The sequence below is a fragment of the Aristolochia californica genome, unplaced genomic scaffold (genome assembly GCF_029961685.1).
Source record: "Aristolochia californica isolate CCGP_79_NKW_82.1479 unplaced genomic scaffold, dmAriCali1.0.hap1 SCAF_12, whole genome shotgun sequence".
In the NCBI taxonomy this organism is placed as follows: domain Eukaryota; kingdom Viridiplantae; phylum Streptophyta; class Magnoliopsida; order Piperales; family Aristolochiaceae; genus Aristolochia; species Aristolochia californica.
The window spans coordinates 26,721,947-26,845,253 of record NW_027181793.1 but is presented as its reverse complement, the minus strand read 5'-3'; the positions used below and the strand labels follow the sequence as shown (position 1 = coordinate 26,845,253).

At 37.3% G+C, this 123,307-nt stretch overlaps 11 protein-coding genes and 1 long non-coding RNA gene across 24 annotated transcripts; 4 read left to right on the top strand and 8 right to left on the bottom strand.

The window, feature by feature from the left end:
• Nucleotides 1–946: 946 nt before the first annotated feature.
• On the top strand, nucleotides 947–6,693 carry LOC137945188 (putative glycerol-3-phosphate transporter 5). 4 transcript variants are annotated; one of them, XM_068790962.1, is made up of 4 exons: nucleotides 947–1,949; nucleotides 2,306–3,338; nucleotides 3,471–3,560; nucleotides 6,019–6,297. In XM_068790962.1, exons 1-2 carry the CDS (start codon nucleotides 1,016–1,018, stop codon nucleotides 2,848–2,850), a joined length of 1,479 nt encoding a protein of 492 aa, XP_068647063.1. In that variant the 5' UTR covers nucleotides 947–1,015; the 3' UTR covers nucleotides 2,851–3,338; nucleotides 3,471–3,560; nucleotides 6,019–6,297. The 4 variants fall into 4 exon arrangements, with proteins under 4 accessions (XP_068647063.1, XP_068647064.1, XP_068647066.1 ...); XM_068790963.1 differs by lacking the exons at nucleotides 3,471–3,560; nucleotides 6,019–6,297 and adding an exon at nucleotides 6,554–6,693; XM_068790965.1 differs by lacking the exons at nucleotides 3,471–3,560; nucleotides 6,019–6,297 and adding an exon at nucleotides 6,544–6,693.
• A 1,577-nt stretch (nucleotides 6,694–8,270) lies between these two features.
• Nucleotides 8,271–13,569, bottom strand: LOC137946295 (probable protein phosphatase 2C 27). Of its 3 annotated transcripts, XM_068792535.1 has the most exons (5): nucleotides 13,242–13,569; nucleotides 11,188–11,388; nucleotides 9,241–9,443; nucleotides 8,754–9,012; nucleotides 8,552–8,658 (listed from the first exon to the last, which is right to left on the bottom strand). In XM_068792535.1, exons 1-5 carry the CDS (start codon nucleotides 13,371–13,373, stop codon nucleotides 8,638–8,640), a joined length of 816 nt encoding a protein of 271 aa, XP_068648636.1. In that variant the 5' UTR covers nucleotides 13,374–13,569; the 3' UTR covers nucleotides 8,552–8,637. The 3 variants fall into 3 exon arrangements, with proteins under 3 accessions (XP_068648634.1, XP_068648635.1, XP_068648636.1); XM_068792533.1 differs by having other exon boundaries at nucleotides 8,271–9,012; XM_068792534.1 differs by having other exon boundaries at nucleotides 8,271–9,012; nucleotides 11,188–11,363.
• Nucleotides 13,570–17,711: 4,142 nt separating this feature from the next.
• Nucleotides 17,712–19,122, bottom strand: LOC137947058 (uncharacterized). Its single transcript, XM_068793349.1, has 5 exons — nucleotides 18,951–19,122; nucleotides 18,781–18,842; nucleotides 18,617–18,686; nucleotides 18,175–18,218; nucleotides 17,712–18,076 (listed from the first exon to the last, which is right to left on the bottom strand). Exons 1-5 carry the CDS (start codon nucleotides 19,012–19,014, stop codon nucleotides 17,879–17,881), a joined length of 438 nt encoding a protein of 145 aa, XP_068649450.1. The 5' UTR covers nucleotides 19,015–19,122; the 3' UTR covers nucleotides 17,712–17,878.
• A 13,654-nt stretch (nucleotides 19,123–32,776) lies between these two features.
• On the top strand, nucleotides 32,777–53,333 carry LOC137945495 (uncharacterized). Of its 2 annotated transcripts, none has more exons than XM_068791408.1 (16): nucleotides 32,777–32,960; nucleotides 34,050–34,108; nucleotides 36,218–36,376; nucleotides 36,468–36,635; nucleotides 42,295–42,445; nucleotides 43,378–43,457; nucleotides 46,474–46,746; nucleotides 49,665–49,808; nucleotides 50,298–50,432; nucleotides 50,581–50,679; nucleotides 51,371–51,427; nucleotides 51,574–51,778; nucleotides 51,874–51,995; nucleotides 52,550–52,618; nucleotides 52,708–52,806; nucleotides 52,883–53,333. In XM_068791408.1, exons 1-16 carry the CDS (start codon nucleotides 32,858–32,860, stop codon nucleotides 53,120–53,122), a joined length of 2,163 nt encoding a protein of 720 aa, XP_068647509.1. In that variant the 5' UTR covers nucleotides 32,777–32,857; the 3' UTR covers nucleotides 53,123–53,333. The 2 variants fall into 2 exon arrangements, with proteins under 2 accessions (XP_068647509.1, XP_068647508.1); XM_068791407.1 differs by having other exon boundaries at nucleotides 34,041–34,108.
• A 386-nt stretch (nucleotides 53,334–53,719) lies between these two features.
• LOC137946275 (uncharacterized) lies at nucleotides 53,720–59,383 on the top strand. Of its 3 annotated transcripts, none has more exons than XM_068792504.1 (6): nucleotides 53,720–53,854; nucleotides 56,014–56,307; nucleotides 58,396–58,484; nucleotides 58,638–58,735; nucleotides 58,948–59,040; nucleotides 59,168–59,383. In XM_068792504.1, the coding sequence occupies exons 2-6, from the start codon at nucleotides 56,298–56,300 to the stop codon at nucleotides 59,214–59,216; spliced, it is 339 nt and encodes a 112-aa protein (XP_068648605.1). In that variant the 5' UTR covers nucleotides 53,720–53,854; nucleotides 56,014–56,297; the 3' UTR covers nucleotides 59,217–59,383. The 3 variants fall into 3 exon arrangements, with proteins under 3 accessions (XP_068648605.1, XP_068648606.1, XP_068648604.1); XM_068792505.1 differs by having other exon boundaries at nucleotides 53,720–53,868; nucleotides 56,037–56,307; XM_068792503.1 differs by having other exon boundaries at nucleotides 53,720–53,868.
• A 783-nt stretch (nucleotides 59,384–60,166) lies between these two features.
• LOC137945339 (putative clathrin assembly protein At5g35200) lies at nucleotides 60,167–65,663 on the top strand. Of its 3 annotated transcripts, none has more exons than XM_068791188.1 (16): nucleotides 60,167–60,332; nucleotides 60,500–60,673; nucleotides 60,760–60,829; nucleotides 62,124–62,221; nucleotides 62,559–62,700; nucleotides 62,788–62,888; nucleotides 63,083–63,166; nucleotides 63,350–63,400; nucleotides 63,499–63,564; nucleotides 63,646–63,711; nucleotides 63,809–63,889; nucleotides 64,018–64,092; nucleotides 64,376–64,537; nucleotides 64,625–64,706; nucleotides 64,793–64,908; nucleotides 65,116–65,663. In XM_068791188.1, exons 2-16 carry the CDS (start codon nucleotides 60,578–60,580, stop codon nucleotides 65,473–65,475), a joined length of 1,650 nt encoding a protein of 549 aa, XP_068647289.1. In that variant the 5' UTR covers nucleotides 60,167–60,332; nucleotides 60,500–60,577; the 3' UTR covers nucleotides 65,476–65,663. The 3 variants fall into 3 exon arrangements, with proteins under 3 accessions (XP_068647289.1, XP_068647290.1, XP_068647291.1); XM_068791189.1 differs by having other exon boundaries at nucleotides 60,476–60,673; XM_068791190.1 differs by having other exon boundaries at nucleotides 60,167–60,351.
• Nucleotides 65,664–66,177: 514 nt separating this feature from the next.
• On the bottom strand, nucleotides 66,178–77,628 carry LOC137945753 (uncharacterized). The gene is made up of 6 exons (XM_068791755.1): nucleotides 76,936–77,628; nucleotides 75,204–75,290; nucleotides 74,783–74,965; nucleotides 74,603–74,689; nucleotides 74,418–74,489; nucleotides 66,178–68,430 (listed from the first exon to the last, which is right to left on the bottom strand). Exons 1-6 carry the CDS (start codon nucleotides 77,122–77,124, stop codon nucleotides 66,505–66,507), a joined length of 2,544 nt encoding a protein of 847 aa, XP_068647856.1. The 5' UTR covers nucleotides 77,125–77,628; the 3' UTR covers nucleotides 66,178–66,504.
• Nucleotides 77,629–79,048: 1,420 nt separating this feature from the next.
• Nucleotides 79,049–83,085, bottom strand: LOC137946243 (uncharacterized). The gene is made up of 5 exons (XM_068792465.1): nucleotides 82,185–83,085; nucleotides 80,566–80,631; nucleotides 80,420–80,489; nucleotides 79,441–80,338; nucleotides 79,049–79,301 (listed from the first exon to the last, which is right to left on the bottom strand). The coding sequence occupies exons 1-4, from the start codon at nucleotides 82,847–82,849 to the stop codon at nucleotides 79,670–79,672; spliced, it is 1,470 nt and encodes a 489-aa protein (XP_068648566.1). The 5' UTR covers nucleotides 82,850–83,085; the 3' UTR covers nucleotides 79,049–79,301; nucleotides 79,441–79,669.
• On the bottom strand, nucleotides 83,022–90,710 carry LOC137946796 (uncharacterized). The gene is made up of 8 exons (XM_068793094.1): nucleotides 90,468–90,710; nucleotides 90,311–90,378; nucleotides 89,414–89,475; nucleotides 89,110–89,259; nucleotides 85,908–86,084; nucleotides 83,968–84,183; nucleotides 83,078–83,812; nucleotides 83,022–83,033 (listed from the first exon to the last, which is right to left on the bottom strand). Exons 1-8 carry the CDS (start codon nucleotides 90,674–90,676, stop codon nucleotides 83,022–83,024), a joined length of 1,629 nt encoding a protein of 542 aa, XP_068649195.1. The 5' UTR covers nucleotides 90,677–90,710.
• A 654-nt stretch (nucleotides 90,711–91,364) lies between these two features.
• On the bottom strand, nucleotides 91,365–99,599 carry LOC137946086 (histidine--tRNA ligase, cytoplasmic-like). Of its 2 annotated transcripts, XM_068792264.1 has the most exons (8): nucleotides 99,330–99,554; nucleotides 98,155–99,219; nucleotides 97,817–97,996; nucleotides 95,124–95,381; nucleotides 94,876–95,010; nucleotides 93,893–94,174; nucleotides 92,112–92,258; nucleotides 91,365–91,948 (listed from the first exon to the last, which is right to left on the bottom strand). In XM_068792264.1, the coding sequence occupies exons 1-8, from the start codon at nucleotides 99,438–99,440 to the stop codon at nucleotides 91,604–91,606; spliced, it is 2,523 nt and encodes an 840-aa protein (XP_068648365.1). In that variant the 5' UTR covers nucleotides 99,441–99,554; the 3' UTR covers nucleotides 91,365–91,603. The 2 variants fall into 2 exon arrangements, with proteins under 2 accessions (XP_068648365.1, XP_068648364.1); XM_068792263.1 differs by having other exon boundaries at nucleotides 98,155–99,599.
• Nucleotides 99,600–102,081: 2,482 nt separating this feature from the next.
• Nucleotides 102,082–103,746, bottom strand: LOC137946226 (uncharacterized). Of its 2 annotated transcripts, XR_011111055.1 has the most exons (4): nucleotides 103,695–103,746; nucleotides 103,095–103,355; nucleotides 102,864–102,973; nucleotides 102,082–102,763 (listed from the first exon to the last, which is right to left on the bottom strand). It is a non-coding gene; the product is annotated as an uncharacterized lncRNA (long non-coding RNA). The 2 variants fall into 2 exon arrangements; XR_011111054.1 differs by lacking the exon at nucleotides 103,695–103,746 and having other exon boundaries at nucleotides 103,095–103,656.
• A 13,437-nt stretch (nucleotides 103,747–117,183) lies between these two features.
• On the bottom strand, nucleotides 117,184–123,089 carry LOC137945860 (zinc finger BED domain-containing protein RICESLEEPER 1-like). Its single transcript, XM_068791924.1, has 2 exons — nucleotides 123,028–123,089; nucleotides 117,184–119,467 (listed from the first exon to the last, which is right to left on the bottom strand). The coding sequence occupies exon 2, from the start codon at nucleotides 119,441–119,443 to the stop codon at nucleotides 117,389–117,391; it is 2,055 nt and encodes a 684-aa protein (XP_068648025.1). The 5' UTR covers nucleotides 119,444–119,467; nucleotides 123,028–123,089; the 3' UTR covers nucleotides 117,184–117,388.
• Between the last annotated feature and the right edge of the window lie 218 nt (nucleotides 123,090–123,307).

Here is a 123,307-nt window from a genome sequence, read left to right as displayed (position 1 = left end):
TGTTGTGAAAAGCCGTGATTATCAGTGTTAAAAACTGTGACTTTCAAGTCATGAAAATAGTGAATTTTAAATCATGAAAAACACTGATTTACAATGAAAAGTAACTATTTTTATTTGCTCCAAAAAACAATGATTTATGGTTGATTTACCAATTCAAGAAAAAACATCGATTTTCAATTAACAACAATAATTCTCAAATGAAAAACATTTTTGAGGAAATGCACTATTTTCAAACAAAGACGTGATTCATAGTATCAGGAAAAAACTACTGATTCTACATGAAAGCATTGGTTTTGAAAGCACTATTGGTTTTTAGAAGTGTTATGTTTTGTAGAGGAAAATATTGATACATTTTTAAAAATGCACTTTTCTTGCAAAACCATAATTTTTGGTGTCGAAAAAAGAAAAAACAGTATATTTGGTGTTAGAAAAAGACAGTGATTATCAGAGAGAACCATTGCTTCCGAAAGCACTATTTTTGTAATAAAAAAGCAGGATTAAAAAAACAAAACTTCGTAAGGAAAAATAGTAATTGTACATGAAAAAGAAAAACTTATAAAAAATAATAGTATCATAAAGATAATATAAAAATACGAAGACGACAACACGGAGAAAAGAAATTTTTTTTCTTGCTTATGCATTGAACTTTAAAAGAATAACAACGGGTAGGTGTAGGTTTTATAAATAAAGGGAAAACAACGGGATACAAATTTGAAAGAGCAAAGGAAATAAATGGAAATAATAAATATGAAACCTTTAGTTTTAGATAGTTTTAAAAGAGAAAATGTTGTTTCAAGTCTCAATGACTTCAAATATGTTTTAGACACAGAAAATGTAAAGGGCTAAATGGGAGAGGACAAAAACGTCGAAAGTAACCGTTGCTTCAACCGTAAAAGAAGAAATAGGGCCAACCGAATATTCAAAGAAAGGAAGAAACGAAGAAAGACACCCGTTTTTCCCTCTCCCATTTCCGCAGTCAAGACCTTCCTCCCTCCGTAACGGAGGACGGGAGGAGATGGAAACGAAATCTAAAACCCTGGATCATTCTTCTAGCCATCAAAGAAGTCTTCTCTATCATCAGATCTCTGTATTCCTTCTAACTTTCTTCGCCTACGCCTCCTTCCATGCATCACGGAAACCGCTGTCCATTGTCAAATCTGTCCTCGGCCCGGAAGTATCGAAGTCCCACGAGGACGTGAGTTTGAATAAGACGGGGTGGGCGCCGTTTAATGGAACCCAAGGCACCCATCGACTCGGCGAGATCGATCTCGCTTTCCTCTTGGCTTACTCCGTCGGCATGTACTTTGCTGGCCACATCGGCGATCGGGTCGATCTCCGCTTCTTCCTGGCATGCGGCATGCTCTGCAGCGCGATTTCCACCGTCGCTTTCGGGTTGGCGTTCTGGTTCAAGATTCATCATCTGGGATTTTTTTTGGCAGTGCAGATTGTGAGCGGCCTTTTCCAGTCGACCGGATGGCCATGTGTGGTGTCTGTGGTGGGGAACTGGTTCGGTAAATCAAAGAGAGGGCTTATCATGGGGTTATGGAATTCACATACCTCTTTTGGGAATATTTTAGGTTCCATCGTGTCTTCATCAGCTTTAGGAATTGGTTGGGGTTGGTCATTTGTTTTCCCAGGGATTTTAATTGGTTTAGTGGGCCTTTTAGTATTTAAATATCTGATTGTGGCTCCTGAAGCTGCGGGTTTTGAACTGAAGGAGGTAGAACTGAATTCACAAAGTGAGTACCCAGCGATAACCCCTTTGCACAAGGTGGAGGAAGAAGAAGAAGATGTCCTTCTACAAGTAGGTGATGGGCCTGCGATAGCAATTGGGTTCATAGACGCGTGGAGATTACCCGGTGTTGCGTCTTATGCTTTTTGTCTCTTCTTCTCCAAACTTGTGGCTTATACTTTTCTGTATTGGTTGCCGTTTTACATTAGGCACACAGGTATATTTATGCTTATGAATTCTCGTAGATTCATGCAATTGAACAAGTTCCCAACTCATAAAAAGTCAGCTGATGATATCAATTAGTAAACGGATGAATATCTGAACAAGTGCGTCGGATTTATCTTCCCTATTATTAATGGATGAATAATTGAAAAATGCGTGAGAGTTTAACTTATAGTTTCAATGTATGAGAATATAAGGTCTTTGTAACTAGCTGCCCATTATCCACAATATGTTCCACAGGCTGAACAGCTAAGCCATACTTGAGAGCTTTCTGTAATTTAATTTTTATTTTCTATCTCTCATTTTTAGATTGTATGCTTATCACTAACAAGTTTTTGTTTGGGATTGAAGCTGTCGATGGTGCATACTTATCTGATAGAACTTCTGGAATGCTATCTTCTGTCTTTGATCTTGGAGGTGTGGTTGGGGGGATATCAGCTGGGTACATTTCTGATGCAATTGAAGCTCGTGGAGCTACTTCCATCATCTTCCTTTTGTTGTCAGTTCCAGCGCTTATTCTGTATCGAATTTATGGAAGTGTTTCATCTTCTACAAATGTTGGATTGATGTTCTTATCTGGGTTATTTGTAAATGGGCCTTACTCGCTTATTACAACAGCTGTGGCTGCTGACTTAGGAACACAAAGCTTGATTCAAGGGAATTCACGGGCATTAGCCACTGTGACTGCCATTATTGATGGTACGGGATCTGTTGGAGCAGCATTGGGTCCACTATTAACTGGGTATATTTCAACAAGGGGATGGAATAGTGTTTTTGCTATGCTTATTGCTGCAAGTGTCTTTGCTTCCTTGTTTTTGGTTCACATAGCAAAGGCAGAGATTACGAGTAAGTTGAATGAAGGGAAGTGGTTTTGGCAAAGAATAAACTCCGGTTGACTAGACATGGCCATTTAGAGTTAGAAAGAATTTTTTTACATCTTCAAGTGGTAACAGCTGGAAACTTATGGCTTGTTAAGCAGCATGTACATGTACAGTCTTGTGCAGTTTAGTCTTCAGAATACGCTTCATAAGTCATCTAGTACTTCCTGGATGTAGCATACTTATCTACCGCTGTTCACCTTCTATATGGAAGTTCAGGAATTCTCCTATTTTTTAATGGAGCCAAACGGTCATTGGTCTGAGATGATTCAGGCAACTGCCTTACTACAATGTGCTTACGTTTTTATTATTTGTAAAGGCAGCATTTCATTCTCTAGTGAATTTTGGGTAAGGATGCATTCATGTTGATGATCTGAAGCTTCAAATAGTCAGGATCAATTCCTGGGTTAAGACAATTATATTGGGCACATATTAAGACAATAAAGGCCGAATATTGCTTTAGTTGCCGCAATCCTGGAGTGCAAGGAACATCACGAACAACTCAGGTATTTATGGGGTCTTTAAATAAGCTGATGATTTGTGTCTTTTCTAAGTACTTAACTAGTAGCATTTGTACTCATGTCTTAACAATGTTAATTTTTTAGATGATGATGGAAGCAATTGCATGGTTTTGACAGGAGTTGGAATTTGTCATGTGGTGGGGGCTTCGGGTCTTAATGCAGATAAGATTCAAGGGGGACTCTAGAAAGATTTGTGGAATCGTTTGGGTGATTTTTTCTGCTAAACCATACCTTGAGAGATAGTATTGTCACACCTCCCTAAATCAATAATCAATTTGGCAGTGTAACCTCCAAGAGAACAAGTGGTAGTAAAGATGTTGTGACGTTACCAATTGTCTTCATTCTTCTTAAAATTAAGAAAAGACATTTTACGTACTATGGGATAGTTGAGGACCCTAGTCTCTGGCCTAAGGGCAATACCATCACTAACTTCTTCCTCTTCATCCAAACAATCTCTTTTTTTGACTAAATCCTTAGTAGTGTAGGAAACTACTCTCTTCACTTCCATCTTCATAGACTAAGTATTGTTGCGTAGCTTGTGGACATTGAGTTTTGTGGAAACCTGATTTTCCACACCTAAAACATGCACCAATGGGTCTATTTTGGGGTGGTCTATAAGTTGGAATTGAGCTGGTTGAGGGGGACTTTGAAAATGAGGATGAAGAATGTGGATATTTAGTTAGTGAATTAGATGGCTGAAAGGAAGATCTATAATTTGGTGCTCTAAAAGAGGTCTTTTGCTCTTCAGTGTATTGAGTTTTGGTGAAGGCTTTTGAGACAGAAGTAAGGGTAAACATACCTAATTTCCTATAGATAGATGGTTTCAACCCACTCACATGCCGAGAAACCAATTGATCTTGCGTTTTCCCCAACTGATTTTTTGGTAGCAATTTGTAGAACTTTTTACTGTGTTGGGGAACACATTTGGTACCTTCTATGAGTTTGTGAAGTCTTTCACACAAGGCTTCACAATAGTTGAAGGGTAGAAACTCTTCTCCCATGATCCTTTTCATCTTTTGCCATGTAGAGATCTCGGGTTTAGATAGTTGGTTTTGATGGTATATTGTAGCTTGCCACCATATGTGGTTCACCCCCTCAACTGTAGAACTACCAATGCAACTTGTTTGTCAAGTGGGACCTCCTTGAACCCAATCAAGGTAATTTGGTGCCTAAAAGAGGTCTTTTGCTCTTCAGCGTATTGAGTTTTGGTGAAGGCTTTTGAGACAGAAGTAAGGGTAAACATACCTAATTTCCTATAGATAGATGGTTTCAACCCACTCACATGCCGAGAAACCAATTGATCTTGCGTTTTCCCCAACTGATTTTTTGGTAGCAATTTGTAGAACTTTTTACTGTGTTGGGGAACACATTTAGTACCTTCTATGAGTTTGTGAAGTCTTTCACACAAGGCTTCACAATAGTTGAAGGGTAGAAACTCTTCTCCCATGATCCTTTTCATCTTTTGCCATGTAGAGATCTCGGGTTTAGATAGTTGGTTTTGATGGTATATTATAGCTTGCCACCATATGTGGTTCACCCCCTCAACTGTAGAACTACCAATGCAACTTGTTTGTCAAGTGGGACCTCCTTGAACCCAATCAAGGTAATTGAAGCGTCAAGTACCCCATTAAATTCAGGAACCTTGATTTTAATTCCACTCTCCCATTGGTTGTTGTATATAGGTGGAAAATTATCTTGGAGATGTCTCGGGTGCTGATTTCTTCATGGTTTTGCAATAGAAGCACGTCCTTGGATTGGAGTTTCAATAAAATTTCTCCTTCTTCATAATTCCCAAGTCTTACATTGCCAACTCCCACGTTAGCAGCAGTTTTTGTCATATCTTGTGACAATTGTTTCATAAGCTGCTCGAATTTGCTTGTAAGGCTTAAACTCCTCAATATCTGATTTTGACATGCTCTCCATGTTGATTTTGTTGGCACTAGCCTTGATTAGACACTGTCTTTGATACTCAAATAATGCTGCCAAATTACATAAATAAAGTTTATAGAAAAAGCTAGATATGAGTAACTCAATATTTATCTTCTCAACTCTAGAAAATCCCTGGTTTTCAAGTTCCATGAGGAGAACTTGAATATTTAGGTGCTGTCTTGTAGCTAGCTGTAGTTAGCACAAAAATAAAATAAAATTACTAAGCAACTATTGTTAGCAAAAAGAAAGAGAAACAATGGTGCTCCATTGACCTAAAAGAAAATCTGTATTATTCTTGAACAATTTATGAACGTACAGCATACCTCCTATTTATGGACTCTAAAATTACCGGGTCCATGCCAAAAGAAGCTACATCACTAGAATTTTCCTAGGATTAGACTTCCAAATTACAATTGAATTGTGACTTACTAAATTAGAAACCACTTACTGGAAAAGAACTTCAGCAATTAACTAAAATAGAGACTACTAACAATGAACACTTTATGATTTTCTTAAATTGACTACTAATAAAGGAAATTACTAAGGAACCATTTTCCTAAATAAAATTCTCATAATTGGGCTTATTAAAAATCTAAGAAATTGATAAAATTAGAAAATTTTGGTTTTTTTAGGCATTGAAAATATCTCCATTAAGCTAAATCAGTTAGCTAATTTTACTTGCTTTATTTGTTAGCAGGCTCTGCCTAATGATATTACTGTTTTTTTTTTTTTTTAGCAACGATATAACTGTTATGAGAGCTGAAAAGGGTGGAAACTTTTGTTGAAGGGAATCATATGTATGGCTCCTTTCAGGACCAATGTTAATTGTCTTCTTACTTTGGTCAAATTTATCATGATATTGGATGAAAAGGGTGAAGTAAAACTAAATACTTTGAGGTCAACTACACAACTTGTTCACTCTGCCTAAACGATGACAACATCTTTTACCTTCAGTAGTCCACAAGGCAATTGCAAATTTCTTATTGATGCATTTCAAGGGTTCTTCCACTTCACATTATAGCTTTGTCTTTTTCTGAACTGATATTGGAACCACAATAACAGAATCTGCATTTCTCAATTATTTATAATTTTATTTTTCAAAAGATGTCATTATCATTTGCTTAATTGCATGCCTTTTTTGTTTTTGGAGGAAGACATCCAACTCCGAAGCCTCAATCTTTGAGGGGAGAAGGTCCAGTCCTTGTTAGTAGGATATGGGTTGCTTTAAAACTGATGTGAGGTTTCTTCTTATGATTCTCAGTGATATGCAGGTCTTCCCTGTAGCTCTGAACATGCCATTAAACTGGGTAGAGATCCATCTTGACCTGCTCCAGTATCATGAAGAAAGACATTCAACTTAAAAACCCAAGGGACCCAACTCATAATTTTATTCTTAGTATTGAATCACTTTACACCCAATGTTGGATCTGCTTAACACTTTTAATTGTTTCTGTTTATTTGTTGAATTTCTGCAACGCAGTTAGCTAACTGTTGTCTTGCTTCTTTCGGAAAAAAAATAGAACCCTTTGTGTTAGCTTCATCTAGGTCGTAAGATCATGAAATTGACTTTTTCTCATGTACTATTGACTTTTTTTACAAGCTTTACACAACTATGAACCACTCCATCTTGTTTATTCGCTGACCAAAAGATAAAAATCAAGTCTGCGGACAGTGTTTTGACCTATGAAGTTGACCTGTGACTCAGCTAGGTTGATTCAGATTCAAGATGGTTTGGGTTGATTCCGGGGGTAGCACTCATCCCTTATATATTGGGCAACTCTCTCTCTCTCTCTCACTTCCTCTCTTCTTCCCCCTCCCTCCTTAAGGGTCAAAACACTATGGTTTAAGATTCAGTAATGCTGGGATTACAATGAGCTGATCGAAATGAACCAACTCCTGTAATGTATCAGCATTGTGGCCTACAAGTGTTTTTAGTTGAAGAAAATTGCATCTAAAGCCAAGAAACCATTGAGGAATGCCTGAGATATTATCCTCCTGTGTCATCATGGACTCTCTGTTAGGGCTAGAGGGTTGCTGTGGTTCACAGTGCCTGGTCAAGTTCGAGGTCAGAAATCAGAGGTAAACAATGCATTATTACTTCAAAAATAAACATGTGGAGCTCTAAGTCCACTTGTCCAGAAAACTGAATGAATGACTCCTGGCTCTCTGTTCAAACTATGTTCTGGATGAAGGATTGAAAGAATGAAAAAGATTTTATCTGCTTTTAACAGGAGGTACACTCAAGGTGCTGTGAATCTCTTCTTGGGTTTAAATGAAACATGAATTCTTACCCCATTTCTCTTGATTTGCATGTATTCGCAAAGAGATTGATTTCTTACTATTTAAATACTTTTTAGCCGTCCATTCTCACTGGTGGAATGTGACTTGGATCTTGGGGCAGCACTGGAGACAGTTCCCTCAAATGTTGGAAGGAATGTCCAATTGTAATTATGTATCACCAATTGCATTATATCATATTATAAGGATCACAAAAAATCTATTAATCCAAACTTAATCTAATTAACTACTCTAATCAATACAATCTGTTTAGTTGTTTACAAATACTAAGAGATCAATGCAATCTCCTTTTAGGGCCATTATTGTTGGCATGAGTTGTCTCCCGATAAATTAGTGGAAGAAATCCTCTGATTTATCCTGTGAGAGGATTTCGTCCTGTAATCTATGTAAACTATTGTGTATAAAACCGATAAGCAAAAAAATTTAAATTGAAAATTTTGAAATACGAATGAAAGAAGATTTACTATGAAGTTTGACAATTTATTAGGTTAATTGTTTATTAGCTTGGTTATCAAGGGAAAATGTTTACTAAATATCTGTTTGTAGCTAATAAAAATAATCCTGTTAAAGTAGGTGGTAGCATAAAATTATCACATTAACCCAAAGTCGAAAGGGTAAAGAGAACACAAATGAGTCTTCACTGTAAGCTCAGCAGCTAGCAAATTTGACACAATATAGTGTATCTAAAGACTTGAGCATTTAAAACAAGTGAATTATGATACAAATCATCTCCCTACAAAACCAAATGCTCATCCTCCTAATGTATATGATACAGTTTAACCATCCGGCATGAAGAAGGATGTGAAAATGACTAAACTAAGTATTCTCTCATATAACTTCCCTGTACAAGCAATAGCACAGTGGATGCTAACCTTCCAAGAAACACTTCAGATTTTGAAGTCCCTCCACTGATATGCTTCTTTTCACTCTACTCTTATGCAGTCCTACTTGGGGAGGAGGATCCTTATGAAAGCATACTATCACTACTGTCAAATTGTCAACCGAACCTCGCTTGATCGCCTCCTCTCCCACTTCCTTGCAGCACCTCTTCACATCATTATGTTCTTGTAGTCTTCTCCTAGCAAAATCAACAGCATTTTGATTGGTGAAAACATCCCATACTCCATCAGTGCCAATGATCAAGAACTCGTCTTCTTTGGTCAAAGTGATCACCTTCAGCTCTGGTTCCGCACTCAAGGGTCCACCACTTTCAGTCTCTGACTTCATTCCTTGAATGTGCCAATCCCCAAGAGCACGGGTCACATTCAACTCTCCATTCAAATATCCATCAATGTCAATGTATCCGCCGAGAGATTTTATGCGTCTCTCTTCTTTTGCATAACTTGGTCTATGGTCCTTGGACATCTCTACCGCCATACCTCTTCGGGATAGAATGGCTCGACAGTCCCCAGCATTTGCAACCAATAGAGATCTGTGCACAGTTCATCCAATAAATGAAAAAGGAAAATAAATCTTAAATTTATTATTCCTGGAAGTTAAAGGTCAAACTTTTAAGTAGTTTCAATTTGGAAAGTTGTAATTTTTCATGCAGGCAGAGTATTAAAATCTGGCATTCGTTGTTCTAATTCCAAACCGATCACTGATACAGATGAAATGGTCAAATTAAACAGAAAAGTAAAAATTATAAAATAAAACCAACCGGCCAAATATCATTGCTGTCAGTGCTGTTGTGCCTGAGGAGAGAATAGATTGGAGAGAACAAGTCTTTGCATCAGTACTTATAAAGGATCTTGCGACTGCTTTCTCAAGCTCCAAAGGGAAATCTTCATCTTCTACAATTACTTTTGGCAAATTGTCTCGAACAAAGTCAGCAGCACCTTTTCCTCCATGCCCATCAAATACCTGGATCCGAAGCTATATAAGCCCTCTCTGAAGCATCTTTCATTCCTAAAAACTAGGAGTCAACAAATAATAGTGTAAACAAAATTAAATAACACACTTGTAGACTGAACTTCTCATGGAATAGTTGAAATGGAGCAGCACTAAAGTTGGCAGGACCAATTTAGTTGTCTGTGTGATGAGTATCAGTTTAACCACTCACTGAGATTCTTATAAGATGGCTCAACACTTAGATGCAAGTATTTTAGTCAGAACAGGTAACCACATGTGAGAAACCGATTGCTCTATTTGTGACTGGATTGGATGATTGACACTCTTATTGAGAGATATCGATATAAAGATAACCACTTTAATGATGAGATTCACATGTTTCATTTTACCAAGTTTTTCTCATGAGTATCCTTTTAACATCCATAGTACAGATATCAATAACTATACAAGGAACATGTATCCTGCAATAGGTGAATTTTTTACTAGAATCTAAGAGATACAAAATTAAGCTTCAGTGTTGCTGTTTTCCATCAAAACTACCTTTATAGCATACAACCTGAATTCGTACAAGTTTGTAGGAGCAATTTATAATCTTATGCAGTAATGGTTCCCTTTATTTCATTTTGTTTGCAAACTATAATCTCAACAACATCATTTCAACAGTTCGTTCAAAGCTTTTGAGACCTTTTCTTTTTCTAATGTCAATATTATATGAGAAGTGTTATGATGTAAATAAAGCAGGGAAGAAAAAGAAAATTCCTTGTATGGAAAGGAGTCCTTGTGACTCTAAAGTTTGTCATAAAGTTGATAGTACTATACGAGTTCCTCTCTAACGAAGAATAACAATGTAATTTATGTTTATAAATAGAATATAATGAGGATTTAACTGTATTAGACTTGATTAACCTTCTCTTTGACTTATTCTTTATTTCAAAATCTAACAAGAAGCAACAAAACAGACCTCACAAAAGACAGAATGCCTATGCTTTTAAAAGGTTTTTTTTAAAAAAAAGAAGTAACATAAAGGTTATTAACAATCTATCAACTAAACATACGCAGTGTATAATGCTTTCAGCTCCAGACCCTTTCCCTGACAACTGATGCTGAGAGGACATCCAGACCTCTCGAAAGAACACGTTGAAGGCCTTTGAAATTAGGAAGCTTCCTTATATTAGATACCCATAGAAGTACCAAAATAACAGCATACAAGAAGGAAAGTTTCTTTGGGGATTTTACTTGGAAATTCAGGCCCGCCACCATAAAAGCAATCAGGCATGATAAAAAAGTTCCAATAGTAACTATCTTTTAAATGGGTCAGGACATGAAGGAAAACAGAGACTCTAACTATATACCAACAAACAGAGTACAGATGTACATCTTTCTCCAATTGTCATCATCCAATGCAGAAAGGAAAAGGAAACAGACCATAAAGAAACTCTTTTGATTCGTTTGTATAATATAATGAGACAATCAGAAAGAGAAGGTTTTGTGAAATACTATGGTGTCCACAGAGAAGGGTAGAAGATCCAGGACCGACTCGGGATCATCCAACTTTCTCTACTCAATGATATATCTCTTCTAATTGCATTCAACTTCCAGTTTTTCTTCACTTGCTTACTGGTGAAATATTAATTATCAAAGAAATGTGGAGATAAAACCAAGGGTTAACTGTTTAAGAAGAATATTGCTTACAAAGCAGCATCAATGAGGCATCTAAAGTTAAACATGCTGAAATAAATCAGACGAAAGAACTTACTCCATAAAATGAAACAGCATCAGCTTCAAGGAAATGAAGTCCAAATTTTTTAGCTAGGTCAGAAATGCAGACATGGGTATCTTCCATGTTCTGACGGCCTCCAATATCAGACCATTCTCCAGATCGAATAACTGGGACAAAGTCAAATGACTGGTTTTGTGTACCATCTGCAATAACTGCATTCTCACAAATGCTTGCAAGCTGCCACAGACATAAAAAGAGAAAAAGGATTTTATAGCAATAAACCCATATCTAGATCAAATAGTATAAATATAAGGAGAGAGAAAGCGAGATAGAGAAATAGAGAGAGAGGTTCAATTTCAGTAGAAAAATTCAGGTTCCCATACATCCTGCCACTTAATGAGAAGTTTAAAAAGCCATAGCGATTTCTACAAGATGACCTTTAGTTCAAAGAAAGGTAAAACCTTTCCCTACTTCAGCCAAACAAAAAGAAGAGACTACAAATGCTAAGATATAAAGTTGATCTGAGCCTACTAAAAGGGGGTTTCGTAATATAATGGATCTCTGTGCCTTTCAAACACATGACAAATTAAAGAAATCAGCATCTAGCTTTTATGAGTTCTTGTTCTCATACCTCTAAACCTGCTATAACCTTCAAAAGCATTTGAAAGACATCAGGACTTTAAAGCTACTGCGTTGCCAACTTTACATGCAGATTAACAAGGGTAGTAAGACCCCTTTCATAGGCAGTAATTAAACAACACGCCACAAAATAGATCGCAAACATCGTATATGTAACAATTGCTCCAGTGCTGAAAACCTTATTAGAATCAATGAGACCAACACCTCCGAGAGTGAAGTGACCAATGACATCAGGAACTAAATCTATGTCTGAGCTATGAAGAGATCTAACCAATTATTCTCACATATTTAAAAGATATATATTACCATTTAGTTGCTCTGTCATAAAAATGATAATTATCCTCACTGAAATTTAGAGCTTCAATTAAGTTGGCTTAAGCCACCAAACATGTTTGTAAATACTTGCATTCATCTATTGAAGGGTCAACTTGAGGAAGGTCTGTGGTATTTGGGCTAATACTTGTTACCATAGCATACCATATAAATGTAAAACTTTGAATGCCATTCCTAAACCACATGGGTTTAGATCTGGTACATCTGAGCATCAGCAAGTTTGATTTTCAAAATATCACTGGAGTAGTAGATTAAGAGACTGATCATTCACATGCTCAACTGCATATAACCTTCCTATCACTTAATTATTCGCTAAATGAAAGCTCCTTTCTTTATTTTCTCACAAGTTTAAATCAATTTCATCATGTGGCCTCTCACTTATTTCAAAGTTAATGAATTTGAATCCCGAAAAGTTCATTATTAGAAAGGATGGAATTTCTCCTCTGTGAATGAAAGAGAAATCCAACCACAAGTTCATTGAGTAAGCACAAAGAGACCAAACTTTTGCTATCAAATAGATTAAATGCTCTGACGGGGCGGCAGTTCCCCAGTTAATGTAGTGACCAATGAATTGCATGACATTGATAAATTTTTGCTCGTGCAAAGGGACCTTTCTGAATTTAAGCTAGCTGTGTAGTCGATGGAGGTCTTCCAGGCACAATAACAGCAACGAGATTACGGTAAAAACAGTAATAAAGGAGGCTCCAAGATTCCCGTGGATAACGAAATGGAAAAAAAACAATCTTATGGGGAAGTGAGGATATGAAGAGAAGAAGAATAACAAAAGAAAGAAATTCAAATGAAGATACTAAGAGCTTCCACCAGCTATGGTCAAATTAAAGTCCATAGTTCAAACAAAACGTCAAGAAACAAATATCACTAGTCGTCATACAAATGCACAGTCAAGTACCGAAAGCCCCTGAATGACCTCCACTCGAGATTGCACAACCCATGTGTTTATACAACAAGGGTTTTTAGAAAAACAAATGCAAGAGGAAAGAAACTAAAATTCCAGGAGAAAGAAGAGAAGGAACCGACAACCGATGAAAGTCACAACCCATGAAAAATCCTTCACACTCTCTTCACACTCAAAAAAGATATTTGGACCGAATTCTTACATTAGAGGAACCAAGACGGCTTCGATCATTGCTTACTTTCGCCGAATTTTTGTGCCGCTCCTCGATCTGGGTATCCATTTTTCCCGAACACAGATGTAAAGTTTCACCCACTTGTTCTCCGTCCACACACATGGTCTCGCGACTCAGAAGATTAAAAGCAGAATGCAAAAGAACGAATGATGGAGAGAAAACTTGGAAAAAGAAGACAACGCAGATTCTGAGAATATCTAAAGAAAATCTATCTGTGGCGGATTGGCATTTGCAATCTGATGAGGAGGGTATACACGAATTGTGAATTGTTTATACAGGCAGAGAGGGAGAGAGAAAGAGAGGGATGAGTCGAGATTTTTCCAAACAGGAGAGCGTGGCGAGTTTAGAATCAGGTGGTGGTGGGACAACAGCGTGAATTTAAAAAAATCCGGTAATTCGGGTAGTATACTTCTATGGTAAACTTCCCGACCACAGAATCGACCAAAACTGCAGTGGCATTATTGTTATTCTATCAATGCGTGATTGCTTGATATGGTTGATGAAATTACAGACTTACTGATGCCATTAATTCCGATTTGCAATGTGAGAAGCTCCTTCAATAACGGAGGAGTAAAAACACTTGATTCTTGCAAGATATTACTCACTACCGTTCCTCCTTGATTCCCGTGGACCGTGCAATCATTATTACCCAATACAATATATACATCGACGATGGTGAGATTCTGGGTTTTCTTTTGAATTCGAGATGCAGTTTAAAAAATCGTAAAATTTCATCGAATCACAAGAGAAATGCGATTGGGCCATGTTACCTCCACATAAAGGAGTCTTTTTGTGGAACCAGAGAAATGCGATTTGGCCTTTTGTCTTTCAATGTTTTCAGGGGAGTGGTGTAGAGCCAGAAATTACTAATTATGTTTGAGTTAATTAGTACATTACTCTTAATCAATTTATTCTTGTTCTCTTAGTTTGAATAAATCCATTAGGATAAGATTTATTAATCAAGATTATTTTAAGAGAAAGAAGTCCATCTCTTACCCTCCCTTTCTATGGATGTAGGGATAATAGGACATCCCACCCACAAAAGAGGAAGGGGAGGCCCTCTTTTGAGAAAAAGAAAATCTCAAATTTATTAAAAATAAGCTCTCTTTGCACATTTAAATTAAGTGTGTTTTACATTTTACTTAAAAAAGTTACTAATAGATTGCAAAGAAGTAGAGGTAAGCAATGAATTAGGTTAAACGAGAACCGACTTGACTCAACTTGACCCAAAAACTATAGGGAGAGGGTTTCCTCTCACCCACAGGACGGGTACAAGGTGAAGGGAAAAACCTTGTCCATGTTGGGATAGAGATGGGTTTTTCATCTTCGCTCCGAATCCAACACTTTAAATCGATGCTACCTTTTGGAGACTTGTTTGAGTACAAAGAGCCATCTATTTATGTAAATTGTATGTAAATGGATAATCTTCTTTACCATTTTAAAACACATCTAAAAAAAATCTCATGAACTAAGTATGTTTCTATTTTAAAACGCAAGTGTGAAATAAAGAGACTCACAAACCAAACAAGTACCCCATTTGAACATGTTATAGTAGAAGAACCCTTTTTGCTTACTTTGATGGAGAGCACTTTGTGGCCTCTAAGTGGCTACTCTAATGGGAATCAACATCCTTGAGTGGGCACCCCACTAGGAGCAAGTGGAATGAAGACAAAAAGGATAGAAAGACAAATCCTTATTATAATTTCTTCTTCCTTTCCCTTGATTCTGCTTCACTTTAATTATTATTTGAACCCTAAAAGAGCAACTTGCTCATAAAAGACTTGAACATGAGAAGATACTCAGAACATCGACACCTCTTTGACTTTATATTACATTTCATAATGATTTCTTCCCGTCACTAGAAGACTTATACATGAACCAACTGCTGATCGATCGAGGTCTTTTGCAGAACCTCCATAGATGAAGTTGAGAACACATTGGGTGGGGAAAACTGCTAATCGGGAGCATCTGTTATGAACTCGTTTATGTCAAATCACTCTACTTCTTACTAGAACTGTAAACGTCGAGACAAGCGATGCCGTAAACTACGCTCTAATGGTGGGGGTGGCGTGAGGAATGACTAATGAGGGAGCAAGAGATGACGAAGAAATATTTTTTTTACTTGACCAGCTTTTTCATGAGGGAGATGGATTTATCCATTGATATTGACACACAACTGATCCAATTCGAAAAGTCATTTAGTATAAAATATGAAAATCGGTTATCTCAGCCATACGATAAGACTTTGTTACACTCATCACAATTCATAGATGAAATTGAATCATTTCACTTTAGACCATCAGGTCAACGGCTGGTGCTAAACTCTATTAAATCATTTGGGAGATGGATTTAATTTATATTTCCATTCACGGTTAATCCAATGGGAAAAACCATTTAGTGCGAAACGGCTATCTCAACTGTTGATCGGATGACTGAGATAGTATTTCTAATGTTTTGCACCAAATGACTTTTTGTATTAGATAAGTCGTGGCTACTTACAAATCTACATTTGCAATGAGACTTTGCTACACTCATCATAATTCATAGATAAAACTGAATTTTTTCACTTTAGACCTTCTTTCTTTCTTCCTTAACTTTGTCAAATAAGTACCTTTCCGTTAGTTCTTGTCCAAAATCCAGAAAAGGAAGGAGAGCATCAGGTCAACAGCTGGTGCTAAACTCTATTAAATCATAATCATCATGAATTCGACTTCTACAATTTCATTCTTCTATAGGGTTTGACCTCAGCATCTTCTTTTTTAAGTAATTGCTTCTCTTTCATCCCCTGTGAACAAATGAAACCACCACCATGAACTGACTATCAGTTTTAGTGGATTTATCCCTTTTCGTTCCTTTTATTTTCAACTCTCTTTCCTAACCAGTAACTTTCATAAGCGGGATAACAACCATATATTCAAGAAAATGAATCAATTCGAACTTTATGTTTTTGACAACAAAAAGTGTCACATTTGCACCAGTAACCTTCATAGTTGTCAATGGCTGATCCTAATATTGGTTAATAGTAACGTTCCTGTTTGTCTCTAGTACTTTATTGAGTTAGTGATCGATTCCAATCAAAGTCGCTGGTTCCCTATCATGGTTCATGAACACTTCAATGGAAGGAATCTTTTTCTCCACTTCTTCGTCCTCTCTCATAACATCTTGAGACTGCCATCAAACAGCCAGCACTGTCGCTGTTTGACACATGACCAGGTCCTGAACAAGCCCAAATCTGCCTCAAGTTTTTACACAGAACAAGCTTCTCCACATGCATCTACAAGGTTTTTAAGGAAATGAGTCAGTGTGTCCAAACAAAATTTCCCTACGTTTGTTACTGAAAATGGTGAGGCATGTGTATGTGACATCAATCCATTTCCCACTTAATAAGTTGGAATGAATGCACTTGAGATTATATAAACGTTTGGTGTAGCCATGGACTAAATCTTGATATTGCCTAATTGTAATTAGTGATAAGTATATAGACTCCGACCAATTCCAAATTGTCATGTTAGTTGCGAGTAAGATCCATCGGTCAATTAGCCAAATACCCATTATAAACAAGGAATGTCATGGTCTAATTCTTGTGATGAACAATAATAATTTTAATTAATTATTTGGTTACCAAATCAACCAATTGGAGTTCTACATAGCTTTTGGAGGTTTAAACACTTTTTTTTTTTCATAACAGTTTGCTCTAGTTTGAGCCCTAAGTGTGTTTGGAACCCCATGGAAAAAATAAAAGAATTTGACTATTATTATTTCCAAAAATAGTTAGTGAAAACAAGAATTTGATCATTATCTCATTTTTATTAACTATTTTAGGAATAATAATGGTCAAATTCTTATTTTTTTTGGGTTCAAAACAGACCCTACGGCGTCATCTTCAATGGAAAATATATACCAAAAGATCGTTGGAAAAAAAAAAGATGTCCTTATTATTGACATCATAGGCGCTCATTAATCTCTCAAATCTCCATTGATCTTTAGTACCTGAGCATAGCCAGATAAATCGGTTGTATTTCATGCATATGAATGAATTCTCTGAGTTCACTAACTTATAGAACATGTATTTGAATTTCATGAGCCTCTTCTGGACTAGACAAAGGTCAGGGGGACCAAGACACGTGTTACCCAACAAGGGACATGTGAGCCCACACCCAGAAGAGACCACCCCGGCCCCTTGCCATCAATGAGTTGAACATGGTAGCACCATCTCCAGATCCTAGTGGGGTAGCTTCCATTAACGCACCCAAGTTCAATCTCCCAAGCTCCCACTGCTCTCACTCTCTCTGTGTTTAAGTTCGATTTGAAGCACGTATGCATGCAGTGATGTTTGGAACAGATATATAATGCAGTTTTTGAGAGAAAAAAGACAGAAGTTTCTATTAGTGTTTGATCATGTATTCAATCATCAAACTGATATGAGAATATAATATAATATCTTATGTACAGCGAAATCGTTAAACCAGGCCCTAAGAAACAGCAGCATTTCCTGTAATGCTGTCTTGTGATTCTTTTTTATCTCTCTTTCTCTCTCTTTCTTCTCCTAAGGGAGAAAAATAATAATAAATATCTTCTGTTTGGTATCGTGTACGCTGTAGACAGCTTCAGTTGTGGATCGGAGGTTTTCTTTTAGCCGGAGAGTAGTCCATCCCTGCTAAGTCGAGAACGTCTGGGTACTTGGTGGTGGTGGTTTCTGGGTGGGTTGGCTTAACCGAAAGGCCCTCTCGTTTCTTATCGAAACTGTTGTGGCTTTCATGGTGGCTCGTTGTGGTCTTCTCTTCCACCCTTTCAGCTTTCGTGCTCTGTAAATGACCATAAAATCGTGAGACAACTGTGATTGGTTCACTCCTTTTGGGAGTCCATGAAAGCTTAGTGAACCCAGAGTCCCAGATATACCAACCTCTGAAGCGGACTTTGTGTTGGTTCTCAGTTTCCTACTCCCTCCTGCACCAATACATAAGGAACTACTTGAGAGGCCGGCGGCGAAAGGCATGAAGATAAGAGATAGTTCTATGCGTTTGAGTGGAAATCAAAAGGGTTGAAAGGGATCATCCACTTTCACCGAGGAAAAGAATAAAAACCAAGAATTTCTAGATTTAATTACTAGTAGTTGTTGACAAAATTGTGAGTGTTGTTGGTACATGGCAATGGGTTCTTATCTTCTGCAACCCACTTTGGATTAGTACTCCTAACATCCTAAGAAACAAAAACAAAAAAAAAAAAGCTAGAGATTTAATGGTGCTTAGGGGTGTGGCTCCTAGCGCCACAATAATCTGCATGAAAGCCAGGTAGCCTGTGATGGATTTCCCTGACAGCCCTAAAAGTTCTTCTCTTCATGGTACCTGAGCAATGTCCATCTTTGCAGTGAACAACTTCTCCATTGATGCTTGCTCCGACCCATTTCTCTTCCTCCTGCATTTAGTCAAAGTGAGCCATTGTCAGAACAACGCCACAAAGAAGACCAAAAAAAAATAAAAGCAAAGAAAATTAACAACGCGGTACCCACCTGGAGCTTTCCATGGCTTGAAGAAGAAGAAGAAGAAGCAGACTCTCGCGGCAGACGTATCGCTGAGCAAAACCAAGCTCCACACAGAAAGTCAGATACTATAGACAAAACAACAACAACTGCAAAAGCTACCGCTCAAATAAACAACAGATAACAAAAGAAGAACTAACCCTGAGCAGTAACCAGGATCAGCAGCAGCAGAAAGAGAAAGGCTGATACTGTAACGTTCCTCATTTCTTCGCAACTTTGGTTCAGAAACGGAGGCTACGGCTGGAAATAGAAACAGCAAAGAGAGAAAGATGGAGAAGGGATATATTTGAAAAGGGGAAAGACACAGAAGGAGAGTATCTTCGTTGAGAGGAGAAGAGAGGTGAAGACGAGAAGTGCAGAGCGGGCTTCGCAGGTATTTATACGCAATCCTCGGAGGAATGCCAATTGAATGCAAATTATTCGCATAAAAAAATGTAAATTTCAGTTTGACCACCAGTTGACAATCTTCCCTCCTACGGAGTAGTGGACCCAAAGTTTCCGTTGCCGACCTGGATTGATCCAGACGATTCGAAACCGTTGGATCATTTGGGCAGAAATGATCACTACAGACAGATTGTGGGTCACTATGGAGCCAACTAATCATTCTCCTCCCAAAATATAGCCAGGATTTTAGAATAAAAAGTGAAAAATTAGTTATTTAATTAATTAAAAGAAATAGAAAAAAAAGGGACAGGGGAAGCAGAGGTGGTTGTGGGCATTAAATGGGGGGAGAGACGGAATCGCCACGTCATCACGTGATGGGAAACGAGGGGAGGAACAAGGGAGGGCCCACCCGTGGTTAAGTCGGAGAACGACAGTGGACGTCGCGAATGGCGTAGTAGTCTCTTTTCTCGCAGCGCAGCTCCACGTGGCCGTCCATGTCTCAGCCCTGAACCCCGTCCGACTTGGCACCTTCCCTTCCACCTGGCCGCCGACCTTTCACGCGCCCTGCCCCCCCCTTTCCCCATCAACTAAACACCCCCGGCCCACCCTTGCCCCCTCTTGATAGCTCAGTGCCCAGTCCCCTCTCCGTTTTCTCTCATTTTTTACCCTCTTCAGCTTCCACCATTTTCACCCTCTTCCTTCTAATCTTTCTGTCCCCCTTTGGATCATAGACTTTGAATGAAATTTTGATTAAGGAACAGGTTTGATGATTTGGATTTTCTGCGTTTTGAACCGATACAATCATTAAAGTATGATTTGCTTGATTAAAAGTCAGGATTTCAGGAGTTTTCTACTGCAAAAACAAGTTGAATTAGTTTAAATTGCTTGGTTAATTGTTTATAGACTTGTTGACCATCATCACACCTGACTCGGAAGAATTTCTGTAACCAGATCGACTCATTCTTCTCGGAACAGAGGTCACCACTGTGGCTTATTAACTAAAATAATTAAGAACTATTAAGCAATGCCCACAAAGGTTATTTTAATCTTCATGTGATTCTACTGTTCTTATAAATCAAACGGGTAGGTGGGCTTGTATGTTTCAACAGATTCGAGCTCCTTACCGAGAATCATGAAAGTGCGACGCAACTTACCGAAGAGGTAGACTCAGATATTGGAGGGGATAAGTCGGTCCTCCATTTTTTTTTCTTGCGAAGAACTAGCCCCGAGTTTGACCTTCTGCTTCTATTCTACCCGGAATTCACCGGAACCCACTCTGGTTCACGAATTTTGTCCGATGCACGCGGTGGTCCTGCCTTTGTCGACGAGGAAATTTGTACCGACACCAAGTGGGTAGCAAGCTCTCCTTCACTCGAGAAAACTCCATTAAATTTAAGCTTCCTACTTTCGAAGACTTCGATGACTCGTTGGCAGCCGCAAAACCTTACAATGATGCATCGTATCAACAGCAACGCTTATGTTAATTACGAAGTGTTTATCAGCAGGTCTGCGATTAAAATATTCGAGAAAGGGCTCCTGGTTTTCTATAGAATTGTAAGATGCAGCAGCACGGATGCCGCTGACATCTCGTTTCTCGTACCGGAGATCTACCTTTCTTCGTTTGGAGCACTGGTCAATGTTCATTGCCAAGGCTTTGCGTTTTCAAGGCCATTTACAGTAGTGGAAGAAATCAATATTGGTGTAGTAGACTTGAGACTTGGAAGGTTCGTGGTTAATGTAGAATGAAAGGATATTCTGCCGCCTTCTTCACATGCATCTAATGAGCTGGGAATGTTGATTAATGCACAAAAAGAAATGAACATGTCTGCTTATATGATGATCGTGTTTTTTGGCTTATGATTCTCACAAGTTTTGCTTCTTCTGCATGGAGGAAAATAGTAGGAAAGAGATTTACTCTCTTCTCTCAATCATCCAATCGACAAATTGTGATCTTCTCTGATTGTTGAGAAATTTCAACACAGAATGGTTCAGTGTAACTCGGTTTTGTTGGACCCATTTACATAAATTCGTCGGCATTGCCGTCGGCTTCAAGAACACTGTTCTGAGCAGTTGGGGAAGGTGGTTATGTGCAGAGAGTTCTACGCATTTCACTCATCTCTGTTTTCTGGCCATCAATGTGGTGGGCTTGATTTGCTCATCTGTCCAAAATAAGCCCTTTAATTACTTAAATTATACACAGTTTCTGGTCCCATGTTTTGCTGAACAGCAAAGTATTCTGTGATACTCAGTGGGCGGCATCTTGTCTATTTGTCGCCAAATTTTAATGCTCGAAAGGGAACTGATCCAAGCTGTTGCATACACGAGCAGAACATCTTGTTTTCTCTCTTTTTTGTTAAGCTTTTTCCATTTGCACACTTTTGCATGAAACTTTACAATTTTAACACTTTTTGTTTAAAGATCTTCAGTTTAAAATGTGAACCCATGATTGCTGCAAAAGGGATTAGCATAACCATCGCCGACATCTCGTTTCTCCGGGCAGAAGATCAAACTTCCACACTTGAAAAGCCACCCGGGTCAAAGCGCCCTGCCACGGCTTTCTTCACTGTAAAATATTAGCGATAGAAGAAAAAATATTGATGGCCAGTTCCCAAGTTTGAAGTTGAAACGTTGAATCTCCAAGTTCCAATGATTCGCATCGCAAAGTAAGTTTTGGGTTTTGGAATCTTGGCATTTCGTTGCTTATAATACGATGAAGTGCTGGTTCGAAGTGGCTGCTGTCGGCTGCACGGAAGGGCGAGTGACGCCTGTGTGGTTGTGGCTCTTTCTGAACGACTTTAGGCCTCTTCCACTGTTTTTCTGTCATGACTAGAATTCAGAAAATGGGATTTGGATCCTTTGGCATTCGTAGAAACCTGGGTTGTACGATTAAGTCTAGTGTTGCTATCGATAATTCGTTTTGACTCTCTGACGATCTGAACCATTTCTACTTCTATCTGGGATGTTCTTTTTCTGATTTTCTTTTTCCTCTCACCTTCCTGCTTTTATGCCAGACTGAGACCTTCTGGGTGAATGTAATAGGTAAAAGAAGCTGTAGTGGGAGTTTGTCAGTGATAATTCGAATTCTCAGAAGGTGGAAGGACGATTGGTCGGATAGATTCGTGCCAATGTTCTTCAGATAGGCTGGAGACTTTAAAACGTAAAATGATAATTTCCAAATGTGTCAGTGGACGCCTGAAATCGGCCAATTGGTCATTTCATGTTTGATTAGGGTACTCTGGGCAGACAATTACTTTTCTAATTTATATAGCAAACCGTTTTTCCTACATGATTGCAAGATTCTGTTTCTCTTTTCCTGTTTCATGCATTATTTGATCGAAACATTATCTTAGTCATCCAATTTTCCTGTTTCATGCATTATTTGATCGAAACATTATCTTAGTCATCCAATTTTCCTGTTTCATGCATTATTTGAACGAAACATTATCTTAGTCATCCAATGACTATCTCAATCGTCCAATAAACGGCTATCTTAGTCATTCAATCAACGGCTATTTCAACTGTTCGATCATGATTAAACGATTAAGATAATTGTTTCATATGTTTCGTACCAAATGATTTTCAACCCTCTCAAATCTGGAGATGCAGTAAAGGTCAGTGAGTATGACATATAACATATATTTAATCTCACTCATACTTAAAAAAGAGATATATGACTTGCAAAAATTGATAGATATTGTATTTATCACTTTGAATGATAGTCTTTTAAGGATAGATTTGAGCCCAATTTTAACATAACTATTGCGGTTAAAAAAAAAATTGATTTGTCAAACCAACAAGCCCTATCCGACAAACAGAAGGACCAAAACTTGTTCTAGCTTCTAGGTGCCTGACAGGAAACCTGCTCTAAGTGGCATTTCATCAAACAGTTACTTGTTAGCTCTTTAGATCTTGTAGCTCCAAAACTAGTCCAGGAAAACGACCTTGGCTTTCATCCACGGTCTTTCGGGACAAAGTTAGCGCATAGCAGATGGAATTTGGCATCCATTTGGATCCGATGGGAAAGTGATTGACAGTAAGAAAGAGTAGCCAATTTGAGGAAAAAATTAACCGCAACAGCACAAGCCTCTGGCAATAAGAAAAGGTTTCTAAACTATCTTCTCACAGGCAATTGATCGAACAGAAGGAAGTCATCTGCTAGAGCCAACTTTTGGACCACTGCCAATCACTGCACCATCACAAGTCACATTGTTTGTCTCAATTCCTACCCACCATGAAAGCTTCATCAATAGTTTCGGCTCCTACCCCTCAACATTTGGCCCCATCACAATTTAACACGAGAAGTAAAACACAAAATCCTCCCTGGCCACCACAGGACTATACAAGTATAGGACGCCCTGGTTCTAATCAGAACAGCTTTCCAAAACCTCATTGGCTGCAGACATAAAAGAGAAACTAAATCGTCTAATCCATCCGTCTCTTCAGCTTTGAAAAGGGTACAGAGCAAATGTCATCAGACAAACAACTTTATATCACAATACCCTTCAGCAAGCAAAAGCATGGGCTCCATGACGTTTTTTCTGCTCCCCATACCTTACAGAAAGAGGCCTCACATGTCAATCACATGGATTAATGGAAAGATTGATTTGCCCTGTATCAACAGACCCTGAAAGACATGTACCCTTGGTACGGCTTCACCGGCGCAGGTATTCGTTTCCTTGTGGTAAGGTGATAATTAGCTGCTAAGACTCTAAAAAGGATTTTTTTTTTTTTTTCTTTCACCTCATCGAATGGTCACGGTCAGAGATGATAGGAAGAAGAACAAAAAAAAAGCCTGAATTCGAGGCGGCGTTGTAACGTGCTTTGAAGACCCGTCACCCGTGAGAGTCGTGTTCTCTGATTGGGGAGTAATGCATGTGGGAGTGTTTGGGAAGGACAGAGGTGGTCTGTAGGACGACGACGACGACGATGACGATGACGAGTCCATTGAAACGATCTGAAGTTCAGAATTTGTTTCTAGTTTATACATATTCTGGTGAAACGATAACCTACGTAATGGGGTTTGCACCCACCCGGTTGGCGTTGCTCCACTGTGGTTGGATTTTTCCAATTAAATATCTGTTCGCCTATTTTTATATAGGTTATTAATCGTATTAATTTTGACCTGATGTGGTGATTAAATTCAATTAAACCAATTTTAAGAAGCTTCAATTTTTTGTTAAACCTTTAATTATAATTATAAAAATTAGAAAATGTTCCCACCTTTTGCCATGGATTTAAATAATATATAAATAGAACAAAATAAGTTTTTTTATATATTATTATATTTATATTCAATATATAGGTATATAATATTATTGATCTATTGAATAAGTTATTACATATAGCTTTTATTAATCTATTTATTGAATAGTAAAATGGATAATCAGATAAATAAATAATAAAATATTAATAAAATATTTAAATCACAATATCTTATATACATAAACCTTTGAACAATATCATTATAACATATAATACAACTTTTATAAAAAAAATTGCACAATCTTTATTAAACATATATTATAATATATAACTGGATAATTAGTTAATAGAAAAATAAAACAACCCTTACTCATTTTTGTTCTATTTAATAAATAATAATTTAGTAATAAAGTAAAATTATCTAAATGCCCAATATGATAATTTTTATGTTTTTATTCTATTTAATAAATGGTAAATAAAAAAATCAAGTAAACCAATCAAATTGACACTTCTAGCCTCCTCTCCCATTCTCTTACTATTATTATTATTATTATTATTATTATTATTATTATTATTATTTGATATGACTGACCTATTGACTCATGGGCCACTGAAGTCCAAATGTCTTTGGTGATAAATATTTGTAAAATTAAAAATTATGATACATAATTTACTAATAATATATGTATGTTATTTGAGAGATTACACAATAAAAATTAAATTGGGTTTTGGAAAATCAAATTCGTAGTGTTGGGCTTATTGGACTTGCCTTCTTGCCATCTTGATATGGAAATGTCCCCCACTAGGGGTGTCATGGAGTCCAACCAAGTACTAACCTGTATAGGTTCGAGTTTGACTTTACTTTAAAACTTCAAACTCAAGCTTAGTGTCGAGCCTTTAAAACTTTGTTACAATAGAGTATATTCATGTATGATAGCCAACTTAATAGACCTAATAGAAAGAACAAATATCTCTATTAATAGCATTTAATCCATTGACAAACAGTAACATCGGATCTTAACAGAGAGTTTGAAGACAAATCGTCTTCAAGGTTTGAGGTCAAAAAGAGCAATCAGTTTTAAGTTAATTTCAATTATTTACTTGCTATGTTATTTTAAGTCTGCAATAAAAAGAGAAACTAAATAGCAATTAAATTAATATGATTTTCAAAAATAAAATTAGAAAATAATATAAATTAAATAAAAATAGAAATTAACAAATTAAATTAATAGAGAATAGAAATAGAAAATAAAAATGGAAAGAAAACAATGTAGAAAAAATAATAGATTTGATTTGACATTTGTAGTGTTTAATGAACAAGATAATATCATATAAATAAATAAGAAATAAGGAAAAAGTAAACAAATAAGTAAATATCAATGAAACATAAAATAGATCAATTTTAATAAAAATTTAAATCTAAAAATAATCACTCAAAATAAAAATAATTATAAAACTTATATGTATAATATTGACTTAAAATAACATAGCAAGTAAATAACTAAAATGAACTTATAACAAATAACATAATTTAACACATAAAACATATAAATAAGTACCTCTAGATAAAAAAAAAAAAAGCAAAATGATTTAATTTACTAAGTTTTATTTAAAAAAGTAACAAAGTATACAAGTTCTAATATTAATATTTTATTTTTTAATTGAATAGTAATAATAATTTATTCAATATAATTAAACTAATATTTAATCTATTTGTTTTGTATTTATTTAAAAATAACTTAAATTAAAATAATAATATATTATAATAACCTTGGAAAAAGGAGTGGATATTTCTAAATAGTATAAATATTTAAAATATTGAAGGAATTTGAAATAATTTAAAAGTAATTACATTTCAAACAATATGATAATTTAGAAAATTTGAGAATTTAACATTAACTTTTTAATAGTAATATTTAAAAGACAAACACAACTAATTTTACTATAAATAAATAAATAAAAACATCAAATTTTAAATCTCGAAATAAAATAAAGTAGAAGATACAAATAAAAATAAAATCAGGTAATTAAAAAATGATATTAATAACTATAAATATATAAAATAAAAAAAAGTAAAAAAAAGCACAATATTGTAAATATGACATTGGAGAAGCTGATAAGAATGGGTTTCTTGGCATATAACGCCTGTTTAGTTATTTTTGGAGATTTCTATTTTCTTTAGAGGGTGACTGCTGACACTTGATAGACTATTTGGAGCTCCAATCTTCCCTCAAACTCTATCACCTGTTTTTCTCAATTCTACTCATTTTATTTACTTCTTCTACTCTAATTAATTTTTATGTAGATGCTCCCATAAAAAATCTCAACTTCCTCTCTCCAAACTCTCCAGTGGATAACAATAGTGTCATAAATGGTGTTTCTCCCTAATTTTTTCTTGCATCCCGTTTGCTTAGGACATGACTGTAGGGGTGGCATCGAGCCGAGCCGAACCCGAACCTGTCTATGTTCGAGCCGAGCTACGAGCCGAACCTCGTCTTGAGCCTAAAATTGTTATCGAACTCGAGCCCAAAAAATTTAACCGAGCTCCAGCCGAGCTTCGAGCCTCAACATACATTTAAAAATTTTCAAAAAATATATATCAAATAAATTATATATAAAATTATACATACATTTTACATAAAATAGGGCATGACCTCTACATAAAATTAAGCATAACCTATATATATAATACATATATAAGATTGGGCATAACTTTTTCTTAAAATTGAGCATAATCTATGTATATAATACCAGTATAAAATTCGGCATGACCTCTACTTAAAATTGGGCATAATCAATATATATACAACCTGCATAAACACTCCATAAACACTCCATCAAATTATCTATACATTCCATAAACACTCCATGAAATTATTTATACACTCCATAAACTAGTCTAAACACTTCATACATTGCATAACATTATAAATAAGCTCCATACAATAATCAAACACAACAAAATTAAATGAAATATCACTTTCAATTTACAATCACCCAAATAAAAACTATAAATCCATTATAAAATTACAAACTATAGTTGTTTCTCTTAATGCTAGAAAATAATATGCGTCCCTGCATGAGCAAAATCTCCACCTATGACAAAAACAAAAAAATAAAATTAGTTATTGTCAGATTAAAAAAAAATACTCTTCCACTATTAGTTACTTAATGTCGTTAAAAATATTAAAATTACCATGATGAGAGGAATATGAAAAATCATGTAGCTGGTAGCATTATCTCTACACTCTTCTTCTCAGGCTATAATCATAAAACAAAATTTTAATAAATAAAACTAAAAACTAAACTATTTTTTTATAATAAATAATTAATCAAATAAATTCACCTTTTGATTTTTCTTCACACCGTGAAGAACCCGAACCCAATCACTGCTACAAATCAAAGCTTGAACTGTATTTGGTGCCAAGGAAGAACGATATGAGTCTATTACTCTACCACCAATACTAAATGTAGACTCTGAAGCTATTGTGGATATGAGAATTACAAGGATGTCTGCTGCCATCTTAGATAATACCCAAAATTTCATATGATTCACTTTCCACCATTCTAAAACATCAAAATCATATTATGAAGTTTCCTCACAACTATATACACCTTCTTCAAGATAAATTTCAAATTCTGACCTTGGTGAATTAACTATATCCTTTTGTTTCATATAACTCATTAACTTTGACCAACCTGAACTTGATGAAGGCCTACGACTTGTGGAAACACCCATAAAGCTAGTACTTGAAACAATCTCTTCATTTCTAATATCCACATTATAAAAGGATACATATTCATCGTAGATCTCATATAAGGTGCGTCGAACTAAATTTATATTCATTGTAGCTTCCTCAGAATATATCACTGGAAAATACATTTCAATCAACTTTAATTTGACCCTTGGATCCAAAACTGAAGCAACAACCATCAATAAATTGTATTCACCCCAGTACTTCTCAAATTTCTCTTTCATTCTACTAACCATTGTCCTAATGAAAACATTTTTATTTGTAGAATGAAAATCCAGAACTTCTTTCACCCTATATACCTCACTAAGGTACAAATTAGAAGTATGGTAGTCACTCCCAGAAATTATATTAGTAACTGCATTAAAAACTTCTAGGATCTCACACACCATGTCAACCTTTTCCCATTCATCAAAACTTGGCAAACAATCATAAGTTGGTTCTCTAACTTTAAATCTAGAAAATGCATCTTTGAATTTTAATGCAGAAGACAACATGTCATAAGTGGAGTTCCAACGAGTTGGACAATCAATAACCAACCTCTTTTCACCAAGTTCTAATTGTTGTACAATTTCAAAAAAAAATGCGAAGTCTAGCCTCAGACAGATTTATGAATTTGACACTTTAACGCACATTATCAATGATATCCTTAATCTGAACAAGACCATCTTGGACTAATAAGTTCAAAATAAGAGCACAACAACGCACATGAAACAACTTTCCACCACACACCAAATTTTTTTTCCTTGAAAAATCTTGTTTCAAAACTCTGATACAAACATCATTATATGCAGCATTATCAACTGAAATACTAAAAACTTTATTTTCGATCTCCCACTCTTTCAAACACTTGTAAATAACATATGCTATATCAGCGCCACGACGAGGAGGAGGAACATGCACAAAACTCAAGACTTGTTTTTGTAGCTTCCAATTACTGTCAATAAAATGTCCAGTAATAACCATGTATTCAATCTTTTGATTTTGGGACTTCCAAAGATCCGTGGTAAGACTAATCTTGTTAATCTCTTTTAACAAAATTTTCAATTTCTTTTTTTCTGCCTCACATTCCTCCTTACACTCCTTCTTAATGGTCTTACGGGATATTTTCTCATAATTCATATTTGCCATCTTCTTTACAAAATTAAATCTCTCATCTTCTACTATCATGAATGGATGCTCATGCATAAGAATCCAATGAGCAATGAGTACTCTCATTTTAGCTTGATCATATTTTCCTCCAAAATCCATAAAAGGAAGTCCAGATGGACTCTGATCAACATTAAACCCCGCTCCCACTGGTTGAAAGTTTAAGGTTTTTTGTTTTCTCATTGCCACTTTTCTACTAGTGCAACGTTTCAAATGTCGACTCATACGAGTGGTCACTCCACTACTAATAATACTCAAAATGATTTAACAATGAACACACTGAGCCTTTTTTGTACTATTAAGTGATACTTATTTGAATTCCAACCACACATGAGACTTTTTTTGTCTTTTTGAAGTATGGGTAAAGTCACCTTCATCCTCATTTATGGTAATTTCATTTGGGTCCACTTATATGACAGAGGGTAGTGACTCTGGTGGCGTTCAATCACTATTTATAGTCACACTAGAACTAGTGTTAATTATTGATGTCAATTGAGGAGGTGTTGGCATTCTTACTTCTACAAAAAAACAAAATTACAAATTAAAAACATAGAGACAAGAAAGTTATCCAAACAACAAAGATCCTACACATAATTTAAGATACTTGTCTATTCTTAGAGGAAACTACGTGACGTTGTGACAATCGGGAACGACCCTTGTCTTTCAATGCAGCGGGGTCTCTTTGAGCCAGTAGCCCTGCACCCAATAGTTTCCAGTTCAATATATTGATCCTTTTTTATATATAAATTTAAAAACTTCTCTTCTAATATTCTGATGAAATACAACCTCAATAACAAGAAATTAATGATAAAAATGAAAAAAAAAATTCAAACCTTATAGAAACAAAAAGTGTGTTCGCCGTTCAGGGATATCTCCAAAAGCCTTTCCAAGAATGAAGGAGTACTGCTGAAATCAAACGAGAGTTAGAAATTTTGTAGGGTAAGGTCGGCAACGAAAAAAAAACAAAACATTAAATAAAAATCTTACCTCCCGTCGAACCGTCGCTTTTGTCTCGTCAGCGAGGAAGAACTTTGGATGAAGAAATTGAAGAGGAAGGATAAAAATCGATTGAAAAAAAGAGAGATAATTTACATCGGTTTGTATCTAACATATCAATTCAACGAAATATTAGGTCTAAAAATAAAAATTTTGTACTGTATTCTGAAATGTTCTGATCTAATATGTATGATGAATACATACTTACTAGACTTGTTAGTAGTCTAACATAACATAATTGGGTTGAGTTCCATATGCATAAAAAAAAGTTTTGTTTTGGTGAACAACAATTTAATTATTATGGTTGTTTTATGGACCACAATATTATATTTAGGAAGAGGAAGAGTTCCATAGGAATAAGAAAAAGACACATGAAGAAAGAACAAGCTCTGATCACACCAGATAGGGTTTTTTTTTACAATTTTGCAGTTAGGACATGATTTTTGTCTACACAATTGATTCAAAGAGCATGTTATCGTAATTTTAATTCTCTCAAGTCATTGAAAAAAAAAAAAACAGAACCAAGTCACAATAGAAGCTGCAGAAAAAAGGTAATGACTAATCATTACATTTTGGATAAAAAAAGTCCACTACCAGATAAAATATAATTAATATGGACACAATCTATATGAACAAAGATCAATATAAGTAGTGAACTAGCAAAAGTAGATGTGCATTGTACATTGAAAATGTTGATTATCCACATACTGTGACTAGAAGAAGGGTTTTGAGACTGTATAGGAAAATCGTTTAGGATACTAAATGTAGGACAACATATGAATGACGACTGTACAGAATGCAATGCCGAGCAAAGGATGAATGATCCTTTTCAGCTTAAACAAATTCTTAAGAGAGAACATAAATTGTATGCATTTAAAACCAATATCGCTGATAGCAATATAGATGGAAATTGGAAGGTCAAAGTTTAGGCCTGTGAGTAATAAGATAATAATCAACTACATGGTCTACTAAATTCTCTTCGTGCTTAAAAAAAACCACATGATAGAAAACGATATGAGATAAACTTATTGATTAAGGAAAAAAGGTAAAAAAATGATTAAAATGATGTATTTAACTTTATCGAGAACATATACAACAAACCCCAGAGTCCTGTCAACCAAAGGCTAACTAGACTTACAGAAGATAAAAATGAAAAAAAAAATCAACACCGAAATTGCAGAGGAAGAAAACATACAGAAGATAAAAATGAAAAACAAAAATCAACTCCGAAATTGCTGAGGAAGAAAACATACAGATAAAATGAAAAAAAAAAAATCAAGACTTACAGAAATAGAGAGTGTTCACCGTTCGGGGATATCTCCAAAACCTTTCAAAGAATGAAGAATCACTGCTTAAACGAAACAAGATTTAGAGATTTTGTAGGGTTAGGTCGGCGACGCAAAAAAAAAAAACATTAAATAAAAATCTTACCTTCTGTCGGACCGTGGCTTTCGTTCGTCGGCGAGGAAGAACTTCGGATGAGGAAATCGAAGAGGAAGAAGATAGAAGAGGAAGAAATCGCAGAGGAAGACGAAAAAATCGAAATCTTTGACAGAGATTGAGGAATCAGAGAGGGAGAGGGAGAACAAGAGATTTGAAGACCAAAATCCCCCGTTTCCCATGAATACTCACCGACGGATAGTGATTTTTGCAAGAAAATCATACTGAAACGGCAGGAAATGGCAGAGAAGTATGGTTCCAGATAGGTAGGACGAAAGGGAAGAGACGAGACTCTCTGTCCCGAAATTTTTTTTAGAACTCCCCTGACTCCCGAATCGCCGCTCGTTAAAACGAGCCGGTTCGCCAGCCGATGAGCCGAACCTGGCTCTGCTCAGGTTCGGCTCGTGAACCTATTTGAGCTCGAGCTCGGCTCGAGCTCGATATAAAACTAATCGAACCGAGCCGAATTCGAGCGGCTTGCGAACCGGCTCGATTTGAAGCCACCCCTACATAAGTGGGTGGGACGAGAGAAACCCCGAATACAAGACCATTGGCTGGATTGCAAAACCATATCTTGAACATTTTGAGCTGTTCAAGGCCCATAAGTTGTCATGGGTTAATGAGTTAGTTGTTATGCAAGTGCACCCAATAGCCCAACAACTACAAGGGCCTTGGTGCACAAAGTACACGAGCTTTTATTTAATTTGTCTGGATAGATTTTTTTTTTAAGAAAATAATTTAATGTTTTCAGGTTTTTTTCTTCGAATTTTCAGTATAAAAAGAGAAGGGGGTGGGTGAATTTTATTTTAAAAAGGTGTATTTATTTTAATATTCAAAGAAGGAAAATCTGACTTTATTTATGTCATTTGGGGTGAGTGGAGTTAATTTAGATGTTTTAGTGAAAAATAGTAGATTTTTAGCCTGTTGCTGAAGTACTGTACTTGACTTACACTGTCGCCTGCTTTTTTTTTCTTCCAAGTCGGTTCACCGTGCTTCCCGCGGTGAGATTCGTCTCATTGGATGTTTCCCGTTCCCTCCTTCTCCATAAATGTGAAAAAACCGGCGACGACAGAATACCTCTTCCCTCTCGCAAAGGAGGCTGAGCTTTCCACTGGGCAACAGATATGGCGGATAAAGCACTTCAGGCCCGATTCCTTCCCGTACCTTCTCCCAGCGAGCAGAGAGTTTGGGCGGACGTATCGCCTCTCTTGGACGCCGTTTGTCAAGGTTTGGGGCTTATGTTCTCTTTTTCTCCGCCCCTCTTTGATTCTTTTTTCTGCTCTGTTGTGGTGGTATTGGATGAACATTCTCTGCCTTGACAGCCAATTATTGATGATCTTAAGTGGTTGATGTCCGTGTGCCGTTAATGTCATTCTGCCCCACAAATTGTCGCTCTTGTTCCTCATAGTGTGTCCGCCAAGTTGAGCTTTGGAGATTTACGGAAGGACTGGGCTTTAGATACGCAAGTCAGCGTTGGATGCACATGGCAACTGTGAAGTGCGCATTTGTTTATTCTGGATGTGCACATCCTGAATTTGTCTCGGCATATTATCTTTCGCGAAGTTACTTGGCGAGCTAATTAACCTTGCGTATTTATGTTTGGCTTTTAAACTTATTGTCTGTCCAAGTTTGAGGTACTGCGGTGTATGACTAATTCAATGCTAGTACTCTGCTCGCTTCAAGTTTTGTGATCGATTAGTTTTTGAAAGCTTTAGGAACATCCACTATTTAGTTCTTGTTTGCTGGGAAACAGGAGCCAGTGCACTTTTCATCTTTAACAACTCAAAAGTCTTCTCTTGACTCCTGATATCTTCATTCACTTACATCTATTCTCCCGTGATGTTTTAAGCCATTTCTATTGAAATCTTTTATTGGAGGATTACCCAGAGAAAGATTGTAAAATTCCTTAATATTAGTGTACCATTACTAGTATCGATAGTATCTCAAAAGAACTTGCAAAAGCTGGGGTTTCCCAACTCTCTTTAGTGGTTGGGGAATGCCTTCCCCATTTAGCTGACAGTTGAAGCTTGCCTCTTAATGTGATATGCTCTATACTTTATTTATTACTTATGAAATTACATAAGTTCCAAAAAGAAAAGATTGAAAACTTCCTTTTACACATGGTGTCACTTCACGAGTATGCACCAGAAGCCATTTTGTTCTGAACCACTCATATTCGTTTTCAAAATTATTAATTAATTTTGTTTAGTCTTTAGTCTTTTGTTTTCTTGATTTCTGTTTCTTTTCTAATAGGAAATTTGTGGATTCGTGAACTGATGTTCTTTTCTTTCATTTTATGTTCATAAGACCTTCCAGAGGGAGAGCTCATTCATGGAGAAAATTTCAGTCTCTTTGCTGCTATGTCTGCCTTGGAGGTAATCTTCAGTCTTAAGTAGCAGTTTTCTCACATTATATTCAGCTTTAACAGCTACACAATTTTGATTATTCATGCTGACATCTTTGGAAACATCTTCTTTGATCCTGTCTCCGTCTTGTTTGGGAACTCATGTGCTCCTTGGACATTAAGCTTCGTTTTCTCCACGTGTTCAAGAAGTTTTGTCTTTCACACTTGCTCCTTTCTTTTTGTGCTGATGCATCAATTAATGATGATTCTTAAATTCAGTAGTATGATTCACCATTTGGAGAGGAAGAGCAAATACAGTTAACTCATTCCCAACTTAGAAGATCTGCTAAAATAGCAGAGAAGCAATTGGCCCTTTTTAAACCTTGCAGCTGTCCTTTTTTTTTGAAAAAAAATTTAAATAGATGTTTATTATTCCGGAAAGTGTATTTTTCTGGAGGCTTCCTATTTATAAATGTTTTCTTAGTTTAGTATTAGACTTTACTAACTGTGTTTTCTAATTTGTATTAACTGTCCTTTCTAATTTGGAGTTCTACTATTTTCTTGAATGTGGTCAGACATGTAAACTACACCTTATACTCCTTGGTGAGACTTGAACCCAATTTTAGATTTATATCTTCTGAAAAGGGGTTCTGTTGTTGCTTTTTAAGAGATTTGCATAAAGTTTAAGTAGTTCTTGGGGAAGTGAGAGTTTTAGTCCAAGTTTTGTTTTTTCAATAATTATTGGACAAGGTTATCAAGCCTGCTCCATGCCCCAGTATTTAAATTTTTACTCTTTTCCTCATTGTAAGCAATCTTGCATAAGTAAAATTCCTTTCTGTGTTCAAGTTGCAAACTTTGAAAATCCTTTCTACTGTTCAAAGAATGTCTCAGTGCCAGCATATTGTACTGGAAAGCTGCTGCTATTTGGTCATTAACTCATTTCCTTCCCACATAGCTTATCCCCTCCTCCAGTTGGTTCCATTAAGCTGAATATTGGTGGAGTTTTAAGGGGAATGGCCGGGTTATGTTGGTGTTATTCTAGGGAATCATGAGGACACCTCCTATGCTTTCCTACTTGGGCCTCAGATGTAGATGACTCAATGAAAGATGAGATGGAGCTCCTGTTTGATTTCTATGTATTCTGCAGTTGATGCCTCTTCTCCTTGTTGGTGGAAGGTACTCCAGTGTGGCTATTTGTTGGTCTGCTGATGACTGTGATCCCCATTGGTGTTTGCTCTGCTTCTTTGAAGAATTTCTGGATATTGCTCGCTTTTCTTTTTTTGTCAAGTGATTGCATTTTCCTTGTGAGGCTAATCATCATGTGGACTCCATAGCAGGGTGCAGATGCTCTGCAAGCTGTTGGTGTAATTTATTTTATTTTACTTTTTTTGCCTCTCATTGTTTTCCTTGTTCAAGTTAGCTTCTCAGTGATTTATTGCTTTCTTTTTCCGAAACCTCTCATTTTAAAAGAAGGGAAAGTAGCATTTCTTGAGCAAACAAATTTGTAATTTGTTTTTAATAGTTCTAGGGGCAACTGTAGTTCTATTGTTTTCCACTTCTTCCTATGGCTGCACCAAGTACCCCTTTCAATAAATAAGTCTCATAATTGGGGGAAAAAAATCAAAGAAAAAGTCTAAGGTAGATTTTGAGGTGGTTATATGATCGGCACTGAAGCATCATCTTGAAGGCTATCTATCAAATTTATTGATGATTGGCAAACATGTTTAGTGCAATCCTGTGGCTTTGTTTTTTTTTGGGTGGAATAATGAGATTTTTTTTGTTAAAAGAGAAAAATTTGTTTGAAAGAAATAAAGATACAAGTGAGAGTAAGAAAAAATCCTCAAACAACAACTGCCAGGAGGTAGAGAACTGAGCGCAGCAAGATTAAGCCTGGGACTCCCTATTTGGCTGACTATCAAGGGTCTGCTGCATGGAAACAAAGAGAAAGTTACAAAGATCAGAAATCTCTTGACTTTTTTCATTTCAGATACTGAACATGTTTAAAATTTGGACACTTGATTTGTCCTTCTAAGCAAAATAATTTCCAGTTATTTTTCCATGCATTGTTACAAGTTTATATTCTTTTCTTGTTGCATGTTGAAAGTAGATTCTCACTTGTTCTTGTTGCTCTCTGGTCTAGATAATGGATCCGAAGATGGATTCTGGTATGGAAAGTTGTGGATATCGGTCGGTGGAAGAAGCTATTGAGAATAATGCTGCCCCAATTCCTTTCAATCATGACAGAACTATTGACGTTCAGTGCACCATTGACGTCATGGATCACCTATTAGCATGTGAGGTAGTGTTAGTTTAACCATGTCTTTCAAATTTAAAGTTTTATTTATAATGATTAACTTTTTTGTTTCTTTTTCAAATGTTTTTTTGCACAGGCAACATGGCACATGGGCCATTCTCTCGCACAAACTGTCTTCTCTTGCATCTATCTATTGAGACTTGAGCGAACATCTTTGCATGCTTTGTTGCACTCATTTTGCAGAATAGTACGTGCAACGTGCAATTCTGTCATTTCAGTCGTCTCTAATGCGCGTACTCATGAGGTAAAGTCCAAAAGTTAAATCCTGACAAATTGATGGGAATTCTCTCACTAACTAAAAGACAATTTATAACTAAAAATAATAAACATGAGATTGGTGACATTGGTTATATAGTTCAGCAGGAGAAAATGAAAATGGAGCAGATTAGAGGAAAAAGGAAACTTGTGATGTGAAACTTAGCCATGAGGTTGGATGAATCCTCCCAAATGGGCAGGATTCACAATTTCTTCTTTTCTTCATGTTGTTGGACTGTTTGATATCAAAGTGTAAAAAGTTGTAAAATAAGAGAAGAAAGGAGAGAGAAAGAGAAAAGAGAGAAGAATAGAGAAGAAAAGTGCATTGAATGGTATTCAATGGGGTTGAGGTTGGGGCCCCCTTCCATTTTATTTCACTTTAGGTAATTGATGTCTAATTACAAACAAACCCCATGAGATTCAAACCTCTATAACTTTTTTTTTTTTTAAAATGATGTATATACTAACAAAGAAGAGAAAACAGGACAAAATTAGGAAAGCAAACCCCTAACAACAAGGGATTGGAGGGTTGTTCCCTCCTTGGCAAGCACATCAGCTGCTGAATTAGCGGATCTCGGAATGTGAGACCAAATTAGCGGATCTCAGAAAATTGGGGGGGGGGGGGGGGGGTGATGCACGATCACACCAGCCGATAACCATCTTGGAATCTTCTTCAATGTGAAGAGGCCCCCCACAATTGTCCCTAAAAATATGGAGCCCATTGAGGAGGCCATGCAACTCAGCCAACGTTGAGTCAGAAATTCCTAGAGGGCTCGGATAAGAGAGACACTGATTGTCCGAGGAGTCAAAGATAACTTCCACGAAGCCAGCAATGTCGGGGTTACTGAGAGAAGAGCCATCAAAATTTAACTTGAGAAATCCGGGCTTCGACGGGGTCCATGCCTTCATGATTGGGGCCTTGATGTCAATCCGCGTTCGAGCCCACAAACAGATGTACTTGAGTTGCAAGGGTGGCTGTAGGTAGTGTAGGTTGAACTATTAATGTAGAAGAGGAGGAAATTGAAGTCAGATTAGCAATGCGTTGTGCAAGTTGTTGAAGCTCATAAGTGTTAAGTTGTGGAGCCTAATTAACGCCCTACGTTGAGTCGGTAAATGGATCGACCTTTGCTGTAAGGTCGCCGTGGGGGTTGGAAGGGGGGTGTGGGGGTGGAGCCCCCGCCAGATCCATGATATATTGATTGTTGCCCTTCATTAAGGGCTGTTTGGGAATTTCACTCATGTATGTTGGTTGCCCTAATTTTCTCTTTATAATTAAGGGGTGCTGCTATTAGGGTTTTATCATCATCCAAGGAGCATCTTGAGTTTCAGCCCGAGTGAGGTTAGAGAAAACACCTGTAAATGTGTACGATTTCTCTTGTAAACTATTTTATCTTTATAATGGATTACCGTAGTGGCGGAAGACAAGATGTAGTCTCACCTTGAGGCAAACCTATATAAATCTTGTGTGTGTTCTCGTGCTTACTTTTCCTTTCTTCCGCAATTAATATTATTGCTCTCGTTAGTTTGGAATTAGGGTGTCTAATTCCTAACAATAAAGAGCACCTGGCACAATACCAACTGCTTGACTAGTTGATGTTTCATTTTTTTTTTTTTTTTTTGAAAAATGTGTGAATAGACTATAAAAAGAGAAGTACAAGTACAATCGAACCTAGGGCAAAGGGCCTTCCTCCACAACAAGGTGTTGGAGTGACATGCCCGCCTTAGCCTGGATGTTTGCTAAGTGGTGGGCAGACTAGTGGATGTATCATTGCTATTTTGAATATAAGAATTGGCCCATGTAAGTTGACTAAACTTGTCCAAACACTAATCTGAAAAATGATTTGTGCGCCACAAACGCACTTTCTATCACTTTTGTCATTACTGTGACCTCTTCCTCTACCACAACTGTCACGACCGCTACCTCTGCCATTTCCACGACGACCTTACATAGACTCTGATCGCCCTTGAGTGCTAAGGGTAGCTGCATCAACACCTTTAACTTCTTTACTCTCCTTTGAAGTAACAATTGTCTTTGCGTGCATGATTCTATTAGATGCTTTAGGAATTGATGAAATGTCATTTGAGGTAAGTAACTGGGCTTGAATTGCATCAAATTCTGTCCCAAACTGTCTTGAAATTTTGCTACATGGATATGCCCCTGTTGTTTTCGAAGCTCTTGGATGAAAAATATTAATCTCTTTGCAAAATGCTTTGTAACTCACTATAATAGTTAGTTAATGTTCTATCACTTCTCTTAAGACTACACAGTTTTACATACAACTTATATACTCTAGACAAATTTCTTTCCTATGCATACAATACTTCAAGAGATTTCCACATTTCTTTTGTTGTTTAACAATTCATAATCTGACGCCTCAACTTAGAGTCAATACTATTGAGTAACGAGGTCATGACTAGGGCTAGCATCAAACCGAGCCGGTTCGTGAATAGCTCGAATTCGGATTGATTCGAAAGCATCTTGAATCAAATTCGAGCAGCAGTTCACTCTTGTTTAAGTAAACGAGCCAATCTTGACTGAGTCGCGGTTTAGTTCGCAAGCCAGTTGAGTTACTTAACAATAAAATCCCCTTTCCTTCGATTTCGGCTTTCGAGAGCATTCGTTTCAATTACAAACTCTTTCGAAACTCTAGACTCCAGACGGAAAAATCTGCGACGCAGTCTCCCTCTCCTCCAGTTCTTTCTAATCTTCCATTCTTTTTCCAGTTTTTCATAACTATCCGATCGATTGATTTTGGAAAATCGAATCCGGACTCATGCCAGGATGCCCCAGACTGTGATGCTGATTTTCTTCCCCACCAGACCTTTTCCTACCATATTCCTCAGCCTCTTCATCTCTCAACCGGCTTTAGCCGATTTTTGGTGTTGTCGACGTAAGAAATTTGATGTAAAAGGTAAGTCTGTCCAGTTTTTTCTTATGATTTTGAGCTCCTCCAGGGTTCGGTTTTGTGAAATTTCTGTTTTCTTCTTTTCTGTTTATTATCTTCTACTTATGAATCTATGATTTTGAGGCTGTAGAGAGTAATTTTTTCGATTTTGTGAAAGGGTTTGGTTTTTTTCTTTTACAATTTTCTACACTTGTCCCGTGAGTGAGATGGGCTACCATTTTAGCTCTTCATGAAGAGTTAAAATTTGTCTAATATACTTAAAACGTCATATTTTCCTTTGCTAACTATGCTCTACCCTGAAAATTTATTAAATCAGTAAATCACCCTCGTCCTTCCGGAAGCTAAATAACTATTTTCACCTCCTAGTTTTTTAAAACCTACTTTCTTGATCTCTTTTATGCTATGAAAAAAACTAAAGTATTTTTCATTCTCTAGATGAATCTTCCCTCTGCACATAGCGCAGGTTATGATCCTAGTGGAGGCTGCGGAGTATAGCATTACTCATCGTAATTCATTAGAAATCAACAACTTTGAGGCTAATTCACTTCTAAACAATGAACTTGGCATCAAGCTATCATCTTTGATAGCAGGATATCATACATTTGAACTATACGACAAACTAGCTTTGCTCTGCATTAAGAACCAGAACCAGAACCAGATAGTGTCTGAATTATGGTCCTGTGCCATGGATTAGAGAGGTGCTCGATGAGGTCGTTGATAGGACCGACATGGGTGACTTGAGCTTGTTCAATGAAACCCAACATAGCTACCATGGCCAGCCTCCTTGCAACCAAATCCTAGATTTAGGACAAAATTTCACCTTGTCACAGCTGTAAATTGCAGTATAGACTGTATTCTAATTCATACCGTTTTTTATTTCTTTGAGTTTTAAATCATGGGCATTTTTTATATCTTTAGCCAAACCAAGTGGGTTGAGTAGAGGGTCTCCTGGATACCTATTAGATGAGATTAGTCAGTTTCTTTCTTCGAATTTGACAAGTGGAGGAAACAAAGTTCTCTCACCTAGAGCTTTGAGACTTTTACCCAGGTTCTAAATGTAGGTTCGAGCTTGAACCCGGCTCGAGCTCGAGCTCGAGCTCAAACTCGGTTAAAATTCTTGGGCTGGAGCTCGATTCCAATTTTAGGCTCGAGGTTAAGCTCTAGCTCAAACTCAAGTTTGAAGTATTTAGATCAAGCCAAGCTCGAACCCAATCATTAGTAGGAACTGGTGGATCATCTTTAATATACCTTGATATCTGTTTAGCCTTAAGATAATCCTTATTGACTTAGACCAACTCAGATAATTTTGACTATTTAACTTCTTAATAGTAACCACAATAGTATTTTTCCTTTTGAGCTTCCAAACTCTCTAGAAGGAGAGATTACTTCATCAAAATTAGCCATAGATAGTAAAAACAATGACGAAAATCAATATGTAAAGCAAATACAATGCCTGCATAGGTAGTGTGGGCCCCACTTCACAATTAGGTTTCGAATTGATGCTTGCAAATTCATTCCCTATGATGCAAACCCACTTGAATAAGATCAAATTTAGCTATAAACAAAATTAATTCTATGAGAGATTGGCTGACCTCAGCCTCCTTATAGATGATGCATGCACCAAGCATAGGGTTGGAACCTTGCACACGCTCCAATTGGGTAAAACCCACAACACAACCCTCTTAGGGCACTTATTAAGCATAAGAGTGCTCAATTGGGAGTAGAAGCCATCAACCCTAGGGTTATGGCACATAAATGAAGTAAAACAATCAAACCTTGATCTCAGATTGGCAATAAATCCTGAAATCCCTTTTCTTGGAGAGTAAGAATTCCAGGAAAGAAGAAGAAGAGTGCTTCATAGGCTCTGAATGAGGATCTTATCGTTTTGGTAACATGTAAAAAGGTGTAAAATAAGAGAAGAAAGGACAGATAAAGAGAAAAGAGAAAAAAATAGAGGAGAAGAGTGCGTTGACTGACACTCAGTGGGTTGAGGTTGGCCTCCTTTTCCCTTTTATTTCACTTAAGTTAATTGATGTCGAATTACAAACAAACCCCTTGAGGCTTAAACCTCTATAACTCACTAACTACACATCTAAATGACATCAAATCTGGACTATAGACTTCTCACACCTAATTGCACTTGTTGACACTATTACAGACTTAAGCTAACTGCACTTGTTGACACTATTACAGACTTAAGCAGAGAACATAAAATGACCACGATACCCCTACTTGATATTTAACAAGAAAACAGGCAAGAACATTCATCTGAGGAAGGGATTTGTTCAATCAAAACTGATGTGTTTTAGTTTTTTTAAAGAAGCTAATGAAAGAAAGATTAAAGGATCAATTCTTTATGGCTACAGCCATTCTATGAGTATAGAATTTATGTGCAGAAGTTACTATTTCATGTCAACTGTTCCCAAAACGTATATCATGTCAAACTGTGCTAATCTTATTTAAGATGAAAATGAAGAATACAAGGTTCTTATTCAATGTATTTTAATCACAACTACAATGGCTAGAATGTCTAAAAGATTGGATGATGAATAAAAAGAAAGTTGATTTATTCCTAGAGCTAATCTAGCCTCTAATATAGGAAAGATTTCAGCAAGACAGTAAGTGGATGAATTTGATAATGAATCTGGACATATTATAACAAATGAATCTAAACATATTTCAACAGTTGACATTAACATAATTTTGTATTTACATAATTTAAAGCGTCTTTGTTCTTTGTAGGAGGAGGATATTTTTATAATGGCACATGGTCTGCCTTTGAAAGGGGAAGGTGATGAGAAATGCCTATCAATGCTACAGGCAGTGGAAGAAACAGTATCTCGTCAGCTGCGAGCTTGTAAAGCTCTTACATCAAAAAAGAAAGTCTCAGAAGGTAGTTACTTAGTTGCTGTCTTGAAGCCCTTTTATTTATTAAGTGCTTGATTTTTTGACTTGCAAATCTTGGAACAATATCTAAGGCAGAGATAAAATTAATTTTTGCGTAAAGGGATTGACAACACGTGATGGGTGACATAAAAAAATCATTTACAGCATGGATTGTTTTGTCAAGACGTGCATTATGTGCTGGAAGGCCCCTGTCTGCTGAAGTTAATTTGATGTCTTCTTTTCACTTTCACCATCAATTTATGAAGCTTGCTTCCTCCTTGATAAATGTTGTTGCATGATGAGCGAAAGTTATGTGGTCCATTGGAACTGGAATGCTTGCACTAAGTTGGAACTGGGTTGCTTGAACTAACTAGCCAACATACCCCAGGCACAGATCTTGGGGAACTTCAGCATAGGGAACATCAGTCACTGATGTTCAATGTCATAGGGAACATCAGCATCTCATGAGACATTCAGTGACTCTTACCTTCTGAACTGGTGATATGTTGTGATTTGAAAGAAGAGAAAACTTCTCATGGATGAGAGGTGGAAGTGAAATGGAATAAATGCAGCCAGTAATTCTCTTAGGGCAGATGGGGTTAGACGATTGAAACTGACTTTGCACGGATGCTGTTAAATTGCCATTGAAACTTATCCCTCCTATTTTTACTTTATTTTTTGCAATAACTAATTTTGTATGTATCTATGTGTAACTTTCATTTATATTTGATAGCTGTATGCCTTTTTATGATGACCTTGTGATTGAGTGAGATAGAGGAAAAACATTTCATGCAGTCTTGAACTTAATATTGCGAGGACAAGTCTGATAATGATGATGGTGATAATGATAATGATGATACACTCTTGTGAAACCTTCAGTAATTACTCCACAGATTATTACTAACCTTTCCATTCTTGATCATTCTTTTCTTACTGCAGACATTGAGCCTTTGCAAACAAATCTTGGTCTGGAAGAAGGATATTGCAAAGCTATTTTATGCCGCTTACGCTTTCGTAAGGTCTCACACATTTTTCTCATTTCATTTTGCAGAGTATGTTAAACCATGTTTAATGTTTGTTATGTTCACTTTTACTAGCGAACAGCTCTCAGTGATGGTTTCACATTGGGGTTCTAGGATTCAATTTCACCTTGGATGGAAGCTCGCATTAGATGGTGATTCAAATGAAGACTGTTTTAACAAAATGCCCACCACATATAATCTATTACTTAGCTACTTTAACAAAAAGCTAATCAGATGCAAACTTTTATTTGGCTAACTTCAGCACTGTTTGTTGGCTTTGTTTTGGTGTCAAACTTGTAAACTCAAATGCCTAAGCTATTTAGTAGAATCTCACTGCTAATCTTCGAGAAGAGTGATGAGCTTTGAATAGTAATGGATTGGGCCAAAATATAAGAGCTACAGATAACTTGTCTTCAGTGAAGTAGTATCTAGTGTAATAGATAAACTTGTAACAGTTTTTTGTTTCCCAGACGAGTTATGACCACATTCTCTGCTTCTTGGTGTTGTTAAAAAAACAACAACAAGTGATTTCTTATATGGTGCTCCATGATGTGGTGATTAATTAACTAGGACCAATTACCTACAGGTTTTGGTCTTCAGTCTTCATATTGAGTAACCACGATATCTTTCGTGCAAGTGAAATTTTACATTCTTTGACGATTGCCTCCACAGTCATCAGTATCTTCGTCGCAGCTTTGTTCTGTCTGTATTGATGTCAGCTAATTGCATTTCCTATATTCAAATCTCTGTTGCTAACTTCTTTGCTAGTTCTGTGTTATTCAGTTCTCACAATATTCATTAATGTTACTTGGTATTCCATAAACTAAAATGTGCAAAACCCTTACATGATTCCTCTTCTTTTATTGTCAATTGACACTGCCTGCACACTTCTAAGCTTCTCTTTACTGGTGGTGGGCACTTACCTACTTGACATTCAGCTTCTGTTCCGCTTGTGGGGACATGAGGGTTTTTAATTGGGTGTAGCTTAACTGTGTAAGTAGGCATTTTTAGTGATGATGACAAACTTGATTTGAAGAGTTTTACTCAAATCTAATGTCAAAGAAGCATCTAAAATTGAAAATTTTTTTGTTGAAGATAAAAAAAAATTATATGAAAATCAATGTTCATGCAGCTAGCTACTTATTCACTGAAATAGTGCTTTGATACACCACTAAATGATTTGACTTTTGGATGTTGCACAAAAATAAATGGTAGAACTTACATCAATATGGTATCAGATTCATGTTTTACCCTCGTTTGCTGGTCATGGTACAAAATAAATGGCAACCTACATCAATATGGTTTCAGATTCATATTTCGTGTTTGACTCTAGTTTACCACTACCTACCAACCTTACCCCTTGTTTGCTGGTCGGTACTGGCATGTAATATTAACTGGTTAAGCTAATAAACTGACTGGTAGAGGTAAAAATCCTTATTCTATTTATTGAAGAGTAGTCTCACATGGATTAATGAGTAAAACGATCTTTGATTTATTAGTTAGGAAAGAAGTTTTCTAACTTGGTTATTCATTTTAGGATGGGCCTTGGACCCAAATCTAACATGGTTTTAGAGCAGGTGCTCGTACATTGGCCTCCTCCTAAATTACCTACACGGAGGAGCCACAATGAGGGCCTACACGTGAAGAGTTCAAGAGTAGTCCCACATTGATTAATGAGTAGAAAAATCTTGGGTATATTAGTTGGGAAAGAGGTTTCCTAACTTGGCTAGTCATTTTGGGATGGGCCTTGGGCCTAAATTTAACACTTTATGCATCTAATTTGCAAATCAAATCATATAATAGAAATTTTCGTGCTAGAGAAGAAAGATTTACAACATCCTGCAACATGGAGAGAAAGTAAGAACTTTGGTTGGATTAGGCATTCTGGAACTCTGATGCCATGTGTAAAATGAAGATAGGGGACTGGCAAAGCAAGTTTAGAAATACTTTGAAATTACATACGGTGGTAGTTGTAAATCCCAACAAAGTTTTCATTCACTAATTGATAAGTAAAGGCTACTTAGCAGTGAACATTAAATGACGAAAAAATTTAGTACAAGTATCAAGAGAGTTAGACTTCTTAAATTTTGTCTTTGGATGAAATGCTCCTTCTTTGCTGAGCCTTTCTTATATTTGCAATTCTCTTGCGGACTATGCTAAATATAAATTGCTATCATATAAAAAAGGCTGGTTTCAGATGGTTACATTAGAAAATGTAGCTTAGGTCTATGAAAAGAAACATGTGGTAGTGGAAAGTCTATTGTGGTTCTTTAGACTTTAGGCAACATTCAAAAGGTTAAAAAGTGACAGGCTTGCTCATTGTGACCCCAAATCTGCTGCATGCTTTTAGGAATTCATATCGAGTCAAGCACCAAATACTTTAAAAATAAAGGACCAAAGAATATTTTGCTGCCCAACTGCTACCTGTCTGTTACAATTTTAGGTCAAAGCAACTAAGACTTTACTTTTGAGATAAATAGCTCATTTTATGCTCTTTTAAGCCATGCATCAGGTTTTCCTATGACTTATTCCTTTATGGCCTGTCTTTGGCTTATTGCTGCTCACTTGGATTCTGTTTATGTTCTTGTGAACCATTGGTTTCATGACCTGCCAGTGTGGATATTATTCTAACTCTTTCTGCTGTTTTTCATCAATTATGTTGGAGATTTCTTATATTTATGGGTTCTATTGGCTAAAAATCATATCAGCATCTAAGTCTTTTAAAATCCTGATTGTTAGATTACTCAGATTGACTAACTAATCTGAGTTGTCTATGAAGATATTTTTTTCACATGTTATTTTCATAAATGTTTGACCAAAAGTGATGTCTCCATAGTCCAAATGCAATTTTCTATTATAATTTTTTCTCATTTTTGTGCTATGTGAATCTTATCTAAATTATATTTGCTTTTGTACTCAATTCGTGTCTAAATGTTGCTATTTTTGTGGATGATGTTTTGGCATTCTTATTTCCTCTTAATATTTCTGATATCAAATTTTAATTGTTTCCCAGCATTTTTACCACACTCTCATATGTATGAGGAAACCTCAAGGAAGAGGTTTTGAGTTGGCGAAGAGACACATAGACTCATGCCTCTCAGAACTAGCGGAAATGGTAAACTCTTCAGAGTTTCTTGCTTCTAATGCCTCTGGTACTCGCCAGACAGACACTGAAGATTGTACAACTGCTTCTGGTTGTCAACCTGTTGGGTTTGATGCAAGTCTAAATAGCAGATTTTCTGCTCCTACTCCTCCACGTGCCATCAAAATTCTTGGCTGGAAAAAGGTGCACATTATGTTTTAAGAATATTATTTGTCAAAAGAGTCTAGCCTCAGTGGGGTTTCTCTAAATATGGAACTTGGTGTTTGTCATTGTTACTGGATCTACTGTGGTAGCAATTGGTGCTGAGAATGCTATTGCTCAGCTTTCTAGGGTTGAAAAGAGCTTTTTCACCTTGATTTTCAACAGTACTTCCCTTTTGGCTAAATTACTTTATGAAAGCAGTGAAGTCACCTTTTCACAGAGCTAAACTTCAAAGGTTGGTCTTTTATTTCTTTTTAGGCAGTTTACCAATTTTATTGGAGTACATACCTACCTAACGTTTGTGAAAAGTTGAAGATATATTGAGAAGAAGAAGAGAAGAAAGAGGAGAGTGGAGAGGAAGCTGCCTTGTGCAGCCCCCACCATAACGGGTCAAAAGCTTGACTACTAAATCTTTTATTAGATTCACTTAAGTGAAATCTTACACAAGGACCAACATACCCCTCATGACTTAATGTCTACAAAAGCCAATATACAAGGGAAATATGAACAAAAAAATTACATCCTTACCCCTTTTAACACATATCATTTAACAACACACTCTTGCCTGTTTGATGACTTCAAATACCCACAAGTGTAAAGACTAAAATACCCTTTAATTGTGACACTTGGTCCTCAAGTTGGGGCAGATATATATATATATATATCTAGTAACTCCAGTTTGTTACAAAAACTATTGAACTCATGTTTACCAAGGGCTTTTTGGAACATATCACTAATCTTTCTATTGTCTTGACATAAGGTGTAACAACTTTCTCACTAATCACTGTATCACGAACAAAATGTAGATCAACCTCCATATGCTTGATTCTCTTGTGGAAATCGGGATTGCTTACAATAAAGATAATTGCTAGGTTATTACACTTCAAAACCATTGGATCCTCAAAAATCATAATTCTTTTAACACTGATCTCACCCACACAAGCTCACTCACTGTGTGTGAGCCATGGCACGATACTCAGCCTCAGTAGAATGAGCTATAACATTTTGTTTTTTGCTCTACCAACTTATTAGATTTCTTCTAACAAATAAAAAGAATCTAATAGTTGACCTCCTATCTATTTTTGAACTTGCATATTTGCATCAAAGTACCCATCTATATTCAAATGTTGATGGGGTTTATAGAATCCCTTTACTTGAGCTCTTTTCAAGTAGCACAAAATTCTCTGAGTTGCTTCAAGATGAACTTTGCATGGATTTCCATGAATTGACTCACGACACTTATTAAGAAAGAGATATTGGCATGGTTATTGTTTGCATAAATCAATTGGCCAACTAGCCTTTTGTACACTATTTTATCTCTTAAGAATGGGCTCTCCTCATCAAACAAGTTATGGCCAACTTTCATAGGTGTCTCTGTTAGTTTTCCACCTTGCAAACTATACTTATGCAACATGTAACATATTTTCTTTGGGATAACAAAACACCTTCCTTTCTTTTGGCACTCAATGCCCTAGAAATATTTCAAGGCTCCAAGATTTTATGTTTGAAAATGATTTTTAAGATACTTCTCTACTTCCTCAATTCCCTTTGTGTCACTTCTAGATAATACAATGTCATCTACATATACTAAGAACACCACAACTTTGAAAAATTGATGTAATACAAATAGGGAATGATCATGTTGACTTTTGGTAAATACAAAGCCTATAAGAACTCTACTAAACTTATCTAACCCAGCCCTCTGACTTTGTTTCAAACCATAGATGGACTTATGCAACTTATACACCTTCCCAATCTCCCCTTGAGCAATATATCCCAAAGGTTGCTCCTTATAAACCTATCTGTGCAGGCACTGTGTACCAGTAAAGGTGACACAAGGACAAGTTTGTAGAACAGACTTCAAAACTTCATTCATCCCTTAAAGGGTCACAAACACTTATACTAGTTTCTCTATAGAGCAGCACAAGCCATTAGCCTGTAGGTTATGGCACAAGTAAAGAATGAACTACTAGCCATAAAGGTCACTAAGTAGAGGGAAGGAAGAAATACCCCCAGAGAGAGATCACAGGCTTCAAGAAGAAGAAACAACAATCTGAAGATACTTCTCAATGGATAGCTCTGCTCTAATACCATGAAAAGTTGAAGATATATTGAGGAGAAGGAAGAAGAGAAGAAAGAAAGGAGAGTGGAGAGGAAGCTGCATTTTGTGGTAGCCACCCAATTCTTTTTATTAGATTCACCTAAGTGAAATCTTACACAAGGACCAAAATACCCCTCTTGACTTGCTGTCTACAGCAGTTAATATATGAGGGAAATAAAACAGACAAATTACATTCTTATCCCTTTCAAAACACATCATTTAAAAGTATAATCTCACCCAAGTCTAATGACTCAAATACCCACTGTTATAAAGAGTAAAATACTCTTTAATTGTAACAATTTGCATATTTATTTTTGTGAATAGTGAAGACACTTTTTTTTCCGAAAGGTGTGAGAACTATGAAAAGCTTACATTTTGAAATATTTGTCAGATCTCTGACATCTGTATTATTGTTATTATTTTTTCTGTTGATTACAATTGTACAAAGCCTCCTTGCCCCTGGTGGGTGGTGAGACTTGAACCCCAGACCTCACAATAGAACACCCCCACCCCCCGTGTGACCACTTGACCAAAAGCACAAGTCACACATTTGTACATATTTCAGTGACATTAAAAGCTTTATTCATTGCATACCAAAGAGTACTTTTGATGGTGGCACCACTTTTTTGGTGGCTGTATGGTGCCTTTATTGATGCAAATCTACAATCCAAGAGTGTACAATTACTAATAATCTAGTCATTTGGAGGGGACTAGACTGTTTCTATGTTGTTTGTAACCAAAATTAACATTTTCACTTCCATGCAATTACTAATGAAGATTTTTATTGCCTTGCTGTCAGGCAGTCAAATATTTTGAGAAACTTCTTCATGATCTTGACATTATATGTTCATTCTCCTTGACTCCATTCTTTGAGGATGTTCTGCGTTTTGTGGTTCAGTTCCAAAAGTCAAAGCCTGATTTGGTTGCAAGGGCTCATCTGCAGGTTAGTTTGATGTAAAATTTTTTAGTATTATTTATCTGGTTTATTCCATGTCATTTGTAGTTCCTGCTATTATTTATGCAATAATGTTGAAAGAAAAAGCTCTTGTTGTGATATTCTTTGACTGTCTTAATTTACTTTTCATGTGCATTCTTTACCAAACAGTATCCCTCAAATTCGGAAAGTAAATATTCCTCACGCAGTTTTAGTTATGGAGCTTTTACTGTTCTCAGTCTCTTTCTTCATTTGCTTTGTGGCACCTTTTGAGTTTTTACTGTTTTCTTGTACTGGTTAAAAAATTGACCCTTGAGTATTTGTTGGTCCGAACTTGCATTGACTGTCCACATTGATTTATTTTTTTGTATGGAATCCACGTCGAAATTAGTCTCATACTTTTCCTGTGCATGCTTAAGTATCTTCTGTTTCTAGATTGTGTGAGTTTACGTTCTAATTAAATTTTTTGTTGGGTTTGATAATTTGACTTATACACAGATTCTGTTGGTTCAAGATGGAAAGCTTTATGGACGTGACTATTTCTATGACGTAATATCTAGAGCCATATCATTGCCAGATGTTATCAAGAACCAAGAACTCCACAAAAGTGATTTTGTTGTGCAGCTGGGGCAGGTTAGTGCCACTAGTATGTTTTATCAAGACTAGTATTTTTTTTCCAATTTTCGCTTGAAATGTTTGCACCTTTGTGTTGATACAGAACCCTGTTATTTTCATTAGGTCTTTCAGTCTAATTTTTATCAACGGATTTATGGATATGTAGCTGGTGGTCAACTTGCTCAAAGTTCTGTGTACAAATACTGCATGGCAAAGGCGCAAACTGGGAAAAATTTTGCAAGATTGGAGTGTGACATCTGTACAGGTCTGTACTTGAATTTTTCAATGAAGTTGTGGTTGTTTCTTTTGTTTTCTGTTTTTATGATCCGGTAGTGTTCATCTCTTGTGGCTTTTATGGCTTTTGCTTGTGCATTTGACATTCTTCTTTACATAAAATTGGTAATCCTTTAATTTTTTTTTTTTATTAGCAAGGTAGAGGAACTAGACTGAAAAATTAATAGGCCCTAGTGATGGAGCTCTTTGCTTCTTGGATCTCGATGGTTGGATGTGGTGGTTGTGGTTTATACCACCAAATATTTTCATCAAACTATGTATAGTTTGTAGCAAATATATTATGCCGATATAACCCATGGGAAAGTTGGGTAGCTTAACCATTTTCCTTCTCACCTTTTTTGTCTCCTTATGAGCTGTTGGTCGTAGTCATTTGTCTCTTTTTCTTTCTTTAAATTCTTATGTCTTCGAGGACTAAAACTTGCAGAGTTTTTATCCCTTCATTTCCTTCAATAAATAGATTCTTCGCCTGGCTTGGATATATCTGTTGGAACATTTTACTTTTTACTGTAAATCAAAGGTGAAGAAAAAGGGATGCAAATGTCAAAGAGTTTTACTTTTTAAAATAATAATTGGCTTCATTCAAAAAAATAATTGGCTGCTATATTCTGTTTTTTATTTCGGGACAAAAATTGCAGCAGTTCTAATCTTTGTAATTTTTGCAGCTGGAACTGGCCTTGAAGAGGGAGTTCGGGGAGTTGTCAAAGATTACTATTGATGAGGTGCTTTGTTCTCAGATTAACTCACAGAGTCACAGAGTCCTTTTCTTTTTTCTTTTTCCATAAAAATTCCAAATTAAGGATGGCAATACATAAAAAAAGTTTTTACAGAAAATTTTAATGCATTAATTGACTGGTTGACTGGGCAGAATATTTGCATCAAACTGTCAAAACTTCTCCTTATCTGGTCAGAGGAACAGACTTTCTGGATTGCTTCTCGCTTTCTCATGCTTGGGTTTGAACTTGAACTCTATTCTTCATGTGAGTACTGTATGGTCTACTGGTATTTGTATATCATTTTGGTCAAGCTCTCGGAGAAAACACAAATGAGGCTAGCTGCAAGTCTTGACACTGGTGAGTACCCTGACCTCATTTATCCTCTCTTAAACTGCTTGGTTATGTTTTGCCTGCTTATAATTTTACACGCAAAGGATTTCTTTGTGTTTCAGCCAAAAAGAAAGGTAAAAAGAAAAGGGATCACCCAAAGGACACTTTGACTGATGCTGCTCAGTTCTCACCATTAGTTCTCTTACTGCGGTGTTACATTTGTCTCTCGAAAGGACTTGCAATGGTAATTTGAGACTTTCCTTTTTAGTCTTTTTTTTGTTCCTTATCAGGTTTTCAGATGTCAAAATATTCCAAAAGAGAACTTTAGCTATGCATTGTTTCTAAAAGAGGACTGAGGTTTCAGGTATCATAGTCAAATAAGGGCTCTTTCTAGACCGCCTTAACAGAGTTACAAAGTGGTTAGAAGGAAAAAATTATTAAGACATTACTTGCACTTAAGAACTCAAGTTTGAAGATATATATATATATATATTCAAATGCTTTGCTTCAAGTGAGAAGCTTTATTGCCAACAATTATGTTTTCATGATTTTTACAAGATCTCATGTATATTTTATTTGGTTATAACTGTGCCTCTACGGTTGACTGCTAGGTTCATACCATGCATTCTGTTAGGGTAACCATCATAAAAACCGTCATTTGTCATCTTTGAAAATAGATTGAAGTATGTCCTTTTCTTGGTCCTATAGATGGAGGCTTCATTTTGGGAAAAAAATATTTTGTTTCATGCACAAGTTACATTTTGCCGGAGAATTCCAACTATTCACATTTTTCTTCAGATGCTTGCAGCTTTAAGTAATGAACGTATGATCTCACAGAAGCCAAGCATTTTTAATAGCGAGCAAGAGGTACTCATAACATTTTCTATATTATTTGAAATGGCTTTTGAGTGGGTAGTTGAAATCCTCTCACATTTGTATCTGTCTTATCGGCCCAGAGGTTTATTCAGCACTTTGATTTGCTACAAAAAGCCCATGTTCCTGATCAGATATCCTATGTACTATTTAAGAAATCAACCTTCGAAACCCAGTTCGCTGTAAGTTCTCTTGTGGAGCATCTCTTGTTTGCTGGTGGAATTTAGACTAACGAGCAACTCTTCGTTTTTTGTGTAGTCTGTGATGAAATACAATTACTTTGGTGATGTCCAAAGGATCTCAAAGGAACTTAGAGGGAGTTTTGCTAGCGATCCGGACAGATTAGCCGAGCTTCGGCAAATAGAACAGGTTGCTGAGCACAATCGAATAGCACTAAATGTTATCCACCAAGCTGGGGCCCTTGACCGATCTCTGAACGTAACACTTGAGTTCAGCCATCACCCTTGCTTTGCCGTAGCCGTGGTTCGCAGATCTTAAGCTAGCCCTACACCTTCCAATTTTGTATCCTTCAATCAGGTATAAACGCATTCTGTAATCGATTTAGCTGAAGCTGCCAGTTTTGTATATCAAGTTTATTCAGCATAGGACAATTTCCCACCTCTCATTGAGTACAGTTTCATAATGTAACATCTGTTTTAAACCAGTGGGGATTATTTATCATTATTTTGCATCCTGCCTATTATACTTGCAATTAAGTGCAGTTCTAATATGAATGAATCCCTGCAGAACGTAGTTCTAATTTTTTATTAAGTGACTCTGAAGATGGAGTTAGGTTATACCTTCTAACGAGGTAGTCTTGGTCTCGTATAAACAATTATCAGTGCTCAAGAGAAGTAAAATGTTCATTTTTTAAATAATTAGATAAAAAATCACTAAATTAAGGCAGATGGAACGAGAACGAGAACGAGAACGAGAACGAGCGTGAACGACGGACTCACGGGCGGGAAACATGGAATACACGGAGATAAAAAGGGGTTCTGTCTTCTGTGAACTCTCTGCTTCCAAGTAAGTTGCCACGTCACAAGTATTGTACCAGTCATATTGCATATGCACATAGCAGCAGTAATTGCAGATCTCGGTGCCTCTGCTAAGAGTTCTACGTGTACTGCTAGGGCTGTCGACCTCGCTGCTACAGTGCCTCCTCGTCCGAATTCGATCCGTCTAAAATCCCCCTCTCTTGATTCACAGTTGCCTTCTGAATTTTGCAGGGTATGTTCCGACAGGTATGCTCTAGCCTTTTTACCTGTCATATCTCTATTACTCCTCTCTGATTTTTCAACTCCTTTTACGTTTTCTGCTTCTCTCGTTTCTCACATCACTATGTTTCTTTCTACTTTGTCACTTTTTTTTTTATATCAAATTAGTTCTCTGTAATCTATCTTTGTTTCTCTCCAATTATTCCTCTAATCTGTCTGGCTTGTCGACTTGATCGGTCCTGTTTTTTAAGTTGAGTTTCTCTGCTTCTCTCGTTTCTCACGTCACTCTGTTTCTCTCTAGTTTCTCGGTTGCTTATGTCTCAAATTAGTTCTCTAAAATCTATCTTTGTTTCTCTCCAATTATTCATTCCTCTAGTCTGTCTGGCTTGTCGACTTGATTGGTATTGTTTTTCAAGTTGAGACTCCTGGACATGATTCAAATCATCTATTTATCTTCACCACCGTAATTCTCGGTTCTCCTCTCACCGGTTTCTCTGTTTTATTTCATCAGTATCCTCTTGTCTTCCCAGCAATATTACTGTGCGTCAAACGGAATAGACAAATAAATCTTCTCTAGGGTTTTATGCATTAATTACTCTCTCTCGACTTAGATACCTGTGAATTGTTGTTGATGCATAAAAAAAAGAGACAAAAAAAAGAAAAAAAAATTAACCATGTTGGAATTCTTTGATATTACTGATTACTTCACATGATCAAATCAATATGTTCGTCAGTGAAGGCATGTTAGTCTCATAAGGGAAGATGCACAGGTAAGTGCTAGCTGGAAATCTAGGCCTCCATATTAAAATGCCTACATCTAAGTTCAATAGATGCAGCTACGCTATTTTATTCAGGATTGCTGCTATTTTGTGCGCTCACACTAGGTAGTGCTAATACAGAAATGGTAGCAGAGTGCCAGAGGCTCCGACCTGGATCAGAGGAATGTACACACTTGTGGGTCTAAAAGAGTTATTCCTGAAACAAATCCTTCTAACTTTACTCAATACCTCATATCATACGGAATAAAAAGAGCTGGTGTTGGACTCTTGGACTGGTTATAATTAAGCAGGAAATTTAATCTTTGAAGTCGGACACACTTTCAGAGGCCTCTCTCTTTCAGACGCTTAAACTTTTAGGTATATCACAGTTTCCTTAGCAACGAAATTCCTTGTGCACGAACCCCTATACATGCAGTCATGAAGCTCTACTGAGGCACAAGCATGATGAGAACAGAACCCTTGTCTTGGTGATGAAACTGAGCATGGTTGAAATGTAGGCAGTTGTCTCACAACCAACTAGCCAAAGAGTGATTTATAGAGTCCTATGGCAGGTCCAAGTCATGGAGATGATGTACCGGAGTCAGCAGCGGCTTCAGACCACATCGTGGGGCAAGTCAGCACAAACAAGTGCACAACAACATTTGTACAGACACTGAGTGCACGGATGAAGCGCAAGCCCAGAGGTGAACGTGAGCATGGAGGTGTGTGCAGCCTAGGTGCAGAGGTTAGGTGCACACGCAATTGGGCCAGCAGCCACAAGGGGTGGCTGGATGGATTCAAATTCGATTTTGAATAAGAATCAATTCAAATGGTTTTTGAATTGGATCTCTAGAAATTATTTAGGGCATGTGAGATAATGCCTATTTTAAATTTAAAATAAAGGATTAACTTTTTTTGGATATTGTGTTATCGCTTCTAAAGGTGAGAGCTTATGGTATCACAAATAGGCTTCTAATATGTGTTATTTAAATCCTTTCTTTAATCCAAAAAAAGTTAGAAATTAACATATAGTAGTTTCTATTTTAATCAATAATTACAATAAAAAATGGCTTTGGCCTTTAGCTCAATGGTCACCGTGGTGGTGGTGATTGTTATCAACGTTCAGTAATAATTAATCGAAATACGAAGTCTTGGTTGTTTTAATAATTCTCATCCATATTTCATTGTTTTTCTTATGTAAGGAAGTTCTTTATTTTGTTTCACTTAGTCTTTTAATGCATTTGCCCAACTAATCTTTTTATTGTTGCTGATATTTTTGTTGAAAATGTTTCAACGATTCCAATTGGAATAATAATCCCTTGCCATGGTTATGTTAAGTGTTCTGTATAGTGTATGTTTTTTCTCTTTTGCATTCTTTATGGGTGTAATGATTATTGTGGTGGTAAAATTACAGAAGAAATAGTAATGGTGCTGCAGCCAGGTGAAGTTTTGGTGTTGTAATCGGTGGTCTGGGAAGGAGTTTTTGACACACTCCTGTTCTTGATCCGAGTCACCTAGTCACATGAAAGAGCTCATTGTTCCTGAGGCTGACCATTTCTGAAGCTTCAAAGCACCTGGGAACCCGTCAAAGATTCTATCAGAGAGAAATCTCCACTTTCTACAAGCGGCCATCAGTGATCGCATTACTGTAGAAGTGCTCAAGAAAACTTCTGGATCCTCTAATTTGACAAGGGACAAATGAATGCTGGTAATATATCTTGTTATTTCTTAGTTTACTACCTTGCTTTTGCGTAGATTTTGGTAAGGTCCATGGTTTCATGAGTGTGTTTTGACCGGTATAGAAAATGTATATGCTTAACACACTGGTATTGTGCTCATCACTGTTGGTTGGCCTCATGTGTAGATACAACCACAAAATTTTGGTCCTTAAATTTTGAAACTCTAGTTTATATCCATGATAGCACAGTCCATTTAGTTCTGTCAAATTCCATAAAGAGGGTTTTATAATCATACTTGTATTTTTATTAATTATTTTTTATTAATTATTTTTTAAGTTTGATTTTCCTCTTTCTCAAAAAAAAAAAAAAAAGTTTGATTTTCCTTCAAAATTGGATTTATCTTTTCTGCAGTTGACAGTATAAAAAAGTTAAAGAGTTTGGTGGCTTTATCTGAATCCTGACTTACTGTTACCACATGAGTTTCTGTAAAGCTATGGGGAAGTTCACCTTTATTGCTGTCTGCCATTTTCTTTATTGCATATTAAATGAGCTTGGTTGCTTCACACTCATGTTTCAAAGCATTATTTGCCTTATGCCCATTATTGCATACCTGTTGATGAACAGTGGATTTTGGGGGGGTTCTAATATGAGACGTTTTGCTTGTCACTACGAATACTAAGTTTAATAAATAATGGAATTTGAGCACCTGATATCTTGCTCAAGATGGACTCAGACAACCATGGTTCTTAACTTTTTTTTTTCCTTTGCAAGAATTTTATGCTAGTTTAATTTACTAGAGTTTACAATGATGAAAATACACTTTCTGGTGGCGTTACTTGTTGTTTGTTACACGCCCATAGAAAAGGGTTTAGAGGTTTTGGTATCTCTTGTACCTTACCCACTTATTCTATCTTTCTCTTTTGTTTTTTTTATATTTCCTCACTCCGCCCATTTGCTGATGTGGATTTTTGTATGTGGATTTGAATTGGGTTGGCCAAAATGCTATTTAGTTTCGTCCACCTCTTCATTCTTTGTGGTCTCATGCAACAGTTGATAATGGTTGACCACTGCCATTTCCAGGCCATGCCCCTATTCAGGATCATCTATTTGTAAATAAACTGAATTTTGCGGTGGAAATCCAGGATAATTCAATCTTTTTTTAGCTGAAGCGGGTTGACATTTTTGGGGTTGATGGCAACCCTGTACCTTGCCCTGAAATATTTCATTGTACACTTCTCTCAGGATTTTAGGCTGGAAATTGGTTCTTTTTGGAGCCATTGCTACCGCAATAACCGACTCTTCTTTAGCATGACAATGGCATGCAGCAGGAGTACCTTGGGTCTAGTTTGTGTCCTAGTCAAAACTCTGTTTTTCGGAATAGTATGAGCTATTTTATTGCAAGTGGAGCCCATCAATGCTGTTTGAGAAAATTTTGTCTCCCATAGGTTCTCTGCCATATTCCATGCAGTAGGTTCATTGGAGGTAAAGAAGACTAGCACATGGACAGCTGACAGTATATTCCCCATCACTTGTAAAAGATTGTTGGCATAAATTGAAAATTGCATATTGTTGTAAAATGTCAAAAGACTGGGCTGATATTTCTGCATCCTATTTTTCAAGTTTACCAGTAATATTTTGTTAGTCTAGTCAAATATATAGAGCATTGAAAATTGTACATTTGGGTAGTTCTGTTGTGTAATGCTTGTAAACCAGCTATTTTTTTAAACGTTTTAAACGAACGTGTAATTTTTTGTAATGATGTCCTGTTTTGGAAATCATTCACATGCAAAGCCCTTTTTTGGAATTTTTGTTTTCGTGTCACACTTGTCCCTTTTTGTCTTCTTTCAGCATGCTATTATTAAAAAACATGGTTCAAAAATCTCATCTCTAGCCAGAGACAAACTGTCTCATTTCTCACCTTATGGAGATGGGTAAAGGGTAAGCAAGAAGAGAGTTACTATGTTATAGACAATGCATGTAAATTTCTTGATTGCTTACCTAGTGCTTTTTTTTTTTTTTTTCTGGATTATAATGTACAAGTTTGATTGCAATCTTTATTCCAGTTGTTGATTTGAATGTTTTTGTTTTTTGTCACCATTTGGTTATTGCTTTGCCAGGGGGCGCATTTGGTGGCAATAGGGGAGTGGGACCAGTACCTCCGGAAAAAGGCATATTTCCATTGGATCACTTGCATGAGTGTGACTTGGTAATCCTAGCTCTCATCTTGTTTTTGTTATGTGCGTTTAGTTGATCCATTATCTTTTATTACCTTTGAAGCATCTCATCTTTGTTGACGGAGCTACTCCTTCGTAAAGTAACTGACTATATCATTTACTTTTGTCTTAATTTCGTATCTCAGGAGAAGAAAGAATATGTTGCTTGTCTGAAATTTTCTAATCATCTGTCAGAAAAATGTAGGCACTTTTCGAAAAAGTATTTGCAGTGCCGAATGGAGAGGTCTGTAAAGTTGTAATTTTCAAGCATCAGGTTTTTCTATCAGTTTAATTCTCAACTACCAAAAAATCCTTATTTCTGCAGGAGTTCATCGCTTAAGAATACTGCTTTTGGTCTAAAATCAGTTTCATGACTTTCATGTTTTTCTCATTTGTTGGCTAGTATTTAACTGTTAATTTTTCTTGCTAACAATCCCGTGTCTTCTAATTTTGTAGGAACTTGATGGCTAAACAAGACTTGTCAGAACTTGGATTCCATGACGAATCTGATAAGAAAGACTCTAAAGAAAAGAATATGAAAATCGAAAAGTAAATCTCATTCAAAAGCCAGAGGGACAGTTCAATATTTGACTAAAAATAGTCTTTTTCGATTCTTGTTAGACGTTCTGGTTCTGTTATCACCCATCATAACAAGCCTATTGAATTGACATCACAGCTACTATCTGGCTCCCAGCATCCTCGTTCTACATTGCCAGCTTCTCTGAGCACAAATGCAAGCCGACAAATCTGACGAGCGGAGAGCAATAACCAAAGTGCCGATATTAAGCTCATGCTCTCCTTCTTCTGCTCTTCCAGAATTTTGGCGACGTAAAAAATACGAGAGAGCAGAAAAACGGGCTTTGGCTTTAAAAGGTTTTCGCTATTTTTGGCAGATTTTCTATTTTCAGAGTCGGATGTGGCGGTGGCGACTGTGCGAGAATACGTAAGAACAGTTTTGGTCTTTTCCGGGTCTGTCCGCTCCGGTTTTTAGCGTCGTACGCTTTTTACCGTACGCCGCCGACAAGGTAAGTCTATAGTACACTGTTCACCTTAAACCGCGGCCCGCTTTTTGTTCTCTGAAAGTGATGTACCACCGACGTCATAAAATAATAATTAAGTTAAAAAATTAAATTAAAGTACCAAAAGGCCCTCATATAGCCTTACTAATTGATATCGTTCAACGCAGCTGTTCCATCTCAGCGTCCATGTGGTTGTTGCTTCGAAGCTCTCACCTAATTGTCAAACCACCTCCCGATTTAACTAAAATTGCGATGCTGACACGTGAGGTTCTCCTGTAATATTCTCAAAAGTGAAGGCCACGTAGACGGCCGCATATTCAAATTCTCTGCAGTAGTTGTAGTTCTCATTTCTTCGCTTACTAGCCACCTTAAGCGATTAATATATTACTTCGTTTTTAATTGAAATGATCGGGAAAAAGAGAGAGACTCGTCGATTGGCAAATTTGATTCGAAGAAGAGATAACGAAAGGAACGTATTATTTGGTTTAAACGAGAAAAACAGGAGGGTTCCCAATTCCGATTAAAGCTGACCATGGTTAAGTCAGAAAGCCGCCAGCTATAACCAGCTTTACTTTATTTTTAAATTACCGAAGATTTAATTTAATAATGAAAACCAGAAATTGAAAATGCGTAGGAAGGCACCCACAGGCCACAAGCGCAGAGGAAGAAAGAGACCAGCCACCGGTGTAGTCTTTCTTCTTCTTCTTATAAGACCCGTTGTCTCTCTAGACTTGTATTGTACCCCTGTACATATTTTGACTTTTCCTGTTCCTCTCTTGTGGTGAGTTTTCTCTTTTCGGAAGTTTTCAGGACGCTTCTTGGGTGAGTGAATGAATTAAAGGTCGACTTGTGTTAATTTTGGAAGTGAATTATATCCCGCCTTTCTTTCCTTGTATTTCATTGGATCTTACCGGCGTTGATCTTATCTTTTTGCTACTTGTTCAATTCATCGTTCCTGAGATCAGCATCTTCTTCTTTTTTGACTGAAGAGTGCTGAATTTGGGCTTCAATTGAAGTAGTGAAGGAGGTATTGGGTTTTCCGTTTGAAGAAGTTTGTTTTAGCGAGAATGTCAGGTGGTACACAGCAAAGTTTGAGAAAAGCTCTGGGAGCTATTAAAGATTCAACTCGAGTCGGATTGGCAAAAGTTAACAGTGATTACAAGGTGAAGGAATTCAGCACACAGCGGAAAAATTTAGTTCGTGGAAGTGTAATTTATCTGGGATATGTTCTGATCTTTTAACTTCTCAGGAATTGGATGTGGCTATTGTTAAGGCTACCAATCATGTTGAACGCCCTGCCAAGGAAAAGTACATTCAGGGTAAGCTACGGTTATTGTCTTCTCAGATTTTGTGAGATTCATCCAACTTTATCTGTGATTACTAAGTTACGTTTATCTAACGGGGACTAATTTTGGCGCTCTTGCATATGGTTCAAGATGTCAAAACTCTTAATATAGAAAGTGGATATGCATTTATCATATGTTTCATATAATTCTTCAGAATGTAAACATGTCAGAATCAATGGAGAGTGTTATGTTTACTTGGATTTTCTGATGGACGAAAGCTGACTAACTCTGCTTCTTAATTAGTTCATTGTTATTTATGTTGAATATGAAATTATCCTATTGGCCAACTCCCCGTGCCATGCCAATAAAAATCCACTCCTTTAATCTTTTGTGCAGTTACATTGTTCTCGCTCAGCTTTTCTCTTCACAAATGTGCTATTATTAGAGATTAAATATTTTATTATATTTATGACACTAGGGTAGTGACAAGTTTTCCTAATGTCGCTACATTTTGGTACTGGGCTTTGGACACTTTACACTTGTCGGAGAGTTAGGCTGGCAACATCCAAAATGATCTGAAGTGAACTATGTTCAGAACTTCAATATGGGTGTAAATATGGTTATTAGATCTCCAAAATACAAATGAACAACTGGCACCTGCCTTCAACTAGTGAAGCCAAGTACAGTTCATGAATAACGGGTACATAGACAACTGGGACATTGACTAAAACGGTGAGTTATTGATATTGATACCCATTTTGTGCTGGAGCAATGGTGGTCATTTGTCCACTGTATCAAGTAGGCTCCTCAAATTACCTTCTAAGCATGAGGAATGGTAGCTACTACCTCATACATCTGTTTATAGCTTTGTACTTGTCTGTGATAACTTATTTTTCTCTTTTCTAAGTATAAAACTGTGAAGTCGGTTTTAAGGCCCATCCCAAAATGACTAGCCTCTTTTCCAACTAATAAACTCAACATCTTTCTACTCACTAATCCATGTGGGATTATTCATTAACACTCTCCCTCACGTGTAGGCTCTCATTTGTGGCTCTACAAGTGGATAATTTGGGCGGAGGCCCACATATGAGTATCTGCTCTGATACCATATAAATTTGGGTCCAAGGTTCATCCCAAAATGACTAGCCAACTTAGGAAACCTTTTTTCCAACTAATAACTTAACATCTTTCTACTCACTTATATGTTTATCATGATCTATTTTGAGGTTAATACATGTTTTGTTATGATAACAGTTGGACTCATTAAGATAAGGTTTTGTGGATTCATAGGTGAAAGCTAACTAACAGTTACTGTATCCTCATGCAGCTATTTTTAGTGCCATATCTGCAACAAGACCTCGTGCTGATGTGGCCTACTGTATCCATGCTCTTGCTAGACGCCTTGCCAAGACACATAACTGGGCTGTGAGTTACTGTCGCTTCCCTTTGGTTTCGATGGGCCTATATGACCTGGCATGTAGGATTGATATGGAAGTAGTGGATAAAGATGTTAGCAATCATTTTTGTAAATTTAGTCAAGTGTTTCTGATGAAGTAGGACAATATGAATCCTTTGCTACGTTCAGATGGAGTTGTCTTATAGATGGTAGATTTGCATTCATATGCACCATGGGATTAGTAGTCTTATCTTGGAACTCTGTATTCATGAATATCATTGACTTCCAAATAACTGGAAGGAGAAGGAAGATGATTTGTCCAAAAGCTGACCAGATATGTCTAATTCATTGTTGAATGCCTTTCAGGTTGCGTTGAAAACTTTAATTGTAATCCATCGAGCTCTGAGAGAGGTTGATCCCTCGTTTAGAGAAGAGCTTATTAATTATAGCAGAAGCAGAAACCATATGCTTAATTTGTCACATTTTAAAGATGATTCTAGTTCAAATGGTAATTCATCATTCAATCATTCAAAAGTTTGTGCATCGAGTTACAGTGAAATTCTTATTCACTAGAATTGTTTTCCATGGTTTTCAGCCTGGGATTATTCTGCATGGGTCCGCACATATGCGTTGTTTTTGGAGGAAAAGCTTGAATGTATCCGAGTGCTTAATTACGATGTTGAGACAGAATCCCCGGTGAGCATTTTTAACTATTAAACTTCATACACGGTTGTTTAACTCGAAAACACTACATTATGCTTTCTTTCATGGATTCAACACAAGCTGATGATACTATTTTTGAGAAAGTTCACTCTTATTTTAATTGTCATCAATTGTTGAAATACTAATTAATAGTATATGTACTGTTTATGGCGCTATATACTTGACAGAGAACCAGGGACCTCAACACTGCTGAGTTGCTTGAACAATTGCCAGCTTTACAACAGCTTCTTTTTCGTCTTCTGGCTTGTCAGGTGAAACATTGCTGTTATGGGTGTTTAAAAAAAAACCAAAAGAATTTTTTTTTAGGGTGCTTTCATCTTTTTTAGTCATTAATACTGACAATCTGGATTTTTTGCTTGAATATTAGAAGCTGAGATTACGATTCTGTTTTTAATTTTTCCTCTGAATATGCTAATTTTGTTTTCTTCTTTCAGCCACTAGGAGCAGCTATCTACAATTTTGTAATCCAATTGGCACTCTCAATGGTATGTAAAGCTAGAAGATATTCTATTAATGGGTCTTTATGAGGATGCATCCCAATTTTGCTATCTTTTTTCAACTTGTGTCTAATCATTTTGGGCAGGTTGCTGGGGAAAGCATTAAGATCTATAATGCAATTAGTGATGGTAATATTAATTTGGTTGACAAGGTGTGTCTTCTCTACTCTGGTTCCCATGTTAGTAACTAGCTATTGTTAAAAGACATAGCTGATCACATAATATTGTTGCAGTTTTTTGAGATGCAACGCCATGATGCTGTTCTAGGTCTTGAGATCTACAGGCGGGCAGGGCAGCAGGTACAACCTCCATCTTCTTTTTTGGAGTTTATAGTAACGTAGATTGGTGTCTAATTATTTTTTCTGGATTTGACTTATGGTCCTTCTGGTCGTTCAGGCAGAGAGGTTGTCTGAATTCTATGAAATTTGTAAAGGTCTTGACCTTGGGCGTGGAGAAAAATACATCAAGATTGAGCAGGTTTTTGTCATATTTTCTTATGTTTTCTTGTAATGATTTTGTTTTCTGTTAGATGCTGCAAGGTCTTTTCAGCAGAATGGTATCAATTCACGGCATTTAACCCATCTCTGTCTTCTGTTGATATGCAGCCTCCTGCGTCATTTCTGACTGCCATGGAAGAATATGTAAGAGATGCACAACGGTCTTCAATAATTCGAAAAGAGGTATGTAAGTTTCTGGGTCAAGTTATCACATCCTTAATGAGCACCCATCGCAGTTTAAACTCTGGAAGTTTTTCCCTAAAATGAGATTGTCTCCAGCCCCGTCGATCATTTCAGGTTATTATTTATGCCTTGGTAGAGTGGTGTTCCCCTACATAATTTACAGTTTGTACATTGTTTATTGCTCCACTCAATTTAATCTGTTGGATTTTTAGTAGTTCTTTCCATGTTAATTTTTGCTTTTTTCCTGTTTTCCCTTTTCTTGATTATTGGTTCTTGTACTCAGGTGGCTCCAGAAAAGATTGCTGCCGCAAAAGTGCTATTGGCGCTAGAGCACAAGAAAACCCCTGAACTGCAGGAAGAGCGCATCCCTTCGTCTCCACCATGTGAGCCAGTTAAAGTGGAAGCACCACCTCCTCCTCTAGTCCCTGAGACACCTGATTTACTGGTATATTTTGAACTCAATAGTTGAGAAGTTAGATTATAATTAAAAGATTCAAGATCCTAACCTGTTTTGGCTTTACATTGTTAACAGGAATTAAATGATCCAGATCCTATCCCTGATGCAGCTGAGCTAGATGAGAAAAATTCTCTTGCACTCGCCATCGTTCCAGCTGGTAGGTCCTTTGCGTAGAATAGCTAATAACTAATATTAAATTAAGAGTTTGATCGTCCTGAAATAGACTTTGGGTGGTTGTTGCAGCCGATTATGCAGCTGGTGGTGTTACTTCCACAGATACAAGTGGAACTTCAGGTTGGGAATTGGCTCTTGTCACAGCACCGAGTTCTAATGGGAATGCAGCAGCTGCTAGTAAACTGGTATAAAATTCGTTCAATATGTTGATAAATGTATTGTATGTCTAGTCTTATGAAGTCGTTTATATCTTGTTCAGATTACTGATATGGTATGTGAAACCTTGTGGGGCATTGCAGAATTCCTTGTGAGCACCGATATTGAGAAAATTAGTATTCTTCTTTTGGTCTTACCCATCGTTCACGACTTTTTTTTTTTTTTTTTTTTCCCAGGCTGGAGGGCTGGACAAACTTACTTTGGACAGTTTGTACGACGATGCTTTCAGACGCACAAATCAGAATGTGACCTATAACCCATGGGAGACCACTTCCGACGCAAATCCTGTATTGCAACCAGTGGCATACGACCCTTTTCATGCTTCCAGTGCAGTGACTGCACCTCATGCTGTACAAATGGCTGCTCTAGCGCAACAACAACAGGCCTACATGATGCAACAACAGATGATGGTTGGCCCCATGCAGCAAAAGCCAGCCAATCCGTTCGGCAATCCTTACGGTGTTGGTGTCTCTTCGTATGGTTCCGGTATGGTGCCCCCTGTACAAGTGCACAATCCTTACACAAGCTATATTTAGTGATGAGACTGGAGCATCTATCGGTTGCCCTCTGCAGATACTAATGTACCATATGTTGTGCAGCAAAGATAGGAAATTTTTCAACTTAACGATACCCAATTAAGTTGATTATTCTTGTTTGAACAGGTTGGAATACCTAATTATTTTGGGTTTTCATATTTGAAATTTGTAACAAGAATTTTTTTTCATCCGAGGACTAGTCAGTATGGCGTTTTTGGTATTCGAGCAAAGGTCATTTCTATCCTGTTTTGTTCTTTTTAAAAACGCCTTGCTCTTTTGAGGAAAGTCAAGCTTATTCTTGAGCGAGTTCATCAAGTGGTCATAGACAATTAGTACCTACTCCTCTTACTGCTAGTGCTCTTGTAAATTATTATAGATCCTACATCTCGATTAGCTGCACAAGTTAAAATGTTGTTTATGTATGATAGTTTTCTAAAGCCCAATTCAAGATTTACCATATAATGTCAAGTACTCTCCTTTAATGCATAAGATTTAATGCTTTCCTGTACACAACCAAAATTCGAAGTTCCAATACACCAGACTCTCCCAAAAAAGTAGTGTATTAGCAGAATCATAGGATACACATTCTTGTCCAAATACTGACGAAACCATTAAGGAAAAAAAACCAGAATCACCAAATGACTTTCTTGGCGATTCCGTGATTTGGTCGTAGCGGACAAATGTCACCGACGTGAGCGGAGGTCAGAAGAAAGAGACATCGGCTCGTTAACGAAATGGGACAAAAGTTCAAAAAACAAAAAACACCCTGTTTAGGCATCAGACACCAAACATCTTGTCAACTTGAATCGGACCAAACTAAATGTTGAATCTGCACACGAGCTGAACAAAATGTCCCCTGCCACCGACCTCTCACTTCACTGAATTATGGAAAAAATGCTTATTCTACGAACTTGTCGTATATATGGTACAGACTCTTTGGGGTGGTTTTGCTAGCTCACTCTCTAATGGGGGTGGAACAGTAATGAATGGTGCCACCACCTATAGCTTGACTAAGCAAAGGTCATCTCTTCAATGTGCTATTACATCACTACGACAGAATCTAATACGACTACATTGTTTCAACTTCACTAGAGCGTCTTTGGTCTGCCCTTGCATAAGGTCAACATAAGCAGCCCCGAGTACAGCTACTGGATTGTTAGGCATTACCGACAGTGCCTGTACAACAAACTGTCGAGCCAGATCCATGTCACCCCGCATGGCACAGATTGCAGCAAGATTGACCTGAAGAATGCCTCTTGATTCTTCTGGTTTGAGGAATGTAATACCCTGAGAGTACTCATCCTTGGGGGTGGCAGGGCCAGTAGTCCCATTCATCTCCTCACCCTCTGTTACTCCAAGGTTTTCAGTTCTCCACTTCTCCCTATCTTCCTCACCGTAAGGCAGTTCCTCGTTGGCACTGCCTGAAACATAGACTGACAGAAGGTCCGCAGCTTCTTTGGACCGGTTAAGTAAACAGAGGGCTTCGGCTGCATATACATTGGCCAGAAATGTGTAAATTTTTGAACGGTCTTGAACCTGCAGGAGTGCTCTTGCCGTTGACAAGGCTTTCAAAGGGTTCTCCAGGCTGAGCTCAACATAAGCCAAATCTGCCAGAACAGCCTTCTTTATCATATGGTTTTCTTTTCTGCACAGCTCCTCATAAACAGTAACTGAGCTCTGCAATGTGGTGGTTGGGCCTACATTTCCTTTAGGCTCCTTTGAATCTCCATTTGAACTTGAATGGCCGGAGCTCAATACCATACTAGAACCCTTTGAATCACCATTTACATTCTTGTGACTTGAACTCTTCAGTGATCCTGCTCCTGATTGGCTCAACTCGTCTTCAGAAATTGAACCACAAGAAGATTTCATCTCAAGACCATTCAAAAGATGCAAAGCATTCAGAAGACACTGTCGAGCATAGGGTAATGACAGACGTTGTTGACCATGATCTGAACATATCAAACCGTCTTCTTGCATATGACCAAGATGTCTACTCCTCGAACTCGCATTTTCCACAACTTCTTGTCTCCATTTTCCCTTACCAACAACATTAAGAGTAATCATATCAGTGGAAGCCGTTCTATCAGATTTCAGGAGACCGTTTTCTAGTGCTACTAGACAACACTCAGCCAGCCGAAGCCACAGAAGAGGCTGATTGTAAAAAATCAAACCAGCCTTGTGGAAACATCGAGCAGCAACCAGTGGCTTCCCACAGGCCAAATACTGTACACCACAGTTGTACACAATTAGGAGGGACTTGTCCTGAGAGAGAGTAGACAGCTTCAGTGGTTTATCAGAACGCAGTGCAGAGCTGCTTGCTAGAGCCTTAGAGAAGAAAAGAGTTGCAGTATTATGTTTCCTCATTTGGTGGTGTATACAGCCCAAGTTATTGTTGAACATACTGCGCATCCCAGCCTCTGTCCTGTTACTTGAATTCTCCAAGAGCTTTATAGCTTTCCGGTAGTTCCCACGAGCATACTCAAGTTGGGATTTCAAAAGCAATGCTGTGGAGGAATCTCTTCCTCGTGCAATGTTCATGGCTAGCTTTACTTCACGCTTCGTGGACTTCAGGTTCCTTGTGAGAAGCAGAAGCTGGACCTTGTAGAGGTGGAGCTTGAGCTTGAGGTCAAGAGTAGGACCTGGACGTTCGGCAAGTGTATTTTGGGAAGACATGGACGGTCTTGCAATGTTTGCTCCACCACTATCCAATTTCGACAGAAGGGCTTCATACTCAAGACCCTCGTCTGATAGAGTTCTTGTCAATTGGTTGTCTGAACTACTTGCAGGAGAGGTAGAATCAGCATTTGAGGCATCTGGGACAGGCAGATTAGCTGGTACCACTGAAGTTTTTGCTGCTTGATTTGATGATTGCTGTTGAGTAGCAGTTCCACTATCTCCTTGACCAATCATGGATCCAACACCAAAAGCTTTTTCAAGATATTGGATGACGTCCTGAATATAAGAAAAAGTAAGATGTCGCATGATACTCTGAGGCAAATTTGTTTATCACTAAAAACAGGTATATATGATATTTCTATTTTATATGAATCAGCTGAAATAGTCAAGACAACTCAACCCCATGAGAGAACTCTTCTGACTTAAAATGGCAAGGGAAAAAGAACAGAGAAAAAGACTAGTAGAAAGCAAGGAATCTAAAATAATGAATATCATATTCCAAGATGACAGAGACTGTATCAACCATTAAACAGAAAAAAATACATGCATATTCAAAAAGCTGAATATGAAAGCATCAATGAAACTTTTTTATTTATTTTCTGATTACACATGCACATTACAACCCTTCCCTTGGTGAGACTTGAAGCCAAGACTGACACTAAAATTCATATATATATATATATGAGAAAAGTGATGAATTCATTAAACCAGAAACAAAGCAAACAAGATTCGGCAGGCCTCCCGCTTACAAGAGGGGCATGGAGAGAGGCAGCACAACCGTCTGCAACAGAATTTGCAGATCTGGGAACATGGAACCAAATACAGGTAATATGTGGAAGAATGTCTATAATGGAGCAATAAACATCCCAATGGCACCATGGCGGGGAAGAGGGAGAGGAGAACCATCCAACAATCACCACAGAGTCTCCCTCAATGTGGAATGGCCCAAAGAAATGCTCATGAAAGATTATGAGGCCTCTGAAGAGGGCTTGAAGCTCAGCAACAGTGGAGTAAGAAATGCCCATAGGACCAGAATAGAGCAAAAGCTGATTACCATCCAAATCATGAAAGACACCACCAAATCCTGGCCAAGCTAAGATTACTGAGGGAGCTGCCATAAAAATTCATCTTGATGTAACCCGAAACAGGGGGCTGTCATTCCTGCATCACTGGAGACTTAGACGGGGTTCCCATCTTGGCAATGGTGCTCCAATGCTCCCTGAGCGAGAACCCAGAAAGAGCGAAAAACTCCTTTCTAGAATGGAGCCAAGTAGAGATGTGGTCAATAATAGAGGAGATGACCCAGTCATAGGGGAGATGCTTGGCGTTGAAGCGCCTATTGTTGCGTTTCATCCAGATGCCCCAGAAGATGAAAGCAACACAGGAAGAAATGATCGACTTCCCCACTTTAGGGAGGGGAATCCCGATAAGTAAATGCCTAATCGAAAGAATGTCCCTCTGGCAAGCAAAGCTGGAAACCGAACCGACTAAGGATGCTCATCCAAACGGACCACGAGTAAGGGCAGTATACAAATAGGTGGCAAGAAGTCTCCTCCTCAAAGCCACACAGGGGGCAAGTGGTGCACACGCTAAGATTACCACGACGATGAAGGTTGACAGCAGTGAGAATTCCGTTAAGCCCAACACTCCAAAGGAAGAACTTAATCTTCAGGGGAGCAGATGGGCACCGAATAAAATCCACCTCATGATTGGGGGTAGCCGTGGTCCATCCCTTGATGAAGGAGTAGACAGATGAGACTGAGAACAAACCACTATCCTCAGGCCACCAAATTTTCGAGTCATTCAAAGTAGGGGTGGCATCGAATTGAACCGAGCCCGAACCTGCCTATGTTTGAGCTGGGTTTGATTTAAATATTTCGAACTCAACCTCAAGCCGAGCCCAACCTTGAGCCTAAAATTGTAATCTAGCTCGAGCTCAAGCCCAATAATTTTAACCGAGTTTGAGCTCGAGCTTGAGCCAAGTTCGAACTCTAACCTATATTTAAAACTTTGCATAAAAAACATGTATCAATTTGGGTAATGGATTTCATGGGCCTCAGAGGTTCATTCACTTGAAGTGCCAAGTAAAGGTCCATACACCCGTGACAAGAGAATTTTCACCTTCCAATCATTATAATTGACTCCATTGAGAGGAATAATAAAGGAGGAATCAAAATTTGGAAAAAATAAAGTTTGAACAAATGCAAAATAAACAACAAGCTTACTAAAACATGCAATGAAGCCAAATATTGAATATTTACCCATGTAAATAAATTCAAACAAATAAAACAACACGTCATCATAAGTTTTATTTTGGGCTTAGATTATAACACATAAGCGATTTATATCACTTTATGATGGGATCAAAATATGCATGTAAAAGAATTTTCTAGGCCTGTAGGCAACTAGATTTTTTTTTTGAAATATTTCTATCCCATCTTGATTAATCACTTAAATATAACATTTACCCTGTAGCATTAAATTGTTATATCTTCATGATTTTTTTATTTTTTTTGAGAGGGGCGTGGCGCGATTCGAACTTGCAACCTGACGCACCTAATGTAAGAAGAATATCTCTAGACCAAACGGCCATCGGTATATATATCTTCATGATTAATCACATTTTTTATGTCATTAACTTTATGTGACTAAGCTTAATGTCACTAGAAATTTTCATAATAAAGAATGTTGTGGCTATTACACAATTATTCAAATATAAACAAAAATATGACACCAATTGATGACAATTATTAATTCCTTGTATTTAGGTCAACAAAAAATTTCATAAGATAAAAATGATCATAAATATATATGTAAAATTATATAATTTATATGAATTAAATGAGAAATGGAATAAAAACAAATATACTGATTTTCTAGTTATTATAATATCTATTAAATGTATCCAACAATTACACTTAAAGTGAGATGACCTGGAGATCATTTTCCAAAAATTTAAGTTGAGGTGGGTTCAAATCCCACACTCAACAATTGTTTTTCCTTAGGATTACTGATCTCGGCCGACTCAGTTGCACGGTTTGGAACGGGTGAGTCGCATCCAACTCAGTCCGAACCCTGGAGGTCATCTTCAACCTCCAGCCATGCGCATAGAGCAACACCCTGCGCCGGCCTCCATCACCACCTCGACAACGGCACACCCAATGCCGACCTTGGCTATGTTCCAACATGCCACAGAGCCAAGAACGCACAACGAAGGCTCCACTGCTGGGAGGCACCAACTAAATCCGATGGCTACTCACCCAGAAAGGTGTTTCTTCGTTTATGAAGAATCCAAACAGGTCCATGTTCAACCTCTGCCTGCAAATAACAGCAAACAAAAATTTCCTCCACAAAATTTGAACCCATACCCTTTTTTGTTCATCCCCATAGCTTGCCATCTCTTCTGTCGTGATGCATAATGGAGGACGTGCAGGGAAATCTACGACTGTCGACATCACGACCGACGCTCAACCAATGCAGTGCATGTGGATCAGCCGTGCCGGGAAGCTGGAAACACCAGTTTGCATCCGTAAAAAATTTGGGAGGGAAAAGTGTCACGTCTAGTCCCAACTCCTTAAGTAAATGAGCCAGTTCGCTAGCTGAACCGAGCTTCGTTCGGGTTCGGGTCGTTTGCTTAAAGAAGTCGGAAACCTGATCTCGAATTTGATTTGAGAGAGTTTCTTCGAATCAAACCGAGCTATTCGGGAACCAGCTCAGTTCGATGCCACCCTTAATCCAAAGTATCACAAGGCCTAGAGGCAGAAATCATCTCCATCTCCAGCAGCAGAGAGGCAAGAAGGGTATCCACATCATCCAGACCCCTATGTAATCAGAGATCCCAATCTCGCAGACCCCAAGAATCCGCAACTGATAAGCAGCACTATGTGGAGGCCTGCCAGATGCTACCAAAAGAGGCCTTCAAAGGCCCAGAGCTAACCCACCAGTCTTCCCAAAAACGGCCCGGGCAACCATTACTAACACGGAGGTGGATGGAACAACGAAAGGAGAGGGACAATAGCTCCCCCCCCGAGGTCCACCATGCCTCATGCCAGTTGAGCTTAAAAGACACCATTGATCTCCAAAGATTGTTGTCAATAGTGTTGAATTTCTAGATCCATTTAAGGAAGAGGGTCATATTCATGTCCTTGGTGAGCCTAACACCCAATCCCCCTTTAGATTTGGGAATGCACACATCCGTCCACCTCACCAGATGGTACTTGAACTCAGTCGAGGTACCATGCCAAAGGATAAACATCAAACCACTAGTTCCTCAGATATTTTGAAATAAACGACTACAAGCTATGGAGTTTGTTTCTTGCATGCCCTAATTCCTAAGTAATTCACCCAGAGCAAAGAAAGCCCACTACAATAGAGACAACATCCACAAAATTACATTACAAGAGGAGACCAGTAATCCAATCGGAGGACGTGAATCAAGAAAACAATGCATCATCACAAATTAATGGTAATGATCAGGTGACCCTTCATTTCTTGGGTTTGGTCCATCCACTCAGTAAGGTTATTCAAGTGGTGATTCCTATCCCTCTAAAAAATATATCAAACATATTAAGTTCACTCATTGCCTAGCTTGGAAGTAGCATAGCTAACATTGTTGGAGAAAAAAATTCTATGTGGGTTTTTAAATCCAGAAAAATCCTAACTTCCCTTAAGCCAATTTTAACATGATATTAAAGGAGGTCATTGATTCTGTGAGGCATGTTTATGCCCCATTTAAGTTTTTCATGTCTTAGGCCCATTGTGTATTTGTTTAGGCCTGGACATGAAGAGGAGTATTAATTTGAATCTACAACTCAAATAATCACATAGGGTGGTTTCTAATGTGAGGACTTGGGTTCAAGTCTCACCAGGGGTAAGGAGGCGTGTCATGTGTTCAAGTTCAGTAAAATTTTAGGTTCGACCTCAACCTAACTTTAACAAACATAAATAGATAATCCTTGAGAATATATAGCATCAATATAGTGAAAATACCTACAAAAAAAAAAAATTATATCTTTATGCAAGCTCTTCCAAAGGAAGTTTACTTTTTCCACCAGATTTTTTGGGATTTAAATTTTGAAAGAAAATATGCAAAACAGGATATGACACAAAATGATAAAACATTTCCACATGAAACTAGACCAAGCTGGCTGTTACGTTTATCTCCTGTATTTATATTTTCTTTCTTGCATTTCTGTACATGCCATGTGGTTTCTTTTATTTTCTTCCCCCCTTTAATTATTTTTTATCATTAAAAAAATTAAAAAATAGCCCTGGGCATAGCCAACCATAAATGGTCTTGTAGACCAAAGAATGAGATAAACCCAAAAATCAGATACGGATGCATATATAGCTAATCTATAGTGAGAAGAAAGATAATGATCTTATCCTTTCTGAAAAAAGAATCGGCAAAGATGCTTAAAAGAAGCATGATTTGTATAACTGAACAAAACATACAGAAACACATTTGACACTAATTCAATAGGTATGCCATAATCCCTGACAAAGATTCATATATTGATTATTGATCCAGTGAAAATTCTATATTTCTTTAAAAAGAAAATGTTAGATCCAATGATTTCATGCTTGCTGATGAGCAATCAAGGATTCTTCGAAAAAGAATCAAGGTCATTTGCACCTTCACTGCTCAGCATATAAACACCAGTCAAAATGTTCCGTCATGGCTGGCTTGAAAAAAGATTACAACAAGAAACTCAAAGGAACCTGAAACCTCCAAACTATTTGAGATTGCTCTCCTAAGCCCTTTTTCGGTAATACCTCAATCCCATCCAGTTTGCTAAAGAGCAGGTGTTGCAGTACAAGTTAATTTTTAGGCTTGCACACATCACCTTGTTCTTAAAGCTCTAATGTTAGCAAAGAATTCCTATATACCATCAATTGCAGCAAAAAAAATAAAAAAAGAAATACAGATTGCAAGATGTCCTAGAAATAACGCTGGTCTCATGTCCTTCACAAAGCACATATGGCTGTCCATAAGCAACAATTGAAGGAATGGTATTTCAGATCAAGATGATTTATAGCTTACTTTCAAGTAGCTTTTGCTTATTTATTTTTTCAGGTCTGTTTGCCGCGTTTGCATTTGCTTTTTCTCACTGCTCACAGGTCAAAAACTGTATCCACTTTGTCTTCATCACTTTGTTAAATCTTTACTTAGGGTTTTGTCAATCAGGCTTGCATCTCAAAGAATATTCACAGCAGCACATATAAGAGAAGCCAAAAGTGGTACCATTCAGGAAAGTACTTACAGCAGCTTTTGATGCATCATTAGAAGCTAATGCAACGTCCAATAAGAGAAGACAAATATGTAGAGCTGTTGTCTGCAAATAAATGATAAAAAAAGCCACAAAATAAAAACCTTACTCATACAAATCACATACACATTATCAACAGTACACATTAGATATTAAAAAATATAAGTTTTATGTGATACCTCATCTAATGGGGCAATATTTTGATATGAAGGCTCTAAAATTGATAATGCCTTTGCATAATCATGAAGATGGAAGTATACAACCGCCTACACAAAATTAGTACGAAATGAACAGCTGAAACTGTTAATGTCACCTTGAAGAAATTTTAACTGATCAAATTGTAGGCCAAGAAACCATACAATATTTAGTGTTGAAATAGACGAGTCATATTCATCTGTGTAAGTAAAACTTGAACCACTTGCACTGGATAAATGATGTGATGTTGCATTGCTCCCTTTAGGCCCTGTAATAACACTGCTTCCAGTAGTGCTAGCAACCTCCCCCTGCTCTCCGGATGCACGAGCTAGGTCCTCACTTCTCTTCTGTATAACCATTTGAATGGTGAGAATGCAAAATCACAAATATTGACAAGGGGTACAAAATAAAACAAGTCTTATAGCTATTAATGATTACACTTCATAATCAGGTCGTAATCAAGTGAATCGGTGAATGTTTTTTTAAAGAAGTACACTTAACAACCCCTTGCATTCTAGGGAGAAAATGCCACTCTATTAGATGGTAAAGGAAGTTATGGATCAAAAAGAACAAGTATATACCTACCTTAACCTTATTAAGCACATCAAGAATCTTCCTGGGATCTGAGCAACCATCACGATAATACTCGGTGATCGCAATATTATGAAGGATCTGTCACATCATAGCAAAACTATAAAATTAGAAAAAGGAAATGTAAAAGAAAATGACATATACGTGTATAAGAATCATGGTGGAAAGGACTCAAAACCAGGAAAGTCGATTTATTTAGGTGTTGACTAAAAACTAAATACAACAGTGGCAAGACCCTCTGAACCATTTGAATTTTCATACAAAAGACAATTACTAATATACCGCATAACCTTTGTTCTTTTGATAATGTCAAGCACCATTTGCTGCTGAAAAGTGTGGATTCAACTTGAGCAAGCAAATCAAAACAAAATATTTAGCACCATCTAACTCAGAGCTACAAGGTGTGATTAGCTAAAGCCAAAACCAGCTGCCATACCAAATTTCACACACAGTACTAGTCAAAATGTGATTACGTGAGCCCATCAATCCAACTACAATAGAATATTCTCAGAAGAAGAGAGAGGAAGGCTTACCAGACAAGTACTGCTTATCAGAAAAATAAATGGCTTCAATTTGCTTGAAAGCTATAATAGAAAACATAAATATTGTTCCCAAAACTTGGACTGCTTACATTTATAGGTCACAAGACTATGAACAGGAAGATTGGATATAGCATTGTTCTAAAAAAATGGACACCAAATATGAGAAACGTAAAATTCCCTAGTAAAAAGTAGCAACAGACAGATATGCATTTCAAGGAGCCAATAATCTAATCATATGACGTAGAAATATTTAAAACAAACTAGATACCAATTGGATAAAGATCTGAAGAAAATTATTTCCTCAATTGTCTAAAAATCCATGTACAAGTATTGCACATAAAAGCAACGGTTACATATCTTCCTCCAAGAGCTATGCTGATTCAAGGTGCCCATTTTCCAATATGAAAATCAACTAGTTGAAATCATACAGCAGTTCAATCAGATATTGTGCAACACTTACATCTATTATTAATGTTAAAGTGACAATAGAAGGTTGTACATCAACACTTACACCTATTTTTTTTTTAAATGATGCTGCTCACTTACACCTATTATCAACGTCAAAGTGCAAATAGAAGGTTGTACATTCGGACATCATCATTAAAAGCAATATGTAAGTTCATGATTAACCATCAAGTAAATTTTTCCCAACAAGACTCCGAGAGTTCAGCATATGGGAAACATTGGTGCCACAAATGAAATATTCTCCTCTGAGAAGCACTTCTAACGCATTAATGTATTCCTCCATTTAACTTTCAAAAAGAAAAAAAAATGGCAATTACAAACAGCAGAGAGAAAAAACATACACTCCAACGCATTTCCTCGGTTTTTAAATCCCGTATACTGGAATCCGTCAAATAAGAGATTGTCCAATAAATCAGGAAAGAACCGATTTGATTTAAAACCGCCATCGTAAGAAATGCACTAACTACGTGGGTTTGGTCCCATTTCACATTTCCCAGTGTCGACTAAAATTCAGTGATATAGCAGGATAAAGAGAGACGACAGAGGGGGTAGAAAAAACACAGTTAATTGTCTTCTAGAATGCATTACTGGAAGTGACAAACAAGAACCACTTAAACCTCACTCAGTAACTCAAACAGGAAAAAACGATTTTTCATGCGTCGGGCAAATAACAATAGCTAAGAAAAGTGTAACCAATGAAAAGACAAGTAGCAACATGCCTTGGGATCATCTTCCTTCTTTTGCAATAACTGTTTCAACACATCGTAGCATTCGGAGAATCGCCGCGCCTGAAAGAGAAGGGCGGCATCCCTGGCGAGGGCGGCCGTAACGGAGATGTGGCCGCCGCCGCCGTCCTCGTCGCTTAATGATGCCTCTCTGCCTGGCGCTCCCGATGACGACGAATCCATATCCGCAGCAGATCCGATCCAGAAACCCTAGACACGGACGAAAATGATCGAAAAGAGAAAAATCTTCACTTTCCTCCACAACTCCAGTACAGCGATGGATAAACCGTCTAAATCCAGTTCAGATGATCCAGTCCACACGAGGATTTAGGCCTTTCCTCCATGGATCTACCGTCAACTCCAAAACCACTTCGGGAAGGAGAAACGGAGAAGGGGAGGGGGGCTAGGGTTAGCACGCAGGGTCGTCGGAGAGGTAAAAGGAAAATGAAAAGGCACGTATGGAGATTTGCAGGGAGTGTGTGTGTAGTACGTGAAAGCCCGAGCTGCGGAGAAGAGCGAAGCGAAAGAGCTACGGATGAGAGAGAGAGAGGGAGAGGAAAGATCGCGGGTTTGGGCTATTTTCTTCTTCGTGGGGTATTATGGGTCTCTCACATGTTGGAGTAATCGAGTTTCTCTGCGACTATGGATTTTGGGCTTGGAAGTATCGTTTCTAAATTCTAATCGATAAAGCGAGTGACTTATAATGATTATGTTGATACACGAAAAAGCAGAAGATTACTCCTGTCACGGGTGAAGTGTATGCTACCTCCTTTGTCTGACTTGGTGGGCCCTACTTATTAAGCAGTGGGCCCACATTCAGGATTTGTTGGTCTCACTCGGTTTGACTATTTCGATTTTTTTTTTTGGGGTGGGATAATGAAGCACAATCTTTGGTGTGAGGCCTGAGGTAGGGCCCAAGGTAGAAAAAGGAAAAAGAAAAAACAATATGAGAATAAGGAAAAAGAAAAATAAAAATAAGAGAAGGAAATGAAGCAAATCGAATCATTATTAATTATGTAATTAATAATTAACAAACTGACAGGACGTATTTAGGTTTGAAGCTTTGTCGGATTGGGGATCAACGAAGTTGTTGATGATATCATCTAAAGCATTGCAGACGATGGTTGGGACGGAGAGCGGCTGCGGACGTGGCTGAGTCATGAGTCTTCTTCTTCCTCTCGATGTTCTCGGTAATCGATACAGAAGAACGGGACTTTCCCCATTGTCGAGCGCCTCCGGCTTCATAGCTGACGACGACGGTGTCTTCTGGGTTAGTGATGCTTTTGGGCTCTGCAGAGATTTTTAGTGGGATACGAGTCGGCATCCTTCTGGTAGGAGAAGGGTTGGTAATTTGGTGAAGAGAAGAGGAGAAGGCGTCCGGTGCTGCCATCACTTGAACCAGAAAGAAGAGAAAAAGAAAGAAGAGTTGTTTAGCTTTGCACAAACGTACAAGAGTAGAATGGGATGACAATGCTGGTGGTCACTGGCCTATTTAAGCAAAAGAATCCATCACAACCAACAAAACCATGATGAATATCTCAAACGAAGGAACCAAATGGGAGTAGATAATTGTGAAGTTGGGCTGTGAAAACAAGAAAATATCTGAGAATATAGGGATGAGAATACAAAATAGTTGGATGGCATGATTGTAAATACGGAAACAAAAATAATATAGAAGAATTTAAATAATGAAATTGAAGCTGCTGTGTTTGTCTTTGTTTTTAGTTAGAAATTGGAATTCTCATTTTTGTAGGCTAGCAAACACGAACACTTCAGGAACAGACTGTTTTGGTTTGGGCAGAAGTCAGCTTCAAATGTCAGCGGCAATGGTTTTGGGCATATCACATTGTTGGAGTTTTACGTCAGCCGTTTTCTGCTTCTTCCATCGAGGGGAGGCCCAATTGGGTGACTCCCATATACGCATTTTGCTTCAGCGACATGCCCAACTTCAGAGAGAGTTCCGGGATTTAGCATAAGAGAAAATAGTAACTTTCAAATGCTCACAAGCTGAAGCCTGACATCACTCTTCCAACAACTAGCAGCAAATTTAGCAACTAATTTTGATCACATATGAAGATGAACAAATAGACAACCATAAATACAAAGAACGGACGTTGCATGGTGGTGTATGGGAGATGATTCAGCAAACACACCGACCAGAATGGTAAATCTTCTCATCAATCATCACCATGTGCATAATATTAATTAAATTAAAAAAATTACAGACACTCTTGCCTGTAGGTGGTGGGAAGGTTGTGTGCATGCTTCAATCTATTAGTTGATCCAATTTGAACTGCAATGACAAGATCCCGTCCAACTACATCTTTTGAGAAATGAAATAGGTCTTCCAGCCATATTTCCTACGAGATGAGGAGAGATTCATTGTGTAATTGATAGTACAGAATGAGCTTCTCCATCACAATACAGATTTTGGATGAGATATTCATGACAATCAATGCCAACAGAATTTAAATAAAAAAAAAAATCATCAAAAGATACCTTAATCTGCATGACTTCACCAGTTGACAAAAACCCATCGAAGATAACAACTAGATCGGTCCCCTTAGCCCACGTCAATCAAGAGAGCATCAGGATGGTTCACACCATATTTTTCTGTCTTTTTTTTTACGCCTCGAGTCAGCCATGAACAGTCAGTCCCTTCAAGAACTTAAAAAAATCCGAGATGGAAATTTTGAACTGTTTAGCATCCAAATCATTTATGGTGAACTTAACCTGATCTTCTCAGCATCTGTAAGATGGAGTCTGAACTTCGACATTCTTCTCTCAGGTGTAAAGTTGCTTTCCTTGGAATAAAGTCTGCACTCGAGGATACCCCTGCTGCATGAATGGACCTGCCAGAGTCCATTGCTTTTTCTTGACATGCCACCCTTAATTTCAACCTCTTTCTGCGCAAATCCAACTCACTACTATCTTTTTGAGCATTTTCAGCAAATTCAACATGACTTGAGCTCCTTGTCTGTGGTACAGTTACCTTATGTTTTTGTCGTACATTTATGTCTTCATTGAATGGTTTACTGAACACAAACCCTGAGCCACCCTTTGGGAGCTTTACCCTTCCTTTCCTTGATAGTCTGTCAAGAATTGTAAGTAAATTTTGGGGGTAGTTCAATTTGCTCTGGTCACCATAAGTTGAATTCCAGAATGCTATAGTTGCATCTGAAATTGAGGAACATGGATGATCAAGTGCAACCACTAAGATAGGTGCATGAGCTCCAAGCAATAAAGAATTAAAGACGATAGATGACAGCTTCCTCTGCATAATATCCAGAGTTGTGGTCCAGAAGATCAAAAGCTGCTGTTGGGGAATTCCTTTCTGTGTTTCTTTTTCGACTGAGGCAAATGAAGATAGCCAGTGAACTAGTGGATCCGAAAATATCTGCAAGAAACATGGAAAAAGTTAGTAAATTCTTCATGCCATATATCTGTAAGATAAAATGGGAAGTCTAATGCTTTCCACCTCCATAAGTGAAAGGATGTCTTCCTTCAAGCAAAAATGACCCACAAAGCACGCCAATGTAGCAAACATCCTGCATTTAAGGCTTACTGTAAAATGAAGTGCAAACCATTATCTTCAAAAATTAGGAGGTTGCATAAGTTAATTACCTTGAAACAACAGAGAGCTCAAATTGTTTGCTAGCTTCCACCATTGTCCATGACACTGTCAAAAACCTACAGAAAGTAGCTAGTGGAATTTGGTGCAAAATCTAAGCTGACTACATAGATTATCAGATGAATTTATTGGGAGGAGGGGGGGATCTACTACTGGAAATAGTTAACAGTGATCAGACAATATTCCAATTAAAATAAATTGATGAGATTTGGCCCCAGTGAATTAAACAATCCGAGTTTTTTGAACATGAGAGATTTCACCGAGGTAGAGTTAACAATTCCCATGGACCCCGAATAGGTGATGAGAGTGGAGCCACTCGAGTCCCAGCAGACAATTGAGCTAGGGTGCACCAATTAATTTTGAGGATGCACCAGTTAACGAATACATCATAATCTAATTTATTCCTAAGGACATAAAATAGAAAACCAAATGTATAAAGAAAGACATAAAAGCCTAAGTATAAGAGAGGACACATAGCAAACTACCCTTGAGTTCCAAATGACTAAAATACCTTTACACTGTATTTTTTAATAATATATAGAGAGAGAGATTGATAGATATAGACATATATACCAGAAAGACATGAATACACAATAACTTATGTTCATGTGTCTACATACCAATACACGTTATGGGAAACACATCTGAGTCAACAAGTGAAAGATTTTACATCACCTGATCTAGTCCTGATTATCACATTCCCAACCATCATTTCACAGCATCAATGATGCTGAATTAACCAAGGCATCTTCTGGTACTATTCACAGCTTTAACCCCACTACAATGGGGTTTGGCAACATGAATCCTCCACCACACACTATACCCTTGTTAAGTTACAGTTTTCCAGGTCTTTCAACACCAGCACTGTCCATGTCATTTTCTGCCTTTTCAGCCCCCAAACCGATTACAACAAGACTCCTCGTATATGCAAGGCATCCATTGGACAAGCACAAACCATCTCAGATGATTCTCTTATATGCTAATCGAAGTACGCAACTCCTAAGTGGGTTTTGGTTTGTAAGCACAAACCATCGATTTCACGATATATATCTCTTCCACTTTTGTAAATTTTGAAAGAGATTCATACTAAATCGTAATTTAAAAGAATAGCCTGCATCACTATTTTCTAATATTAAACTAACAACACTTTTTAAAAAATAAATTAACATCAAATTGGGTCGCTAAAAGATAATATAACTGTTGAAGTTGGGTGCAAATCTAACACTAACTGAGTAGCCCAAGGTTAGAAGGGTATTTTCCTACCAAATAGCATAGGATTTTTCCTGACATTAACCAATGTGGGATTATTTCTACGAACAATAACCATATTAAACAGTTAAAATCTGATCCATAAGACATTATAAACTTATACTAACCTATCACATCGACAGATGTAAACAAGCCTAATAAAAATTAGAAATTCACTTCTTGTTGCATAATTCTCAATCAACGGATGGCTGAAAGAGACAAATTGTCATTTGTAAAAAGGAAAAAAGGCAAGAGAAGAATGAAAACTAGGGGTCAAGCTATTGTTTAAGATATTATAAGGACTTGATTGACAAAAAATAAATTAAAACAAAACAAAGAGGCAACTGATATCAATGTCACTTACCTGGCAGTGAGCTTCAAACAATTCTTGATATTGCTGATTGGCTGCTTCTCCTTGTTCAAAATTTCTGTTTTTTCAACAATGTACATTGCAATTTCACCATATATGAAGAGATAAAAAGGGTTTTGACTCCTTCCACATTGATAAGCATTCTCATCCACCAGGGAAAGCATCAACAATATTTGGCAGAGGCCGTCAGCAAAACTATTGGCTGGGGGTTCCTTCAACTTCAAAGCGCAATCTGCAGAATCATAAAGTGATTTCCATACTTCTAAAACATCTCCAAGCTCAAGCTTCACCTCTGAGGAAATTAGGCAACCGTCCAGGTTCTTCACTTGGTTTAGTAACGTAGGCCAAACTTGGCTCATAACAAAGGGGTATAACAAGAGCCAGTATACTACTAGATAACCAGTGTGATCCATCTCATTTTGAAGAAAGTTAAGATTACCCACATCTTTGATCTGCTCTTTCAGGCCTCTGCCAACTACTCCCCATAATTTTAGAAAATAGAATCCACAATCCTTGAGTTTCAGGCCGTGCAAATACAATAAATAGGTAGTATGTAGCAGACTTTCCAAAGGGTCACTTGAGGAAAAGACATATTTACAGTAATTCTGCATTTCACCAGTGGCCCTTTCAATTTCAGAGTTTAGGCAAGAGTGAGCCATTATAATGTGATATAATATTGTTAAATAAACTGATGGAGAAACGTTGTGTTCAAAAGAGAGGGAGCTGATGCTTAGTATCTTTACATAGGGAATATCCCCATCAAGTTTTAGATCAATAATGAACTTGTGATCTAACGGAACACAATAGAGGGGTGACTCCAGAATTGATGGTTCAAACTCCTCTCTGAAAGCCCAAATGAATTTAATAATGCTGAATATTAAATCAACAGTTCCAACTCCACTCAGTTTTGAAGTCAAATCTTCACATAACTCCTTTAAAAATTCCAGAATTGTGCTTATGCATGTCATAACCTCATTGAAATGGGTTGAGGGCTTCTTTATATCAACCTGCACTCCTTGCAGAATAGATCTGAAGATCTTCAAGGCTGCATCAAAAATTAATTTTGAACTTTCAACTGTCACAGCTGCTTTCAGTGCTCGATCAATAATAGCACGAATCATTTTCAGATTAAAACCCAACTTAGTACAATCCCAAGGAAGCCATTTAATAATTTGATAATCTTCACAGAAGTTACTACCTATGAAGGATCCATCTGGAACAATTTGACTGCCACAAGCTCTAAATTTTGATGAGATAAACTCATCAAGGAGGGTGACACAGGATTTCCATGGCCAAAGATTTCCATTATCTGGTCCATTACGGAAGATAACTTTGAGGACAGGCTCAAAGACAATATCTGCAATCCCCGAATAGTTAATACCAAGACCAAGTTTATGTAGCAGATGCCTCCATGTGTTAAAACAAGATGACCAAACAGATAATTCATTCCTTTTCCTGGACATAATCCCCAATAATGGTTTCATTATGAGTTTTGTGCTCTTTGAAAGGCCATCTACATGAGCTCCAGTTTGAGGAAGAGCACATTGCACATTGTTTGGCTCTATTCCAAGTGATAGTATTTGAGTCTGAATGAGTATATCCACTAAAGCCTCCCAAGCAACCTGCATGTCCAAGAATTTCAACTTTATCTTGAATGTTGTGAGAAGCCCACAATATACAACAGGAATAGTGGTTTCATTAAAGCTTGTCATTGTGTGAAGGCTTTACTTGGGAAACAATAAAACTTAGTAAAAGAAAATGGATTTGAATATGATACCAGTGATGCAGTTTGAACTTGTGGTTCCTGATTTCGGAATATCTGCTGAGGAACTTTCAGCATTTCATTCAATAAATTTCTATTTCTCATAATAACCAGCCCAAGTAACTGAATGTACCATCCCCATGCTTGTATAGTCTGTCCGTGCCTCTCAAACTCTTGAACCATATTCATCATCCATGGAAGCAATTTCTTCTTAATGTTACGCATGAGATCCTGTGCAGAAAACAAAAATAAGAAACTTAAGAGATGAAACATTATTCTGATTATTATTATTATTATTATTTTTATAGAAGCAGATATGAAACATTATATTGAGTGAGAAAAACATATACAGCTAGTAAATGGACCTACAAAAATATGGATCTACCAAGATGCCTCAGGAGCCAGATATTTCTCATATAAATTCCAAAATGGGAATTAATTATTCAATTCATTTTCTTTAATAAAGATCAGAGAAAATGAGGAAAATTAATAATAATGATAGTAATAAAACTAGAAGATTGCATTTGACCACATTAATTTAATATCGATACAACTAGTGATGGTCATGTTTAATTAGTCGGGATGAAGTGCCCCAATTTTGGCTAGTTATTTTGTCATGAAGCAACCTATCTCAACATGGTGTTAGAGCATTACAGAAACAAAGACAGTTTGTTTCACAAGACTTGGGTCAGGTTGTCTATATGTAGAAGAGTTTCTGAGGATAGAAACCCCTTATAAGGGTCTAAATATTACTCGTACACAAGAGTGGATGACTCAAGCTGGTTGCTTCAGTGTATGGTGGGTGAATAGTCTGACACTAATTAGGGGGTCTTGTGCTAATTAGTTGGGCAAATGCTCCTTCACTTCAAATAATCATTTTGGAAAACTTAAACAATGAAGAAAGGCATCAGGAAAACTCAAAACTCAAAGCCACAGAATTGCTCCTGTATGAGATAAAAAATAATCATGAAAAAAAGTAATTTGAATTGAATTGATTGATTGAATGATCATTTGGGTTGATTGAGGATTACAATGTTTAAATAAGGAAGAGTTTGCAAGGTCTTTGGACATTTGGATTTTAAAACTTTAGAAAACTAAGCCATAAATCAAAGAAAAGGATTACGCTAACTGAGGCCACTTAAATCAATTCTTTGACTATAACTTTTAGGAGAATCTTGAAGTAGTCTAGGTGCTGATCTCTTCCTGTCTTTGCTGGTGTTTTTTTTTTCTTTTTTGAAAAGGATGCAAATATTAACAAAAAGAATTACAAAGAAACAAGGAGCAAATCCCTAACAACAAGAGATTGAAAGGTTGCTCCTAACTTGGCAAGCACATCTGCCACCGAGTTAGCAGCTATGCTGGTGTTTTATGAGTTGTTGTTGTGATGAGATGATGATCCGTGGAGCTGATCTAGATACAACAGTTGATGAAGACAAGGACATGTCACTCTTATGAGAGAGAGAGAGAGAGAGAGAGAGCATATGGTCTTGATCTTGCATGGACCTGAAAACAGCTATTCGCAAGAGGATATATTGAGAAGTTAATAAATAGAAGATGATAAAGAAGACAAAGTTGAGAATAAGATTATGGGTGAGAAAAAGAACAGAAAATCTGGCATGATAAAGATTCTCAAACTGGTATTTGACTATGTCCATTTATGGCTACTTAGTAAACTTAATGAATACAAAAATTAAGGGCTAGAACACTGAAAAAAGAGTATAAGACTCCCAAAGATATTTGTGTTTTGACTATCTAAAATTACAACTTTCAACAAGAAGATAACTTAGAGAAGAACTAACTTTAAAACTCATTTCACCCCTATAAACTCATCCACAATCTCATATTCTCTTTTGAACAGATAAAATTACACAAACTGCAGTCACTAGAATTAAAAATAAGATAGATTGTCATATATTTTCTGAAGCAAGGAGTAATAATAATTCCTTTGAGACCACCTGTGATAGAATCAATGGAGGAGGTAATAGAAAGGACTTAATCTTTATTAGGCACCTTTCTGACATATCCCTTTCCCTTTTATCAGCACTAAGAAGCCTTTGGTATATTGGAGGAGTCCACAAGTTAGACATATTTCGCATGCTTTCAGGATGCTCACTTCCTAGCTTAATGACAGCCTGCAGTATTGGAAATGGACCATCATCAAGAAACTGAACATGGTTACTAGCAAAGGATACTATGAAAACAAATTACAAATACAGCAGATAGAAAGAAGGTATTCTGAGGTATTAGAACTGACAAAAAGTCAAACAAAGCATAAATTGACAACAGGGGAGCAAATTTTGCATAGAACTTACAAAATTTAGATGGAAATTAGGTTGCTGCCATTGAGTGACTTCACAATCAGAAGTAAACATAATATTATCGGTGCCTTCTTCCAATCTATGAGGAGATCATGGACCTATGTCATCCTTCCATTATTTTGTAGGCACATGCTTCTCATAGCACTAAACATCTAACTGATTCTTTGGATAGACAAGGGGTCTCTCAGCAAAACTTTATTGAGGGAGGTTCCATCCTGTCATTATATTATAAAAGCACTGTTTTTGAATTTCGGTTTGTATTATAGTTTTTCTCTTGTTCTGCACTGGGAGCCTATGTGTTTCTACTGACTCTCATGTATGTCTTCTTTCTAAAAGAAAACAATTTTCATTGTCCTCAAAGAAAATAAAAAAGAAATTCTGAGGAGTGTTCTGTAAATCCCTTTAAGTCCTAGCATTAGTAGACAACTAATGTTAGTCCAGTCAATAGTCATTAGTTTCCAAATGTAGGAAACTAGCTTCTTGATGGATAAAACCAAAGATTTTCAAGCCTACAAAGTCAGACCATTATCTTAGAAAGCAAGTCTCATGAGAACATTAAATATGTGCATTCATTTATGTCAACAAGTGAAGAAAGGAAGAATCTAGAGATAAAAAGGGAAAGATGAGGGAGATGAAAAAAAGGAAGAAAAGAGACCTTGCTACTGATTCAGGAAGAAATAGTCATGTTAGGGGTTCTGGTCGACCCCTAATATTCTATTAAATACTTCATTAAATTAAGACATGAGAAATTACATCAATATCCTCCTCTCCTTTATTGCAAAGTGAGTTGTTTCAGCAAAGAAGGAAAACCTTCCTTGTTTTTTTGGGAGGGACTGCTTTTTAGTTTCAAATCTTCAGTTATTTTTAAATAATAAGACTTTCCATTTATGTAATCTCACATCCTTCCAGACTTGCTATGGTACTGCTTTACAATGGCTTTTCACTCTAGGAGATACATCTGCTTTACGACAACCCTAGGAAACTCCACCTTATGAAAAAAAATTCTAAAAATCGCTCAAAAGTGTAAAACAGGGTCTAGGTAAAGTTTTGGGCTAATCGTAGGCGGAATGACAAACCCATCACTGAAGATGACCCTTCAACTGGAGCCATCAGGAGGCTGACCACCCCCCACCCCTGGAGATTTCTGCCCCAACTTGAGGAAGTTTGTGACATTGCTCGGTCCTTAATTTACCTAGAATCATGTCCTGAAATTGGTAAATGCAGCTATAGATAAACTAGCCAGAGCCGGGGCACTGTGGGAAGGCCTACTGCTTATAGCTCTCTCTTCTTTATTAAAAAAGGCCATAGAAAATCATAAGTGCCAAGAGGTCCTCCACCAAAATCATGGATATCTGACTCAAAATACAAATAGCAACAAAAATTCCTGATTTAGTTGTTGTTAATGTAGTGTCCTAGTCAATTCTGAAGTGTTGATTAAGAAAAGGTAATGCATGCAAACATGTTTACACAAAAAATTGGGAATTTTCCATGCTGACCACAATAGCATGCTGAAATCTTTTGAATTGCTGGAGGGGGCCACATTTTATCTGTTGAATCAGAGCAATCCAAAAATGATGGATGATGCAAATACGTGATGTAGCCTGTATTATTCAAATAATTTCTACTTCTATAAAAGAGGCAATATTACCCATTAATGATACTCCATATTGTGCCAACATTGGTTATTTGACAATGCATAGCTGAAATAATGACAACTTGATCAATGCTATTCAATTGCATCTCTAAAATTAGGATGAACAGCTCAGGTCACATGGCTTTCATGAGAACCCTTCTTTGTGCAAAGTGGAATTATGCCTATACAAGCATAAGTATATATTACCATCATCAAAGTCATGCTCCAACCATATTCAAGCTAATTATCTGAATCTTTTTCCTTTGTTCTGACTTATCACTAGTTAAGTTTATTGTTTAGCAGACCATTTGCAGGTCATTCCTCACAAATTCTATCAACACACTTGTTGAAATATGTGTAAGAAGGGTATTTTGATCTTTTCCACTCTGGTATGTCCCTATTAGGTTAGCTGTTAGCTAGTATCTTATGTTAGCACAATTTGGTTAAATTTTCATGTCATTCCGATGTGTATCTAGGGAGATATATGTGCATAAGTGTAGAGGGGCATACATGTTTTTTTGTATGATGATGACTAAAGTGAGTTTATAAAAAAATCAGGGTCTGCATTCAGACCCAACGAGTGCTGCTCCTCAATGCCTCCTCAGATTCTCCTATCTTCTCTCTTTCTCTCTTTTTTCTCTCTATTTCTCCATATTTTTCATTTTTTACAACACTCAAACACTGTCACCAGTGACTAGGTCTAATTCCAAATGTCCAAAAATCTCAAGATACTTGCTCTTTTTTTCTTGTCTACTGGTGTCCTGGACACTCTGATGCATTAGTATCTGTTTTGGAGTCCCTCGTTTCCTTGTAGAACTCAACAAGAAACAGGTTTTCAATTCAAACCAGTACCTCTTGAAATTATCTCCATTCATGTTCTCTTTTCTCACTTCCAGTAAGCGCATTCATAGATACTAAAGACACTATCCTATTGAAGGCTCAAATAGTTCCTTATTTTCACCTTCAATCAGCAAAAGAATAAATATTGTCCTTTTTACTTCTAAAAAAAAGGCAAGAAGAATGCAGATAATGGTATAATATTGGCACTTATATGCTTAAGCAAGACGTCTAGTACTTATTGGCAATTTATGGATAACATGCTGTCTAGGCTAGTAGCAGTAATCTCCGGGGCAATAAAACTACAGAAAATGTATAAATGAAGTAAATGTGGAAAATTGAAAAGTAAATGGGAGAGGTATGCCTTACCTGCATTGCTTCATATGTTGTAGAGAGAGAATCAAGAGGGTTGTCGAGGGCATAGATCAGAGCTCTTAGCAAAGAGTCCAAGAAATCAATTATTAAGGAGTTTCTGAATTGCTGAGTGGATATGCACCACACTCCTAAGTTGCAAATGGCCTATTTAAGTTTAAAAAAAAAAAAAAAAAAAAACTAAGAATCTCTAATCATCAAGTATAACAAAACTAGTAACATTTTTTGGGAGGAAGTATGTTGGTGGGAGAAGGAAGCAGAAGACCTAAGGAGAATATAAGATTCTAAGATAGCGACCTACCTTCATTTTTGTAGTCATAATCAGCTTCACCAAGGATTTGATAACAAGAGATACTTCTTCGTCTGCATCATGACAACAGTTTATCGTAAGCCTCCTTGCAATGATAGGAAACCTTTTATAGAACGTGACGACGAAAGTATCAATGGAAGAAAGAGAAAAAAGAAAAGGAAAATGGTAGGCAAAAGAGATAATAAGTTGTTATGATTTGATAGCAAGGGATAATAAAGAGATATGCAGCTTCTTTAGAAAAACTTGTTAAGATTGGCAAAATGACAAGACATTTGAGAGGTCTATGCCTCAACCATAAACAAGCCATGATTTTTATCTTAATATTATCTATGTGGGACTATTTCCACTAACACTCTTGCTCCCGTTCAGGCTCTTAATGGGGCACAAACTGAGCGTTGAATTGAAAAGATGATCTGATCTAATACCATATAATAATTCAGCTCAGTTCTATTCCAAAATAACTAGCCACTTAGGAAGTTTATGGCTCAATCTTATAAACCGATGATTTTTTTAACATTTCTAAATGTAGGACTACTCCACTAACAAAAGTCAAAGATATATAGGCATTTTTTGGTAGAGATCATAAGAAATACTCGACCATGAAACCAAATAAGCATCAGTGCAAGAACAAGGAAAAACCAAAATGCGATAAGATGGATAATGGGGCAGAGAGATCAAATAAATGACGAATCGACATTATCTTAGTCTCAACTAGTGCAGGCGACTGTCTCAAAAAAATTCAAGCCAATTCACTCAAATCTAGTAAAAAAGAAAACGTCTGATCGTCCACTTAATCACTGAAACTTTCAACAACAGCACTCGAAAGCAGAGTTTTTTCTTTAAACAAGCAAAAAAATTGACAATAATGATGCTAACCCGAAAACTAACCTGAAATGGCGGAAACAATAAACGGGTGATAAATCATGAATCCTAGACATTTCAAAGTCTGCGCGGCACTGCAGGAGATCTATATAGGTAAGCAGCGAACTCAAAAAAAGTAAGACTCGAGTGAGGAAGAATGCATTCCCACATAAATATTACTCACATTTCTTCGTCATCATCGAACATGTCCGATAAGAAGATAGAGAGGAGGCAGTGCGAGTGACAGGTCAGGTTTTCAATGATGGAGGATTCACCAACGGACTCTTCCTGTATATGTAAAAGCGTCAAGTACGCAAAAGACTTGTCTTCGCGGGACTTGGATTGAAGTAGCATAGACGAGATATCTTCGATTCGGCTCGCAGAGTCCGCCATTTTTCATTTCCTGTGAGGGACAGGAAAGGAGCCAAAGAAGCCGACGAGCGCGCGCGCGCGCGCGAAAAATGATTCGGAAACGGGGAAACTACAAAACAAAGAACCAGCGAACTTCGCTACCGCCACCTAGTACGGACTAACCGAGAGTTAACGAAATCCATTAGAGTTTGGTTCAGTGATATATACCATGGGCTAAATCCGAGTGATATGTCCCACAACAGATGGATATAAGACTGATTTTGGGTTGGAGTCAGGCTAAAGTAATTCATTCTAATAATTATTTTAACAATTTTTACTTTTTATAGTCATACATACACATGTTCTTGAAGTTTACATACCAAATCACTCTTCTCCAATTCACCTCTACGGCTGTCACAATGATCCATCACATTATAATTAAACAAACTTATACCTTGTTTAGAGTAACAAGCTGGCAGATCCAGGTAGGTGTGGTACCAGTCAAATCAACTTGCAAACCATTCGAGTTTGACTTAAAAAATATTCGGTTTTGTTCAGTTTTTACATGAAACTTACTTATAATTACTTTATTTAGCTAAAACTTCAAAAGATTGTTAAAGAATAGTACCACATGAATTAGTGAGGGGTATGAATCTACGTCACATCTTTTGCGGAAACAGATACATTATCCATCTTCCAAATCACAAAAGAAAAATGGAGACGAGAAAACAATCCCAAGACAAATTGATACACAATCAACAGATTTACCAAATTAATTAGCAAACCCAAGTATTTTTGTCTCCAACAGATCTGAAAGAGACAGAAAAGTGAGACATTAGATCAAATAATGGAAGCAAAAGCACCTTTGTTACACATCAAATGAGACCCAAAGTCATTCAAGTGATGACGCGCGTGCCCTCAGTATATACCTAGAGTTAGAATGATTTTATGGAATGGAAAACTGTTCCATCAAACAACTACGTACATGTGAGATTGTGACTGCCCCAGATTTAACCTCCTCTGCAACTCCTGGACAACTTGATCACGAGGGACAGCCTCCTCTTTATTAACTGCAATTTCTTTCACATTTGCAACACCATCACGCAGTTCGGTCTCACCCACAATGACCATAAATGGGATACCAGATTGTTTGGCACGGTCGATCTGCTTCATCACTTTGTTGGTGATAGCATACTCGGCTTTTATATTGACTTTCCACAGCTCGCTCACTAGTTTAGCAGCATGGCTTGTCAATTCATCCCCTTTCTTCCCAACAAAAACCACCATTGTTTGTGTTTCAGTGGCTCGAATTACCTGGTAAAGTGCAGGCAACGATCAGATCCATGACACCAAGTTAATAGGCATCTCAGTTTGCATTATCATCAGTTGCGTCCAAAGAAGATGATGGTTTTCTTAAATACAGTTGCATCCAGAACTCCACCCTAACCATAACTCCATAATCATCAAACTATCTCACCTGGCTGTTGTCCTTTGCAAGCTGCTCCTCCATAATTGTAAATACTCGTTCAATCCCGAGGCTGATACCAACAGCTGGAATTTCTTCCTTTGCACCAAACATCTTTACAAGATTGTCATAGCGCCCACCTGCTGCAATAGAACCAACCTAATGGCATAGGCCAGGTTAGATACAAGATTCTAAACCAACCAGAGTAGAAAATCATATATTTGAAAACAAAAATAGCATCTGGCAGAGAGTAGTGAACTGCTATTGACAGGGTGGGACCTACAAATACTTCAGCAATATTGAAGAAAACATAAGAAATGAGAGTTTGCTATTTCATTTTTTCTTAAAATTATCAATCCATAAAAGTTTCAAAAGATTCTAACTCAAAATCAAAATAACTCCAGTGCTAAACAGGTTTTATTTGAGTAATAATAACTAATCAAAATCAAGAAAGAGATGTAGTGTCAATATAGCTCTTCTGACTCGGCAAAATGTATCAAGAATCTTTAGTCTCCGCATTATAGTCAGGTCATGAAGAAAATAGACAGTGAGCTGCGCCTACAATTTTAATGCCACCAAAAACCACACATAATGAATGCAATGCCAAACTTCTAGCATATACAATCACCTTTAGTTACTAAATTTGATTGCACCAAAGTACCCTGTGACCCCTTTCAAACACGCTCAGCCATGAAAAGACCAGGAAAGCCAAACAAAGAAACTTACAGATTCACTGATTCCCAAAGTTTTGAATTCAATGAGAACATCAACATATTAGATCAAGTGAAACGACTTCTAACAGGTTGAACTGCCTTTCAACCATAACACAATTATTAATAGAGAAAAAGCCAGGATACTTAGAGAAAAAGTAATTATTCATTATTAATAGAGAAAAAACTACTATTATTAATAGGTAAAAGTGATAGGACACGTTTACTATCAATGCGAAATTACTATTTTTGAAGAGCCGATATGGAAGAGTCTCACATGACTCTCACAGCAAGAAGTCTCACAGAACCAAATTAAAATGGTGGATTCTTACAAGAGTCTCACATGAGGAGGTCTCAATTAAAGGTGTTTTAGTTATGTTAGTTTTTTATTTATGGTTAGTTGTTCAATTATTCTAAGACTTATTTTATAGTATTTAACTTAGGGTGTAACTAGGACAAGGATAGTTTAATTGTAATTGGATTCTACTACTTTCCTCTATTATTAATAGAGACTCACTGTATTCAAATTATAACAAGTCAATGAAGTTTTTCTCTTTTCCATAAATTTAACAACTATTACAACATGTAAATTCTTCAAACAGATATACTGCATAGAGTTATACTGCAAAGATACTTAACCCTCTATGGGCTCCAGATTGAAGCCAAACAACTCAGCTCCCCCCTCATTGTTGAAGGGGACCCCCCCACCCCCTTTCCCTTGTTGTGCTTAACTGGTGCAAAAGAGGAACAACCCCACTAGACAGCTCCTTAGTTTGGTTGAAGAAATAGTGGACTTGGCCAAAACATAGAACATCTCCTAGCTGCACACGAGATCAGCTGATGGCAAGCTGATAAATTAGCAACAGAGGGTGCCTTCCTAATGGATCTGACCATTCATCACCACAAGGGCTTGATTACTCATCTTATTTGTTTTTCTAGATGCCTCCCCCTCTCTTTGGGAGGCTCATAGTGGTCCCCCCTACTCTCAATAAAAACTATTGCTTTTCAAAAAAAAAAAAATCATACTGATCATTAACTTTCCAGTATCAGGAGTCTGAGAAATGGGAAGCAAAAGCCATTTACCTGTGTTGTACCTCTGAAAATAGCTTCAAATATAACTCCAGTATAATAATCGAGACCTCTCGCAAGGCTCAAGTCAAAAGTCACTTTGTCTATACAATTTGAACTCTCCAGTGCTCCAAATAAGATGCCCAATTCTTTTAATGCTTTGACAGATCCCTCATTATCCAGAAAAGGGCTGCCATCTCCCCTTAAATCAGACAAAATCTCAAGTGGAGACCCTCTTTTTTTCACTAAAGAACCAATTCGCTCCACTGTTTCAACTGCTAAGCCTTTCTCATAGATCTAAACAAAAAGATATACATCACATGTTAGGCGAAACAATTTGCTTTCCCAAGCAACATGAAAAAATTGATCAACAGTGCGCCATAAGATAATAATAAGAATCAGATTCTAGATATCTCCTCAGTAAGAAGTTAATAAAATTTTCAATTTTAAAAATGAAAGCTGATGGATGAGGATCTTCATATTGTTAGATGACTGATTCAGATATGCATGAGTAAAATCAACAAGGAAGGCAGAGCAAAAAAATGTACAATTTTTTTCAATTATCAAGCACAGAAGCTCTTTGATTACTTGGATGGGAGAAGAGGTTGGGGAATCGAAGACATGAGATTCTTTGTTTTGCATGTGATAAGAACTAGAGTTAACAGGCTGAAATGAAAGGTTTCAATGAACGGTTGGATCAGAATTGTTTTCTTTCTTCCAGTAGAGCAGTTCCAGCAAATCAATCGGATCAGAATCTTTTCTTTCAGTAGTATGGGCTGTATCGTACCTCTTGTATGTTGTCACTTCTTTGACTGTTCTTTGACAAAAAAAAAATGTAGTACAAATAACCTACTGAAAAAGTTTTTTATAAAAATATTGAACCTTTCTGCCTTTCTGAACATAGTATGTTGTCAGGCATGTCAATCAGTTAGTAAACCCACAGAAGAAACAATGGATAAAATATCTATTACGGTAAGAAGAACAAGTAAAACTCTTACCAATTCCCCCTTGACTTGCTCAAATGAAAGTTTGTCCAACTTATCGATACTGGAGCAGACAGTCCTAAACTTTTCAGCTGGAACTCCACAAATAGCAAACATTCCATCCAACAATTTCCGATGATTCAACTTTATCTAAAGTGGTAAAACAGCAGTATCTTCAAGAACAATTTAAACAGAAAAAAAAAAACGAGCTGCTAAGCCAGACAGTAGGACTATCAACAATTTAATGTAAGAAAGAGCAATACCTCATAATCACCAATTTTCAATTCGTCGAGTAACTCCGTCAACACTTTAATCACCTCAAAATCAGCTTCCATCCAATCACATTTACCAGCAATATCAAAGTCACACTGATAGAATTCACGGTACCTCCCTTTAGAAGGGTTATCCCTTCTGTATACTTTAGCAATTTGATACCTTTTCAGCGAGTTGATTTTATTCATGGCTAGGTATCGTGCAAATGGAACTGTAAGATCATATCGCAAAGAACAAATCTCACCACCCTGCATACATGACCAAAACAAATGTTTGAAACATTTGACAAGAAGCCAATCGATGTTCCAAAGTAACTTTGCAAGCAAATATATTTAAAAACTGAGAGAAAAACAGTCCAGACAAAAAGTTCTGGTTCTTCAACAATTGAGATGCCTGAAAAAGCAATGCAACCAAATAAACTAGATTTGGGAAATTATTCCCTAGTTTCATGATATGAATTTTTGGATTTCAGTTGTTCTAAAACAGTGGAGACACTGTAACAGAACATTCACTAAAATACCAAGCAAACTATAAATATTCTTCATGCAATTTCTTTACTGTGATTATCAGCTAGAGTAGAAACTTCAGATAGTTAAAGAAATTGCCAGAAAATTTTGAGTATGCCCTGAATAAATTAATAGAAGAGGGATTTAACTGATTATAAGTGAATTTGGTATGAAAATTATATAAAATTGTTGAAAACCACACTAGGAAAAAAAGTTGATCCAGACCTGAAAGATGGAGGGGTGATGAAGTAAGAGGAACCCAAAATCTCCTCTGTCCCACCAATCAAAGTATTAGCAATGCCCTCCAAAATCAGGAGCTTTGGGGACTAAATGAGATCTTAAAATTGTGTTTGAAGATGACCCCAACAAATGCAAGTTAAATAAACTGAATTTAAGTCATTCCACTTTCAGTTAAAGATTTTCCTTATCAAGCGTAGGTTTTTTTTTTTAAAAAAACCTATCGAGCATAGGTTTCTCTTAGAGTTACTCATATAGCCAAGGTCCCTTTCCTTTGGCATTCAATATACCACAATCTTGTTCTCTTATTAGGGTTTAGGTCTCTTCCAAGACTTTCTTCTATCATAACAAAGTTACAGACCCATTGCAAGAGATTGAGAAGCTATCCTTCTTTGATAGCCTTTTTTTTCTGGTGTTTCTTACACACTTATTAAGATTAGTGCACAAAAAAGTACATCGCATAGGGAAAGAGGAACATAAAGAATGCAATGGATAGTGAAGGACAATTAATAATTCGAGTCAAACCTAAGTTTGAGGCCAGAAATGGCATCAAGTCGCCTCATTTCAAGTAATTTTCTAGAATAAGTGAAATCACACCATTTTGCTGGTTTGTCACTTACTCTCTTTTATGCTTAACATGGAAAGTCACTTCCCTAGGTTAAGTAAATTCCCCTCAGACTTTCTCTCTTGATTAACACTAAGACATTTTTGTTCAATTCACTAGATTAATGGAAATTTTCCAGCAAATATGTCTATATACTAACAGGGCACAAGGCTCAAACACAGGAAAGTAGAGTTTCTAAAAGCCTTAAAAATTAATTTATTTTATTAATTTGAAAGGCAAAATTCATTTTATTTACTATTATTTTCCAGTATGTTAATTGGCTTTGAACTCGATGACCTCATTTAAGGGGGTGTTGGTTCCAATGTGAGATCTTGGGTTCAATTCCTACTGTAGTAAGGGGTGTAGTGTGAGCTGTGACACACCAGGGGTGTAATCAAATATTCAAAGAAAAAAAAAGCACAATTACTCTCTAGTATTAGTTAGATTCACAATTCACATTATGCCATTGGGATGAGATATAAAAAAATACTTAAGGTAATCATCCACCATGTATCAACATTCATGGTTTCTATTCCTTACCTAAACTTCCTTTTTGCAGTTCTTTTAATTGTTTTTTTATATTTTTCGATATTGTCAAATGTACCTGAGTATATCCTTTTTTGCCATACCTTAACCTATACATCAGCACAGCCTGAACCAAGTAGACATACAAATCAACCTCATCCATTGAACTAGTTATATTGACAGACAATCTCTTATCTGGTGATAATGGATCACTCATTATCAGTATTACATGTTACTAGGAGGAAGCTTTTTAATATTCCCATTGGTCAAGAGAGTTTTCATATATGCTTCTGCTTCTACAGAATTCTTTCTTTCTTCATGGTTTTACTAGTCCTTGCTTCATCATAAATCTCTTTTGGCAATTAGGTTGACATAAAAATTGGCTTATTTCCTCTTTTTTGTTCTTCACAGCTTTGCACCATGCACTACTCTCTTCAGAGACAAGGCATGGTGGATCCTCATTTACAACAACCCTATCAGTGTAGCATCATCAATATGAAAGCTGAAGAAGGAAAATAAGTATTTCTGAGCAAAAACAACTAAGTTCTTCTAGTCCTAATCAAAAGTAGAGAAAATGTGAAAAGGATAGACCCTGAAGAACAGATAACCCATGAAGATAAATTAAGCAAGCCTTCCAAATCCTCAGGATCCGTGTTTCTGAAAATCTCACGATGGTTACATGGACCAATTCTTTTTCTTTAAAATGCACCTTGACCCATTCTTTTCTAAGATAAAAGAAAATGCAGGATCTTTCAGTAAATTACTCAAGCAAAAATATAAAAAATCAGCGACCTGTACATTTCTTACATACCTGGTCTGCAAGATCATATATTAGCTTGGAGTCTTCCCCATATTTTCCCATTAGAGTTTCTCTCAATTCAAACACAGGAGTATCTAGAGCTGTGCCTCCATGCCTCTTAAACACACCAACAATTATTGAAAATGCCCTCTCTCTAATAGCCATTTGTTCCTTTCCAAAATCTCGAGTACCCTAAGAAATGCATAAAGCTCCCAAAGGTTAATCAAAAGTGATTGATTGCAGGGTGGAAAAAATTTGTGGTAATTAGTTGCCTACATATAAAGCACTCAAGCACCACACACTTAAGCACTGATACTTACAAAAGAAAAATGACATAATGCAATTCTCACCTTGGGAATTTTAGGGAGTCTTCTTACTTCATTGCTTTCAACTACTTCTTTAATGATATTAGAGAGAGCAGCGAGTTCAGGGTGTACAGGAGCAAAAAGAGAAGAGAGTCTGGTTTCCCAATCTACAAGGACAAGCTGATTCTGGTGAATTATTTTGCTCTTAATCAGAAGTACATCTTTCAAAAATTGCCTTATGATAGTAGTGCCCTTTCCTAAGACCTTCTTCTTCTTCTCAGTCTTCTTCACATTTTTCTTCTCGTTTTTCTTATCATTCTGATCTTCGTCCTTCTTCTCCACATTCTCACTGCCTCCACTCAATTCATCATTTAGCTCAAAAGCATATAACGCCAGTGCAGCCTCCCAAGCAAGAACATTTCTTAATCTGAGCAAAAAGCCGTATATATCATGCAGAACAGAAGTAAACTCCATGGAATTAGCTTTTGCTGTCACAGTATCCAGCCCTTTCTTGATTTCTTCAAAGTAAGGAACAGAATTTTTCTCTAGCAGCTCAGAGACCTGAGCCTTCAGCAGATCGTCCAATCCATCAACTGTAATTTTGGCTCGTTGCAAACTAATTTCACCAACCGTACGTATCGCCCAAGTGAGAGGTGATACAGTAGTCACCAACGATTGTCCCTTTCCGCTGACCTTTGAATTCAACACTGCTCGAGCCCGAGCGTGTACTGATCGCACAGCACTCCTAAAGTCTCCATGAAGCTCTGGAATCTCAGTAACCGCGTCCTTAGTGTTCTGGCCAACAAATTTCGACCCGAACAGCAAATCTCTCATGTCACTAGCCACATCCGTTTGATCTTTTATCGAAAAACCATCGCCAGTAACCGGCAAATCAAATGCCCTTGGGTCAGCATTGATAGCCTCACAAGACAAGGCAGCAACTGCGTCAATGACCGGGACAAGCGATGAGGCAGAACAATCAATGAGAGCTAAAATTCCCTCCAAGCCAGCCAGAGAAGCTTCAACAACTGATTTTTCTTCCTTCGTAACAGCAATACCATCGAAAACGGAAGCCAAATCCACGGTCTCCAACACCTCGTTTAGGATTTTCTGAATCAACAGAGGCAGGTCAGTACGAATGCCAGAATCGACGAGGAGAAGCTTGTTCAATAGGACAAGTAAGGCAGCTCGGGATTCCTCCCGGGTCAGTAAGTTCGAACCTGACGGAGACCGGCACTTAATTGAGCAACCAAGATACGGCGGCTTCTTTGATTGTGACTGTGAGAGTCTTTCGAGGATCGAGGAGTCGATCTCAACTGTGGCAAGGGCATTAGCGACGGCGTAAACGGAGCTTGATGAAAGTGAAGAACCTTTGCCTCCAACAGTCACAACGGAGGCCGCCATAGTTGGATCTCCGCGAGTTTCCACGAGGAGCTCTAGCTCCGCTATTCAAGGAGGAACGGAAGGGTTTTCTCAGGGTTTTTGAGGAAAATGAACGACGGACGAGATTAACGGAAACCGGGGGCTCGCACCAGCTGAAACGACTCTAAAGGGTGCATCACTCCCACTTTCACTTTTACGACTCTAAAGGTAATTCATTTTCACTTTCCGGTGTACTTTCAGAGTTCACTAACCCCCACTAAATTGAAATGTCGAATGTAAAAAATAAAGCAGTAAAAAAATAGTAAAATTAAATTAATATTTTATTAGAGCTAAATTGAATATTGTGGAGTTAAATTAAATTTTATAAATTTATATTAGATTTATTTTCATATATGACAAAATTTTCTCTAATAGATATTTTTGACATGAGAATCATCGATTGATTGTTATATGAGGTGGTGAAAAGCTTCTTTCGAACCAAGGATAAAAATAATGTCTTATGAAGAAACATAGTAAATTATTATAATCTCAATAATTTTTTTTATTGAAACTTTTATGAATCTCTTTTTAAGTCTAATTCTTTGATAAAAGGAAATATCTAAATGAGTTTAAATATAATTCTGAAGAGGCCAATTTTAAAATTTTAGAAAATAACAATTTACTCCCAAGCCAAGAGGTATTGATTATAAAAAATATCTTTATAAATATTATGATTTTTAGTTTATTTTTTTTGCCATGCTAAATTATTATCCGGCACATGTGGATAGGTAAAATGAAAAACCTAAACCAACCTAATTGAATTTCAATGGAGGACAGGTTAAAGGAGATACATCAAGCATCATTAGGGGTAGCATCGAGACGAGCCAAACTAGAACTTGCATATGTTCAAGTGTGACATGATCTGAATTACTTCAAACTCGAGCCTAAAATTAGAATCAACCTCGAGACCAAAAATTAAAATGGACTGGAATTAAAATAGAATTATTGAAGTCTTGACATAGATTTTTGTGCAAAGTAGGGTCTTAGACAGTATTATGTGGATGTAATATTATCTTTTGAGTATAATTGGGACACGAGAGATTACTTATATCTAGGGGTGGCATCGAGCCGAGCCAAGCTCGAGCTTGCATATGTTCGAGTTTGGCCTCGAGTCTAAAATTGCAACCGAGTTTGAGCCTAAATTTTTTTACCGAGTTTGAATTCGAGCACGAGTTGGGTTCAAGCTTAACTTACATATAAAACTCTAAAAATTAAAAATTAAAAAAATAAATAAAGAGAATATTATGACAAACTTAATATCATTGAACTAAAAGTTATCGCAAAGAAGACCAAGACTTTGCAATGGAGCATACTAATGTATAATAACAAACTTAATAAACCTAAAAGAAATAGCAAATACCCCCATCAATAGTGTTTATTCTATTTACAAACAACACCATTAGATGTTGAAGGACCCAAAAGGGTTGAATTATCATTTGTCTTTGAGGTTTGTGGTAAATCAGATCAATTATGAACCCCAACGCCATTAGAATAAAGGATATTTTCACAAAAAAATTTATGCTAACGAATTGACTCACGAACTAATAAGTCAAACTTGGAAAATTTCGAGTTTGGCTTGTTATACTTAACGAACCTTATTTTAAGTTTGATACGAGTTCAAATAAAAACTGAATAGAGCCAAGTTTTTTAAGCCTAGCTCGAAGGGTTTGTGAGCCGGTTTGGCTTGGTGCATCCCTACAAAGTAAAATCTAGGACTTGAGGGCTTATGAAAAATACAGCTACCTGGTCGTAAAGAGCAGAAAAGAAGAGAATGATATGGATAGCTGTGGAAAACAGCAAGTGCTGAAGATTACTTTCCGAGAGCAAAGCAGCCTGTCTAAGTTGTAACTATTAACTTGGCCCAAACTCATGCTACGAAGTTCTAAACCTTACTCGCAGTTATTACCATAATCCCATATGAAAAACTTCGTTAGAAGCCATAACCGATTCATATTTATTCTTTCTCAGATATTCTTCTTTCACTCACAAGTCACGACCATCACAAGAAGGTAGGCAAACACAGTGGACAGCCCCACCAGGCAACAACTATAGCGTCAGCCTGCTTTACTTTTCAGCAGAGATGGATTGGTTTCCCGATTTAAGACGGCAAAGGAAAATGGTTTTGCTGCTCTGATATGCAAAATGAAGTGGGTCAGACACAAAAGGAGGCATATCACATCATCCTTGCGATATTGTTTTATCTCAACTGGCTTTCTCAAAGGTATCAGCTTTTCAGGTTTTCGCCATTCTTTAGTGGAAGCTGAGTTTTGTTTAAATGGGCATTGAAACTATGCCTGGTTTGGCTTCTGAATCTCTGTTTTAATTTTTAGTAAAACTTTTTTTAACTGTTGAAAGCAAAAAATTATTGGTGTATTTTGTAATTTGTTTACTCTTCATCACAGGTGGTGAAAACAAAAATGTAAAAAGAAAAAATATCCCGAGAATTTTTTTATTTTATTTTTATGAAAATTATAAAAATAACTCTGAAAGGCCGATCCAAAGCGAGACCTTAGGTTTTCTGTCAGGAGCAACCAATGAAGATACTCATAATTTTGATGCAAAGCTAGATGATAACTATTTGAGAACAAACATCTACGCCCCCCAATTCCCAAAAGCAAATGATCATTTGGAGGAAAAGAGATTCTTTAGATGTTTCGCAGGCAACTGAAACCTTTGGTTTGGAGGCTCATATACCCAGTTGAGCTTGTAAACGAAGCTGTTTCTGGTTTTTCCATCTGTGCAATAATATCTTCTGCTACAGACTGACGAGGCTGGAGATCTTAATTTGGCCTAACTGATCAAAGCTTGGAAACATGATCACCAACCTCCTTTTTTTTCTGGGGAGCTGCCACAAACACGTTCTACATTAAGAGTCTGTTTACATCTGATTTGTAGTGAGCTGCTGGTTGCCGGTGGCTTTGGCATCGTCCTTGAAAAATGACCAGCTAGTCATGCAATTTGGGATTCTTCTTCACAAAATCATGGAGGTCACTCGAGTTAGAGGATGCCATAGTGTTTCCATCCCAATTGGAACGACTTCTTAATTCTGGTCAGAGGCGAATCCTCGGTTAAAAATCATCTAGGCAGTGTATTGGACTGCCGCAGAATGTTCTTCATTTGACTCTCGGCGACAGAAAAATTTAAGTGAAACCAAGACGAAGGGGATGATCAAGAAGGCCTCTGGCTTGAGCTTTACCGACGAGATTCAAGCTCGACAACGCAGCTGATGATTCTGAAAATGAAGAGATTTAAATTAATGGAAGTCAAGATCAATACGGCAACAATGGCTCGAAGCTTGAGAAGATGATGATGATTCCTCAGAAGCGGCGAACCTGAGATGTCGCTCAGGGAAGGAGCTCAAGTACTACAGCAGTCTCAAACAAATATTCACTCATATGTGCAGGAGCTAGCATCGGCGTCGATTGTCGCTCCAGTCTCAGATCTGAATCATATGGAAACAATATATAATCTCTTCGTCAGAAATAGACAATCTACACCTTTCAAATTTGAAGATTTTCAAGCCATTGTTGATAATTCTGTAGAGTTAGAAGACTATATCTTACCTGTAAAATGCAGTTCTTTTACATCTGAGCTCCAACCAGAGCGCTTATGTAAATTTACCCAGAAAGAGAGACCTAAAAAGATGGAAGATACGGTCAGATTGTGACGACTTCTGCTGCAGTTCTACATATATATCTCACAGTGAGGTTTAAAGGGAAATATATCCAGTGAAATAAATAGGCACGACGACGCTTGTATTTATTTTTAGAATTAACCCATTTGATGAACTCGAAACCTTCCACGGAAGCGTCCAATCTGTTCATCTGCTAGATCAGTGACAGAAAAACGCATAAATCAGGGACTCGGCAAGCACCCATTACCAAGTTCCTAGTAACCATCTAATTGAACTAGGAAAATATCAAGAAAGGAAGAGAAAGTTAAGAGAAAAAGAGAGAAAGATGAAGCCCTGATTCGCCATGATTTCCCACAGCTTTTTTGAACTTCTGCGTGTGCGGAACCAAGAGAAGAAGTTCAAGAAAGCTGTGGAAAGGCATGACAGGGCTTGGGAAAGCCAGCCCCTCCCGCAGAGAGAAGATTGAAGAGGGGTGAATTGATATAGTTAAAGATAGCTGAAAAAGAGGTCAGACGAGACGAGAGCAGACCAGATCTCCCTCGTGAGGTAACCACTCGCCAACCATTTCCCATGGACCACTCTCTCTCTCTCTCTCTCACAGAGTCCCCGCCCATATTATAATATAATGTATGCAGATCTAGAGAGAGAAAGAGGACCCGCCATTGAAATGAGTGGGTGGTGGGGCAGATGCACCATGAGAGATGGGTGAAAGAAAGAAAAAATCCCCCCAAAAAACAAACTACAAAATCAAAAGAAAGAAGAAAAGCGTCGACGGGCCGGCTCTCCCATCCCCCTCACATGCCGCCATGTGAACCGTTCCTTTTGTTTATTCACCATTAAAGCTAAGATCTCAAGAGAGAGAGAAAGAGAGAAAGAGACCAAGGAGTAGCGAGGATATGGGGGTCTATGGTCCCCAGGTCTCTGGTTACGTCACCCACCTTTGATATGTCGTCCATGCATGCATTGCTGGCTCTAACTCTCCATTTACATCCTCTGAAATATAGACTTTCTCTCTCTTAAATGCCTCCCTCTTCTTTCCTTGTTTAAACTATGACCAGCACCTCCGTGGCCCATTCTTTGTCCCAATAATTGTGAATAAACGCCCTGTCCCACTTTGATTTCTTTTCTTACTCTTTTCCGGATTACAGCCGGCCACTCCCAGTAGATATCTATTGTCTATTCATCTCTTCTCGTCTCAGAAATCTTATACGCATGGTGAAACTCTAAAACCCATCTCCATTCTCTCCTCACGGATTTTTTTAACCAGAAAAGCAAGACAATTCAGTTCAATTTTCACATCATGTGACTGGGTCCATTTCCTTCTTTATTCACCGTCTGCAACTGCAACTCCCTCTGTCTTTCGATCCCACTTCTCCTTATTTATGGATGGAAATCGGAAAGATCGCTAACAAAGAAAAACACAACTCCGAAGAAGAAGAAAAAAAAAAAAAAACTTACTGCAAAACTTTTAGCAACCAGTAAAACCTCAACCCTACTTGTTAAAAGGATAGTCCACTACTTCTGAACGCTAAAAAGAATATGAAAAAGTAATTGCGGCTGATCAGTACTTCCTTCTCATGACTGTTACAGTATCACTCATGTCAATTGTATCTCTCCGTTGACAGAGAAAAATTAAAGAAAGAGGAGGAAAATGAAAGAGCCTGAGATAAATCCAGGTATCTTGAATTATGGGGAATTTAAAGATACGGCTGGCTACTATCTGTGTGTATGGTGGAGGTGGTGGTGAGTGTGGTGGACCACTGTCCTCCTCTTCTTCTGATTCACCTCAAAAAGATACGGCTGTCAATCCATAACCCTTATATGCTGCTCTTCTTTGCCATTCACTCGGTGCTTAAAAGAGAGAGAGAGAGAAAGAGAGAGATCATCTCTCTATTGGAGCTCTGCAGATGAATGCAGACCCATAGGCCAAACTAGATCCAACAAAATTAGTCAGTACCCGGCAGATATCTGAGCTTGTTTTTGCCTCAGCTCTCTGCCTCCTTTACCATGACAGAGAAAGATCTTCTTTCTTACTTGGTGTACACAATAGAAAATTTTGAGTCACGTGATTTACTTGAAAGATTCAAGAACCAACTGGGTTCTCCTTTTCTTCTTCCCACAACTCTTGGAAATCCCAACTGGGCTAGACTGTTAAGAGGACAGCAAGCTACGGCATGATTATCAAAACCTTCCTAATCTTGATTTTATCTCTCTTCTATATATTTACAATTAATTGGGTAAAATGGTGAGGAAAAAAGAAACTCGTTTGAGATGGTTTCGATCAAATGACAGGGTTGTAACAGTTATTACATAACGCATAACAACAATTACGCCATGGATTTCAGGGATTTAAAGGACTTAAGAGGATTTGGGGCTGTCCGATACTGATTACTGGAACGCAATGCCCACCCAGCATGAAACATTAAAGAATGAAAAAAAGGGGAGAAAAAAGAAGAAATGCAAATATGAAATCGCTTCACAAATCAAGGAAAATTTTGAGAAGAAACACGAAAATCTATGTAGGATAAAGGATGTGTTTTAGTTTTGCCTGTTTATACAATAGATTTCTACAGATCATTGGCTTCATAATTTGCCTCCTCTACAAGTATTACGAGGAAATTTTTCTCCTTGATGCTAACATCTTTGCTTGCAGCTCTTAAAGATGGATGGATGTGCTTTTCTAGAATTCATCAAGAAAGATCGTAAGGTTAAAGAGAAAAAAAAAATCCATGAGGAAGAATTAAGTCCTAGACACTATTTTTTCCTAGAGAGATAACATTTAGGGGAGGTACTTCTTAATATGTCTTAATTAGCTATTCTTACAGTCATGTTCAAATGCCAATGAGACGAGAATGAAGCATCACCATAGCCCATTTCTAATCTGACTTTGAAGAAACTAATTTATTTTCATGTTTTTCTTGACTGTAATTGATTCAACTTCAGAGGGAAGAGAATCATCCGTTACAGTGTTACTTCTTGTAAGATCGAAGGTATTCGTAGAGAAAGGAAAATTTAATAGGTTGCGTGCATCATTTTATCCTTAGACCTGTGAGATGAATATTTCTTCTTCTTTTTTTCTGTTTTTATTGTATCTATTACCCAAGTTTTGGGATATAAAATCATCCTAAAGGGTAGTTCAGAAGGAGGGTTGTTTCTCTCTTAGGGTAGTTCTAGAGAAGAAAAGGCTGTTTGTCATAGATAGTTTCCTTAATTAAGATGTTTAGTTGCTCTCTAATACTAGTGTTTATCTCTCTTCATCTCTCCTCCCTAAACTCTAAACTCCTCAGCTCTCCTTCTTTCTTCTTTGCCTTGAGCACAGATTAAACACAGAATTTCTGTTTTTTTCCTCTGGAGATTTGTAAGGATTGTAATATTTTCCAGGAGAGCAACCAAAGGTTCCTTGCAGTAGAAAGATGAAGGATTAAAAACCACTCCACGCTTTCTACTGACCATGCTAGCCATCCCACCAAAGATTAGGATCTCCCATGCATTGAGACTGAATGATAAGATATAAGTAGCTATCAAATAGAAGCCACAGCTTGCAGACTAAGTTGGTGAGAGATTGGGCTATTTTCAATAGTTTTATCTTCTCTACTATATTTACTAATCTATGGTAGCTTAAAAAAAATATTGCTAAACCTTATAAACCAACAAAATTCCCATGATTTATCCAAATATTTAATTACAACAAGAACGTCCTTTGCAACACTACAAATCACCAAGAGAATTATTATCAGTTGTTTTCGTAACAAATTAATTTATGTAATTTTGAAATTAATGTATCAATTAAATTGACAAAATCAATTACAAATAAATCATGTATCTTGATTTCCAAAAACCAAGAGAAAATATCTTGATTACCTTAACTATACAAATCAAGTGATTATGCCCTTTTTAGCCTAAGTAGACATGCCATTGATGTAATAATCATCCTAATCCAATCTCACCCTCTCTTTTTTTGTCTTTGGATTAGGCTCCTAGGGCTAAATCATGTATAATTTATTTGTGCCTTTTATTTTTTTAGCATAAATTTATTTTTTCATAATATTAGAGTCGAAGGTTTAACTTTTTGGTTTATTTTTTTATTTTTTTCTATCATTTTCTTCTCAATTTTTAACTTCATCTACTTCTATTAATTCATTTAAATTGATTTATTTATTAGATAGATATGTTTATTTTAAATATTTCATGTTATTTTATGAAAAAAATCATTAAGAAATGGTCATGAATTTCTTTCATCAATAGGAGATTTTTTTGAAACCTTTCATTTTTTAAAATATATCATGCATTGATCTTTAGAATCAAAACTTCAATTTAAAAAAAAAACAAAGATCTGAAAATCCACTCCACATCTATCGGGTCCGGTTCCAACGGGTTACTCTATGCCACTTCCATCATAGTTTCACCTCATCTTTTTTATTTACATGAACATGTATTTGTTACATTTGCTTGAATGAAGAATATTTTCTCAGGATGGAGACATGAAGTGCTAGTATGATGGACCCCTATGTTGTCACCACCATATCATCAAACACTCTTCCATATCACACATGTCATTTTAGCATGACATCAAGCTCCACTTCGAAAGATTGAGGCTTCTGCATAATGAATCTAGGTTGATTTTTTTTTCTCAACCCCAATTCAACTTAAAAGGGGGAAGTTAAAGAGAGAATTAATTTATGTAATTTTAAAATTTTATCTATCCATTAAATTGGAAAAATCAATGACAACGAACAAAGATTGATTTATCTTGATTGTTAAAAAATAAAAAGAAATTATCTTAATTATACAAATCAAATGATTAATTGCATAAATAAAATTTCTTCATCTCATTCCTTTCATGGATTAGACTCCTGGTCGAACCACGTAAAATTTTTCTATACCATTTAGTTTTCCGGCATTCGATTTAGCATGGGTTTATTTTTTTTAACAATCGTTATCAATCATTATGTAAAAATTGTATTGTTTGCATCAGTTTTAGGGTTTTTTTTTTTTTTTTTTTTGAATTGCTCGTATTTATACATTGAGTTTGGAAAGCAATGTTAAGATCTAAAGCATTATAAATTAATTAGGATTAATACTTAAGAATTGTACTAAATTAGAGTATCTTAGTGCACTAAAGAGTTTTATTTACAATATGATTTAGGGTTTATCTAAACCAGTCAACATTTTAAACCTGCAATTTTTACAATGGGGACAGTCTTCTTCTTCTTCTTCTTCGTCTTTTCTCCAAAAAAATTTGAAGCTTCAACTTCCACTTCCACGCTTCGAGAGGAGATGAAGACAAAGATTAAAAATAAAATAAAAAAATCATCGTCCCCTAAGGAGGACCCATTTACAGTCTCCAAGGCCAGGTCTGATCTTTAGAATTCTTCCATTTTGTATTATAGAGGGTGAAGGAAGAAAACGGAAGAGGCCAAGGAAGACAAAGCCATGGGTTAAATCACAGGACATACCTCATCTGTGTCGGCCAAATACCGTTTATAAAAGCGCGAACACGGATTAAAATATCGTTAACTCAAGATTAAATATTAAAGGTATTGGATTAGTGAATGCCAGCTCGCAGGAAACCCTAACCGGGGGAGTGCGCAGGCTGCCTAACCTGCGCACCCCCCACGTCTCGTTGGGGTAGGGGTTCTGTCTGGCGACCCCCTCCCCGACAACACGACCTTCGCCCGAAAATAACGGGGCTGGCTACCCCGGGCCCACCTCCCCACATGCCCCCATGTGTTCCCCTCCCCCCGCTAATCACCCCATTTTGATATTTTTTACTATTTTAAACTCCGGGTACTTGGTGGGGCCCACCGGGTGTTTCCGGTGGAAGGGACCGGGTCCATCGGATCCGGACGGTGTGCTGGCTTCGGTTTGCGGGGGACTTATTTGTTTATCTTATGAAAAGGAGGGACGAAAAGTTAAAAAGCCGAGAAATAAAAAAACAGGACAGGGGCTTTTAAGGTTTTTGTGAGCAAAGAGAGGTCTGCCTATCTGGAGCTGGTTTAGGGGTTAGCAGAAGGCGAGAAGAGGAAATATGAAAGGGCGGGATACGACTTTCCGTTTATTCTTCTCGGGATTGATTAAAAACTGCATTCTTCACTTATAAATACCTGTTTGCCTCTCCCTTCCCTGTAACCTACTTCTTCTCTCTAGGGTTTCACCTGGCTCCACCAGGACGAACACCATCTTCTTCCTCCTCCTCCTCCTCTGCCTCGCTTTCTCTCTCTACCCTTCTTCCTTCTGCTGCTAATTCTCTGGGGAGGTGTTTGACTGATGACTCTCTTTGTGCTCTTCCACAGCTTTCTTGAACTGCATAGGTGCTCCAGACGTGGTCCTTCGTATGGCCATGGTCGTGGTCGTTTTGCGGTTCAATAAAGCTGTGGGAAAATACAGAGGGAGCCTGACGGGTTACTCGATCGATCATTTAACGGTGCTGGAGCTTGTTTCGTTTTATCGTTTTAATGATCTTTTTTTTTTTTAAATTGTGTTTTGGATTTTATGATTATCTGCTGTTTGTTGCTGCATGTGAGATGTCTGTATCAGTGTTTGCTGGCTAGACCCACCCTCAGAATTTTCTCTGCGTTTGGGGATTCCGATAGCTTGGGAATCTACCCTTCTGCTCGTTTGTTTTCTGGGTTTGAATAAACTAACTGATTGACCGCCATTTCTTGATTAACATGGTGTCTTTTAACACATGCAACGCTTCGCTTCTCAAGTTTCTGAAAGTTGATTTGATCTTCTTCTCCGAAGGAATAATCGCAATATTGCCTCCGATCTGAAACGGATGATAATATTGTTTGCCGTTGGCTTTATGGTAAGCCATAATATGGAGCACGTTTAATACCATTATCTTGGGTCCCATTCGTATGAAGAAAAAATCTGCTTTCCGATCAAGTGAAAACGGCGTCACTCCATGTTGATTCTTAAGCGTGGTTTTCAGATCGAAAATTTGAAGTCGGAACAGTGGCAGGCACTGAGAAGATACATCTCCCTGTATGTGGGGTACAGAAGTTTCCAAACATTACAGTCCATAAAGATTCCGAGTAACTTCCTGTTACGGACTGAAGGAACGAAGCAAATGTCAATGATATGTAATGCTGTTATTTGCACTAGAATTGTACGTTACTTTTCTTCGAAAAAATCCTCTTGTGGATTGATTAAACAAAATGAAAATGGCCGGTTAGAACTGGCCGGCAGGCGTGCTTTCCATCCTCCGTTTAGTGATTGTCACAATCTAACGACACTAACAAAAGGACCACCGACTACGACATTGTTTAGTGATAGCTCAGATGCTTTGTCTTTTCGTTTGGATCCCACCATGTTGGTTTATTCAAGCTTTATGGAAAGCAATTAAGGGGAAGATTATGGGTTAGGTGAACACATTATAACAAAGCAATGAAAAATAATAAAAAAATACAGTAATGGCAATGAAAAACTGTTAAAACCTCAAGGTTCAAACAGAAGAGGAATCGTTTTGTGGAAAAGTGTCTGTGTAATTAGAATTTACTAAAAAAAAAAAAAAGGGTGTTCAAACACTATAAAGAAAGTTAGGGTTTCGGAGAGTAATGGTGGTTGGACAGCTAATGGAAGCGGGAGGAGATCAAGCCTGGGAAGCTTTTCTTTTCATCACGGTCAATCACAGTTTGCTAAAGGTGTTTATGTATTAATATGGACAAGACAAGAAGATTGTGTACAAGTCATAGTTGGCAATTACGACACATGGAGTAGACAGTAGACAGTACTGGAAGAATGCTGTTAGAGGGTGGTTGATGAGTCGATGACCCATAGCTGTTAACCAAGATGCACCATGTGACTCAATAATCTATTTGGAGGATGAAGCAATGCTCCAGTATATTTTAATTATGGCTCGCCAGATTCACTCCTTTGCTTCCAAGAGTTTTTTGGAACTACAAAACAAGCTGGGGATCTAGATCTAATCTGTCCAGTAAAGAATTCTTTTCTCCCTCATGGAGGTAGATGTACAGGAACATGAGACAGAAGTAGGTATGAAGTAAAAAGAATAAACTTGTTTGACAGATGAATAATTGTTGTCACAATCTTCAGGCTGATCCATTCTGTTGACTTTGCTTTACCCATGAAGTAAAGATTTCAAAGTGATTAAGGATGGCAATGGAATATCTCTAGTACTGGTTTTGTGGTAAAAGAAAGAGGTAGAAATTTCAATCATATTTGAAAGAGTGAAAGAAGTGGGAGTCTCACTCAACTATCATTCTCTCGATTGTATAAGCATGAAGTAAGGATTTGACAAGATGCTTCACCCGTTTGCAGAAGGCAGAAGATGCATTCAGTGAGAATAATCATAATAAAAGTTTCTGTAAGAACAAAAAACAAAACCATTACGTGCATTCTTAGTTCTTTAAAAACGGGAATAATCTCTTCTCTCTTGCTTTTGTACAACCTACTTCAGTGTTAAATTTCTGAAATTTTCGTGTTCTGTAATCAAGGATCGCTTCATTAAAAACCTTTGCAAACACAAGTAGTAGACTCCACTTCAAGGGGGTTTTAGATATTGTTGAACAATCTTTAGGAGGTTCCACCACCAAAACGACAATGCACAGCTGCATAATTGCTTAGGCAACTACAGTTTAACGTTATTATGAAAGGTCATTAGCATCAATAATGTTTGTTTGACTTAAGGTTTGAACTTCTCACGCCAAGGTTCTCCAGATCATGATTTCCACAACAAATGAAACTTGACGAACATGATTGATCTTCTAATAGGATATGGATTTCAAATTTGATATCAAATAAAGACACCCGAAAGTTGCTCTAATGAAATTAAAAAGAGACTTTTAGGAGATAAAAAAAAGATGCTAATCTAATCTTTGGAAACACAAACATGATATTTTCAAAAGTTTTGCCTAGTAGAGTAACATGAGTTCTTTTCAAATTAAGGATGTACTTGTTATACATTGAGAATCTAATACAGTAGGAAAAAAAATTGCACTGAGGCTGTGTTTGGAACATAGAAAATGGAGAGAAAAGAAAAGGAAGAGAAGAGAAAGAAAAAGAGAAAAGAAAAGAGGTTTATTTTCTCTTGTTTGGATGCCCATGGAAAATGAGAGAAAAAATGGAAGAAAAATATAGTTTCTCTTGTTTGGATACATGTGGAAAATGAAAAAAAAATAGTAATATTTCAAAATTTTAATGATTAAATTTTTCTCTCTAGTTTCTATTTCTTTTATTTTCTCCCCAAATTCCATCATTTTGTGTGAGAAAATTTATTAAATAAGAGAGAAAGTATTTTCTTTTCTCTCAAAGATTGTCTGTTGTCAAACAACACCAAATAATTTCTCTCTCATTTTCTTTTCTTTTATGTGGGTTCCAAACAAGCTCTAAGTTCCCTCCTCTATTTGGCTTGTTTGTTCGTATTGTATCTTCTCCTACACACAAGCTCAAGACAAGCCACATTGTCTACGACGACAATTCCATTCTAGCAATCTTCATAAAAAAGAAGATTTAATGATAAGGTGACTAGCATGCTTAAAACAGCAAGGGACTTGGTGTTCGTAATTTGTACAACATTCTTTTAGTACGAAATAACTTGGTGTTGATCATATTTGCAACACGTCTTTGGTGTTACTTTGAAGTTGGTGAAACATTGAGTGGCTTGATTATTACTATGTGCCTACAATATCGTAAGCTTTTTGCAACCTGGTGCTAACTTTTGTGCACATCACATGGTAATTGATATTGTCTAGCTTGGATTTTCTAATGCATTTACCATACACTGAGCCATGAACAATTTGGTCTTTAGTACATTCCCAACATATCATTCACAAAAGTTGGGTATTGTGCTTGAAGTGTTGGGGTAGAATTCACAAAATCATGTTAGTCAATTACAAAATTTGAAGATCTATAACCCTCTAAAATTGCCTCTACCATTCTGAAAATTTGAGTTTCTGTCGTAAGGGTTCGAATCTAGTGCCAAGGTTTTGAATCCATTCCTTTCAATGATCAGATTCTGCAGTTGAATCCACCCATGGGTTCGATACCATAGTTTGCAGCTTCCTACGGGATTCGAATCCACTTCTAATTCCAAAAGTTACTGCTTCTCGAGTTCACATCCTTGTTGTTGAATTTCCTTTAGTTGGGTTTGAATCCACCCATAGATTTGGCTCCCACGGTGTGCACTATTCGTACAAGGTTTGAGTTCTCTTTTAAATTCAAAAGTTTCTATAACTCGGGTTTGCATCCTTTTCATTTCTTTGCTTGCTTGTGGGTTCAATTCCTGACACTTGGGTTCGAATTTTCCCTTGGATTTTAATCCTTCCAAGTGGATTCGAATACTCCTACTCCTTTTTTACTGTATGCTTACTCCCTATTTGATATGTTGAGACGAACCACCACTAGTCTAATGATATGCTACCAAAAATTTCTTTTTGGCACTTATGAGCTACACAATATGCTTAACACACATCATTAGTACTTGAGTATTTGTTATTATCAAAATTATATCAATGGGGATCTTGAGACCAATAATATACCTATAAACATAAAAATTACACACAAATTAAATGAAGAAGCTTTAAGAAAACTTAAAAGGCCATTTAATTTAGGTCTCCCTTGGGGACCACCTATTGTACATAATTTTCATCCAATTCTTTTCCATTTTTTGTTTAAGACTAATATGTTTCACACACAAATTAGTCATAGGTAATTCAATGTTAGGGTATTTGTTGGGAAAATCCCTTTTTCTTGTAATGAAATGGAAAGTGACAACAGAATTCACTGCATCTAAATATCTAGTTTACCTCTTTTCTTAACAAAACGATAGAATATTGAATTCCACCTCTCAGAGTGGAATTTCACTTTCCATCAAGATGTGTGCTTCTTTTTCCTCTTTCCTTCTTCCTTTGCCTTCTTGTTTTTTTTCCTGAAATGCAAAGGGGGACAAGCAGGGCATCCTCTTCTCGCCATTAACATCCTATAGCTAGAACAAGAAGCTAACAACAACAGCAAGAGGCCCTTCATTCCCCTACCACCTTTCTTTCCCCAACATCCTTTACAACTTGAAAAGGATAATGGAGAAATAGAAGCGGGTCGGGGAAGGCCTACCCTTCCCATTCTCATTCTCTCTTTCAACCTATAGGAAGCTAATAGCATGAGGATGCCCTCCCCCATTACCTTTTCCTTCGTTGGCATCGTCTTCAACTTGAAAATGGTGCTGGAGAAAGAGAAGGAGGCGGGAGAGAGCGCCTCCCCTTCCCATTGTTGCTAATTCTATTCGGTGATGGGGAGGACAATGGGAGGGGGAGACCCTCTAGTGTCTTTCTTCTCTTCTCCTTTGACAAGTGACCAAGAGATAAATTCTACTCCAACAACAACAAAAGGTCATCTAATCACCTCTCAGGGTTTGGGATTAACGACAATTATAGAACTCCAACAACTTGCTATCTAACAAATTAATACTGATTAAGGGTATTATGATTAGTTAGCATCTCTATCTTGGCCTCCATACCCATCCACTTGGGATTAAGGCTTATCGTTAGTTTGATTTCTCTCTCTTAGCTGTGAATGTTAAACTATGATCAACATGGCTCCGTCTGTGCGTTTTTAACTTCTAACTGAAAGAGAATCGACCGAGAGAGAATTAGAAGAGGATAAAACTCTCAACTCCAATAAATCTTTGACAGGTTAATTCTCCATTTATGTCTTCGTCCTGGCATTTCTGCCCGCAGGGCAAGAATACCTTTTGTTTCCGTGGATTTTAAACAAGTCTTTCACGGACCTGATTGAAAATCGAAATTATCCGCCTGTTCGACTTTTAAAGATTATGGAATAAAGATTATGGATTCACTGGTCCCCTTTTTGGTTCTTATTGCCGTGCATGTCATTGTCTTTATTGTTGAGGATATTCATTCGCTTTTAAAGCTAATCCTCTGAGGAGAGCCTACGTCCATACCCACTGCCACCTCTCTGCAAAGATGATGTCTCTGTGCTTTTATTTTTGGATTCATTGCTGCTGCCACCAAGGATCCAAAGTGCAAACTTCAAAGGTATAAATGGCAGAGGTGATCCTAAGTAGGTAGTCCATGAAGATGGTTGATTCATGAGCAAAGGAAATTGCAACTTCTGCTCGTTGTTGAGATTCCACTAACAAGGTGGAGCGTTGGCTCCTTTATGCTATGTTTGAAATACAAAAAATGGAGAGAAAAGAAAAGGAAGAGAAGAGAGAGTTGTTTAGTTATTTTGATTTTTCTTTTTCTTTTTTTCCCTTTCTCTTGCTTTCATCTCTCCTCAGTGTACTCTTCTAATGTAAATGACACACCAGATTTCATTGGAAGGAGGAAGTGTTACCCTCCTTATTTTTTATGGAATTCATATAAATTTCAAAAGTATGCCGATCACCATCAATGTTATCATGATTATTTGTTCCATCTATTATGAAGACTTCTTAATTTCTTACCGAGTTTCCTCGGAACGTCAGCGTTCTTCAAGTTTTTCCTCCTCACTGAGGCATTACTAGGCAACCCGTCAATTAATACGCCCAAACAACCTTAAACAACATTGTTTATTTCCCCACGAATCGATCCTTTCCATATCTCCCAAAGTAGATCAAACATCTACTTTTAATCTCATGTTTAGCTCACGGTTCTTCTTCACTACCGAACAGCTTGGTCTGTAAAAAGTGGCTGGCCTGCGTCGAGAATGGCTTGATCCTCTATCCGCATGAGAGAAGCTTTCTCGAATGTCTTCATTAAATCTCCTTTGTAAACGAAAGTTTGACGAAAGAGAAGCACCAATCCTGACCATCGTGTTTCAAAGTAAAATGGCAAAAGCTTTTGATTGGCATGTAGTTTCTTCTCTCAAACTGTCCATGGAAAAAGACTTGAAAAGCCTCACCCAATCGCTCAAAACCATGCTTTTGGTGGAGCTGCATTTGTCCCACCAACTTCTTGAGTACCTGAGCTGCCTGCACAGTTTGGTTCCCAGTCCCCACCCATGCGCTCCTTTTTCCAGAGAGTTGCCTGTGAATTCTAAGTTAGAGACAAGGAGAGAAATACAGTTTTCGATAGATTTTTTCCTCTCTTAGTATCAACCCCAAGTGCAGTCCAACTCATGCACAAAGCACAAGCAGGTCCCCCACTGAGATTGTGGACCCTCATAATATCAGATATCAACCTCTACAGCAGATGTCATTTTGTTATTAATGCACACCTCAAAGCTGATTCTATGGTGAGAAACTCCTGAAGGTTTGATGAAGAAACAAGAAAATGTTTGTTTCTTTCACAGATGATGTTACTTTCGTTAAGCGTGAAGTCAAAAAGTTTAAGATATCTTGTTTGATGAAATCTTGCAGATTGTCACATTGTTTGTGGAGGCTCAAAGGGGGGGAGAGAGGGAGAGAAGGGTAGATGTGGAATCAGTAAGAAGACAAACAAGTTCGATGAGCTTGTGTCTAAGCATTCTGTATTGGGGTCTTTTCGTTATCTTATGCTTAAGAGATTTTTGTTTCTTCCTTGGATCGGTATCCTCTTCATAAAAGAAAAAAGACAAAAAGAACAAAGAAGAGCATCTATCACCTAGGAAAGAAAAAAGGTGAGACTGCTCTGTAATGTCACAAGGATTGCACTGGGTCCCATTCTAAAGGAAGTTCAACTGAGAGTCCTCAAGTCCTGTTGTTGCAGCTTTCATCACTCGAATGGTCATCATCTTGCTGTAGATAAATCTAACTTGGGAATCAAGTGCAGATTATGTTGGGTTCATTTTCAACCTGGTCATTTGTATTTCCATATTAACATCTACTGGTGAGAAAGAATAGAACCCGTCTCACCAGCCAGGAGAAGAGGACTCAATAACTCGGTCAGATTGAAATTTAAGGTCAAAGTTGTAAACAGGAATGCTTCCACACCATAGGAAAATGTTAGAGGCAAGCAGTGAAGCCTTCGAATACTGCTTCAATTGTGTCAACAGGGCTCTAAAGCCTGCAATCGCTTGATACTTTTATAAATCGTGCTTTCAAATGATCTTATGTAATGAAACTCCAATGATTCTTTCAGAAGACTAAAACAACTTTGATCTCGGTTCTGATCACACGTCCAATGGTTGAATTAATTAGATGCAAGGATATAACTAGATCGCAGAGTACGTTTTCATACAATGAGTTGAAAAACTGTTACAACTAAAGGAGGCATGGATCAAACTTTTGGGAAAACAAGAACGAGATCCCCAATATGCTTGCTACCTACCTATCTAAACTTTCAACTAGAACTCCACTTTGACTATAGCATTCGAAGTTTCTGTCATGTCCTGCGGGTGCTGATACTGAAGCCAATCTTTTGCACACACAATAGCCTCCACAGTTTCTGGTTTCATTGAACTCCTGTAATCATCTAAAACTTTGTTACCAGTGCTGAACATAAACTCTGAAGTAACAGTTGCCATGGGAATGGCCAATATATCACGGGCCATCAGTGAGAGAGTTGGGTACTTGAGTTTGTTCAGTTTCCACCAATTTAAAATATCAAACTCTTGTATCCTGGGTATAAGGGACTCTTCCAAGTACTGATCAAGCTCTGATTTGGTCTGTTGGTTGCAGGCCATCTCTGATATATACACATCAAAATCTAGAAGCCCATCACTACTAGCAAGAAGTTGCCCTCCTTCCTTGGCTTCACCAGCTCCAGGGCTTTGTTCCTCATAGACTGGAGTTAATGGAAGAGGCTGAGTAACATATTCGAGGAACAAATCATGGATAATTTCATCCACAATCTTCACATATTCACTTGCATTTTCACCATAGATCTTTGAGTAGCTGAACTCAACAAGCTTCATCTTAAACCGTGGGTCCATCACCACTGCCATGGCTAGGACAAGGCTACAGTCACTCCAGTACTTGTTGAACTTCTCATGCATTTGCTTAGTGATGGAGGAAACTAAAGGGTCCTCGCTTGTTGCAGCATTGGTCAGCTCTAACTGGATCTTCCATGCCTCATGGAAGTACATATTTGCAGTTGGATACGTTATCCCTGTGAAAATATTTGCTGCATCATACAAAACTTTCAAGTATTTGCATAATGTTTCAACCTTCTTCCACTCTTCAGCAGATGGTGCTTCATTGTAGGTTGACTCACATGCCTCCAATTGTGAGAAGGCCTGTTTGAACTCTGATGCAGCCACCAGCATGAGATAAGTTGTATTCCACTGTGTCTGCACATCAAGAAATAATGACTTTGTGCTGATGATTTGAAGTTGTTGGACAATCTCCGTAAATCTCAGTTCATGTTCAGGTGATGATCTTACGTACTTCACACTTTCCCGGACTTTGTACACTATTTCATGAATGGCCTCTAGACTATTCTGAGCAATGAGATTCAAAATGTGAGCATAACATCGGACAGTAAAGAGCCTACCATTGGGAGCAAGTGTGTTCTTGTCACTTAGGAGGTCCCTCAAAAACAAACTGATGTTATCATTAGAAGGGGAATGATCAAAAGTGATGGTGAATAACTTGCTCTCAATGTCCCAATCTGAAAGGCATTTGCCAATGGCCCCTGCATGGGCATTTCCAGTGTGAGGGAAAGATACCACTGTGAAGTTGAGGATACGCCTGTGCAACTTCCAGTCCCCACAAATAAATTGGCCAGTCAGGCACATGTAGCCTAATGTTTGGCTAGACATGTACAGGTCCAAAGTGAGGCAGATCCGCCCAGGGACGGTACTCAGGAATTGAAGAACATTCTGCTGCTCCTTTTGGTAAATGGCTAGACACTCAGTTTCCACAGTGTCAAAGTCTATCATTCTGAATCGGGGTTGCAGATTCTGAACAAATGTCACAAAGGCAGAGTGCTCAACAATGTGGAGAGGGTATTCATGCAGAATGATCATCTTAACCATATCTTGAAGGCTATGGTCCTGGTCAAACATGAAACTAGAGTAGCCACGGTAGCGTTTTCTGGGTTGATCAGTACTAGGGGTCCCACCATTGCTTGCCGATGGATCATAAGGAGAAAGTTGCTTCTTGTCCAGCTTTTCTCGGCTTTTGGGACAGCTTCCAAGGGCAATGTGGCGCTTAAGGTGACTAGTCCCAGCTAGCTTAGAACCAGTACTGTAAGCAAATGTTTGCTTGCATCTCTTACAGCAGGCCCTGGAACACCCACCAGCCACAGCTTCGATGGTAAAATGTTCCCATACCATGGATTTCTTTCTTCTGCGTTTGGCAGGAACCTGATTTTCTGTACTTACCAGTTCATTGTCACTGGTAGGAGTGGCAGGAGCGGCAGGAGCGGCAGGAGCGGCAGGACTAGCCAGACTAGCCATGTTGAGTCAAGAGACAGGTAATTTCTGTGTGAATCAAGTATACTAAACTGGGTCAAAAGCACATAAGAGATAACCACGAAAGACATTAAGTGATGACCATGAAAGACTGAAGAAGTACAGAGAATAAATTATAGTCTATGAAAGTATTAGAACTCAAGGAAAATGATACGCTGGATGACATCCTTGAAAAGCACTCTGCATTCTTCATTACATACAATTACTAAGAATTAACAGACTTTTACAACATAGTTTTCCTGAAGCTAGCTATCTTCATGACAAAATCAACAGAGCAACCATTCAAACATGAATATATCGTTTTGGATGAGAGGAAGAGGAAGATTCGACATAATGATATTTTCAGGGCACAAACAGAAAAAAGATAAGGTCCAATTCAACTAATCTGTCTAGTACAAAAAGTGTCTAAAAACCTACAAGAAACTATCTGAATTTTGCTGCAAATGTCAACAAAAATCTTCTCCTATTGCTCATCATCAAGGGCTGAATAGACCGATGACAGCAGAAAAATGTAATGCTGGTGATGAGACCAATAAAAAGAACAAAGAAATGTAGCAGTAAATGCTCAAGACAGGTGTTTTGCAATTCACTTTAGAGAACTGTTGTTCTCAGAAGACAAATACACTATACATATGCAGTGATTTTCATTAGTATATAACTATACAAATACAGGTCACAGGATTGCAGGAAGAGAAAGCTGACATCCACAGATGCCCTCAGGGCTCTGTGTATCACCTCTCTTTGTTTTTTGGGAAAGGATCTCTCTCTTACATTGGACTCTCAGTATATAAAAAAATAGATGCATACAAAACGTGCTGGTTTTCTGAGTCCTTAAACTTTTCACCTGTTATTATATTTGAGCCATTATTTTTCACTCTTTCCTCAGCTGCCTTGCCCTTTTTGCTGACCAGCTTTATCCTAGCATTCTGATTTCACATAGAAAGGACTGATTTGCAAGACTCAACCCAAATTATTGATGCTCAGGAGCGACAACTCACATTTTGGGATGGAGATGGCAAAATGAAGGTGCCACATCTTTATAGATAAACATTAATATTAAAACATCCAGTATATAATCAGAAAATGTTGCCACCAAACATCTCAGCACCAGTGCTTACCCAAGCTGACATAGTATTGCACGCAAAATTCTTCTTCAGAGAAGGTAATTTTGTAATAGAATACAAGTATAAAATATCAACACTATTCAGTGGCATGTATTTCTAATGTTTATTCTCAAAAGAGATTTCTAGCTTCAAAACCTTAGGGCACAAGGTACATATCCCTGGACAGTTCACAAGATTGGTGAGACTATATCCTTTAAAAAAGAGCATTAAGAATGATTGATGTCCTCATAAGCACAATAGGAAAATAGTACACAGGAGCATAGCACTACTGCACTTTTCCCACTTGACCCACCGTTTAACTCAATCAGTTTAAGTTTTCTTCAATGAACAAATCAAAAGGCAAGTGTGGTGTGTATATGATCTCTTTGAATAACTTGAAACAAAAACGGATTAACTCCACATGATCATTTACTAAAAACAATACTATGTGATTGAGTCTAACAGACAAAGAGTACAAAGCTACTGGGTACAAATAGATTAAACCTTTGCAAGAATTCATGCTATGGAAGACACTAATAAACAAAACTAAATTTGTCAAATAATTGCACAAAAATAGTTCAGGATGCTGGTAACATAGAAAATGCCTCAGATATTTGCTCATCATGAAAATGATAATGTCAATAGTAGTGTACAAATTACAAGGTCGGGAAATGAAATAGCACGACCATGCTATGTCATTCACTAATAAATTAACCACAGAAAACACATTCATGATGTAATTTCATCTTCCCCACAGTTGCCCTGTTTCTCCAAACTAAGGCACCACAAAAAATCAGTAGTTTGCCTGAGACTCATACAGGGCATACAGCCTGACTTCAGATTAAGATACAAGTTTTGAATAAATATGACTTCACAGAAGAAAATGAAGTCTCAGGTTTAGTAGCCATAATGGTGAATTGAACTCAGAAACTGACTCTAATATTCAGTCAAAAAGTTAGATGTTTGCAACTTGTGTCTAAATGCAAATTTGTGGAATACATTTGCAAGATTTCACTATGTGAAATACAACTGTATCATTTACTTAAGCTGTTTTCTACTAAGTTATGTATCATTGGGACCTTAGGATGGTTGGAAATGCTTTTATTAAAGTTGTACTTCGATATTCCTTCTTTAATTCAGGCAAAAAGACAGCTTAAAACCAATCTCTCTGTTTACTCGAGGGATAAGATTTGACATATCTCGATGCATGCCAAAATAAATAAGCACAGTTTAAAGTATACCTTTCTATTTAATTTTTTATTTTTTATTTTTTTTGGGAAATAGTATGAGTTTCAAGCCTACATTGAAAAAAGAAATTAAAAGAAAGACAGAAAGATCAAAGCCACTGGTCAAGATCCATAGTCAATTTAGTATAACAGTTTGAATGTCAGGTGCAAGCTGCCAATCAATTGTCAAGCACTAAAACAGCTTTTCAACTCTCTTTGTCCATTCAAGTATGTGAGAAGTTCTTATCGTGTAATGAGACTCTTAATTCCTCGCTCCTAAATACTAAACTTTATTTATTGAAAATTTGGTGAGTACTACAGAATTGAGCCCTTTATTTCCAGTAAAGCTCTTTAACCAACAGAACTAACTTCGATCTATAAGGGGGAAGAACTCATCTCCAAACCCAACCAATCAAAAGGTAAAATGGCATGCAAAAACCCAACCAATCAAAAGCCAGATTATGTACTGCATCTGATAGGGTACATAATCAGATACCTAATGACTGGTGCACTCCCTAGTACAACCAAAACGCTAATTACAGTGCAGTAGAAAGAAAATACTGTCTGCAGCAAAACTTGCTAGTTTTAAACAAAAAGATTCAGAAAAATAGGGAATAATCTGGCTTGGTATAATTATAAGTTTTTTCATGGAAATTGACTCTAAAAGTGGTCTCTCAGTTGAGAAAAAAGTGAAATCCTCCAAGAAACATAGCTTTGTGTTATTGGAAATATTCCAACTAAGAAAAATCCTGCGATTATTAGTTAGGAAATGGTCTCCTAATTTTGGTTAGTCATTTTGGGATAGACCGTAACCAAACGTTAGCACGATATTAAAGCAGGAATTCTCACTCTCGGGATTGAGCTACAAACGAATTCCGATGGATCAAGCAAAACCCATCCCATTCCACACTGGCAATTATGAGCTGACTCACAACTACCAAACTTCAATTTTTACGAACAAAAAACATTGCATATGCCAGGCATCGACCTCATCATAATACAACAATTAAATTTCGAATACTCCAATACTGTTTAAGGAGCTTCACAAACTTAGAGAAGTGATCTCTACCACCAAAAGTCAAAACCCTAACACTCCAACCAGAAAAAAAACAGATTCCAAGGACTAGAACACGAAAGCGAAATAACGAAGTTTCAGAAAAAAAATAAAAAAAATTGAGTAGGTGAATCAAATTTCCAGGTCCGGGAAAATATAGATTTAGGGTTTTGGGAGACATCTTACCTGGGCTTGAGCTTGAAGAAGACAGGAGACGACGAGGCTTTTTTGGGGGCCTGGAAAAAAGGGATTCTCAGCAATCGATAAAGAGAAAAAACACAGGGCCGATACAGATTTGCGTCAATGAGCTGGGTTGGGCTTTCCTGAGTCGAACACCAAATTTAGCTCTCAGTTTCAGCCTTTTAGGGGACCACAATGGTCCATTAAAAATATTTATAGGCTTTTTCTTGATTTACCCTATACTGAGCTGACCTCCCCTCGCCAGAGCATCGAGATTCGAGACAGC

Bases quoted from the DNA above. Each gene is read 5' to 3' on its own strand.
- LOC137945188 (XM_068790963.1), top strand. From the start codon at position 1,016: ATGGAAACGAAATCTAAAACCCTGGATCATTCTTCTAGCCATCAAAGA. The intron at 1,950-2,305 runs GTATATTTATGC...TTGGGATTGAAG, and splicing joins GTTTTACATTAGGCACACAG to CTGTCGATGGTGCATACTTA.
- LOC137946295 (XM_068792533.1), bottom strand. From the start codon at position 13,373: ATGTGTGTGGACGGAGAACAAGTGGGTGAAACTTTACATCTGTGTTCG. The intron at 11,389-13,241 runs GTAAGAATTCGG...TGTCTGTGGCAG, and splicing joins GCCGTCTTGGTTCCTCTAAT to CTTGCAAGCATTTGTGAGAA. The intron at 9,013-9,240 runs GTTGGTTTTATT...AACTGTGCACAG, and splicing joins ACAGCAATGATATTTGGCCG to ATCTCTATTGGTTGCAAATG.
- LOC137947058 (XM_068793349.1), bottom strand. From the start codon at position 19,014: ATGAGGAACGTTACAGTATCAGCCTTTCTCTTTCTGCTGCTGCTGATC. The intron at 18,843-18,950 runs GTTAGTTCTTCT...GGTTTTGCTCAG, and splicing joins GATCCTGGTTACTGCTCAGG to CGATACGTCTGCCGCGAGAG. The intron at 18,219-18,616 runs GTACCATGAAGA...GTATTGGTGCAG, and splicing joins CAAAGATGGACATTGCTCAG to GAGGGAGTAGGAAACTGAGA.
- LOC137945495 (XM_068791407.1), top strand. From the start codon at position 32,858: ATGGCGGATAAAGCACTTCAGGCCCGATTCCTTCCCGTACCTTCTCCC. The intron at 46,747-49,664 runs GTGCACATTATG...CCTTGCTGTCAG, and splicing joins AAATTCTTGGCTGGAAAAAG to GCAGTCAAATATTTTGAGAA. The intron at 51,779-51,873 runs GTGAGTACCCTG...TTTGTGTTTCAG, and splicing joins AGCTGCAAGTCTTGACACTG to CCAAAAAGAAAGGTAAAAAG.
- LOC137946275 (XM_068792504.1), top strand. The intron at 58,485-58,637 runs GTAATCCTAGCT...TTCGTATCTCAG, and splicing joins ACTTGCATGAGTGTGACTTG to GAGAAGAAAGAATATGTTGC. The intron at 58,736-58,947 runs GTCTGTAAAGTT...CTAATTTTGTAG, and splicing joins TTGCAGTGCCGAATGGAGAG to GAACTTGATGGCTAAACAAG.
- LOC137945339 (XM_068791188.1), top strand. From the start codon at position 60,578: ATGTCAGGTGGTACACAGCAAAGTTTGAGAAAAGCTCTGGGAGCTATT. The intron at 60,830-62,123 runs GTAAGCTACGGT...ATCCTCATGCAG, and splicing joins CAAGGAAAAGTACATTCAGG to CTATTTTTAGTGCCATATCT. The intron at 63,712-63,808 runs GTACAACCTCCA...CTGGTCGTTCAG, and splicing joins ACAGGCGGGCAGGGCAGCAG to GCAGAGAGGTTGTCTGAATT.
- LOC137945753 (XM_068791755.1), bottom strand. From the start codon at position 77,124: ATGGATTCGTCGTCATCGGGAGCGCCAGGCAGAGAGGCATCATTAAGC. The intron at 75,291-76,935 runs GCATGTTGCTAC...ATGATGTGACAG, and splicing joins AGAAGGAAGATGATCCCAAG to ATCCTTCATAATATTGCGAT. The intron at 74,690-74,782 runs GTATGGTTTCTT...AATTTTGTGTAG, and splicing joins CTATTTCAACACTAAATATT to GCGGTTGTATACTTCCATCT.
- LOC137946243 (XM_068792465.1), bottom strand. From the start codon at position 82,849: ATGGCTCACTCTTGCCTAAACTCTGAAATTGAAAGGGCCACTGGTGAA. The intron at 80,490-80,565 runs GTAATTAACTTA...CCTTAAATGCAG, and splicing joins GAGCTCTCTGTTGTTTCAAG to GATGTTTGCTACATTGGCGT. The intron at 80,339-80,419 runs GTGGAAAGCATT...TGTTTCTTGCAG, and splicing joins ACATCCTTTCACTTATGGAG to ATATTTTCGGATCCACTAGT.
- LOC137946796 (XM_068793094.1), bottom strand. From the start codon at position 90,676: ATGGCGGACTCTGCGAGCCGAATCGAAGATATCTCGTCTATGCTACTT. The intron at 86,085-89,109 runs GTAAGGCATACC...CCAATACTGCAG, and splicing joins CAACATATGAAGCAATGCAG to GCTGTCATTAAGCTAGGAAG. The intron at 84,184-85,907 runs GTGGTCTCAAAG...TTTTCTGCACAG, and splicing joins CTCCATTGATTCTATCACAG to GATCTCATGCGTAACATTAA.
- LOC137946086 (XM_068792263.1), bottom strand. From the start codon at position 99,513: ATGGCGGCCTCCGTTGTGACTGTTGGAGGCAAAGGTTCTTCACTTTCA. The intron at 95,011-95,123 runs GTATTGCTCTTT...TTACCACTTTAG, and splicing joins TGAAAATTGGTGATTATGAG to ATAAAGTTGAATCATCGGAA. The intron at 92,259-93,892 runs GTAAATGGCTTT...CTATGCCATTAG, and splicing joins TTTTCAGAGGTACAACACAG to GTTGGTTCTATTGCAGCAGG.
- LOC137945860 (XM_068791924.1), bottom strand. From the start codon at position 119,443: ATGGCTAGTCTGGCTAGTCCTGCCGCTCCTGCCGCTCCTGCCGCTCCT.